This window comes from Lepidothrix coronata, unplaced genomic scaffold, assembly GCF_001604755.1.
Source record: "Lepidothrix coronata isolate B3197 unplaced genomic scaffold, Lepidothrix_coronata-1.0 Scaffold210, whole genome shotgun sequence".
Taxonomy (NCBI): Eukaryota; Metazoa; Chordata; class Aves; order Passeriformes; family Pipridae; genus Lepidothrix; species Lepidothrix coronata.
In genome coordinates, this window is record NW_016690390.1 from 1 (window position 1) to 136,287 (window position 136,287).

Below are 136,287 nucleotides of genomic sequence, written 5' to 3' on the forward strand. Positions count from 1 at the left end.
CAAGGGAATCAAAGCAGGGGGGGAGTCAGGTGATTCTTGTTGATGTAGAGCAGGGAAGGGCTACTCTCCAAAACGTGACCGTCTAACAGGGACTGGAGGCAGGGGAATGTTCCTTACCTGCCTTGTTCACCAGACTGCTCTCTGCTCCTAGATCCAAGCATTAGAGATGACCTGAGGACCCCCGTAGGCCTGGATCACTATGTGGATGATCTCTTCACCCCTGTGCTGCATCAGGGCTCCAGACTATCAGTAAGTCCCCTGATGTCCATTCCCACTTTCCCTCTGCAGCTCTCCTGTCCCTGTGACTCCCTCAAGCATTTCTCTGCCTATTCACTTCCTCTGCTCAGCTCAGACTTGCCTCTGGATGTCTCTCCCTCTCTGAGATCAGATAACTCTGTTATTCCTTGATGCAGGATTTGGAGAACAGGGACAGTCTCACTGGACGCATGAAAGGAGGTGGGAAGATTGGACCCACAAGGAGAGGAGTCTTTCCTTCTACAGGTCTGTAAGGGGATGGGGACAGCTGGGAACACCTGTGGGGCTACAGGAGCCTCAGTGAGGACAAGTCAGAGAGCCCCTTAAATGCTAATTACTGCATGAACCCAGCTGGTTCATAAAGAGCACTGGTCTGTAGTACAGGTCATCAGAAGTTGTACTCCTCACTTGCAGGTGCTGGGAGCCAGATGCTTTGGGGAAGGTGTTAGACAAGGGAACCACCTTTGTTCTGCTTTTAATTTCTCTCTCAAATTGGTCTGGGGGTCAAGGCAGTAGGTAGCTTGTTTCTGACCCAGGCCACCTCTTCCCCAGGCAAACGCTTGTGAGTCGTGTATTCACCTTCTATTCACCTTGTGCTTTCACAAAACAGTTGGTGCCTTTTTAAGGGGAGGGGTTTAATGTTTCTTATTGCTTCCTTACAGAATTTCCCATCGTCTGTAGCTATTCCTTGGGTTAGTAAGTCTGAACCCTGCAGAGGTTCTGATTTGTGTGTTTGGTTTCTTTACTTTTCCTCATTTCTGTGGAGCTAAGACTCAGGCATTTTCAGCAGGGTGGAGTCAAACACCGGTATACTAATGGCACTGAGAAATCTGCATGGGTAGGAACACACCCAGCAGTTTCAGACAGGTGGAGAACAGCCAGTTCAGTCATTACTGAAACTGGGACTGGTTTTGGCTATTGAAGAGGCTCTGGGGCATGACAAGGATATTACAGATCACTGGCCTAAGGTCAGTTTGCCATTTGTGCGGCTACTTAGATGAGTGAGGGATGTGATGATCTTCCCATGGCATCCCAGGGCCGTTCTCACTGGTGAGGACATGATTCAGCAGACCTGTGCTGTGTGCTGACTCCCTCCTGGCTACCCCTTGTTCTGCTGCCTTCTCCCTCAGTGGGATTTGTTTTGTGGCCCCATATGGGACTTGCCTGCTGAGAGAAGAGGAATTCCTTTCTCCCCACAGCTCCTTCACACAAAGTCATTCAGGTCAGGGCTTGTTGTTCACCTGCCCTTGCTACCTGCTGCAAAGAGACCAATATGGATGTGACAGCCCCAGTCCCAGAGATCTTTGCTCATCCCTCAATAAAAACCCTCCTCTGTAATTGTACACAGGCAGGAGTTATTCATATATTTCATCATGAAGGATGGTGGTGTCCTAAGCCAAGCTGCAGAAGCAGGGTCTGGATACTGCTGTTTAAAGTCTGTCAGGCCACACATTGTTCTTAGGTTTTCTTTCCCCACCTAAGTTTTGGTGTGTCCTGCTGTGGTTGGTGCATGTGGAGAGCCCCAGAGGTGACTGTGTTTTGTGGGATTGCTCAGGGCCTGATTCCCCAAAAGCTCTGTGCACATGGTCTTTTGTCTCTAGGCTTCCCTGGAATGGCTCAAGCACCAGTTTACCAGCCCATGCCTTCCATGATGGGGATGCCAGCAGCCATGCCCATGATGCAGGGGGCTGGTGGGATCACACCTATGCCAGGTAATAGCAGTGTAGCTACAGAGGGAAGAGATGGAAAGGGGGTGTCAGTGGGGCCTGTGCATTTCAGCGTCTGGTGGGAGGCTCAGTGAACACTCTCCTCCTGGCTGATGCTCAAACACTGTGGAGAAAAATCCCCTTTGGGCTCTTGCAGATGTGTGTGTGTCTTCCACAGCCATGGTTATGCCCCAGCCCATGGTTCCAGCTGTGGATCCCAACCAGTTGGCAGCACAGCAGCAAGCCTTTATCCAACAGCAAGCCATGCTCATGGTGAGTGGGAGGGAATGGCTGAGAGGGGCCCAGGAACTGGGGCAGAACAACACACTGGTGTATGTGCCATGGAGGGGGAGCCCTGCTCCCCTCCTGCCTCAGGCCTGCCCTGTGACACTCTGTCCCTGTGTGCTGGGGGCGAGCTTTGTAAAGCTGGGATTACCTAAGGCTGCAAAACTGGGAACTCCCTTTTTGCCCCTTTGTTTGGATGGGGCCACTGAGGCACCATCGGTGAGTGAGTCACAGGGACAAGAGCAGGCCCTGAGAAGATTCAGTGGTAATTCCCATGGGATTTACTACAGATGCAGATCTGCAGTGTTCTGCTTTCTGTACAAAGTTCTTAAGTGCCTGATGGTCCCAGGTTATCTGGTAGCTGAATCTTGGGGTGGTGTCAGGAGCTGTGCATCCCTGGCTAGGTGGGAGCAGACTCCCTGTCCACTATATGGGAAGTTTGCAATGGACTGTGTAAATGTTCTGTGGTTACCAAGTGAAAGAATGGGGCAGTCTGACTGATGGCTGGTGGTTTTGTGCAGCCTGGAGCTCATGGACATTGCAATTCCTTCCTCCAGGCCCAGCAGATGACCCTTCAGGCCATGAGTATTTCCCAGCAACAGCAGCAGCAGCTGCAAAAGTCTCTTGAGAATTCAAGGCCGAGAGTTTCAAGTCCACCACAAGCCCAAGCCCCAGCCACTGCCCCAAAACCCAAGAAGCCTCCCACAAGCCAGGATGCTGCAACACCACCAGAGTCTTCAGAACCACCAGCTAAGGCATGAGAAACAAACAGTGGTGGTGAAGTTGGTTCGAATTTCTTGTTTGGTGTTTGCTTTGCTTCCCTTCCACCGTGGCCATGGTTTGGCAGAGAGGAGAGCAGAGAGCTGTGCTTACCAATGATTCTGAGGCCTTTCAAACTCTGCTTGCTGAATCTTTAAGGCACGGGGTCAAACCTTGGTGGCATTTGCTCTGTGGAGGTTGGGCTGCAGTGTTGTACAATTAATTTCCAGCTGGGCAGAGTTTTTCCATAGGAAAATTAATTACTCTGAGGTCTTTATCTTCCAACAAGCTGCTTTGGTCCTCTAACATAATCCCTCTTCTCCAGGTTTGGTTGATGATTGCTTGTGTAAAAAACTAATTTCTTGGGACGCTCCCAGATGGGGAGTTCTAGGTCAGAATTTGGAGAGAGGATCACCTCTGAACTGAAGGGCACTGTGGAGGTTCCTTCCTGCTGGTTAGTGCCAACTAACCATGTTGTGCACTGCCTGCAGGGTTATGACTACACGGGAGATGAGTTCTCCAGCAGTGGAGATGATGACTCTCCTCGGGAAACCTTCCAGCAGAAAAGACAATATTTTCAGAAGATGGGTGAGCATCTACCACTTTGGGAATTTCACTCATGATAACACCTTGCTCTGCAGCCTCCTTGGCATAACAAGGTGTACTTGGCTCCCTGTCTGGAACCAGCCATGCCCAGCAGGAGCTGCTGGCACTGTGTTTAACAGGAGTTTTGGGTGCTTGTTCAGCTGGCTACATTGTGGGGTGTTGTGGGGACAGTTTGCTGGAAATCTTTGGGCTTTTGACTGCCACACTCTCCTTCACCTCTAGAAACAGGTTTGTGCTGACTGAGGCAAGAGTGGGAACTGTGCCATCAGTGCTAGATTTTGAGTGTGGTATTAAGTAGTTCAAGTTCCCTTTTCTATGCAGGAGAGCAACACATCCGAGTGAAGAAAGTCAGGCCTCCTACCAAAACCTGGACTCCACCAGCAAATCCCCAGCCAGAGCAGGAGGAGGAGATAAAACAGGAACAGCAGAGGAAAGAAGTGAAGCCTGTCCCCAAACCAGAGGCAGGTAAGATGCTGTGCAGTGGAGGCTCAGGCAGGCTGACAAGCAGGAACTTTCCAGGAACATCAGGCCAGGATATAGGCAGAGGAAAGGATCTGGCTTTTCTGGGAGTCTGTATCTTGGCATGACAGGAGAGAGAGGAATTTCTGAGCTTTGGGAAGTGGGATCCCAAAGCAAGGCAGTGGAAGGCCATGGCTAGTCAGCCTTGGGGTGAAAGAGAGGGAGAGTCAAAGGGATTTCTCCTGTGCCTTTGCTGGTCTGTTGGTTAAAGCTGTCACCCCAATAGCTCCTGCTTCCCCTGTGCCATCTCCTGAGCCAAAGCCAATAAAGCAGACACCAAAAGTGAAGAAGGAGCCACCTGTAGTGAAGTCTTCAGGCCCGGAGTCACGTCCTGCACCGAGCCGCGAGATTGGCAACATCATCAAAATGTACCAGAGCCGACCAGCCCCTGAGCCCCAGCCCATCGAGCCCGTAAGGTGAGAGGGACCCACCACGTGGGCTGGGAGGGGATGAGTGGGACTGTGTCTCAGCACTGCCATGTGCTCCATCATGGCCACAACCCCTCTGCAGCCTCTGTAACTCTGTTCCCTGTTTCCTTGCAGGAGAGTAAACAAGCCGTTTGTAAGGAGGAACGACCCCAAAAATGAGGCTCTGGCCAAGCTGGGAATGATGAACTCCTCATCTTGCCCACCAGTGAGTTCTTTGCTTTCTGGTCACCTTCAGAGCTCAGCAGAGAGAGCCTCTGTATCCAAGCTCCAACAGGTTGGGAGCTCCCTGGTCGCGCAGTCACAGCCAGGTGATTTCTTGTTGGGTTAACAGATAGCTGGGAGCTCATACCATGGTGCTGCCTATCCTAAACTGGGTTCCTGAAGAACCATCTGAGATCCTGAAGAGAAGGCTTGGGAGCAGCAAGTCCTATTGTGGACTATGTTTAAGGCTGATCTGGAAGCAAGCAATTCATGTTCTCCACATTTGACACCAAGGCCTTGGCCCGTTAACGTCCTTTTCTCCCTTCCTGGGGAAGGGAACTGGAGGCTTCAATCTCAAATACTTGGTTCTCTGGGTTTGGCTGGTCTTCATCTCTTTGTAGACTGTGTGTTGATTTAAAGGTCCTGATGCCCCTGTTCACATAGATCTTGATTCCAGGGATGGTGTGCTGCCCTAGGGATGGTTTATAACAGCAGTGTCAGGACAGAGCAGAAGAATGCAGAAACAGACTGGGTCAAATGGTTTTGCTGTTTTGCAGCCATCTCCTGTGCCACAAGAGAAGAAAGTACCTCCACCTGTCAAGCCCAAGCCAGGCTCAGCTTCCAGCTCTATCAAGGAGAAGCAGTTGCCTCTCCTGTCCGTCTTCAGGCCAGATTCTACCCCACCAGCGTCTGAGGGCCCTCCTGCTCCCCCTCCTCTCCCACCACTGCCTTCACCTCTAAAGCCTGAGGACCAAGGCAGGCAGGAATCCACAGAGAGGGGTGAGTCTTGACTTCACCCACGTGGGATTGGGTAGTGGGGCAGAGAGGGGATGGGGTTGGAATCAGCCCAGTGGCCCTGGAGAGTCTTGGCACATGTTCTGTCATCAGTCAGCTGTGTGAATCCAGGGGGACTGTGCAATCAGATCTGTGTGGAATCAGAGAGATGTCACAGTTCCAGTCTGGCCCAGGAATCAGCTTGGCACAGCTAAAAATAGAAAGATCCTTTGGGCTTTATCACGGTCCAGTCCACAATACTTTTAATTGCCTACCTGAAGCATAACTACTTTATCAAAGTAGCAATTGACAGGTGGACTTCAGACCGGGGAGGAATGGGAAGCCAGGTGTTTCATCTGACAAAGCCTCTGGAGGGACCTTAGAGAGGCTGAGGAATGAGGAATGTTTCTCAGAGGGAGAATGAACCTGAGAGGCCTTGGACTTGGCCACATGAAGAGTATTTGGATGTTGCCCTCTTAAAAAAAAGCACAGCTAATGCTTCCCAGCAGGAGTTTTGAAGTGTTATTCAGTCTTAGTTTTGCCTCTGAATTTCAGTGGGAGCCTGGAGCCACAATTCATTTTATACTTTGGATACCTGTACCAATGTATTTCAAGCTGTTTAAAACTCTCGTCAACATTGCTTTTTATAACATGCAAGGAACAGTCAGCCAAACACATCACTGAAGTACTCCATCCTGCAGCAGTTTCTCTGGTATTAAAGTATTTCCCTTTTTGCTCCCCCTCTCTTTAAAAGAACGTTTCTTCAGCAAGTCCTGTGAAAGTAAATCGAAGTAAGTGGATTATCCTGAAAAATCCCTACATGTTTTTGCATAGGGACATAGAAACAGATGAACTATGGAATTTACTACATTTCTTCTCTAAGAGCTCTGAAGTTTTGAAAGTTTGAAGTGCTTAAATGAAGACATTCCTACCTCACAAAACAACAACTTTGAACTGTTGCCTTCAGACTGAGCCTGTCTTTGATAGATCTGCAGAGAGACAACCCAGTGCTAACACTGGGTGCCCTGTACCAGAACCTCGCAGCCTGCAAGCTCAGGGCAGAACTTTTATGTCCCTTTGAAACCTTCAGCAGCTTTTTTATAGTAACATAAAGTGAAACCTGTGCCTTCAACCTCAAGCACAGGGGTACGGTTTTTTCTGGGAAGCTGAGTGCTCCCTATCCCTGGAGTGCTTATGTTATGAACAGTGAACTTTGTGGCTAATACAGGAAGTGTAAATGTTATCAGAAATGCTAAAAATGACTGGTCTGTGCTCACACCAGCTGGTCACTGACCTTCAGGAGGGTCCCTGACAGTAATATTCAGTCAGGCACCAGGCACTGTCCCCTTTCTCCCAGCAGGTCTTTGGCAGGTGGGAAGGTTACCCTGCAGCCCTCAAGGCCCATTTTCACTGCTCTTTCTCCTCACACAGACTCTGCTGTAACAGTAGCAGATGATGATGGTATCAAGACCCAGCTGTACAAGCTCACCACCAGCGTCAGCTTCTCCTATGCAGACCCTGCCTGGAAAATCTTCCTGCGCAAAGAGGTGCAGTTCAACAGCTCTGCAGTTCAACAGAGGGCTGGCTGTGGGGGGAGGGAACTTGTCACACCTTTGGTTAGAATATGTTTTTGGTAGGTACCCAGTGTAAGATAAAAGCACAGAGACAGTTCTGTGAGGAGGTCAGACACAGGAGGTGGGGGCAGGGGATCATGTCATGGGGGATCTGGGTCCTGCCCTGCCTTACTGACACTTGTGTCTCAGTTTCCCTACCTGTCCTTTCCTCCTCTCTAAAGCGCTGAGAAATCCAAAACTAAACTTTGTTGTTACCTGTTGTTTTCCAGTTAAAATAGTACAAATGCGTATTGAAAAATGCACTGAACTGACCAGGGTTCATCCCTTGGTCTCCCCACTCAGGTTTTAGTCCTCTGCTCCGGGTCCTTCTTTTCACATTCACAGTGTCTCTTCCCTTGCCTGTCCTCGCCTCTGGCAGCAGGGCATATGGATTGCAGAACATCCCTGGGGAGCAATTTCTGCAGCATCTGTAACACCACTCTTGTTTTTATCCTCCTCTTGCAGGTGTTTTACCCCAAAGAAAATTTCAGCCACCCTTATTGCCTGAACTTGCTGTGTGAACAGGTATGCACCTGTGTGAACAGGTTTGGCTCAAGGCCTGCTGTCCCTCTGGGAACAAAACATTCCCTAATTATGTTGCATAAGTTGCCTTCACCTCTCCGTTCCAAGCAGTGTTAGTCTCTTCTCCAGGTCCATCCAGTCAAGCCCCTGTTCACTCCTCTCCAAGTCTCAGTCTGTTTAACAGCCTCAGATGCTCCAGCACAGTCAGATGTTGCCTTTGCAATGGAAGCCTCTCTGTTCCCTTCCTCTGCAGATCATCTGTGACACTTTCTCCAACTCCTGCTTTCGGATCTCCAAGGAGGAGAAGCGCAAGATGAAAGACCTGCTGAGTAATTAACAGCCCCAACATCCCTTCCTCCCTGTGCCCATCCCAGCCTTTGGTTTGAAATGAGAAACTGGCCTCCAAGCCCTTTCAGACAGGACTTCTCAGACAGAGGAGTAATATTTGTCACTGCAGCAGAAAAGCACATTTTTGTGTGCTGTGAAGCGTAGGAATGTTTGTTTATTCCAAATGGCCAGAAAATGGCCCTGACATTTCTCTGAGCCAGAAAAACTTAGTTCTGAAATGTTTTTTTGTGGGGAGAGGAAAGTGAAACCCAAGGATGAGATTTTGAGTTGTCTCAAAATCCGACTCATCTTTGACTGCAGCTTCATGAAGAAGGGGAGGGAAACCAGCAGTAGACTGGTGTGTGCAAGTAATGTGGTGTCCTCACACCTCTGAATGTCGTTTTCTGTGCTGTGAACACTGAGGGGGGCTGGTGGGAATGAGTCCCTGGCAGAGGGAGTCTCAGCCATCTTTGCTGTGCTGATCAAATATCTGCTTTGTAACCCTGCTAGCGGAGTTCCGGGTTGGAAATGATGTCCAGTCCATCAAGGAGGATGGAATAAAGAAGAGGATTGTACTGGCTGCTCGGGATAACTGGGCCAACTATTTCTCCCGCCTCTTCCCAGTTCATGTGAGTCTTCATTTTCTCACCAGACCCTGGGCTTGCTTTAGTTGTGGCTCCAGTTCACCTGGGATCTCTTTCTGTCTCCCTGCCTGGCCACACATCGCTCCTTCTTCTGTGCCTTCCATACCCTGCAGGGTTTGACACCTCTGTCAGCCCAGGGCCTCCTTGTGTGGCACCTCCTTCCCCTGCTGCCACCTGTCCAGGTGGGACACAGCCTTTGATTCTCTCTGCTGCACTTCCCTTACAGGGTGAAGAGGGAAGTGATGTGCAGGTCCTGGGTGTTTCTCACCGGGGCATTCGGCTGCTGAAGGTGCAGAAAGCAGCTGGGTATAATCCTGAGCACCTCAAGATCCTTCGCAGCTACTGGTGAGCTGAAGGGCACTGGTTGCTGCAGGGTGATAGTTTGGCACTTGCAGGGTGTTGGGAGGCAAACTGAATGGCTGAGCTGAAAATTCCAAGTTGTGCTGTGCTCTCTAGGACTGTCCTAGGCCAGCTGACCCTCCTTCTAATGAGTTTGGCTTTTCCTTTTCCTTCCTACCCTGTGCTTTGCTTACAAGCGAGTGCTGGGGGTGAGTCAGCTCCATGTGTGTCATCACAAGGAGCTCCTCAGGGTGCTATGGTGAAAGCCATGAGCAGCCTGTGGTGCTATTAATGTTGGAACACAGTGCTGGTGAAAGGCAACCATTGGGACATGTTGAGGCATGTCTCCATTCTCAGTCCCTGGAATGAGCTCCCATCCCCACTTTCTGCATCCCTGGCCCTGGCAGAAGGAGCCTGAGCACACTGACTTGTGTTCTCAGCTTTGCAGATGTGCTGTCAGTGGAGCTGAAGGGCAGCAGTGCCCTGGAGTTCTCTCTGAAGACAGAGCAGCTCCTCCTGCACTCTCTGAAGGCTCCGTGCATCAAGGCCATGGTGGAACTCTTCATGCAGGAGCTGAGGCAGGTGAGGGAGCAGCTGTAGTGCAGCAGGGAAGGAAGGCGGTTTCCCACACGGACCTGAGAGCATCCAAGGGAGGACATGAGTCCCTCCCATCCTTGGGACAAGACCTGACCTCCCCATCGTTTTCCCCCAGGACACCAACTACGTCGTTGCTCTGCGCAGCTACGTTGTGGACGACAAGAGCCTCCTCAGCTTCAGGAAGGGCGACCTCATTGAGCTGCTGCCCATGCAAGGCATGGAGCCAGGTGAGGGGGCTGAGATTGGCAGGATCAAGGGCCTGCTGGATCCGTAGTGCCCAGAACCAGAGAGTATGGACTCTTAAGGGCAGGCTGGCATAATGAGCCTCTGCCTGCAACCCACCTTGTTCCAGCTGCCTTAGCTATAGGGGTATATGTGTTACCTTAGGATGCAGGAAGCCCTGGCGAGTCTGATGATCTCCTTTGCCAGTAGAAAGCTTCAGTGCCCATTCCTCTTGGCAGCTGCCATGGTTCCTGACTCTCTGGCCCCTGTTTCTGCAGGCTGGCAGTTTGGCTGCACTGGTGGCCGCTGTGGTCTCTTCCCCACTGACCTGGTGCAGTTGGCTGCAGCCCCTGATTACCTCAGCACCAACATGGACAGACATGCAGAGCTATGGAAGAGAAGGAAATCTTCCCCAGAGAGCAGAAACACCAGCAGGGAGGTGAGCTGTCCTTGGGGAACATCTAGGGGTTATGGCTGGGTTCTGTGAGAGCTGCCAGGGTGGGTCCCTACCCCTGGTCTGACCTCCAAGGCCAGAGGGAAGATGATGATAGTTTAATCCTTGGAGACAGAGACACTCAAATACTATCATAGTGGGAAGGGAGGCACCACACATAGATGGAGTCTGGCAGGTGAGAACACACACTGCAATTCCTCAGCTGACTTTTTTGGTGATGTCCCTGCAGAGTTCTGTTCCCAGCCTGACATCAGAACCCGACAGCACCATGTTAGTCCCTGCTGGTGATCGTTATACCATGATTGACTTTGCCACAGCCTATTTCCGGGAGGCTCAGTCCATGTGAGTAGGCTGTGGTCCTTCCCAAACAGGCATACACAGGACCTGCATAGCCTGACCCACACCAGGCTGTTTCTGGGGGTATTTCTTGGACTGCATGTTCCCTCTCCTCTGTCTAGGCAGGGACTGCAGGGGATGTCTGCTGAAAAGAAGAGTATAGCTGGCCTGGTCCGGCACACCAAGGTGAGCCCAGTCTCTCTCCCCATGGATACAGCCAGAATCCCAGCTCCAGCACTGTCTCTAGCTTTGTCCCCACATGGCAAAAGCACAGAGGGCAGATCCTTGGCTTGCAGCCTCTGCAGAAGTGTAGGTGTCCCCTACTTTTCAGTGCTGCCTGCAAGATTCTGGGAGCTTGAGTCTTTGGTGAAACCTGCAGCACAACTCTGTGAGATCCACCTCCCCCGTTTATCCTTGTACTCTGGCCCCGTAGGTCCCAATCCAGGATTCTTTGCTCTGGTACTCTGACAGTGAGCTGAATGAACTGGCTACAAAGAACTTCCAGAGTAAGTACCTCCCTAGGACACAACACTGCAGAGGCTGGGGGGGGGGAGTGAGTGGGATGCTGTGGTGGGCACACACAGGCATTGTGGGGCTGAGTAGGGAATGAAACCTGTGTCAGGGGGCCCCTCCTAAGGCACTTCTGCAGTTAATAACCACCTGTGTCCTTGCTGAAAGCGTCCAGCAAAATGTACTTTGCTTGGAGTGCAAAGTGTCCAAGAACACACCCTTGCTGTGGACAGACTACACCTGTCCAATGCAAACCTTGGAGCAGGAAAGTTTTCAGGACAGTTTTTAGCCCTCTGCCAGCCCCATGGCAGGACCACCCCTGCTTAGACCTAAATGTCAGCCTTTGCCTTGCAGCGCTGATGCGGCTCATGGGAGATCAGCCCAAGCACAAGAACCAGACTAAGGCTGAATGCATCTATGAAATCCTTAAGGTTTGTGACCTTCCCTCGGGCAAAGTGCTGAAGCACTGACAGGAACAGAGGGCCAAGGCCTCACTGGGAAGGGAGAGAGCAGGGAGAGCCATAATGCAACTCCTGCGTGAGAAAGGGAGCCGAAACAGGCTGATTAAAACACATGGAGGGGAGGGGCTGCATGTAAATGGTTTCCCTGGATATCACTGTCTGGATGAGAGCACAACCTCGCTCTCCTCTCTCCTTCTTTGGGTCTAGATAGCATGGGGGACCAGAGGCTGAAAAGCCCAAGCTTTAAGCCAAATGGGCAGAGCTCTGGCACTGGAAGAGGAAGGGCACAGAGGTGACCTGGGGGCCTCTCTGGTGCTCTTGTCCCCTCTCTGATGCTGTTTTCTCCTCTCTGAATGCAGCTATGCAAGGAGAAGGAGCATTTGCACGATGAGGTCTACTGCCAGGTCATCAAACAGGTCACCCACAACCCTAACCAGTGAGTACCAGAACTGGCAGCTCCTCTGCATGCACAGCTGGAGAGGAACCATCTACTTCAGGGACACCAGAGCCAGGGGAGAGGGTGTTCCCTGATGCTGTGCTGTCCCCAGTGCTCCAATGCTGGGGCTTTTGCTGAGCACTCAGGAAATTTAGCCAGTCACTGGGTCTGACATTTTCATTTCAGTGGACATTTGTCCTTGTTTTTCTGGCTGCTGATATATCTGGGCCCGGGTAAACATCCCTGGTAGCTCCTGGTAGTGGTGCTGCTCAGAGCCCTGATTTCCTCCTCACAGCCCTGGGGAATTGATACAACAGTCAGGGACTGGCTTGACCCCACACTGCCCTGTGAAATGGCAGCAGTGGCATCAGAGTGGCCTTGACTGTTCCTTTTGTTTGCTCTTAGAATGACTGAATCAATCCCTTGCTCAGCATAAGAAACCTCTGACCAAGGGCTGCCACCCCATTTTCTGCTGCCTGCCATAGGTGTTCAGAAGGGCAGAGGCTCAGTTTGAGCTGCTAGGAGCAGGAATTGTCTTATCCCAAGGTGCCCACAGTCCCTTCTGTTCCTCAGGGAGAGTGTGCTGCGTGGCTGGCTGGTCCTGAATCTGCTAACTGGATACTTCCTTCCTACTAAAACCCTGATGCCCTATGCCACCAAGTTCCTGCAGCTGGCCAGCAGTGATCCATCCAGCACCCACCACGGTATGACTGTCTGTGTCCTATAAAACAAACATTCTAGTTCTAATCTTCCCATCCTGTCACTCCTCTGTTCTCCTGCTGTCCTGGATGCTGTCTGTGCCTGGCTTCTCGTGATTTAGATGTGTCCTGGCAGAGTGGGAGTTGAGGTCAAGTCTCTTTGCTCTCCTAGCAGTGCCCAAGGGTTAAATTTGACACAGCCAGGGTGACCCAACACCACAGGACACAATGTTCAGTTCTCTCTTTGGCTCAGCACATGGAGCTTTTCCCTCTTCCTTGCAGATATAGCCAAGATCTGCCAGAGCAACCTGCGGAAGAACTTCATGTACGGGGGCCGCCGAAACCTTCCTTTCCCTGTGGAGATGGAGGCACTGCTGGTACTGAGGGGCAGGGAAGGGGGGATGCTGGGAACAGGGGGAGGGCAGAGGGTTGCCAGGAGGTGCCATGTGAGTGTGACAGGGGCACTTAGTGCTCCATGAGAGAAAATGAATCATGTGGATGTAAGGGGGTTTGGGAAGTGCAATGCCACGGAGTGAGCAGGAATATGGGCAGGGAAGGGGCAGGTGCTATGGAGAAGCAGTGGAAGGCACAGATGAGGAAGAAGAGGGAAAAACAATTGTGGGGATGGTGGGATCCTGCATGTCTTGCTGCCTAAAGACTGTCCCTTGCAGAAGGGGCACGGTGCCCGCCGGCTGGTGATACTGATGCCTGGAGGCATGGAATACCTCACCAGGATCAGGACATTCACGGTGAGTTTTCAGCTGTGACTTTCTTCTTTGGTCTGGACTCTGAGCCACACCAGGGAAATCCCTCACCTGCCAAGGGGTAATATGTCTGCCAGCTCTGGGGCTGCTTTGGGCTTGCCTGGTCATGGTATTCATTTTCTTCTTTCCTTGCTTCAGGTGGCCAAGGAGCTCTTGCAGGAGATCTGTGAGCAGATGGGAGTAGGTGAACAGGAAGAGATAGAGGACTTTTTTCTTTTTGCTACCAGGACTGACAACAAAAATCTTGGCAAGTAGAGATCAGCATCAAGTTTCTTCCTAAAGCAGTCCCTGCAACAGGGAGCACCATGGCTCTGGCTTTCAATAGTTCCCTGACCCTTCCTGGCTCACGGGAGGTTCCTCTTAAGCAGTTTCCCTGTGTATTAGGGTTAAGGATTGATCCTTCTCAGGGTCTGTGTTGCTTGTTCCTGAAAGAGGTGTGTGGGTCTGTGTCCCTTTGGAATGGCTGATGCTTGGAGTCGTAAGGGCAGGGTGGAACAGAGGTGTGCAGGAACTGTCCCAGGCCGTGGTGCTCAGCCTGCTGCCTCAGCACCAAGAGGGATGGATGACCCTCTCTCTTGTGTAACATGTAGGTAAAATAGTGAAGCCAATAAAACCAGAGGAGTATCTCCACGATTACCTGCTGGAGGACAAGATGGTCACCGTGACTTTGCGCAGGCTCACCTGGAGGACACCTCTGCACTTCGAGAACCAAATCTATACAGACGTCCACTATGGACAGGTAAGAACAGCAGGGCCCTCCCCAGGGCTCCCTGACAGGGACAGAGGTTGTGTTCAGGCCAGTGGGAATGTCCCAAGGGGGCTGGAAAAGCAGGAGGGCTTTGGCTGATCGGCTTTGTGTGCTGTTTCTGGGAATGACTGAACACTGAACCTATGGATGCACAGAAGGCAGTGTGCCTGTGGGCCTGGCCTGGGAGCTGGGCTGTTCCACACACGGTCTGTGCAGCTCCACAGGCTCTTCCTGAGCCCAGCCAGCCTTTGCTTTTGCGTTATCGGCCCAAGTGGGATGTGTTATCATCAGGAAGGCAGGATGTGGGTCTCTGCAGCCTGGCACTGCCCAGACCTGCCTGTACCTTCTGGCAGGTTTAACAAAGGCCTCTTTGCTGTGCTGTCTCTCAGGTGCTGTGGGATTACCTGAATGGGAGGATCCTGCTGACCCAGAGTAAAGAAACAGAGATGCAAGTGGGCCTTTTGGCAATGCTCCAGCACTGGGCCAAACCAGAGCAGCAGAACTCTGCTCCCTCTGGGTATGTTGGGGTTAGGGTGGGTCTCTGCTTCTCTGATGTTGGCACTACAGGGGTTAGGAGCAGGTGCCTGGAAGTACTTCTGGATAATTAAGGAATGGACAGTTCTGGAGAACATAAGCTATTAATTAATGTCATGTAGCAACTGACTCCTGCCCCCATCAAGAAATTTACCCCATATTCACACCCTTAATGCTGGCAATCTCTGCTCCACATTTCCTTTTGTCACTCCTCCTGAGCTGAGGGTCATGAGGGTGCCATGGGCATTTCATTTGACTGCCATGGGTTTGTAATACCCAAAGGAAGTGCATGAGCTTATAGTTTGGGTGACTGCTCCTTTGGGTGACAAAGGAGGGGGTAGAGAGACTCATTCCCCTCACAAGTGCCAGAGGTTTCAACCCTGGGCACCTGAAATCTCTAATGAGATGCCTCATTGGAATGAAACGGGAATGAAATTGTCCCTGGATACTGGAAAGCTTCTGTCCTGCAGTCCCAAGGTGTATATTCACACTCTTTGCTTCCTGTATTCTTTGCACTTTGTCTCAGAGTTGAGGTCAATGTCTCCATCAGACCCCCTTAAAGCACCAGCAGCAGGGAAAATGGCATAATCCTGCTGGGCATTGAAGAGCTCCTGCTATCTCCAAAAAGGAGGGATTTCTCTGTGCACTGCTCAGTGCACAGATGATTTCTCTACGGAAAATTGGTGGTCTCACTGTCTCTGATGTTTCCTTCCACCTGATCCAGTGCAGATACAACCTGCTGTGCTTTTCCTCTCCCCCTTCACCTTCCCCTCAGACACACAACTGAAAATTGCTGCCTCATCCCCTTTGTTCCCTTAATCCCCCAGCTGATGTTCTATTTTAGCTGGACAGGGGGTGAATTAGAATCTTCTTGTTGGCACAGGGAGGAGCTGAAGAAATACACACCAAAGACCCTGCAGTACTCCATCAGTTCCATGGCTCTGGAGAACCAGGTTGCCACATTGCTGAGGACAGGGCAGCCCCTCCAGCCATTGGATGCAAAAATCCAGTTCATAGGTGAGAAGACATCCAGATCTGCTTCAATTGTCCACCCTGAGCACGATGGAAGCTGTTCTGAACGTGCTTTTGGGACAGTTCATGAGGTTGTCAAGGATTCTTGGAGCCTGGAATGGGCAATGGCAATAGAATTCCCTGACAGCCTCTCACTGTGGATTGGAACTTGTTCCCAAGCACAGGATCAGGGTAGAAGTTCCACCTGTTGTAGAATTCTGCAGCAGATTTTCAAAGCTCTCTGTAAGTTGTGTTTTAATTGACACTCTGGCTGTGCATCTGTTTTCTGGTAGGAAAAGAATGGCACATCCTTTCAGGCTGCTGAGATTTGGGTATCAGCAGCCTGGTGGGGAGGGAGAAGTTGTCACTTCTACTTTTTAATGTAGAAAAGCTTGGGAACACTGGCAGTTTTGACCACCTTAGGCTGGTGTAGTAGATTGCTGGTTGGAAGCTGCTCCCTTCAGGCCACCTTTTGCTTTCCTACAGAACATGTGATGAAACTGCCTTTCTTTGGCTACACCATGTTCATCGTGGAGAGAGTCAGCGATGAGACGATCCCTGCGCCCTGTTTCTTTGGTGTGAACAAAGAGGAGATCATTGTGGTGAATGGCATCACCAAGGTATGCCAGACAATTCCCCCCAGTGTCTGTCAGATATTAACTTTGAGTTTTAGAAAAACCTGTGCAGGAAGAGGCTGTACTTCTCTATATCACAGCCACTCTAACAAGAAAGCAAGAGACAAGAGTGGTAGAACAGTCATTAGTGCCATGTGCTCTTTTGCAAGTCCAATGTTCATGCTAACAAGCACAGTCCACAGTAAACCTGGGTGTCACATTCCTGTTTGTCCCAGTACCGTGGCAGTTCCAGGGCTGTGCTGTCAGCAGGAGCCTGCCCTGTGCTCTGCACACACCACCCTGTGCCCCAGACCTTGCTCAGCTTTCACTGGGCTCTTGAGGTGACTCCTTCTCGTGGAGAATCCGATGGTTTAACTTGTAAGGACTGCACCAGAGAGTGGTCTGTGGCTTTTCTCCTCCCCAGGCCGTGTCCCGGGTCATTCCCCTGAAGGAGGTGCAGAAGATGCGCACCCTGAAGCCCATGTCCAAAGATGGACTTCCCGGCTTGGAGCTGAACTACGGATCACCTGCCATCCCCAAGACCATGTGGATTGAACTGAAACAGGTGAGATCAGCCTGGGCCTGCAGCTTCCTCTTGGCAACTCAGGAATTGCCCTCCACTGCCCAGCTGAGCCTCTGCTGAGACAGTGCTTCTGCTCTCTCCTGCTCCACAGAAGGAAGGGGGGGTCACTGCATTTCCCAGGCTCCAAAGTGCAGCTTTGTTCCAGCACATACCTGATATTTAATTATGGAAAGTGGTTTATGGGAATATTTAATTATAAGCAGCAGCTGTTTCTGGGGCAAAGAATGACTGATGTTGATTTGTGTTTTGACAGGCTAAAGAACTGTACCACACGCTTGTTGTCATCCTGGACAAAACAGAGCTCCACTCCTAGAGCCTGAAAGGAGGAGAATGACTAAGGAAAACAGCTGTGTTTCTCTTCCTTTGTACTTGATCAGTGCTCCCTGACCTGCCTTCTGCAGAGAACACTTCCAAAAGACAGCCATGACCTGAGACAGCTGCTTTCTAGGGCTGCCACCACAGTGTTTGTTGATGGACTGTACCACAATCTCACCCCTGGTGACCTGCCATTCAGTACCCAAGTACTTCCCTGAAGCAATCCATGCTGTGGATAAACAAACCACAAGGCCCTCTCCACACCACAGTTCCAACAAAGAGCAGCTGAACCAATGCAAGCACTTGCCTCCAAGCAATGCAGCGTGGAAGTCCTCTTTTTTTTTTTGAATTAATTAACATTAGCAAAGCCTGGTGCTTGCTAGAGGTTTGTGTATCCCAATGCCCAGCTGAGGCTATGCAATGCCTGCACTGGCTGCTGGTGTTTTCCAGAGGCCAGTTTTGTCTCTGCATTGATAGGCATAAGGCCCTGGAACAGGATTGGTGAAGCAGGAGTTTACAGAAAGCACCTTAATTGAAAAGCAGATCAGTGTTAATAATACAATTAGCACATATGCTGGGGCACAGATTGAGCTGCAATGGCACGAAAGTTTATTGTTAATTAATTTCTCACTGACATAATTATATGCATCTGCTTCCCTCTACTATAAAGAAGTCAGTCATGTCCATGCAGCTGTCAGGCTTCAATGATGGCTCCATGCCCACAGAGGAAGCATATTCAAACAGCACTTATATTATAGGAGAGTGTTTTGGGTTGTACAAAAATGCCTAATTTATTTTTATTGCCCTTTAGGAAATTGCAATAAAGTAATCACAGATATGTTTTGAAGGTGTGGCGTGACAGATCTTGCATCTTAATCCAGGAAAACTGACCTGCAAGTAACAGGCAAAGCTTGAGGAAAAAAGGCTGTCACTGTTGGCAGGGAAGGGGATAGATCTGAGGGTGCTCAGTGCAAGCCATGAGGCACAGCTGGATTCTTGCTGGTGAGGTGATTCCAGCAGGAACTGCAGCATCTTTCCCGTCAGGTACTTCCCTTCGAGTGCTGCTTAATGGATCTTACACCAGTCTGTATGAGTGAGTGGTAAGAAAAAGCTTCCAGGAACAGGCCACAGCAGCTATAACATTATTTTATTGTCAGTTCTGCATATACTTCAGTACATCTAAAAAAATACATCTGTGGAGTACAGTGCTCCAAAAGCCTGACCGATGGCCTCTCAGCTGCAGATCCCTCAGCAGCAGTAGTGCCTGAGGCCACCAGCCTCTGTGGGCATGGAACAAAGGCAGAACCCAATAAAAATCCAACAGGAGGGACTTGTGCCAGGGAATCGGGTTAGGTCCCATATAAACATAGCAGCAGAGACACCACAGTGCCAATTTGAGGGCCACAGCAGTACCTGAACCAGTTCTAACAGCAGCATTGCCCTCTGTATTGCAGACTTTTGGTGAGGCACAGGGGGCAAATATGGCTTTAGGGGTTACAAGAAAATGCTGTAAAGTGCTGTTGAGGTTAACACTGAAATAGCATCACCACTTAAGTTAAAGGGCAGACAAAACTAGACAAAGTTCAAAAAAAGTTCACATTAAAAGAAAAAGAATTCCAGTTTCTTCACCCTCAGAAAGTAGGCATTGCCTGCACGGTAAGAACAAAACACTTCCCTCCTGCCCTTCAAAGGAAAACATTCCATCCAGGAACTCAACCGTGGAGTTTGTCATTGGCAGCCCTGAGCAAAGCATAAGAACATGTAGCATAAGGCTTCTAGTGGTAACATTAAAATAAGAACTAAGACAGGGAGTGAGGGGAGGAGCCATCTAGGAACGAGATGCCATCCCAAAGCAGAGTCCCAGTTGGAAAGTCTGAGCCCTTCCCAGACTGCTGCAGGGAGCAGAGGTTGGAGACAGTGCAGAACATCTCAGGCAGCAGCCCCTAACAAACACAGCAGATGCAACTTCACACCTCTTGGTCCTCAAGGGCTTCAGCACCCCAGTTATTGGAGAAACTCTCTGTAAGTTCACAGAAACTGGTTTCCTGGAACTGTTTGTCACTAAGGACAGAAGTGAGCAAAAATGCAGTGGGAGAAAAAAAAAAAAATCTCACTTCTGCAGTCTCACAAAACCCTCCATGGCAGAGTTCTTCAAGATCCCCTAGTCATGCTGCTGGAGGAAGGAAGACAACCAACAGGATGCACAGATCAGCTCTCCCAGCTCTGCAGCTCCTGCCAGTCTGCCTCACTCTCACACCTGACCCTTGTTTTGAAAAACTCCTTGATGAGTCTCTGTGCTTCCTCCTTCACTGCAAGAGAGGAAACAACACCTCTGAGTCGAAATTTAAGACATCTGCCACCCCTAAAGACATCCATCCACTTGGCATTGAAAGAACCCCAGGCCCTCAGTGCTCTCACCTGTCTTGCGGGCAGGGTTCTGCTCCTGGGTCAGTAAGTGAGACAGGTGCCGGGCAAAGCCCTTAAACAGCTCCTGCAGAATCAGGGAAGGCAAAGAGCAGAAAGCAGACATCAGTGACCAGACTGTTCCCATGTTTGTCTTGCCCTCAGCCCCTGGCTGCAGCACACACCATTCCTAGACTGAGACTACAGGGGTGTTGCACACCTGCAAACACACCCGACCCTGCAGTGCTGGCACACACAACCTGCCTTGCAGGACACATCAAGGAAACTACACCAGAATTGAACCTGAGCTGTTGCTGCTCCACAGGTGGGAGTTAAAAGTGTGTCAAAGCTTAATGTGAAAACATGAACAACAATAAATAAGTGTGGAACTAACATGATACCACTCCAAACACACACAAACCTTTTTGTGGGAGAGGTGAGTTCCTGCACCTGGAGTCACTGAAACAGCACATACCAAGATGCAAGTTGGAAATGAAATGTGGTATCCAGATCATCTCCCCCCTTCTTAGAGCCCCAGATCACTATGAGCTGTAGTCTTCTGCTAAAGAGGGTCATGAGCTGTGCCCTACCTTGGAAGCAAATTTGCCACCCTTGTAGAACGGGGTCAAATATTTGACAACGATGTCTGCAGTGTCTTTGAGGGACATCCCTTTGGTCACTGGCTGTACGGTCTTGCTGGTTTCTTCTTTATCACACCGTTCTAAGTTTGAATCAAAAGTCACCTTCTTCTTTGTTGGACCAGCACTTTTGCATTCTGGCTGGGACAGAATAGAAGGTTTTGCCGCTGTCCGCAGCCGCTTTGTTGCGGGACTTTCCATATCCTGGAGAGGAGACAGAAAAGAATCAAACCCACCACTTCCTGGAGCAGCATTCCACTTCCAAGCACCCACTACCTTCCAGGACAACAAATCTTTGCAGCATCCTGCAGACTCTCCCTACAGTGAATACCATGTAGGAATCTCTGTAACCCATTTTGCTGTGAAGACATAATACACTGTTTGCCTCACAAAGGGACTTTGAGACTTTTCTTTAAGAACATCACATTTAGAATTACCCCGTGCTCTTATTAGGGCAGCTAATTGCTAGACCCTCTTGTATAAAGGAAAAACTGACTGGGAATGATTTTTCAGGATTTCTGCTGAGAATACACCCCTCAAGAAGAATCAGCCATATCAGGAGTGCCGCATGCCTGTTCAGTTTGAAAGAAAAGAAGACTGCACTGTTGCAGAGACAGCTGCCAGGTAGTCTCAGATGCCAAATGCAGAAGCAGAGACTGAATGGCAAGGCAGGCTGCGAGTACAGGTCGCTTCCAAATGGTCCCGTGTGTCACTGGCCTGTGGTTGTTCCCTGAACTTGAGAAAGCAGCTGCTAATTATAGTTCATTACAGATCTAGAGGGGGTCGGGAGACTCATTCCAGGCAAGTCACCAGCAAGGGCACAGTCACATGTGTTGCACACAGGAGGAAACAATGCAGTGGAGGGGAAGCTCTCCACTGCAGCCCAAGGTGCTGGCACGGCCCAGTGGGCAGCAGGGAAACACCAGGACTGCAACACAACTGGGGTTCTCCTCTCTGTGGCAACTGCAGCTGGGCCCTCCCCAGATAAATAACACTCTCAGGTGAGGTTCAGAGCAGGAGCATCACTCTCAGAGAGAAATTTGGCATGAGATAAGCAGAAATAGAGGAAATTAGCATTCATTGAAGCCTTACCTCAACTGATCCTGCCCGCTTCCCACTCTCACCTTCCCCAACAACAGGTAACTCAGTTTCTGAGACATTTTCAGCAACACTAGTGGGAAGAGTGGAGAGAAGGCCAACTGTAATTATTCCACAGAGCAAATATCCCTGCATTCATTTTTAGTGGCTATGAGACCCTCCATGGTAAAGCAAGAGTCTCCCTCACCCACCCAGAGACCTCATACAGATTCCCAGTTTCCAGGACAAGGCTGGTGGGACTCTGCAGCTTAACAGGGCAACACAGGGAGCAGAGAGATAGGGATTTTACCTGGACTTTACATCAATTTCTTCCTGAAGGAGTTCAGATTCAGCAGCTTGCTGGGTCTTAAAATCCTCCCCCTTCTCAGTCTGTGTTACTTCTGTTTCTCTCAGTTCTTTATTCTCTGCCTGGGACTGTCCAGTCAGAACTCCAGAGACATCTCTGCCTTCCTGAGATGTTGGTTTCTCTTGACACGTGCTTTGAGAAGAAACCTGAGGTAGTGTGCTTGCAGAACAGCCCTCCTCCTTTGCTGAGCTGCAACTTTTGGCTTTAGAGCCACCTTTGGAGAGGGAGAAGAATTTGGAAATATCTTGTGATTCTTTTTTAGCTGCTTCTGCGAGCATTTGCTGCTTCTTGCTACGTTTGGACTTCTTAGTGGGGCTCTCCCAAAGTGCAGCCTTTGTGTCTGGACTGGGTTGCTGTCCCTTCTTTTCAGGGTGTATTTCTACCCCAGCACTCTCACACATTGCTTGGGTTGCTGTTTCTTCCCTCTGGACAACAGTGTTTCTGGTGTCCAGTTCCAGACTGCAGCTGCTGTTGTCTTGCCCATTTGGACAATCTACTTCTTTTTTGACAGGCTTTGCATCACTCTCCTCCTGGATCTTCAGCAGTTCTGAGGCTGTCTGGAACAAGTTGGATTTCTTTGGAAATCCTGCTCCCACACGCTTGGGTTTGAACTAGGGAGAAAGGAGGAAGAAGAAAGTTTGGATGTGATATCCTTATGTGCAGAACCCTGAAAGGAGCTAGGTTCCTGCACACAATACACCACTGTGGACAGCTGAAAGGTGAGGGATGCTCTAAATCTGACTTATCATCACAATACCATCAATTGAGACATGAGGGAAATGCATTAGGTTAAATTCTCAGGCTGGTAGTAAGGAAACAGCCATCCTTGGCTAGAGCAAGATAAGAAAGAACTTATTTAATCTTTGGCCTGCACATAGATTATGTTCACTAATAGCAACCAGTATGACAGATAGACAGGGAAAAGCAATTACAACAGAAATATACAGCTATGGCCACAGAAAGGATGTAAGATAAATTAACAAAAAAGCAGAAAGACAAAACACACCATTCCCTCCTGTCTATCCCATCAGTACTCACTGAGTAAACCTGGGATGCAGGGAGGAAGTCCTGTTCTGTTGGAGACTCAGATTTTGTTTCCAAACTGCTGTTGCCACCAGTTCCAGACCCAAAAACTGAGAACAACTCTCCTTGTTTGGAGGCTTTGTTGATTTCTGCTACCTGAAAAGAGAATGGAAATATCCTCCAATGGCCAGAAATCTTTATGCATTCCTGCCTTTTTAAATACTAAGAGCCACAGTGGCAAAACAAACATCTCCCCTGGAGAGGTGCCTGCCTCAAGAACAGAAATATCTTCAGAGAGACTGATGGCAACCAGGTAACCTAAACCAAGGCTTCTCTAGTGTCAGCAGCAGCCTGGGGAATTCCCCATTCCCTTTACTGCTAGAACAAATCTAGATAAGCTTTCACTGGAATGTAGGTTTCCAGAGCCTGTAAAGCCAACAAAGATGTGAAACCCAGGTGATTCTGGGCCCTCTTGGAAACAAAGTCAAGAAGAAAGATTTGGAAGACACCCAAGGCAAACCAGAGCTTCTCTTTTGTCTTTCCCACACAAACTCTGCCCTATTTCCCCTCGAGCTGAGGCCACACCATGTTCATACAGCAGGTGTAAGTCCCTACCTTCTTTAGCACAGTTGCCTTGTATGAATTTGCCATTTTGCTGGTCTGGAAAGCTTCATACTCCATTTCCACTGCACAGGCATGAGGGTCTGACCTGTAACACAGGCTGGGGTGATTTCTGGCAAGACACACCTCTGTATCTGCAAAGGGTGCACTAAGGCTTAAGTATCTCCCAGAAAGTACAAAATTCACTCCCTCCGGTGCAAGAATAAGTGATAGCTTCCAGTTATACCCTAAGGGATGCAGTGGTGAATTGCTGAGAATGGAAAGGGTGATGAAAACACTTTTCAATCCAAGTCCTTTTGCCCAGAGGCTCAGTTTGAAAAGTACACTATCCCCACCTTGTGGGACAGAGAAGAATTGCGGCTCCTGGAATCAAGCTGATTTAGCAATCGGCCACAGGAATCCTCATATCCGATCCTGAACATCACTAACAGAAAGATGCTGTTAAGTGAAACTACATCCTTGGACAAAAAAATCTTAAAAAAGCATTCTTTGAGAATGTTAATTCTGCTCAGGGAGAGTAGGCCCTATGTTAAGAGACTCAGTATGTACCCCTTTTCTTCATCTCATACCCTTTTCCTCCTGCTGCTGGATTCTTCTGGTTGTTGCTCAAAGCTTCTTCCAGCATCTTCAAGCAGTGTTCCCGTCCCTAGGAAACATGGGATACTCAGACATACTCCACAGAAGTCACAGTGCCCCTTGGACTTCCATCCCAGAAGGAGTAAGAACGGGGCAGGCGGAATCTTTGTTGCTCTTTGGTGGTCAGTCATGATTTACCTTCACTGTGAGCTTTGGGATCCTCCTGCTGCCAGCATCCTTGAGGGGACAGTCTGCACCTGCCACAGGAGAGGCATTTGGAAAATAGTTACAGTTGGGCTGATGAGAACATCTCAGCTGTCATGGAGAGGTGCCAGTCCAGTACTTCCTGGCATTCTCCTCCCTGCACTGTCACCCCAAGGGCCATGACAGTCACCCTTTTTACCTGGAAAAGCTACACACTCCAAAAGAGGAGGTAGAAGCCAAAGTAAGATTGTTCTCTCTGACTGAGAACATCTACTTTGGAGTTTATGACTAACAGCTTTCCAAAATTTCCCAATCTTAGGAAACCCTTTTTCAAGGAATTGCAGCTCTTAGGAAACCCAAATCTATCCTGCTCTCCACAATACCAACCCCAAAAGTTCCCAAAAAGGCTGAACAGAGAGTAACCTGACCTACCAGGTATTCTTTTGCCACAGTGTAAGAACTACACTGCTAGACAGGGCCCCAAGCAGCACAACTACAAATAGCAAAGTTTTTTAGCAGTTTCCCTATAGCCCACTTATTATTATTATTATTATTATTATTATTATTACTGCTGCATAACTACTGCAGAAACAGCCTACAAAGTCAGGTTAGACAGTTTTTCTTCTCTCTTGCTTATTTGAACAAGTTGTTCAGAAAGATGCATTCCATATCTTCACCCCAACCAAAGCTAAGCTGTGATCCATCTCCTCCAGCCAAGCTTTCACAGCCAAAAGCTTAACCTCTGTGCCTGGGGACTGATACCTCCAGTGGTGATGCCATATAAATTACACACAGCTGCAAAATACAAGACTTTCTTCTCCCAAAGAAAATCCACTATAAATCAAAGAAGGTATTTACTTGGAGGAACAAAATCTTCCTTTTCTGGTTCTTTGCCCTGGAAGAAAACAAAGATTAGTCAAACATTTCCATTTCTGCAATGCACACGCAGGTCTAGAAGCACAAGAGACATATTTTATACCCCTTCTCCAGGGAAAATTGAAGCTGAAGTTACAAAAGCACTGAGCAGGCACCAAAATAGGGGAAAGAAGACAAAGAATGAGAATCGGAGCCAAAATTTCACCTTTGCTATAGGAATATATAAGAGAAGCTGACAGGGGAAATTTGTTTTTACTACTACCAGGGGTATTAAAGACAACAGAATCCTCTTGATAGCACTGCAGAGAAACCAGTACATGAATCAGCTGCATTTCTTCCTATTATGGGACTGGCCCAGAATATGGAGAACACGGAAAAAGAAGAGGCACAAAAAGCAAAAGACAACAAGCAACAGCAAGATGCAGTAATTTACTTCCACTAGTGCCAGGAAGCCTTTGTGGCTGTAAGACAAGCTCACAGCAAACAATCCGGGCATCTCTTACGAACCGACACCGACTCACCTTGCGCAGACTCATCTGCTTTTTGTAGAAGTTGTCCCACTCCCGCTTCCGACGCTCTTCATTGTCTTCATCCCAATTCCCACTGCTTTCCTCATCGTACCTGGATAAGTCAGGAAAACAAGAGGACCAAGCATTTCTGTAGCTGCAGCATTACCTGAAGGACAGGTTTGGAAAGCCTAGGTCACCCCAGTGATGTTTCCCACATCCTTTCTGAACAAGTCTTAGCTTTTAGTTTCAGTGCCATCCCTCAATCTGGACGGCTGAGAGTGTCCTCCAAAAGTTCATGGGATTTGTTAATTCCATGAACTTTAGTTAGCGGTGGCATGAACTGGTAGCACTTAACTAATGCTTTGAGAATGGAGGGCTTCATTTAAGCTCTTCCAGATTGTCCCATGGGGTTGAGGAGTCACTGACTCCTGCCATATACCTCATCAGTCACTACTGCCCTGGGAGCAGAGATGGCAGAAAGGCCACAGCATTCATTCCTCAGCTGTTCACAGCCTGTTGTAGTAAATGAAATCCCCATCACTAATGCACTGAAATGCAGCAGCTGATCCTCACCACATGTAGCCCAGGAGTTTGCTGCCTCCCACAGCTGCCACTGCCAAAACTTACAGGTATCACAAATCAGAGCTTTAGGGCTGTTGACTATTACAACTTCCAATCAAACAATCATAGGAAACTACAATCAAGTCATGGAGAAGTTCAATAAATCAAGTGGCAAACATGGTGCTGTACAACAGCATTGGCCGTGAGACCAAACACAGTCTTAGGTCACAAGTACCAGCTTCCTCTGACTCAGCCTGAAGAAAAAAGCCACCAGTCTCAAGCTGTTTAAGGTAAAGCAGGGCCAAGCCAGTCCAACAGCACTGTTTATCCTGGCAGAGCTTCACGGGCAGTGCCAGCAGCGAAACTTCATCCTGACAAAGCTGCACAATCACGGCACCTCAGCCAGAGAACAAGGAGAAGGAGAAGTTGTCACCTCCACACTGCCAAGCATTTTACAGAATTAATCATGTTTTCCACTGCAGATCTTCCTTTTGCTGTCAGCCTGACAGGAAAACACTAAAATTTCACAATCTGCAGAAGAATTTGACACTGGCACTCCATTGCACCCTCTGTGGTGACTAAAGCTCTGCCAGTGGCCCCCAGCCTGCTGGCCCACAGGCAGCTGTACTGAGTTGGGAATGAAATCTGGACCACGTCATCTTGGTTTCAATTTAAATGTTTTTGATCCTTGTGACTGTGAGCAGCCTGAGCCCACTTGCTGCTTTCAAAAAATTTCAGGCTAGTTTTTTGAGCCAATTACATTCTGCAGGGCAATTCTTAGGTCTGTCAAAACAGCTTTTGGCTCTCTGGGACACGAATGTGAACAAGGCTGCCAAAGTGTGTGGAAAATGGAATTCCAGCTCCTGCTGCCAGGAAGTTACAGGAAAATACCATCCACACAGAAACATGTGCTGAAAATAGGAGTGGCTGGGCCTGCAGCTGGGAGATGCTCTTTTCTCTGATAGTTCCTATGAGCTGAGTTTTATCTCTCCAGTACAGACCTGCTAAAGCCTCTGCAGCCTCTCCTCCCGCCTTCGTACAGCTCGGGGTCGTAGGCATCCCAGGAGGAACCAGTGGGCCCGATGCAGGTTTTGCTCCAGTTGTTGGTGCAGCGTTCCAGTGACTCCAGTTGCCTTTTCACTGCCCCTGGGTTCTTGCAGAAATCACAGCACTTGTTACAAGGTGGGGTGACATCGCCGAAGTACTTGGCTATGGCAGCGTGGCGACATCTAAACACAAGGGAAATGAGCTGGTCGTTATTTTTATTCATGGGAACTCCACTCTCCAAATGCAGGGTGTTTTTTGATACAGATTTGAGTCTTTTTTTTCCCCCCAGAGAATGCCTGTTCCAGCAGGAATCACAGGGCTAAGTGGAGTTCTGTTCCTGGCACATTGCTTAAGGTCTCTCTGCCTCCACTTCCCCACATGTGAAAAAACATTGACGTTAATCTCTTCTGCTAAACCCTTTTAGATCTTTGAGACCTGCAAAAGGAAGTTTATGAAATATGCAGTTATTAATTCTGTATCATTGGCCAAATATATTCCATGTCCTATCAGCATGGCTGTAAGATAAATACGTGAAGAGGCCCTGTTGATCCCTACACCTCAGAGTGTATCTGTATATTCCACATTGAAGAGCTTCTCATTTTACTGTTTGTGGTTTGAAGGTGAAGAAATCTATATCTGAAGACACAGGAATGTGAATTAAATCCCAGAATTAGAGTCCAGACTGAGGTCACAAGGGAACACCATTCAGGTAACACATGCCTGGGTCTTGATCTGCTCCCACATGCTCCAGATCAGCAGCCAAAATTAGGGTCCTACATCCATGAAAACCAGTCCATTTACTCATACAGTATTGCACAACCAGTTTACCAGACTTAGCAAACCAGCCATGTGAAAATGATTAGATTCTTCTAGAAATCTTCAAAAGATTTTTGGCATTGGTTTTGGGTATGTAAAAAAGAGTTTGGTGACAGAAATATGCTCATTAGCAATACAGGCAGGAAGTAATTTCTCTTCTAGAACACTCCTTAATTTAAACCAGTGAATACACTGATTTCACTAACCAGGAAGCTACTTTTTTTATTTTTTTAAGAAAGAAGAGTTTAGAGGAGCTTTTTAAAACTTGAGTTGCACAGCAGAGGTGGCCAGTTGTCTCTCAGTCAAAATGCTGATACTAAATACACAGAAACATCTACTTCATCAGGCATTTAGAGATCAAATCCTGCAGCCAAGAGGGAACAAGAGTTATTTTAGAAGAGAATTATTTTACTACAAAGAAGAACAAAGTGGAGATTTTTCATCTCTGCCAAGGAGTGCCCTAGTTGGCTTACGAACTTCATCTGCAAAAAGTGGGTCACAGAGGGGAAAAGTAAGAGAGTGAGCACTTCATTTATTCTTATTATAAACCCTTTAAGGCACGTCTGAACTTGCCAGAGATCTAACAAATGCAGTTTTCTTCTTAACTCGTGTGTGTGTTTGAAGGGGGGACACAACTGCACATTGGGACACAACAAAGCACCACAAACAAACCCTGTGAGGGTCTGTAGAGGCTGCTCTTTCCCACAGCCCGGCAGGTTGATGTGCCAAGGGGCACAGGTCACAGATTCCTGACTCCACAGCAGTGCTGAAGCACAAAGGACCTGGCACCGCTCAGGTGAGCAGGCTGCAGCAGTGTGACCTTGCTCTGCACGGTGTAGGGAGCTGAAGGCTGGAGAGGGCTACGACAAAGCTGGCTTTATATCCCCCTGCAGAGCCACACTGACTCACTCTCCTCTTGCACTCAAAGAGCTCCTTTCACATGGTGGGGAAGGGTGGGGGGACTGGGATGGGGGCAACACATTCGATCCCCTTGTCCTGCCTTTCCAAAAGAGCTACTGGTGCTGCCTGCCCTGCCAATGCAACGTGACTATAGAAATGTCAGCGAGCTGCAAGTCAGCTTTTTGTTTCCCCAAAAGAAAACAGGCAGGCATTCTCATTAGCCCATGGTTCTTTCTCTCACACGCACTGATCTGTATGAGAGTTAAGCGAGGCATACAGTAATGGTCAAGCCCTCTCCTCACTCCTACAGCTTAATCACCGGGCTTATGCTGGGGAGGGACATCCACACACACCTCTGTCCCTAAAAGCGAACAAGTGGGATGCCCCAGGGGAGGGCTTTGGTGGAAGCAGAGATCAGCTCTGAACTCACTGGAACTTAAAGAGTTCTAGTTTCTAACCCATCAGCCCTGCAAAGCCAAGCTCTTTCCACCCAGGTTCTTGTAACTGCCTGTATCTTCTGAAGAATTACCCCATTTCACACAGCCACTTCCACAGCCCCACTATAGCCAACAGTGCTCAGGACTTGGGTCATAACAGAAATTCATTTGCAGAACTAAGATTGCAATCCTATAATTAAAGTCAAAAGGCAAACCCCAGAGTTACTAACAGGGATACTGGGGGTAATCACTGGATTACAGTTTAACAGAGCATGAGAGGTCCTGAAACACAGTCACTTGTGCATTCTCATCAGAGGGGAAAGCTCTCCAAGTCATATGGGCACCTGACTAATGCCCATGAGATGGAGATGATTTACATAAACTAATGGTAGTCTGTACACATGTCCTAAAATTATTTCATCTTTTAAATATGCAACTGTATTATTTGTCTCCCCTCACCCTTCAACAGCTGATCACTGATCTTCATGTCTAAACAAAATTATTTCATTTGAGGTATCCTGCCCTGATTTGACATTATGGATGAAGAGCAAATAACAACCAAGTTTATTAACCCGTTTTTGTCTGTGGCAATACATTTCAGGAAAGTGCTAAACTGACCACACCTGCACCTGTGTGGGTTTGGTAGTCCTTGGTTTTGCACACCAGGTAAAACAGGAGCACCACTCCTGCAATTAGTAGAAGCAGACAGATAGTCAGAGAGAAGCAAAGTTACATATCCTGAGAGAAGCTTTGCCTCTCCCAAAATTTACCAGAAAAAAAGCATTCCCTCATATGAGGCCAAGGGTACACCAGAAATGCTTCCCGAAAAAACACCTCAACGAGACATCAAGTCTTGGAATACAGCCAAGAAGTGAAAGCATTAAAAAAGATAAAAATCATGTGAGGACAAAACAGTTACGCAGATGCCATTTGTTGAGGGAAAGCCACTTAATAAGCTTTATCAGATAGAAGAACAAATCAGGAGGTTGATGCGAAATTCTAATGTTGCACCTCTCCAAAGGACTGTGTCCTTTTAACATCACCTGAATTTCACCTCTGAGACAAGACAGTGGGTGTCAGCTGTCCCCAGAATACAAGGAAAAACCACAGCATCAAGAGAGTAAATGACTTGGCCAAGGGCATGGAGCAAATTCACTGCCCCAGCATCACCCCTGCTCCCCTGTCCCTGGCAAGTCTCTCTTACAGTGCTGCACTGTCCTCACCACTTCTTGCTCTGCCCCTTCAATGAACACATGAGAAAAACTTCCCCCGGGAGTCGGAAGGAAACTGGGCAGCATAAAGAAAAGTTACTTGCTTTAACACCCCCCCGAACTATCGCAAGGAAAGAATCAAGTCTCGCTCCGGAAAAAGCCGAAATTAAAAGGTAAAAAAGAAAAGACCTCTCTGTGGGGAGATGCACAGAGGAAAACAGCAACAAGTGCGGGCCCCTGGGCGCCCCGGGGAGCGGAGCTGGCACAGCGCTGGCTCAGCCCCAGCCCGCGGTGGCTCCCCGCCGCACGCCCTCCCTCCCTCCCTCCCTGGCACACATGTAACACGAAACTTCGGATCTCCAGGACAACCAGCAACAAAAAAAAAAAAAAAAAAAAAAAAAAAAAAAAAAAAAAAAAAAAGGCAGAGACAACAGCTGGCTGTCAGCGGCAGAGCACAGAGGAGCCGAGCGAGGAGCGAGACACACGCCAGGATGAGGGGAGAGATGACGTGAAAGTTTAAGACGACGGAAAGAAAAACAAGAGGAGAAGAAGAGCTGGCGGCGCGCTGGGGTAAGGGCTGAGCTATCGCTGGTGTTCGGGCACCCCAACCTTCCGCTGGTTAGCGAGGAGCTGGTGGAGCTCCCACTGCGGAATGAGCCATGGAGCAGAGCTTGCGAGCCTCAATTTGTGTGCGAGGGGCACTGAGGAGCAAAGGCGGCAGGAGAAAAGCTTTTAAGCGGATTGCAGAGAGCCGCGCTGAGGCCGCCCTGTAACAAAAGGAGCTGCCCGCACTGCTTCGGGTCCGAGCGGGACCGAGCAACTTTTGTTGGTTAGAAAGCCTGGCTGCTCATTTTTCCGTGCTGCTACAGAACGTGACCTTCGCTAATAAGCAGGTCTAGCACGGGGCACTGTCCACAGCGGTGACCTGATCTAGCAATAGTGTGGACAAGAGAGCTGGGCTGCCCCTGTGAGCGAGGGCTGTTCGTGCCTGTAGCGAGGAGCTGCCAGCGCAGGCAGGCGTGTGTGAAACCAAGCGGGTGCCAGCCACAGCATTTCTCCAGAGCTCCTCCCAGCTGCAGCTAAGTTTTATTCCCCCCAAATCCTGGAGCAAACAGAGAGCTTAGAAAACAAGCCCTGGTCGGGGAACTAACATATTGTGCAAGTTAAGCATCTGTGTCCAATAGAAATAAATGGAAAGATTTTACACGGCTTCTAACAAGGACATTTCAAAACAAAAAGAATTCAGCTGTGGTGTATGCTGGTTTACTATTCAAAGCAGCATGGGAACCCACTGCTCTGAGAGACACATAGATGCACACACACGGTCTATGGTTTACAGTAACAAGACCGTCAAGTTTGCATGCCGTGAAAAGGGAAGGGAGAGGCGAAGGATCCCCTAAATACATAAAATTATAGAATCATAGAATCATTTAGTTTGGAAAAGACCTTTAAGATCATTAAGTCCAAGCCTTGGTTTTACAGAGGTGTCCCACAACCTCGCTGTCCCATCTCCATTTTGCTGCTGGGTACGGGAAGAGGCGCTGGCAAAGGAGACCCATCATATAAACCCCCTTTTTCTGCCATATGATAGCTGATTTCTCTGTGTTGAAGCTCTTGCACCTCCTAGCACTGAGCTGGGACCCCCTCAGCCTCTTCCAGGAGGAGCATGGGCGGTCAGCTGTTTACAAACACAGAGCCAGAAAGCCAGTTCTCATAGAAAGATGTCTTCCCGATCCTACACATGCCTGCAGGGAGGAATGTTAAGGATCAGGTATTTCCACTTCTCTCCATATCCATTAACATGGAAGGGAGGGCAGGTCTTTCTGACCTAAGTGTTGTACAAACACCGAATTGGAACTGCCTGAGTGAGGGGATGTAGTAGTTAAGACCCACACGCCTCCAGCCTAGCCCTGGGCTCAAGGGGATGGAGGGAAGTTTCCACCCTGCTAATGAAGGGTCTGTGTAGGTTGGTTGCTGCAGTTAAGATGGATTCTCAAATAAAGCATGTGAAAAAACAAAGTTTAGGGAAACAAAAAAAAAAAGGAAGGAGGGAGGAGTGAGGGGAGAAGGGCAGGGGAGGGAAGGAGGTAGAGAAACATGCCAAGTTTTCCTCGCCAAAAGAAAATGTTAAGGGCTTTGGCTGGGGGGTTGTCCAGCCGCAGCCGCGCTGTACATGTGTGTGGGGGAGAGGAACAGCAATATGAAACACATGTCTGGATAAAAGCAGCAGGACATGGCTTGTGTTACAGCTGTCACAGTGCTCAGGCCTCAGCCTCATTACAACGTAAGGGCGGTTATGGGAGCGGAGGAACAAAATAAACCCAGTTTTGATAGAGCAGATCCTTTCTGTGAGACAGCCCTCTGATCACACAGCCTGCAGTGGGCCAGAGCAGAGTCACACATGGACAGCAGGGACTGTAAGGGACTGTGAGAGAGCTGGGTGAGGAGAGCAGCACCCAGCCCTCACCTCCACTGGGGCTCTCACTGCTTTCCCACACAGCCACAGCTGATGTGGTTCAAAACGGCTTCCTCTGGGGAAGCAGCTGTTGTAGCCTTTAGTTTTGAGTTCCTACACCCAGGTGTCATCTTTACTAGGATCAGTCCACCTTATTTCAAAAAACTCAAAAGTGCATGTAACTTGTGAGACCTGGAGGTCTGAGATCAGTCAAGGACAGGGCACAGAGGGGGCTGTTGAAAGGTGGAGGAGTTTCCAGCACTCCCAGTGAGCTCCAGCTGCCAGACCTCAACCACCAAACTACTGACAGATCCCACTATGTTTCTCAAACACCAAACTACTGATAGATCCCACTATGTTTGTGAAGTAACTACAAGGTTTTCACAGGCACACAGCTACCCCTCTGTCAGCTTCCTGGGGAATGGTTATTTTGCTAATATTAGAATAGACTTTCAGGCTAGATTCAAGCATCACCAACCCTAAAAAAAGTTCTCTTGTAGAAGAGCTACAGGTTTATTTTTAAAATTGACCTTTTCCTTTCATTGGATGGCTCAGTGCTTTGGTCTCCCCACTTAAAAAATTCCTAGTAGTGAGGAATTATCTCGTGGGGTTTTGTGGATGTGTTTGTGGGATGGACTGGAGAAAACCAGGGTGCTCAGCAGAGGTGTAAAGACTCTCAGCTCAGTGCCCCAGTGGGTACCTCAGCTACTGAAAATGCTATTGCAGGGAATTCAGTGCCTTTTTATATTAATCTAATATTTGGTTGTAGGGGAGAGAAGGGACATTTACAGTGCTGCCTCAAAACCCACCTCCAAATGGTGGGTAGTGGTGATGACAGGGTATTCCAGCCAAAGGGCTGCCCAGTCAGGGCAGCTTTATAATCTGAAGGAATGTGTGGCCTTCTTTTCCAGACCAACTGACAAAGTCAAAGCTTTTCTCCCATGACATTGAGCTGCAATTTACCAGTTTGGGTGTGTGCTGTTAAAGGGCTGAATTCTCTTGATACTGGAAACTATTTTCATCTGCTTGGGAATGAATTATAGGTCTGTCTGGCACCGTTCACTCCTGTTTTAGGAAAAAAAGGGCTTGTCTGAACTATAGTTAAGATTCACGTGGCTGGTCAACTACAACCGTGGCAGCAAACATTGCATTAACAATGATGAGGGAAAACCATGCACTGATAATACAACTACATTTCTATGGCCCTTTTCATCTCAGCAGTACACTAAAAGCTTGGAACAATAAACAATCGTGCAGGAATTATGACACGTTATGCCAAACTGCATCCAGACTGTAGTCACACCTAGCAACCCACATTGTTCTGGAACAGGAAGCACTGCAGACCTTATCCAGATGAAATCAGAAGCACATTTCAAGAACAAAGCTGGTAGGTTTTGAAACTGGTCAAAGCTTCATGTTCTTTAGAAAGAGGCCAAACACAGTCAGAGTTTATTTTGGAGTTTTAGATCAGAATAAAAAGCATGCCCTCCCCTTTGGCTGCTCAACACCCTCCTTCCATGAGGCTGGGCTTGCCTTCTAAGACTTCCCACAAAATAAGCTACCACAATCCATACAGGCTTCCCATCCCTGTACAGATCCAATTTCAACCAATTTGACTTGCCTGAGAAAGAACAACACAAAGCGTTTGCTTCTCCACAGTCAGTCTTGGGAAAAAGACAAGGTTGCAATGGGAATGTTGCCCTGGCATTCTGCTTGATGGGCACATCAGCGAGGTTCTCCTTTGTAAGGTCTCTGGAGCTTTGGTGCTGTGGACAGTGGGCACAGTGGAGGAGATCTGACTCCACTGGGACCTGCTGCATTAGGACTAGAGGCACTGACAGCTTTTTGTTCCCAACAAATTCCCCCCTCCATTGGTCTCCATTTTTAGATTACCTGAGCAACAAATCCACACAAAGCACAGTAAAAGCAATGGATGAGGATCATGGCAAGAGCAGTAGACCCCCTATGGAGCATGGTTGGCTTAGGAACAAACAAGATGCTTTCATCTACTTCCAACCTAAATGGGCTCAGTGACCAAAGTGTAACAGGCAGTGAGCAAGTAAAGGGCAGTTCAGTTTGTAACTGCAACAAACCCAGGGACTTATTGTCTCCTATCTAAAGATTTCCGAGCATGTTGGAGACTTGGACACACAACAATTAACAAACAAACCTCTGATGATGCTTACATGTTCCAACTCTTTGCAGAGATGAAGTCACCCAACAGAGGGATGGGATGACTTATCCAAAGTCACGCCACCAGTAAAACATCACTGGCAGGCCGGGAAAACTGCTTCTGTTTACTAACCTCCAGTCCTGGGGCTAAACCACAAACTCAAATTCATGTCCTTTGCACTTAAATAGGCTGCTCAAATACCACCAGGGTTATGAGTAAACAAGTGTCTCATTCCTCAGCAGTAAATTTCAGCTCACCCACTCCCTACAGCTCAACTCTGGATGCACCTGTGTGCACACACAGATTGGATGCACACCAAAAGACACACCAAAAAACCCCTATCAATTTGCATCAATTCCAAAAGATTTACAGCAACCTGACTAGCTTTAAGCAGTGGCATGTGGGACCCCATCACACATGGTCATCCCAAAGCTCCTTTTGTTGCTTGAAGCCTGGAAGCCCTCTCACACAGCCAGTTCACAGCACAAAGGAACCCTGACTGAGGCTTTTCTCTCAAATGTCTAGATTGAGGCTTTTTAATGGCTTTATTCTCAAAAGGACTGAGCAGCCAACTTCTTTGAGTGCTTCAGTATGGCATGAGTCCATTAAAACAACTCAGAAAGATAATTTCAGTGCTATTATGGCAATTTTCACAGCTTTATTCAGTGGGCACAGCAAGATGAATCTGCATTAGCGCTTTCTGGGAATCTGAATCTATATAAGCCCTGAACACAGGCCATGCTCTTTGGTTTTACAGGGTCATGTAATCCTTGCAGCTGAGCAGCACACCTGCAGCTGTTACCATTCCCCTGCATCATTACTGTGCTCTCTCTTTTCGACCAAGCCTAACAACTCATGACGCATGGCAGATTGGGCCTTTTTTTTTTCCTCAAAAAGAAATAAACCCAAATTAAATGATTTATCATATTCCCTCCTCTGCTGTGCCTTGTAACATAGGGAAGGGCAGAAAGATTTGATGATCTAGTTCAACTGGCAACACTGGATAGATGAATTATTTCTTAAAGAACAGCCAGAACAGGATACAGGATTTCAGGCTGCCACCCCATCCCAGCAGGAAATTCTAACCCGCCTGTCACAAGACACCAGCATTGACCTTACTTTCTTTTCCACCTGAGTTTCTCATCTTGCCTCTCTTCCCCTTATTCTCACTTCATGTGAGCTCTGGCTACAGCTGTGGAGCAGAAGTTCCTGACATTAGTCTAACAATGTGTTATGAAGACCACACTGCACTGTGGTCATTCAGTGTTTCTTCTGTAACAAGTTCCATCAGCTTTGCTGCCCTACAGCCACGTCTCCTCTGCTCTGGAGGGGTCCCACCCTCAGTGGGTGAGGCTTTGAGGAAGGAAAATGATGAGCAAGGAGAAAAACACCAGCAGACAATTATGTTTGCTCCAAGCTCCACAGAATCTGTGAGGTAGTAACTTGGGTGGCTCTTCTAGGCTCTAAGCCAGCACTCTAACACTAGAAAGTAAACTGTCAGTTAACCTACAACCTACAGACCTACAACCTTAAGTTTTAAATCTCCCAAGAGTTGCCTGTTTTAGTAATAATCATTACAATTACTGCTTCAGTAATGAATATGCTGCACCACCTTTCTGTTACTACTGTTGGTGACAGCAGTAACAGAATTGGGAGCTTCCTTGAACAGAGTATAACAGAAAAAAAAGGAATTAATTCTTACAACTTGACTCTGAAATTTGTAAGTAATGTCATCACTGTTGTGTTGTACAAGAGGAAGATGGATAAGTGACACAGCACTATTCTTACCCTTATGCTAATCTCAAGGGTGAGCTCTTGGTTTCGCTGAAATCAAGTGGGAAAAGGTCAGAATCAAAACCAGTCCTGAACAAAGACTTTAAATCACAACTAGAATGGAACATACAAGTAGAATGGAATATACAGAAGTCTGTGAATATAACTGGCTTTCTTGGGAGAGTTTCACTTTTTTTTTCTTTAAGAATTATTTTATTATTCACCCTTTTGCTACGCTGCACAAGCAGAAATCCCAAAGCAGCGAGAGCCCTTGGAACCAGAGGGCAAGTCAGAAGTGCAGTTGAGCAGAAAAACATTTGCTTCCTCACGGGTAGACTGGAGACTGCACCACCAGCATCAAACTTTGCCCCTGATGTAGTTCAGACCAAGGTAAACAAGCAACATTCCTTGCAAGTTTTAGAATAAAAACTCCTTCACTTAGCTCCAGACCAGGTACCATGGGCAGGGGAATGGCCGTTACTGAGACACCCTTTTTCATTTTAGACTAAGCACTTTGCTAATCCAGAGTTCTACAATCCTAATCAGTAATTTTACACTGTATATCCATACTTCACAAGCCTGGCTCTTATATTTGTTCCTTCTGGTGCAGTCCAAAGCATGGCATGGAAGGTTATCACAGCAGATTCTTTACTAGGAATGCTTCTGGACAGGCAGAAACACCTCCAAAGGGAACAAACATTTTCAAGATGTTAGAGCCAGAATTTTTTTTCCTTTTTATTTTTTTTTTTTTTACATTTTTCTTCTAGAGCCAAGAACAGAAAACACAAATCACCTCTGCTTCCTCCACCATCTCTTGGAATGGAAACAAAACTGAAAACCTGCTGACACAGAATCCCACAGCACCGTGCAAAGGATAAGGCAGCCGTTTCTGGAGCAGCTCACTTGGGGTATGCAGTCATCTGGAAAGAACTATTTAGCCCTAGTCTCAAAAGTGACCTTTTCAGGTCAAAAGGCCACAGCTCTGCCTCCCTGCTAAGTTGCACAGAGATCTTTCTGTAGATGTAGATTTTCCATCCACCCCCATCCCAGCTGGTTCCGATTTTTATTCCTTAGCTTGGGTTTAAAAGAACAAAGAAAAGCCTTTTTGAATTGCATAAACATACAAAACTTAATTTAACTTGGCACTGTAATATTTAAGCCCAGCATGCAAAGAAACAGCCAAGGTCTCTCTGTCCTCAGTGTGTTTAGAAGAAACTGAACTCCAAGCCTCCATTTGTTTGAGTAACCGATCCAGATGTGCAGGAAGGATTAGCTGGCTTGTTCTGGATGTGCCGTCTGGGTCACTTGGCTTTGTGTTATCACCAAGACCAGGACATTAAACTGCAATGTTCAAGTCCCATAACCCAGTGATGACTATTACAAAATACACAAACTAGGATATTTTGATATAACAATGACATAAAAGTTATAATCCATTCAAGTGTTGACCTGTCCAAACATTTGTTTTAGGTGAAACTATGGATGTTTCTCAACAATATCCAATTCCAGTTCCTGACTGAAGAAAAAATTGAGCATCCATAGGTCTCCTGCCCACTAGTTTGTTGCAATGCCTTCCAAAATCCTGCTCATGGGGCAAAAGACCAGCAAATATTGGTGGCAAAACTGAGACACATAACTTTGATTACACTAATATTTTCAGTAACAGTAGCTCCTGATGATCACTCTGAGAATAAAGAAGGTCTAAGATTACTGAGCAGGATTAACCTCCCTTGTGGAGCATCTCCCCAACAGATCCAGGGGCTTTTATTTGCTCATCACCAGCACTGATGGGTGGACATCCATTGTTCAATTCATATATTGCTCAGTTAGAAAGTGGCTTAAAATAAAACCCTTACTGTGCATTCATCTGTAAGAACTTGAAAAGCATCCAGCTGTCCCCAGTGAATGCAGACTTTAAATCTTAATATCACCATACAGTAAAACTGGTTGATAAAACATAATTAATGGTATTGTACTGAGGTGTTGAAATAAGTGCCTTGGTTTTTGAAGAGGCTTTCTGTAGCTCAAAGTGCAAGAAGCCTTCAAGGGAGTCTACTTTGTGTTACTCAGTAAAAACCAACTGAAAACTGTGTACCACTGGAGTTTAGCATTTGGAATTCAAGTTGAGTTAGAACTGCATTTCTTTCTGGAGGGACAAGTTAGCACAACTAGAAAAAAAAATTATTTTCATTGGCTGAAAGCCAAGGGCAGGCACTGTCCAGTTCTAACTCTGTGTCTGCTGAAATAAGTGTCCTTGTAGAAGAAACACCGTTTTGCCTTTGCTTAACAGTGCAGTTGACAAAACACCCTCCAAGCTGGATTTTGAAATTAAAACAGTGCTAGAACACGTAGACAGTTAATAGTCCTCCACCTTAGCTACTGGGAGCAAGGACTGAGACCAGATAAACTTGTTTTCCTTGTGATCACCAGCTGTATAAGAAGGCTGGCAGCTCCCTAGCATTAGTCAGTGAAGAGGTTTATTCTCTGTTTGGTTCTTCTACAGCATAAAGCCTGGAGAGCTTGTGACAGAATGTCTACTGAAACCTTTCTGAAGGAAATTCAAGGCATTGGTGAGAAGTTTCTCCTTAAGCTTCAGAAACTGCCCAAGGCTGAGCCAGTGGAAATTGTCTGCTTTTGTGTGGTTCTTCTGTTCATCGGTGAGTTTATTGGTGGAGGCCAAGGGGTGTCAGAATTTCTCTTCTATGGGGGCAGCTTGTGCCACACTCTTGGTTGGTGGGTTGGTGGTGTTGGCAGTTCTTTTCCAGGCTGTGCTCTGAGGCCCAGGTTAATTTCTAGGTAATTTTTTTAATACTCAGCACATATCTCTACGTGGATGCAGAGCATGACAGGCCAACAGTACAGCTTTACCCAAAGCTCTCATATTCAAACAGTAGTTTAAACAGCAGTATTTTAACCAAACCAGAGCTGCTGTAATGTTTTGATGCATAGGAGATAGTTTGTGACAAATGGTATTAGGACATCTCCCAGCCACAAAAGACACTTAAGTGAGATTCTGAGTGTCATCCCTGTTCCTGGCTCAGTGGAAGCCAGTATGCTTCAGATGAGCCTATTTATTACCCTCTGGTAATGGCAAGATCCCTCCTGCTGCTCTGTGTGGGGATGGCATAGAAGGAATAACAAAGAACTTCTTGATCAAGGGGGATGAAGTTTGTTTATACGATGGGAAAAACAAGCAGGAAGGAAGACAGGCCCTCCTCCTCAAAAACACAGTTTGCTCCCAGACAAAAGGAAGGGTGTGTATCCAGCTGGACACTCCTCCCTGGGCTGGAATTCAGAAAGTCACACCTGCTGCTTTATTTTGTTCATACCTACAGCTGGTTCCCCACAGGTTCAGATACCTGGCAGCCCAGCTCCAGGCTTTGAAGGAACACATGCACACACACACATGCACGTTCACACACTGTTATGTGTTTTGCAGGATGAAACATGTCATCCTTTTCTACTCCAGATAAACTAATATATCCCTCCCAAAACCAACCATCATGGCTAGAGGAGAATATCAGGAAGTTAGCCCACTGCTTTGTGAAACAAAACTCTGCATTTGAAGTATCTATTTTTTCAAGCTAAATACAGAAGAAAGAGTAAAGCCAACCCAGTCACAAATATCTATCCTTAAAGGCTACACTGCATGCTCTCTTCAGAAATACAACTGACAGTTTGAGCAACCAAACCCTCTTGAGTTGCTTCTGACACAACTATGGGCAGAGTTGGATTTTCATCCTTTCCAAGCACATAGCTCTGCTCAGTAACTGCATGTCAGCTCCTAAGCAACAGCCCATGAGGCAGGTGAGGATAAACCCCCATATGGTGTGGTATGTAGCTCTTAAGATCTCAAAATACCAGGTAATGACTGTTCAGATTAAATGGATAACCAATACAAGTGAGCAGGAACTTAGGAGGGGGGAGTTGGGGATATAAGGAAAAAAAAATTCACAAGAAACCAGGCTTTGTTCATTTTGCTGCTCAACAAACAACTTGCAGGAGACATAGGGATTGCTCCAACACCATGAAACAATATCCTTTGCTTCTCTTTCCAGTCACTGTTCTGGTGCTCATGATCATTGCCTGCAGTTGCTGCTGCTACAGCTGCTGTGGCTGTGATGACACCAGAGGTAGGAAGAGCCAAGTCCGCCCGACTGCCCGCTCGTGAAGTTCAACGAGGTGACACAACCTACTATCAAGGACACGCATGGACATCATGATTCAGTCCTATGGGAATGACTTTCCACACTAGCTCACTGAAAATGGCAATAACAATATTAATTAACATGACTCAAAGGACCAGAAACCACAGCGTAGAATTCCTTCTCTCTGTGACAGCCACCACTGTGACCAGAAAGGTAAAGCTCCTTTACCATCACTGTCTCCCTCTTCTGGGGTGGGATGGGGTGGGAGGGCATGGACACAAGTTGCTGAGAAAAGAGACAGCTTTCCCAAAGACAGCCCTGCAGCTGGGCCAGCCAAGGATCCCCTCAGTGAGCATGGAGCCACAGACCAAAACAGAGAACATGTCCAGGACCACATGCCAGGCAGTGCCTGCTCTCCTCACAGGTGGCTAATCCAGAAGGATGGTGCTGGGCATTAGCAAAAGTCACTGACATCACCACGTGCTCAGGTGATCATGGATCAAGCCCAAACCTGCTCTTTCAAAAACCAGCTGCAGGAGACATGTTTAGCCGAGTTATCTGCTGAAAACAAATCATGGACCTGATCCAGACATGCCAGCTGAGAACAGCCGGTAAATGCTCCTGGTGTCATTTCATTGGTGTTACAATGAGGTGAAATTGCCAAAGAAAAAATTCAGATCATGTGGAATATTCTTTGTAAACAGAAAGACGAAGGCAAAAGGGAAAAACTCACCAACACCACAGCCTATTTTGATCATACTGCTGCTAAACGTGCTCCCTCCCCACCCCCCTGTGTGGTTCTACTGCTTGTTGCAGATGAATGGTTCTTGCAGAGCATGGGAGCTACAGGAGATGAACAAATCCCTGCCCTTACTTGAGGGATCTGTGGCCTGACTCCCTGCACTGCGTGCAGTTTATTTTGGTGGACATAAACATTATGCCAGGGGTATGTTTATGAGCAGGCACAAAGGCATTTTGGAGGAGTGACACGCACCGTGGTAACCGTCACTTCAGGGTATGTGAGCAGCAGCTGACAGCGGGCACGGTGACAGAGCAGAGCCAAGAATGGGCTGTGCTGCTGGAGTTAACAAGTGCAAATAAATCCCTTTTCCATGCTGCAGCCACCGTGTATGTTTGGTTTGCGCTCCGGTGAACTTCCGAAAGGGATTTATGTCCGTACAAGGCTGTGGCACAGGCCACGACTTTCACAGCTGGGACAGCCCAATGGAAGGCTGAAATACTGCACAACTCAAAGCCACTGGTCTTTCAGCACCAAATGTGGGACCAAACACCTTTTTGAGAAGGTATAAAAAGTTACATGCACATAGAGAAGTCACCTTCAGCCCCTGTATCCCAAGTGCTAAGTGCAGAGGAGGCAAAGGGATTACACATGTATGTACCAGAGGCAGCATGGAGCCAGGGGGAATAGAATCATCAAGTTTTTAACAGTGGGCTTTTAAACATCCTTTACACTTCAAAAGGGAGAAAAAATAAAGAAAACTTTGTAAAGAAATGTCTTTTCTCTGATGCCTGCGCCCAGATTGGTAAAAAGCACATTACGTCAGTAGTTTCTTATGTTTAAGAACTTTATTTTTTGTCAACAAACCAGATGTGGGTATTTGGCATTTTTGTGCTGCTGCACATTGGAATATATCTGCAGCCAGTGACACGGAAAATAGTCTAAGAATCAAAAGAAAAATAAAATTCCTCAAACTACCGATGTTACTTTTAAATTAATGAAAAGGAAAAACCTTCCAGCAGAAGATGAGGATGTTCCTCAGAAAGTAAATAGCTGAGCCCCAACTTGGCAACTGCCAACAGCAGACTACACTAGGATGAGCCACTGCATGCAGTTACACTCAGACTAACAAAGCACTGGGCTTTATTAGGCTGTCCCAAAGCTTTCACTGCCAACCAGCATGTTAGGGTAAAATAAGCTCAAGCACAGCATCAGTTCAGTCTAATCAACATTCAGAGGTGCATCACACCAACCTCTCAGATATGTCATTGCTCATTTCACTCACAAACAAGTGGCAATCAAGGTGGCATCGGCAGCCTCAGAACCTCTTTTGCAGGAGACAGACTCAACAGATGTTTCTGTATCTAAATTAAGTCACAAGACCCGGGAATGAACAGAGCTCACTTTCTTTCCTAGCTGGTGCTAGACAGTGCCAGCTACAGACATGAACAGAATCCCATTGAGAACTGTTGGAGCAGCATGGAGCCAGTCTGTGCTAAGTCAGGAGGAAGCTCAGCAGGCTGGACACATACCAACAACTGACAGGTTGCTGTCACTGGGAACAAGCTGCCAGGCCTTATCTCAACAGGAAAAGCTACAAATGCATGTTTCCCAGTGGTGGTACAAGTTAAACCACTGACAGATACCAGGCAGGGGGACAAGAGAAATGGCTCCTCTCTTATCGCTGCCACCTTAAGTTCCTGAATTAGAAACTGAATAAACACAAGACTGTTAAACAAAGAGAAGGACAAAAAAAAAGGCAATTACTTAAAGGATTCAGGTGGCTTTCTGGAGCAGAGGAGTAGGCACCATTTAGAGGGGTCCCTGGACCAATTTCTACACACTTGTCTGGACCTCACAGGCCTAATGTTCTGCTTTGTACCATTTTGTACCACTGCACTCAGCTGGGCTATTCCTATAGCTGAGATTTAGACATGCCAATTGCTTGCCTGGATGGGTGGGGTCTGCTGCTTTCTTGCATGCAACTTATCAGGGTGGCCTGAAAGATGCCCAGCAAGTCCCCAGTTTACTGCAGCCCTTCAGCTTCTGCTATCTACAAACGTGCCAGTCCCTGAGTCCCTGCTCACCACCCACAAGAGCTTTTGTGTTTTTGGCTTCAGTCCATACTCATATATTGGGACCTGTAGGGAGCACTAGTGAGGATGGATCCTCTGTTTCAAAATGCAGAGGGAGATTCAGAAAAGCACAGACTAAGGAGAGATGGCTTCAAACACACCAACTCCTGCACATGTTGTGAAAACTGAGTGAGCTAGAAGGAACTGCAAGGGAATACTGTTACTTCAGTCCTGATGATAAAAGTGTTGAAGTCGATTCTTTCCATGAGGAACCTCAAAAAGTCAGCAAGGCCAGCCCCTCCAGAAGAAGGTCTACTGATGACTCGATGGAATAGCTTCTGTTCTGTAACATTATCCCTCTGGTTTCAAAGCAATTTGCTTGGCTTGTGAAAAATAAGTTTCCTTTTACACACATGCAGTCTCGCACACCACACTCCGCCTTCTCCCCTCCCACCTCTCTGCAGAACCATCCCTCGGGTCTTCTCCAGTCAGGAAAGCAATAGGGAGGCAGTTTTATTGCAGTTAACAGCAGTGCAATGCTCTGTAACGGGTTTATCTCCGTGAACTGTCATAACGGATTTCGTACTGCAGGGCAATCTTGTTCATGGTCTCACTTTAGGTATGAGAGTCTCCTAAAGGAGCTTCCAATACAGATCCAGTCAGGGTCCAGGAAACACAGCCTTCCTCTCCACCACATTCTGTCCAGACAGGACATAGTGGGCCTTTACAATCACCACAGCAGGTGTAGGAGGGGATAAAGCCACGGAGAGGAAGAAATGTCTGAGCAACAGCTGAATTAGGACTTTTTATTTAGGCTCAAGGTCTTTGATTTGATTATATCAGCCACACCTTTGCAGGAAAATCAGCTGTTAATCATTTACTGCAGCACCAAGGTAATTTCCAGGCTACCTCTGAAAGTCTCGAGGCACAGTAAGGGGTCCCTCATCACTGGCCAGGATCTCTTGGAGAGGTGCAGAGGAGGCAATGGAAGAAATACCTTCTACAAACACAACAGCTTCAGGTATTTATAAAATCTTCATAAAGCTCTCCTATTTCAGGAGGTTAACTGTGCTTAGCAAAAGAGAGAGGAACTTCCTGGGGTGTGCAGTCCCACAGGGTTCCTGCCTTTGGGTCTACAGAACCAATATCTAGGCTGTCTCCTTTCTGAAGGCAAGGCAAGCCATCCAGAACAGCTTTCCTGTCCCGTGTGCCTGTTGGTTAGAGACTGAGCATGGTGATCTGCCATCAGTCCAGAAAACAAACCATGAACTGAATATATTTGGCTGCTAAGAAAGAAACAAAACCTTCAGCAAGTGCAAGCTTGTGCTTCTAGTCAAATCTGAGCTGCTGAGGATGAAACACGCTTTACAGGACTAATCCTTTTCCTTACAGTACTCAGGATACCTAAGGGGCAGCAAGTCAAGCAAATTTTCAAAAATAACAAAGATCTCTTCCTGTATTACATCTGCATAGTTGTATTTGCAAGAAAGTGTGAGAAATATTCCACCCTTTCCCTTGAGAAACAAGGAACCTTCAGTAAAACCACAAGATGCTCACAAAGAGATGCTGGATGTTCTTTAGAGGGCTGACAGCTGAGTCATTATGCAAAGTATCAGTGAAAGAGCAAGTGTGTAGAACCCACTGAGATCCCAATTTAAATTATTACTGGACCTAAGCACTTCATGGAAGGAAAACTTGTGCTTCTATTGCAGAGTAACAGAAAGCATTACTAAAGCAAACTCCATTAGCAGGACTCCCTTTTTAACATAATTACACTACTCTAAGCCTTATAAAAGCAACAAGTTGTACATGATCTTTGCTTATTGCTGGTGGGTGGATTTTTTTTTTGCTTGTTTGTTTTTAAATAAGTCTTCATTTAATTTCCAGTGTGTTCTCAGAGTCTCAGTCCCCAACTCTATTTTAGAGATCTTTCTAATGGTATCAAGGAAGTTCTCCCACTGAATACTTGGTTTTCATGTATAGGCTGTGCAGCTAACAGAGGTGAAGGGTTCATACTGAACATGCTGGAGAGACACTATATTATTTAAAATATTGATTAACTATGATTAAAATAAATCTCAACTGCCAAAATCTTATAGAGCCAGAAGCTTTTCCTCTTTACATCTTGGTGGATCTGATTGTGAAACAGGCCTCAGCTGTATTTCTTCTGGTTTATGCTCCCATTTCTGTTTCTCCTTTTGGAAGGGGGATGCCTGTAGGCACAGACAGCATTCATACCTGTAACTGGTTTTGGGACTGTGCTCAGAGCATAGAGAGGATACACCAACACCTGACACTGTTCTTGTCTACCCCCAGCAGGGTGGAAAACCAGCATGTCATCAGCGCAAGAGGCATCCTCAGTTCTGGAAGACCTAAAGACACTGATTACAGCAAGTGACTGGGCTCTTGGAGGGCTGGTGGTGATTGGCATCTTCTGTCTTGTTTTTATTGCTCTCGTTTTATTTGCTGCTATCTTTGGGTGCTGCACATCTTCAAGGCACAAAGAGAGCGGCACATAGACAGTGACGTAACGACGCGGTACTTGGAGCAAGAATCAGCTCAGCTACAACCTGACTGTGTTGTTCACAGAAAGCTTCCTCATCCTCTCTCCCTGGGTGATTATTTCTTCCCATGCAACTTTGCTGCATCAAAAGCAATGTCCCAATGCCTGCAAGTTGTTCTGCAGGCCCACAGCAAACTCATTACATCGGGCTGTCTGTGCTCAGGAACTGCCTGATTCACCAAATACCAAAGTCAACTCACCTCTGTCTGATTTTCATCTTTCAAGCAAACCCACCAGTTAGAGGTGGCTACCCCCTAAAACTGATTAAGATGTCTTCTGCTGCTGCAGCTACCTGGTTTGTTTTTTCTTTTTTTCACCTTGCAAAAGAGCAATAGGAAACTCTGAGCACTGAAAGCTTTGTCTAAACCCACTCTGGAAAAGCAGCTTATACCATTGTTCTCCTGTCATACCCGGACAGTAGCCTAAATATACTATGCAAAAACTTGCTTGCCAGTACACAATCTGTCTTTATTTGTTCTTATTTATAACCTTGCAAGGTCAGAGTTTAAGATTTGCTTTCACTGTTTGGATGGTAAATAGAACTGTATTAATTCAATATGTAAAAAAGAAATGCAACGTGGCGTTTCTTTCCATATCACCTCAGTGTCCTGCACAGTTATAAGCAGGGAGGTCAGTCAGTGGTGCTGCAAGATGTGTCACTGGGATGCACATGGCATGTTATACAGCAGGAAGAATGGACCAAGCTGGGGGTGGGAAGAAAAAGTATGGGAGATGTAATTTCTAATTAGGTCAGTGATATTCAGATTATTATTCTGAGGCCCTGGCACAGAAGCTGTGGCTGCCCCATCCCTGGAAGTGTTCAAGGCCAGGTTGGATAAGGCTTGGAGCAACCTGGTCTAGTGGAAGGTGTCCCTGCCTACGGCAGGTGGGTGGAACTGGGTGGTCTTTAAGGTCCCTTCCAACCCAAACCATTCTATGATTACACAAACCCCAGACACAAACAGCCCTCTGCCACTCTGTGAGCTGGTAACACACAGCAGAAGGAGCAGACCTACTCAGCCAAGTGGATCAAATTCTTAGAGCAAGAAGCCTCCTAGAAGCTACTTCACAGCATCACCTCAACTTTAGGCAAAGAAGTGCTCCTTCAAGTGCCCAAGGACTCAGTGTCGTGTCACATTTCAGTACAAAAAGGACTATCCCAAAAAAAACAGGATTTGTTTACCAAGCATGACAACAAGGACAAACATGACAACACGCTCGCCAAGGCATCAGAAAGAAAGCACATTACATTCATGCTGAAAAAGTTGTTCTAGACTCAGGTGTGAAAAGTGAAATGAAATGCAGAACTTGTAAGCAAGACACATGAAGACCATTTCCAGTTAGTGAACACGCACTGCTCTCTTCCTGACAAAATTACAGCTTTGATGTCTTATCCAGCATAAAACAGCAATTAGTACAATTACAGCTTACAAGGCATGCACTAAACCTGAACAATGCACGTTGTGGTTGCTAGTCTGCATTTAGGTTGGGCACATCCATAATTTAAGCCTGTTTCTAAAACATTCTAAGCACCTTGTAAGGTCAATGAGAATCACAGATACCCAGTACTTTGCAGTGTAGAGCCCCTGAGATTTACAGAAACATTAAATCTAAATGCTTCCATCCCATGCTGATTAGGCTGTCTGTTTGTCCCCTTAGGAGAGAGGTGATGTAGTGAAGGAGGAGAGAGTCAAAAGCAATTGCAACTAAGTCAACCCATCATCAAAGATAGAACATTGTAAAATACATCACCAGAGGAGTTATAGTTTAACATCCCCATGTCACTTGGTGAGGCTCCAAGACCAACATCTCACTTAACTCAGAGGTGGGAGTGATGAGAGAACTCCCAGGGATACCTTCCTCAGCCCAGACAGCAAAATATCAAGCCATTCATTCAGTATTTTTTTTTCCTGGATGTGCAGGATCAATCTCAACCATAACAGTTCCCTGGAAGGACAGGGCATGGTTTCCCCAAAATTAACATCAGTGTTTGAAAGAAGTGCACTCACCCCAGCTCCTCGCAGAAGTTCACAATGGCATCAAAAGCTTTCATCACAGCTTTGTCAGATTCTTTTAAGGTGCCTTTTTTTTCCTGAAAGTAGATGGGGACAGGAACTATAGTCTTCAATTTAAATATAAACAAGTAAAGTAACTCTAGCAATGACCAAATCCAGCCCTTCTGATCAATATGGCAAACAGGTACAGACACCTCCATGTCTCTGCTCCAGATTTCTGCTCACATCTCTCATACAGAGCTGGGTCTGGCAGCTCTTTCCCTTCCTGCTTCACTCCCTTCTGCTGTCCCCTGAAACAGGGCTCCAGAAGTTCCAGACCCAGAAAACCTCATTTCATCTTTGATTACTCAGAGGTTACTGCAGGGAAACCAGACTAGAGCAAAGGCTGCATATCTGGGCAGGTGGATACTCTTCTGCAGCTCTCACCTGGATGTTGGAGAGCTCCTTCTTAATCAGGAAGCTGACTTGATCCCGGTCCTTCCTTGAGTAATAGAGGCGGCAGCAGGATGGCTTCCCATCCCTCCCAGCTCTGCCAGACTCTTGGTAATATCCAGCCATTGACTTGGCAATATTCCAGTGGGCAACAAACCTGCACGGGATAAAACAGGAGACACGAGGCTGCAGGTTTCTCAAGAGCATTTCTCACGTTTGTAGCGTTTGTGGGCACCAACAGCAGTAAAAAGTAGGGCAGCAAAAGCATAAAAGACAGAGAGAACTGAGCACAGCAAGGGATTTTGCACACAGAAGTTTAAGTCCTCTTAACACACAGGGGGAAAAAATGCATCTGGACAACAGGTGAGCAGGATGACATGCCAAATGGATGGAAAAGAATGAGCACATGAATATCCCAAACATGCAAACAACTGTACAGCTATGAAGACTGAGAATAAAGACATTGGATTAAGGAGTTTGGGAGATTTTACCATAAAACACAGCATTAATTAAAAAGGGTTTTTTTTTGTGGAACACAATTTCACCATTACAAAACACATTTTTAAATACTTGATTTTCAAAAGACATTTCTTTGCCAAAGTTTGCATGGGAAACTCTGTCTCACTGTGCTCACTTGCAGATGAAGGCACCCTTCTTAGCCAGCAAATATGACTACAGAATCATTACTACATTTTATGTAATCTCTGAAGGAAGGTTTTCAACACACCACTGCAAGACTGCTTTAAACCTGCCAGTACCTGACTATTCAGCAATTCAGCTTATACCTGCTTTGAGAGGATTTTACAGAACAGTAACACTGCCAATTTTTTAAATACCAGTCTGCCTCAAAGCCAGCATGTCCCAAGGGCAGGTATGATGCATATGGGTGTAGCTGAAGATTAAATGACAAAAGCAAGCAAACATGTTTCTTCAAACACAAACACTCCAGGAACAGGCCAAGCAGGAACCATCAGAGCCCCACATATTTAATGCCCATCAGGAAGTTTACTGAAGAAATTGATAACTAATCTTAAGCAAAACTGAATTAAGAGCGAAGAGAAGCAGATCCAATCCGAAAGAGACACCACCTCTGTTTTCCCTTTTGCCCAAAAGAGTCACCTCCAGAAGTTGTCAGACCTGATCTTACTTGATAACATATGCACAAATACTCATAAATCTGCCAGCACAGAGCAGAGGCTAGGCAGCAGTGCCTTGTTAACTTTGGTATAACGTCCTTTAAACTATTTTAAAAACATAAATTACTATAGGCATTTTAACTCCATTCCTTGGAAACCAACCAGATTACAAGTGTGTTTCAGCTGTATTTCACTCTCAATCAGCCATTGATCAATCTCTAACATTTCAGTTACTCTTTGCTTTTTTTAATGACAACTGAACAGGGCAGAGTGGCTTCAGCAGGTCCTTAACTCATGCTGCTGTCCTAGGAGACTTCTCATTTCTCTGTTGGGTGATATGCATCAAGGAGTAAAGTGGTCTGTCACTGTTTCCTGGCAGCAGTGACACAGTCAGAGGGATGGCACAGTTGTGAACTGATGGGATTGTCTCAGTGATGTCCTGCCCCTCTCCCACAGTGTTCAGAGAAACTGCTTTATGTGGATTTTAGAGTAAAGATCAGGTGTGTTGTGGGTGTTGTCTGAGCTGCACCTGAATGATCCCTCCATGAAGTGATCCCAATACTCACTCAGCACAGCTATATTGCAGGGCAGGAATTCTAACACAGAGCCCTTATGGTGACAGAAATCCCAGAGGAGCAGGAATTGAAACCATGTGCAAAGTTCTGGCCTTGGACTAGAGCTGTTATTGCCATTTGTGAACTGCTATTTTTTTCCCCTTGCATTGCAAGAGGAGAGAGATCTCCAAAAAAAGGCTGGCTCTGACTACTTTAGCAGAGGGTGCATGAATTATTTTAGGTGCAGATTTTCTTCCCACTGCTTTTTAACGGCAACTGTTTCACTAAGGGAAGTGAAAGAGGCAGCTGTGAGTGCCTTGAGATGGCTCTCTCTGAAACCCTGGGGGGTGTGGCAGAAAACAAGCATTCCTCCAATTTTCTTATTTTTGGGTATGACTGGCAAAGAGGAGCTCTGCTGCCTTGTGTTTGGTTTCTTTACAAAGCCCTTCCAGGTTTGTTTTTGCTGCTTCTAAGCTAAAACCTCCCAGCTCTGGTTTTGTGGGTTTTAGCAAGTGTTCCTCAGGCATTTGAGTCAGGTGTATCAGGTAACAGAGACAATGAGACTTTTCCTTCCCACTGCTCAGGTTTCAGTCTCTGGTGGTGCCCAACACTCAGCCTCACACACCTGACGTTTGCTTTGTCTACTCCCATTCCAAAGCTGATGGTTGCAACAATAACAGGGATCTTCTCCTCCATCCATTCATTCTGGATGGAAGTCCTGTCAGCTGGCTTGAGTCCTGGGAAGGGAAAGAGAGGGAAGGAATCAACAACAAAATAAAACAAAAAACCCAAACAAACAAACAAAACCCCCAAAACAAAAAACAAACAGAAAGAAACGAGGATTTTCTCCTCCTCCATTCCCTCACTGCAAGCCTCGCTAAAACTGACTGATGTACCCACTCCTTTCTGCACATGTTTAAACTGGCCTGGCCTGTGACCAAGCAGAAGTCAGCAGCAGCTGTTTCTATTCCAAAGAGGAAAACTTAGCTCTCCTCCCCCGGGATAAAAGCTGTTGTTATATTTAGGCCATGCAAGATCCAAAAGTTCTGGAGAGAGGAGAATGCCATTCTGGTGAAGGCCCTGCACTTATCTCACAGACCTGACATGTGAGCATCAGACACAGTGCAGACCATGCCTAGAAAGCTCTTTTCTAGGCAGCCCCAACCCAGGCCTGAGAGGTGGCACAGTTCAGCTGAAGCAGCTCCTGAGAGATGCAGCAGTACCTGCGTGATAGGCCTTGGCTTTCACCCCTCGGCAGCTCAGTTCAATGGCCAGCTGGTCACACACATCCCTCATCCTGCAGTACACGATCCCACAGCCTGAGAACACCTGGAAACAAAGTCCACGACACTGTCTGAAGCCAATCAACAAAACTGCAAATACAGTCCCAGGCAAGAAGCGTCTCACTCTGCTGTACAAATGCACTCAGGTGCAGAGGTTACAGCTGAGCTGCTGAGTTATTCTGGGAATTAATGTTAGAGCAGGAAATTAAACACATTTCAAATGCTTCTGTTCACCCTCACCGTACTGGAAGAGCAGAGCACAAGCAAACATACAATGATCACCCAGGGTGTGACAAACCAAGGAGGAAATGCTCGTCCCATGTTCCTAATTTATGTTCACTTAGAGCAACCCCTTTCTGAGGACACAGAATCACAGAATCATTTAGGTTGGAGAAGACCAAGATCCTCAAGTCCAACCTTTGACTGATCACCACCTTGTCAACTAGACTAGAGCACTGAGTGCCATGTCCAGTCCTTTCCTGGGTACCTCCAGGGATGGTGACTCCACCACATCCCCAGACAGTCCGTTCCAATGCCTGACAACCTTTTCTGTGAAGAAATTCTTCCTGATTAATTTTTAAAATTAATTAATTTATTTAATTTTATCACATTAATGCTGTCTGCAAATGTGACACCACATCCCTCTTAGTGCTGATCTTCTCTTTGGCTGCCCTGCCTCTGCTGTCCTCTCCAGGCCACCTGGAGGGAGCTCAGTGGCCATAGTTTTCTGGATGTTACTTTGTAGAACATGGTTTCTCACCTCAGAAAGGAACACAACCTTCACATTCTACCTGTTTTAGAGGAACTAAAAAACATACATGAGCACTTTTAGAGGACTTAGAAAATATACATTATCACTTTCCTTCCTGGGACCTCCTCCTTCCCTGCCACAGACTTGGCAGGGCCATACCAACCACTGGAATATCAGTGACCATTAAGACAGATTTTGTCCAGTTCAGCCTCCTTCCCTAAAGGTAAAACCTACCCCAGTGGTGTCCTTCACTTCGAGCGCCTTCAGACAGAAATCCTTCAAGTTGGCGTAAGGATCAGCCAAGAGCTCTTTGAACTGCACATCGTAGAACAAGTTGGATCTGAAGCAAGGAGTCTTAAACGTGGAAAGTGGCTGCTTTAGCTTGAGAGCTGCCACGATGTCCTCCTGGACCTGCCTGGTGGCAGTGGCAGTCAGGGCAACACACGGCGTGCCGGGGATGCGGGTGCGCAGAGCGCCCAGGCGCAGGTAGTCGGGTCGGAAATCGTGTCCCCACTGGGACACACAGTGAGCCTCATCTATGATCAGGTAGGACAGGAGGTTCCTGGACACCAGAGAGTTCAGCGTTGGCTGGAAGGAAGAGGCAGCTGCCATCTCTGGGGTGATGTACAGGAGCTTTACTTGGGGCTTCTCACTTGCTAAGTCAGCCAGGATGGTCTTCTTCTCCTGGGCAGACAGCTTGGAGTTCAGAGAGCAGGCTTTGATCTTCAGAGCCAGCAGGTGATCCACTTGATCCTAGAGCAAATACAAAACAAACTAAATGAAAAGCAAGTGGAAATAAAGAAAGACACCAGCACCAAGAAAGATCCATCTTTTGGTCCGTTTGTGTTACTCTGCTATGCTGCTTCTCTCTAACACCCAGAAGGTGACAGACAAGTGGAGAAAAGGAGGGAAGGCTCAGTTATAAAAGCCACAATGTTATTTTTAAAGAAAAAACCCATCCTTTTAGAGAACTGTAAAGCATCATACCAGAGATACTCTGCTCTCCTCACCTATCACCAGAGTAAGGAAAACACACTGAGACATCAAGAGCATCCAGAGGCAGGTGAATTGCAGACTGATGAGCAGAAAGACAAGAGGCAGCCGTGCTTCCAGTCTCCCAACCCCCTTCCCTGGCTGCTTTTCCACAGCTAACAGGAGACAGTTACCTGAATCAGTGCAATCAGAGGTGAAATGACAATGGTGATGCCCACTGCCAGAACTGCAGGAAGCTGGTAGCACAGGGATTTCCCTGCCCCTGTGGGCATGCACACAAAGACATCCTTCTCACCTGCAAAAACAAGAGGAGAAAGCTCAAGGCCACTGAGTGGTGGGGAGTTCCCAGGGCTCAGAGTGGAGGGGTTGGACAGAAAGGCTTGTAGTGTGTGAGAACAGTATGTGTGTGCATGTACTGTGTGGCATAATCAACAAAAGACACTCCATTTTAGGTTCTAAAAGCACAGCAATACTTTGCATGCCTGCAGTGCTTTCCTTCAAAGAATAATCTCTGATTGCTTTGCAAACATTTAGAAACAGCTGTACAAAAGTGCCAGAAGTTACACAGAAACCAAGATAAAGAGAAGTTAAATGAGTTATTTGTGCTAAATCTCTTCCAGAGGAGCTGCTTCCATTTCATTTTTACAGACCTTCAGTTACCAGATTACCAGCCCCACGACAAACCTTTACAAATCCTCTTAAAGCTTATCCCAGAAAGGTCCCTCATACAAAATATAGTTTGGAAATCTCAACCACAAAGATAATCTCACACAGTGAGTGACTGTCACTGCACTGACCACCACCCACCTGAAGGCAGGAAGGTGCCAGGGACACCATGTTAACAGGCAGGGACACCCTGCACACAGAACTCTGCTGTTGGCTGCTCTGTTGTCAACAGCGAATGGTGATCAGTGAAAACTCTGATTATACCCTGAGTTGGGCACTGTTCTGACTCACACTGTGAGAGCTGCTGGGGGAGCTGGCAGCTTGTCTGTGTGAGCTGCCTGTCCCACCCCCAGCAGGGTGTTGGGGGGTGCATTAACACCAGCAAAAACACATTTCTGACAATGGCCTCGTGGTTCAGAGAACAGAGATCAACTGTGCCAGGACATCGAGTCTTCCACTGGTATTGTCTCTAACACGAGGGCACTTTTGCTCTGAAAAGGTATAAATGTGAAGAGTTTTGACCTCATCTGACCATGAACGTGCTGGCAGGTGCACCTTAAGTTTCCTATTTCCTGGTTGATGCAACAGTGGTGTTAAGAAATGAATGAAAGGAGAAGAGGCAGAGCTTGTGCACAGCACGTGCTCGTGTTCCTGTGCCACCAAAACCACACCAGAGCAGAGGAGAGCTTGGAGGGCCAGGTGATCCTGTTTAGATTAGTCTCCTCACAACAGGCACAATCCCAGATCCTGCAGGGATCCTCCCACGGGAAGAAGGACAAGCAGCCGTGTTCCACACCTCTCCGATGCCGGGCCTCACCTCTCGCCACAGTCATGGTCGCGCTTTCCTGCAGGGGAGTCTTGAAGGACTCGAACCCGAAGACCTTCCGCAGTGTTTTCCTCACCCTGCCCTCCAGGCCCGGGGGAGCCTCCCTGCTCATCCTGGGGACGCTGCGAGAGGAACCACAGCTCGTCCGAGCGCTGCCACCCTTCCCTGCCCCGTCCCACCGCCACCTGCACCGCCTCCCTCGGGGCTGCCCCGCCACGCTCCCCCATCCTCTGGGGCCTCCCGGGGTGCTCACCCAGGCCCCTCACTGAAGGGTACCCCAATATGGTTTGCTCTGGGTTCCCACGGGGCACAGGTCGGGCACAGCAGAGCGGGGGGGACTCGCTGCCCCCCAAACCCGCCCGCACCCGACACGGGGGGGAAGGCGGGTCTTTCCCACCCACACAGGGACTTTGCCCTTCCCCCTGTGTCCCACCCCCGCCCCGTCCCAGCCCCGCTCCGCTCCGCACGCTCACACTCGCTCACGACCCGGCAGGTGCTGTCGCGGCGCCACGAGATGACGTCAGGAGCTTCTCTTAAAAGGCCCGCACCTACAAAACCAGCCCGCGCCCCTTTTATCCCTCCCCCCCCCGCCCCCCTAAAGCCCCCGCTCCGCCTCGATGAGCGGTGTCTGCCCCTGCCCGTGAGCGCAAAGCCTGCCCGGTGCCCCCGGAGCCCGGTGCGGGCGGAAGAAGGGCGGTGTTGCCATGGCGACCGCCTCGCGTCATCGCGGCGCGCCGGAAGCGCCCCCGCGGGCGGGGCGGAAGATGGCGGCGGCGAAGCGCAGCGTCCTGTCCTCGCTGGCGGTTTACGCCGAGGACTCGGACCCAGAGTCGGACAGCGAGGCCGGCACGGCGGGGAGCGACGGGGGAGCGCCTGCGGGTGAGGGCGGGCAGGGGTCCCAGGGCAGCTGGCGGGCCGGGGCGCCAGGGTTCCCCCCGCGCGCGGCCCGCTCCGGCCCGGCGCCTTCCCCATTGTGGGGGGAAGGCCCCACTCGCCGCCGCTCGCCGTCACCTGCCCTTTCACCTCGTGGTTTACCTTTTCTCTTCTTCTTCAGGTGAGAAAGGAGGCCTGGTCTCGGTTGGGTACGGAGAAGATGACTTCACCCGCGTGGATGGGGACGAGGAAGGGTACGAAGAGGAGGACGATGAGAACAGCAGGCAGTCAGTAAGTACCTCCCGTGACCCCTCGCACACGTTGCAGAGGCTTTACTCTCTCTCCAAAAAAAAAAAAAAAAGCTCCCGAGCTGTGACCTGTGATGGAACCCAGAATATGTGACTCCTGGTGGGGGTTTCAGCGCTTTCCAAATGCTGCTGTTCACGTTGTTTTCAAGTGCTGAGCATTTGCCTTGGAGCCCCTCTGCAGCTTGGCACAGCTCGTGTTGCTCGTGACTGTAGTGGTGTTGTTTGACTCTTTTGTGGGAAAAAGGCTGTTACAGCCACACCAAATAGAAATTATTCCTTAAGCATAGTTGGCATGTACGAAAACCTTTCAAGAGGACCACACTGTCAGCTGGTGGATTAAAAAGAATAAAGTTCTGCGGTGTCTTAAGTTATTATTTTGTGCATAACTCAGTCCACTCACTGCATCAGGCTACCTTGGTGTGAGTGTCCTGTGTCCATGTGAGTGGCTTTTGTCTGTCTCAGGTGCATGGCACGTGTCTGGCATCACCTGAACACTGAGATAACTGATGTGTGGTGAGACAGGGCATGGACTCACAGCCTGGGGGTGCAGCTGTAACACACAAAAGGATCTGTAGTTCTGTCCTCTGTCTGTGTGAGAGAAACAAGAAGTTTGGGGGGAAAAGGGGGAATTTGTCTGCTTTTTTTTCTCACCAGACTTTTTCTTACCACTACAAGTGTTATCTTGTTCCTGTTCTAGTTCTTTCTTCTACCCATAGCAAAAAAACTCAGGGCTGTTTCTACAACCTTTCCTCACTGAGCTCTACTCTGTGTGTGTTAGATCAGACTCTGAGGAGACACTCACTGTTCCTGCCATCTGTTTGCCCAAGGAGCAGCCAAGAAATTTGTCAGTGTCTTGTTCTTGCTTTTAGTTTTGTTCTGCTGCCCCTGGCATCTGGCTTAGCAAAGCAGTGAAGCTTCTTTACTGCTTTAGGGATTCTTCTTTTTATATCCAGCACTCGTAGAGCCTCCTTCACTGAGGTCTCTAGTTCAAAGAAAGCCCTGGGTGTGATGAGCTGTGTTCAGTGAGCACTGTAAATGGCTTGTACGTGGAGTAGCTTTGTTGCACACACAGTTTTTAGTGCAGGTTGCAGCTGTGCCATCATCTGGGAGGTGTAGGTTGCTGTTCAAGGGATGACAATCCATTAGTCACTCTAGTGTCAGCCATGGAATTGTGGTTACACTGCAGGTTACACAGGGTACTTTCTGTCCAGCTTTGTTGCAGAAGAGCAATGCCTGGGTTTTTTTGCATTAAATATTCTCTGAGCAGAATTGAAAACTTCCTTGCCGTTGCTGTGCCAGTGGCTCATGTTGGTTATGAGTTGTCTTTAGAAAGCAGGATGAGTTGAACTCAGGTTGGGCTTTGATCTAAACTCAGTGCTTATTTTATCAACCTTAATAGTGACTGAAAAGCCTGGTTTTTAGCAAAGGCAATTCTCAGTGATTCTGCTTTGTTTGTTAATGTTGTTTTAGTGATACCCCCTGCTAGGTTAGGAGAGCTGTTTCAGTTACCTGTCCACAACATGAATCATTCAACCCATTATTGCTTTAATGAAAATTACTTTTACCAGTATAATATAGGTGGGACTGTGGAGGGAAGTGAAACCTCACTTATGATAAACACCAAGTTACTTAGTACTACAGTTCTTTTCTAGTTACAGACTCACTGTAATTAAACTTTGACAGTTAAGACTGAATTATTGTCAAATGTGCATCTTTCAGAAAGAAGCTGAAGAGTAACTGAAGTGAAGGAGTTTGATGTCTTACTTTTGTGGCAGAGGCATCTTAGGCAATTAAAACTTACTGACATTATTGTGTGGTCAGTCTCTAGCCTGCCTTGGGAGAACTTTCTTGTGTACTAACACTCCGAGGTGGTTCCTTGTAAACTCTTCCTTTCACTTGCATTTATCATTTGTTTCTTTGTTTTCCTTTTGAAGCTGAAACACCAAGTTCTTGGTTTAGGGCCAACGTTGAAATTTGTGGCAAAGTTTCAAGGAAAAAAACATTCTGCTGAGTTGTTTGAACATGAAAAACAATTTCTGCTCCTCAAACTTCTTTTGAACCCAGAGTATGTATTTGTGTAGAAAGGCAGGTGCCTGTAGGATCCCCAGTGAGGGAGCTCCCAGAACAGTGGGACAGCAGGGGACCAAACCTGGAACTTACTTCTCACATGGTGTAGATTTTCACACGAGGCTGTGTTCAGTGTTTTAAGCTCTCACAGGGCAGAAATTTGCCCAGTTCTTTGTTTAATTTCTGGCTAGAAAAAGAAAATGGAGTCTGTTCCCTAAAACACTGCAGTTTGTCAGTGGTTCCCTTCTGTGGAGGTTCATGTCATCAGCAAGCGAGGCCACGGGAGCTCCACACTCACAAGGAAGGTGTGCTGTCTGCTGGATCACCAGATCCTTGGAACTTGGTGCTCTCCAAGCCTGCATGTGTGGTTTGGTGGCAGGCCAGCCATGTGTCCTGTGTGTGTTGCTGATGCTTGAGAGTATCACAGGTCTTGCAAATGCTGCTTTTTCTGTGGGTACTGCTGAACTGGAACACCACCAAAAGCCCGTCTGCCACTGGAAGAGACCAGAGTTACCAAATGACAAATGCTTTTTTTCCCCAGTTCTGTTGCTTCCTATTGTCTAGTTCTGAGCATTCTGGAGCTGCATGAGTTTTGCAGGGGACATCTGCTACTCAGTGATGTTTTTGCCTACAAACTCCCCTCAAACCAAACAAACACTTCTTCCTTTGACTGTAGGACTTGTTCGCTGCTCATGAGTGGGTGGGGTAAAACTACCTTCCCTGGAAAGGGGCTTGGACTTCTGCTGGGCTGCTGAACACGAGCCCTTTGCTGTAAGTGCAGTTACTTGCCAGGCCTGCTCTTTAAGCTTAATCCTGTAAATTCTTGTCTTGTAGGAAGATGACGATTCAGAGACTGAAAAACCTGAGGCTGGTGACCTAAAGGTATTTGAAAGTGTGGTGGTGTGGTGGGGGGGGAAGTTCAGTACAAGAGGAATAAGTCTTAACAGCATGGCTTGGTGTTTTTTTGTGACCTGTAGATAGTTCCACACTTTGCTTTTGTAGCTTTAACATGTTTTTTTGACTTTAGTTCTGGCTTCTGCCAAAGGTAGTTAACAGACTGATCATAAGCGAGTTCTGCATTCATGAATTTAGTCCTCTTGTGCACTAGATCAGAGGTAGGTTGTCTGACAGCAGCTCAGCTGTTTTGCAGTGATCTGAGAGATGTAGCCTTCAGTACAGAGTTTACAGAATTCTGTTATGAGCAGTTTTAGTTGGAATATTTCATTTAGAACAACTTAATGAATAATTGATCTTATGCTCTTAGAAGTCACAAAATGTGTCAAAATCAATTCAGTTGTCTCTGTCCTTAACTCTGTTCTTCTAAATGAAGCAGTTTTGTAAAGGTTGCATTTCAAATTTTAAGAAATGAAATAAGATCCCCAGGTGATAGCTATGCAAAATAGTTGAAATCATCTTTGCCTTGGGTTTACACCTTGTTTCTGCTGAGCAGCAGGTGTTTAACAGCACACAGGAACATAGGTCAGGCTAAAAGCTGGAAAACAAAAGACCAAATCCATATGAAACTTTATAGAGTGCTTAAATTTTTATGTGAGCTCAATACAAGCAGTCTTGTGGGATACCGAGTGATTAACAGTTGCAAGTGCATTTATTTTATCCAGCAGCTTCCTCAAGGATGCAGACAGTCTCTAAACTGCTACAAAAGCCAGAGGACTGTGCTGCAAAGTGAAATTCTGTAGAGCATTTAATTTACCACAGAGCTTTGACAGGTTAAAATCAAGGCAAGTGAATATGTTTAGCTGTTCTACTTGAGTTAGTTTTATAGCAGCACCTTCTTCCAGGATCTGCAATATTTTTAGGGGTTTATAGTGATACACAGTTGAAAATCTTGGCAGCTGCACTGCAGCTGGTGAAGTCTCAGTGTGTGAAATATCACCAGTGCCTTTGGCATCCAGTGGAAATGGAATGCACTGTTTCCCTTTCTGTGGCAAGAAAAATATATTTTTTTTTTTTGAAAACAGGAAAAGGTAATCTCCCACTTTTTATCTTTTTTCTACTTCAACATTTTTGGCCCTTGTAATAAACATGCAAGATGTTTCTGTAAAAACAGCTGGATTCAAATGTGTGCTGTGAAAGAAAAATACAGGTTTTCCTTAAAAGATAAATTTGGTGTACATCACCACAACCTCCTGTTGTAGAGCCCTGTAGCAAGAATCTCATTTCACTTTTAGAGAAGTGCTGTAGGACTTGAGGGCAATGGAGAATAGATCTGGCAGAGAGAGAAAGAATGAAATTGGGACTATAGTAACTCTTGTCTGAGTGATGATGCATTACAGAAATCTTACCACTGAATTGGGTGGCTGCTGCTTTAATATCTTGCTGTCATTTCATGTTAGCTTTTTTAAAAAGCCTCTTGGTTTCAGTGAGTTGTATGTGCTGCTGTCCAGGTGCATTTTGTGCTTCTGGAGAAGAGCTCCACGTGGCCACAGAGCAGCATTTCAGCTTCAGTGGGCAAGCAAAGAAACATTGGGGGGAAAAAAAGGCATTTGATGTGTTGGGTAGACTCTGCAAGAACTGAAAATGTAAATTAAATTTAATAAATAAGTAAAAATAAATAAAAAGAAAGGTAAAATGTCATTTCTGCCATCCCAGCATGGTGTGAAAGGTGAGGTTTGAGAAGAGTAGCAGGGAGGCAAATCTGAACTGAGTCTGAAACTCAGCAGTTTCAGACTTCCATGTCATCCTTAATAGATGTCTTCATACATAAGTAAAAAAGGGAATTGTCTCCTCTGGCCTTTTGGGGTATTTTTTTTTTGAATTTTAGCTAACCAGGCAGCTGGCACTTGGGGAGAGGTGGCTGTAGCAGAGCAGGTGTGGGTGTGTGAGGCATTGCAGGGACACTGGTGGAGTTGCACCAGCCGTGCTGTTAAGAAATTCACTTGGGATGGGGGGGGGATGGAACGTCTTTGTAAAATCAGTTTTACTTGGAGCAGTTGCAAATGTTTCCTATCCCCTTTTTCCACCAAGTGGCAGTGTTCTCCTCAGTCTTCCTCCTTGCTTTGAGCTTGCAATATCTATGACAACTTGCAAGTGTTGTAGTTACTGTAAATCCAAAGTGCAGCACAAAGTGAGGCCCTTGGTTATAACTTGCTGATGCTTTTGGGTAACTTTATTTTGTTTTGTCCCAGCAGAGTGCTGTAGTTGTGGTTGCTCTTATCAGTTTTGTGAAACATGTTTAAATAGATGTCCCAGGCCCTTTATATATGGCTAGGGCTTTTCCAGGGTCTGAATCCTTTAAAATGCATGAATGAGAAAAAAACTTTGCAATTCATCAGTTAATTGTAGTCATTTCAAGCCCTGAATACACATTCAGCTTTTTTTTTTTGCTGGTGTTTTGCTTCTTTGTACATACTGTACATATTGTGAATGAGCAACTTTGAGATTATATCTGGAATAACTTACCAGGACACCTGATCCAGGCTGTGTGGAGGAGTTCCCTTGTTGCTGGTGCATCCTCTGATTTGGCCTCCTCCTGCACTTGGATGGTACCAGACACAAAACCTCCAGAAGGTCCAGTTGGTGTCAGCTGTGGGTATAGACTGAGGAGACAGAAAGTGGGGGATGATGTAAAAAACTTGTTTGGTAAAATGATGATGGGGAGAGTGGAGTTTGTAGCCTGTCTCAAAAAAACCCACTGGGAAGATACTTTTACCCCTCCTGTGGAGTTTGTTTATCTTGGTTTTTTATCTTGATTCCAGGGCATTTGCCCTTATTGGCCTCGGTGAAGGTCTGTCTGTACAGCCCTTGTTCCTCACCAGAGGGAAAGCCAATAAAAAGGGCTACTTGGGGCTGCAGCTTTCCTGTGGGTTAGTTTTTTACCAAGGAGCAAGTCACTATAAGCCTTTTAAGTTCCAGCATTGTGATGTCAGACTGCTGTTTTCTGTCTGCTCTCGGTGAGATGGTGGAGAATTTTCTGTGCACCTGTTTGGGGGAAGGTGTGTGCCAGGAATAGGAGAATATTTGAGCTTCATCAGTCATCTGAAAGCATTCTTCCAGAGCAGACTTCTGGAATTCACAATTCACTGTTTCTGAGCACCTGTGAATGTATTCCCAAATGTTGTGTGCTTGCAGCAAAAAGCAGAATTCTCCTCTTCAAGCAGCAAATTCAGATATATTGCATCCTGTACCTGCATTTCAAAGTGCTGCAGGCACTCATGGAAGACTGGAGATTCAAATCTAGGTAGAACTTAATTGCTCTTCCAAAATTCACTCTGAATGGATGTGCTCAGGCTCTGGGACAGGACGTGTTTGTTAATGATCAGGATCCCTTCAGGGTTCCCTGCTTTTACCTGAGCAGTCACCAATTGTAAATAAGCATCTGCCTTAAAAGCACTTTAGAAACAAAGCCTTCTGCTTAGAAGCAAAAAAACCCCATCAACAGAAGCTGTTGGCAAAGGCATGGTGTTCAAAAGATGGAATCCCACAGCCTGGATGAGTTTTGTGTCCTTTCCCCAGATGATGGAGCTGTGGGTACGGAATGAAGGGTGTTGTGGAAGTGGATCTGAAGTTTGGTGTTCCGCTGGCAGTGCTGGTTTGGAATGAGGAGGGTTAACAGACTGTGCAGCCAGTGCAGGTTGTTTGGGCTCTGGCCAGCAGCTGGCTCTGGTTACAGCCCTGATGCAGTAACAAGATACAAGCCTTCAGAGCTCACTAAGTGGACCAGCCCTGCAGGAAGAAGGAAAGTCAACCTTAAACAAAATACTGACCTTGTGCTCCAAGCCTCACCTGAGGGGTTCTGTGCTTCACATTGTAGGGCTGGATGAATAGCAGGTTGCAAGTGTTGATCAAGGCCAGAGCCCAGCCCTGCAGCTTTGGCTCCTGGAGCTTTCACAGAGGGAAATCATTAACTCTTGAGCCTTGATTGTGGTATCAGGACCAGCCAGTGCAGGAAAGCTAAGAAATTTGCCACTCCCTTGGCAAGTGAATGCCTGACACATGGCAGCAGTTTTTCAAAGCAGGTGGCTACTTTGATGTTTTCCATTTTTGGTTTTGTTTTAAGGGTCCCCTCTGCATCCTTGAGGCAACCAAACTGGGATCTAGCAGAAGGCTGTCAAATTTTCTAAGCATGTCTGAGTACCACCTCTTGATAAGCATCAACTCTTTATTATGCTTGGCTTTTATTGATCCAGCATACCTGTAAAGTAATTTTACTGTGTTATGATGTGTAGGTGTGTACTAATACTTAGAGGCTTTTGACTGCAGTGGTTTTATTTTATCTTGCCTGCCCATTAGCCTGTTTGTTTAAATACCAAAATTATCTTGATTTAAAATAAAAGTGGTAAGTGCTAAGAACCAGTAAATGGGTGTGTGTGCAGTAATGTAATCCATGAAATTAACTCCTATTTTGATAAGGCATATTAATTTTTTCTGAATTCAACATACATTTGTCAAGCCAGGTTCTCAAAAAAAGCTTGAGCCTACTCATTAACTTTCATCTCAGGTGTAATTATTTTGCTCCAAAGAAGGGGAAAAGTATGCTTGGAAAAGGTTGTATCATTAAAATGGCCTTTATTATGCATAGCTGTGAGCATACCTTTTTGTAAACACTTTGAAAGCATGAACTGTGCAGGTTCCAGGGCTGGGGTCAAGGTTAGATCTCCAGTGGTTTTGTTTCCTCACTCATTCCTTTGCCTGGGAGCACAGCCTGAAGGTGCCAGTGATAAGCACTGCAGTCTCAGATTCATCTTTTGCTGTGTTTTAAATTCCTTTTAATATAATTGTGTAAAATGCCAACTGTGCTTCCAACTCCTTGTATTTTCCCCTCGTTTTAGGTTTCACACATGGATTTTCAGAGCTCTGTGGAGAGAACCAGGGAGTTTGGCAGTGTAGGAGAGAGTCCTTAGGGGTAGTAGAGGTAACTCAGCTGTAAATGCTGTTCTCTGCAGTGCTACAGTGAGTGCCCAGACATGAAACCAGCTGATACCTGGTTCCCATTTTTAACTAGGTAAACTTTAGATATTGCCAGAGAATATCAGGGGCAGTTAAGGTTGTTTTGCATGCATGAAAAAAAAATAGCATTTGGCATCTTGAATTATTTTGCCCCCTTGCCACATGTATTGCTGTCTCCAGCTCTGTCTGCGAGGGAGACAGATCCCAGCATTGTTGGTCTCTGAAGCTGGAATACCTCATGTAGAGCTCCTGGCTTCCATCCAGCTCTGGAGCTGTTTGGAAGATGAGACATGTCCGTGGACATGCTTGTTCCTTCCTCCCCGCCGGGCATACATGTTGTGGCAGAGTCTTCACTCCCTGCAGTGCTAAATACCAGGGATTACTGACACAGGTGTGGCTTGCCTCTCTCCAAAGGAAGAGCCAGGCTTTTTCTGTTTGTCTTTAAACTTGAAGAAAAGTCCTTTCTGGAGCTGCTGCCCCTCACACATTTCACCTGATAAAGGTCTGAGTTCTCCAAGTGCAGTTCTGTGGTTGCAATGAGTTCTGTCTGCTGTGCTGAAAGGGGCTGTTCTGAGTGTGCCTGTCGGTGCATGTCACAGTGAGAGTCTGAGCAGTCAGCACAGATGGAGGATTGCCTCAAATACCAATGCATATCTGAAAATAGCTTCTTCCAGCTGCCCCGTTCTGGGTCCAGAAGGAGCAAAATCTGTAAAAACTCTGTGGGATCCATTCACAGAGGAGAGCATGTCCCAGTGAGGATACTTGCTCTTACTCCTTGCCTCCAAAGCATGAAGAATTTTTAGTGCTATGTACTAGGGAAGAAAGCTTGTGCAAGAAGTTAATTTTGTCAGCTCTCCTGAGCCTTTCCTTTGCTGTTGTGAGGCTTCATATTTTTCCCATCCCAGCTTTACCTTCTGCTCTATTCTGCACTGCAGCAAGCTGTAAAAAAATAAAATCATCCAAGGAGCTTGACACCTCTGCCCTGTCACATGGTGGTGGTGCTGATACTTCACCCCTGAATTCCTGCTTCCCTGTAGGAAGCAAAAGTGACTTGGAAGCAGAATTTGTGGGCTCTGCAGGGCAAGGCACCTCTACCACGGTGGCTTCAGGGGAGCCTGCTGGGACCTGTGCTCTGGGCTGCTGCTCTTGTGCTCCCGTGGGCTGTGCAGGTGGATTTGGGAGCAGGGTCCATCATGAGGCAGATGTTATTGACTCCACCTCCACATGGAAAGCAAAAGCTCTGGCACACAGTTCCTTGACTGGAAATCACTCCTAACAAATAATCTTTGTCAAATATTGAGATAGCATATGTCAGGTGAATGGAGTCAAGTTTCAAAGAAGCTATTTAAAGGCTTTATTCTATGAATGCTTCCCTTCTAAAGCATTTTCTCACTGAAATGCTTTGCCAGATTGGGATTTTTCAGTGTTTTTTTTCATTTCATTAATGAATGTGGATTTTTTGACTTCATTTAGCTGGAAAAGTAAAAGGCAGTGCCAGCTACACAAGTTCTTTATTTTGATAAGATGCTTAAGGAATGTCTCAGGAGTTGACTCTTTCATGACTTGTTCTTCCTTCCCTATTTGTCTGTGACAATAGTATCTCAAAGTAGGTAGGTTCGTAAAGCCTGTACATAAGTGTCATTAGGGGTCAGATGTATAATTTTTTTCTGATGGTGGCTTATTTCTGAGCTTCTGTGCTTCTATTGGTATCCAGATCATGGTCTCTACAGGTTTTTTCTAAGTTAAATTTCTTACCCTGTACTGGGCACTTTGCCTGGAGCTATGTATCAGAGCTGGCAAACAGGATATGGCTGTAGGAAATGTGCTTGTTTCAAGCTTTCTCTTGGGATTCTTCTCTCACAATACAAGAAAAAAAATGAAGGGAGAAGAAGTAAAAGCACTGTACTCCTGTTCCCTTGCCTTCTCTTCCCCAGACTCTAAATGCACTTGACATGCACCCTGTTTGCCTTCAGCCTGGTTGCACACCAACATCAGGCAGATCTGGTGAGCAAGAAATGAAACTGTGGTTGTCATGCTCTTTTAATATTAAATGAGAAGTTCTTGGTGTTCTCTTCCCATTAGCACTTCTGATCTTTGTAGAAAAAGCGAGAACATAATTGATATCATGTTCCTTTAAAAAGGAAAAGAAAGAAAAAGAAAGGATAATAAAAAAGCACATGATCCAGGGTTTGGATTTGTCTTTCTCTCGCTGCCTGCGTGTAGATGTTCCACCTGCTTGCTCTGGCAAGACCATCTTCTCTGTCAGCTCCTAGCACTTTATGCTAAATTATAGTTTTTTCCATCATGCTCAGCCAAATGAGGCTGTTGATATGTTGGGACTACAAGAGATATTTGAACTGTAGAGAGAGGGGGAAATTACAAAAGCTTATTGCTGGTGCTTGCTCAGATGAGAGAAATCCACTGTAACAGCTGTTGCAGCAGCAGGTCCACTGGCTACTGGTGGAAGGACTGTACTGGAAAATTCCCTTCAATAATATCTTCAAACTAATCCACTGCTTGACAACAGTGTGACTGATCTATAAATTTTGTGGGTGGCAGTTTAAATTGGTGTTAAATTACTTTATGTGCAAGCAATCAGGTGAAGTAGTTGGGAGAGAGAAGAAATTCTGCAACACAAGAGAGTTCTCTGAAAAAAAGAGAAAATGTTGAGGGGTTGGTACTGAGGGGTTGGTACTGTGGAAGCTTCTGAGCTTTTTTTTTTTTTTTTTTTAATATTAACTGGAAGTCAGTGAAAAATGAAGCCATAGGTATCAGTTGGCTGCAAGTCTGGGAAGGCAATTAAGCAATGGCAAGTCTGGCATCAACTTCCCCACTTCCTACAATTTGCATCTTAGTTAAAGCATCAGGGGCTGGTTTCATATCTTTTCTGCCTTCCTGTTGCAGTTTGAAGTGCACCTGCACTGACATATGCAACTGCTTCTACCAGAAATTGATGGTTGAATTTGTGCCTTGTGGTGACAGTTAATGCCAACAGTTACATTGGATGTGAGTGTTGTGCTGGATTTATGGATCTCGTTTCAGGAAGGACTTAGCGAGCATTGTTATAAGTCAGCCCATTCTTTCCATTAAATAAAGCTGTTCTGGCAAGCCTTTCCAAACTGGAATTCATCAGTCTCAGATTCATATTGTTTTTGCTTCCTTCCTTTAATCTCTGTTCCATGCTGTGAGGACTGTGTTTGGTTGTTTTTATTTTCCATGGAACCTGAGCAGGCACTGGTTTTTATGAACTGTATGGAAACACTCTAGGACTGGAAAGATGGTCTGTATTTCACCTCAGTGAGGTGAAAGCTTAAGCCAGAATGCAGCATCTTCTGTATTCATGTACACACACACACTCCCCTTTAACTGATTATGATATATGAAAACCAGCAATCTGGGTGCTTATCAGTCAGGCTCTTGCAGGCAGCGTCACCTTGTCCAGGGCTTGAAAAATGCATTTGTCCTGGGAAAGTGGAAACAATGAAAAACCTTTTCCTGAACTCACACAGGAATAGTAATATCATAACTGTTATTGGCTATCAGTGATGTGCACAATTGTTCTTAGAGGCACAGAAATTGTGATTTATGTTAGTGGTCAGTTAGAAGCTTAAAAAGGTGATGGTGGAGTTCTTGTTGGTTTTTGATTTTTTTTTTTTTTTAATTAATTTGGCTTTGCCCATAGCACACTCTTCAGAGTCTGCTCTTTATTAGTCTCCAGATCAGGGGAAAGAAGTCTGCCTCCTGCTTGTCTTTGTCTTTCAGTCTTCTTCCAGCTTGGCTCTGAACCACCATGGCATCCCTTGACTCCTCTCAGTGGGTCTGCTGGAGCAAGGCCCTCTGGCTTTAGGCCCTTAAACAGTTGATCTTGTGAGATCAAGGCTGCAAAAGAGATGGCAGCCAGAAAATCAACTTGCTGAGTGCATGATAAAGTACAGTACTGCCTTTTTTTTTTTTAAACTCAGTCAAGCTATTCTTAGAGATCATCATGTAATGCTAGATGGGGTAAAATGACTGGAGAAAAAAAAAATAACACAGAACATTGTGGGATTTGCCCTGAGTGTTGTATTTCCATGATGGTAGAGAGAATTTCCAGCATAAATAATGTGTCCAAGCTGACTTTGTGCGAGTAGCAAGGGGCTGGCTGCAGAAGTAAATTCAGAGATGTTTCCACACAGATTTTCAGAGGTTGTGCTTGTGAAAATTTTACAGTAAAGGTGCTGCTAGTGAAGTCTTAATTTATTGAAAAAATAACAAGGTTTTCAGAATTCATATGGAAATGAACCCATTAAATTTTGCCTTTAGCTCTGGGATACTTGAAATCTCTACTAATTTCATATATTTACTCTGATAAAGAGATTTCCCCCTGCTTGGAACCATTTACCTGCTTGATTTTGTGCTCTTCGTGTGAGATGCTGATACATAATGTGGTGGGTATTGATGATGTAATCTATAAAAGATCAAAAATCTAAAAAGATCACCTTTGCCTAAATATGGATTTAGGCAACTTCCCTATTTAAAATTCAGTTACCTTCCAAATTTTCCGTTGTTTAAATGCTTTGGAATTCCTTTACAAATCTATCATCCACGCATAAATATTTCTTCGCTTTCATAACCAAAAGGTAGCAACTGTGCAGTATTTATTGTACCTTATTTTTCCACTTCATGATTCTCCATTTCATTCAACATAGTGGATAAGATTAGATCTCCAGGTTTTTGTTTTTTTTTTTAGATGCTGTCTTTTCTAATTGGTTCATTGTATTCAATGTGTGTCTGAGACTTAATTTAGCCTAAGGGAGTGCAGAGCAGTTCTTTTTGGGTGATTGGGTTTTTTAGGCTGTCCTACATTCTGGATCTTCAGTAGATACTCAGAGGTTTGAACAGGACTTCTTAAATCTCACATCTGCCAAACTTTGGTCAAGTTGTTGCTGCTTGCCTCAGTTTTCAACAGCAAACTGAGCAAATATGAACAAGCACTGTAGGAGGAGTCGGTCATCCCTTTGTTTTCTGAAGGCTTGAAAGGAGTTTGAGTTAATGAAAAGCTGTGTTGATGTCTTCAGCTTGTTAATGATGGAGCAGGGGGTGTAGGTGCAGAGTAACTCATCAGTAAGCAGAATTCATATCCCCTGGGCAGTGAGGTGTGGCTCTGATGTGTTGGTGAACGTGTTTGCTTTTGCTTGGCGTAGCTCTGGGCTTTCTGATGTCTTGGCTGTGGCCTGGGGATGTGGGGACCAGACTTGCTGGAGCGGCTGTGGTGGAACGAGTGTGGGCGATGGGAGCCAGGGGAAAACACAGTGGGGCCTGATAGGACTGGCTTGATTTAGCCTCTTACAAGCGGGGCAGGCTTAAAGGATGCAAATTAAAGACCAAACTTGCTTCTGGTGAAAGCAAACTCACTGATAATTCTGGAAATTCTTAAAATGTACTATTTAACACATCTGATGTTTTGGGGCATTTTTGTCTGATGTACATAACAGGAGAGGTTTGGGCCATCAAAGAATCTCTCAGCATATTCATTCATGTTTCCTGAGGATTGTGTGCTTATGCTTGGTACTAAGTCCAGACATCTACAGGAGACTGGAAAATGGGCTTCTGAAAATGTCAGAAAGGCAGCACAGACCCCTGCAAACCTGTCAGTGTCCCAGATAAGAGCACAGCGTTCTTGGGGGTGCTTAGCACATGTCTAATGCAACTGAATTTGCCTTGCCACTGGGTTGCTTCAGTTTCTGCTTGGCAGAAATATTGGTGATTTGGGGGATTTTTTTTCTCTTGCCTTTGTGTTCTTGGATGGTAAGAGAACAAGTGGGTAGAAGGAGATGGGAAGGATAATGGAATAATAAATACAGTGCTGGGTATGAGGAAGGATCAAGAGGTGCTCAGGGATATAGCCTGTCTCTTCCTCTTCCCTCTCAGTCCACTTAAAACTTTCAAGAGATAAGAGCACAGGATGTAATTTAGTCAAGGCTGGAACACAAGCAGTTCCCTCCTTTCCCTCAATAAACATTTGCTTGTTGTCTCAAACCAAGGCAAGAAATACTTGTAATTACCCACCTAGCAAATTCTTCCCCTAAAGGCAATAAAGCAGCTTTCTGACCACGTGTGTTTACTGCTCCTGAGTCATTGTATGTGCCTGGACATATGTTACCTTGCATCTGTGGCTCTGTGAACTTCTCCAGCCTGCATGTTCATCTGAGTTTGTCCTCACAGCCCATTAGTTACCACAGAATTGTCCCCACTTGTCCAGTGGTGACCTGAAGCTCACTGTGCTGATGCCACCTCGATGTGGGTGAGGCTGCCCACGATATATCCTACAACATGTCCGTGTAGGTTTGTGGAGACCACAGCCTACATTCCCTGGATTCCTGTCCAGTGCTCTCCCCAAAGAGAGCTACTTCTTTTGACATAAATTTTCTGCTTTGAAATGTCATGCTTCTGTTTAGATTTTTCTCTGCCTGTGCTGTGGAAGAGATGTTGATGCACACACCAAGTGCTTTATCAAGGGGTTGGAGCTGTAACACTACAGTCCATCTCAGAGGGGCCTGGGGCCTCTCCAGCTGGCCAGGGAGAAGATGCATGTTCCTTTGTGTACTTCTTTCTTTTTCTAAAATAGCTTTAGCCTTGTATTTCTGTGATCCAAGTGTACTAATGGAGAAATAGTGCCTTTTTTTTTTTTTTTTTTCTTCCATGAATGGCTATAAAAAGTGCCTTGTAGCAGTTAGTGCCACACAAAGAATTTGTTTTTCTGCTTCCAGAGGGCTTTGGCTTCTCTTGAAAATAGGTGGATTTTCACAGTGAATTTGGCACAGGCTGTTCCCACATCTGGCTTGGTGACCTCGCTGCTCTCCCCTCACCTGATGCATCTCTCACCTGACTGGAAATGGAGTAAAGGAGGGGGTGAGAGAGCGGTTACTAAGCAGCAAGGAGGCAGCATTATGTGTGTGTCAGGTTGAATGAATAGCTTCAGTGTTTGGAGGCACTGAGGAATTTTGGACACACAGTCCAGTGAGTCACAAAAGGTCTTTGGGAGGGAGGCAGGGGGGAGAGGGCAATGTTGGGATACAGCTGGTACTGTTTCAGAAACTTTGTTTGTGCTGAACTTTGATATTGCTTGTGACTCTCCTGGGGTCTCCCAGAAACAACAAAATATTTGGACATTGGTCTCAGTATGGGGAAAACATATTGAAGAGTGTCTTATTCTTCATAAAGCCTCCTGCTCAGCACAGTCTGGTGCAAACATCTGCAACTGAAGTGGGGATTAGCTGTGTTGGGAAGATCTCCAAGCAGAGCACTACAAGTCAGTGGAGGTTGCCCTTGAGTTTCTGGTAGAGCAGGTTGGTTATATCCCTCCTGGAAGGTAGCAGCCAAGGGAACTGACAGTGGGAAATGGGAATACAGGATCTGCATCACCACCACGCTCCCGGGCATTTTGGTTTGTGGGGGGTTTGTCAGCCAAAGCCCTGAGTGGCACAAGTGCAGAAACGAATTCTGACACCACACACACACATCTGGCAAACCTCTGCATCCCAGGACCCTGGAGAGGCTGATCTGGTGCTGCTCTGAAGTCGTGGTGCTCTGGCTCTGGGAGAATCTCAGCTATTTCCATGTTCCTCTAGGGAATACATCGGGCTGACCCTGCCCCGGCCTGTGGTCGGCATTCCCAGGACTAGAGTAGCTTTCTGTGGGCTGGATCCAGCTTGCTTAACTGTATTTACTTAACTGTGCTCCAAAACATTGCCTCTTGGCTGGTGCCAAGGACCAGTCACCCAAAATGAAGAATCTGTGGTTTGATCTGTTTAGAGGAAAGGCTTCAGGTACAACAGTTTCTGCAAAATTCAAAAGGAGCTGAGTGTCCAGGGCTCAGTGAAATAATGCCTTAATTCCTTCATTAAATTTAGACTCTAGCTTGGAAAGAACATGGAGCATCCTATTAGGCTTTGACTCTCCATCGTACAGACATTGCCTTCTTATCTAATAAATTGTGTTTCATTCTTAATTGTTATTCTTTTGTCTCAGATTTAATGTGTAAATTTCTAAAGAAATGAACAACATAGCTTTTTAGGTTGGATGCATACCTTGACTAAAATATGTTTCTTCCTCCTTTCTCCCAGGAATTCTCAGAAGTGGAGAAAAGAGATCCTCAGGAGCTAGTTGGTAAGTTCACTCAGAAGTGAATATTCACATATTCTTTTCAAACTAGACTTTCTAAACCCTGGCTTGTAAAAAGCACCTTCCCTTTGTCCTGGCAATGCTGTAGTTTCAAATTATTGCCTGCAATGTTTTATCTCACTGGAATGCTTTCAGTGAAGTCTTGTTTTGGGAGAAAGGCACCATGCCTTAAAATATGAAAATAGTTTCATGTATTATATGTTTAAAACATCTATGTAAAGGGCAGTGTTGGTGTTTTTTTGAAATGAGCTTAAACATGATAGAATAGCTTTGTCTGGACACCTCTGTGAGAGCCAGTGGAACCAGGGATGATGACATTTGTTCTGTGGCTTCAAAAACTTATCCATATTTAGATATGATCCACTTAAAGATTTATAGCTGCTGTGCTGAGAGTGTACTGCATGTGTTCTAATGGTTACTAAAACTTACTTGATTTTTGTGGCATTTCACTTATTTATTGCACCATTATTAGATTTGGAAAGTCCAGGATTGTCAGCTTGAAATTCAAAATCCTCTCTTGGTCTCTGTGGAGCTGTACAGAAACTGTATTTTATGTTTCATCTGTGACTATCTTGAACTAACCCTCTGTTCCTGAGGTTACTATTACAGTTGTGTGGTATCATGTAATAATATCATTAAAAATTAATAAGTTTGGAAGTTGCTTCATCTCTCAAATCAGCTTGTCAAGGCTCAAGCATAGTATTTCACCTATAAAGTGTGATAAATGTAAATTAAAACAGCAAATACTCACATGCTAAACTGTGGCTCCTACAGCAGCCATCACTGAAGCTTTGGAGTTAAGTTCTTTTCAGTTGGCCTGCCCAGACTTTGCACCAGCCCAAATGTTATATTGGATTTTCAGCCTTTACAGGGCAAAACTGCTTTAACCAGTCTCATCATAAAATGCAACAGAAATGTTTCCCTGATCTACTGATCTGCCTCAAAATGCACACTAGAAACATGGGTGAGGCAACAGAATTTGGGGTAAAAAGTAAATAGGAATGTCTGAAAGCCCACTGCCCTTTTAGTCTCCGCTTCACATATGGGTGAAGGTCTGCAGTTGTAAAGCAATGCAGTGGGAAGTCCTTTCTTAGTGAAGGTGTTAGGCTCAGGTTATAATTTTCTTAGTCTCTTCCCCCAGTGAGTGTCCCATCCACAGGAGATCAGAAGTCTGAATCTCAGTTTGTCTCATGATGGCCCAGATTTGCACACAGGTTTAAAATCTGCACAGAGGGCACTGATTAGTGTCACAACTCATGAGTGGACAGTGTTGGTGAGTCTGAGACCTGGATTGAGGTCTCTTTGCACTCTTTAATATCCTTTCCCAACAGCAGCACACACAGAGCAGTGGGTAGGCTGGCTTTGTGCAGAACCAGGTTATGAGAGGTCAGATACTTGCCATGCTGGATTCTGGAGGTCTGTTGCATTAGACCATATCTTATCTGGCTGAAAAGGAACTGTTGCAAGAGCCTCATGGTTGGTGTAACCTGACAACCACTCCCTTTCTGAAAACTTGGCCTTTCAGAATTAGACTTCTTTAATGAAAAAGTGCAGAATTTTCTGACACAAAGCAAGTAACTTCCCCCATCTGGAGGACATCTAAAGTTTTGTCTATCAGTATATGGAAGTCAAAATCATCTTCAGACAGTTTTCCATGATTGATTTTTTTTTTGCATTAAAAACTTGTGGGCCCACCCTCCTCAGAAGGTAACCTTGCATTTTTCAGTGTCACCTTTATTAAAGTCTATGGTTGTGCAGTTGCTTAAGTACAGAAGAAATGTAGGCTCCTGCCAAAAATCCTGTTTCTGTTTTACCTCCCCCAGATGCATTTTAAAGTCTGTGTGCTCTGAGCTGCTCTGGGAGTGGGAGCCAGCTGAGATCCATCTTCACTGCTCTTTTTTTTTTATTGTTTCTTTCTTTTTTCTTCTTTTTTTTTTCCCCCTGTGAGGCTTCCAGCTGGATCCTCTCCATGATCTGCTTAGTGCATGCTAGGTGAGCACTGGAGCTGGCACAAAGAAAACAATAGGGATGAGCAGCTGGGAAGGGCATGGTTGTCCTGCCTTATGCTGAAGTAATGATCACATAATCAATGCCTGAAAAGAATGGAAGGGAAAGTTTTAGCCTTAACTGCCCCATGTTTGAGAAGGAAGTACATGTGAAGCTTATTTTGATAGATTTCTACCTCAGCATTGTCCTTTTGGGGTTTTTGTACCGCTCTGAACAGTTCATGGTGCTGGCAGGACATTGCAATTGCTGTTTCCTGCAGCCTTGCAAAATAATACTTTTAGGATGCAGGTATTTTTGCCCTGAAGTTCTTTGCAGCATGGTTGTTTACCTTTTGGACTGTAAGAAGAGTTCTCTGCAGCCCTCAGGATGTCTGAGCACAAACTCAGTGTTCAAAAGAGTAGAAAGTATGGCTGAGTTGCAGGTCTCTTTCTGCATTTCTCAGCCCACAGAGCAGAAAGGGAACTAGTGTCCTTCCATGGATGGGTGACTCACTGGCATGTTGTTGCCTCCAGTTTTTCCCTCTGATTTGGCTGTTCTGGTGCCAGGAAATCAGAAACCCACACACCCTGGTTTATGCCAAGCAGACAGAGTGCCAGAGAATGCAGTTTTAGAGACCAGGCACCACCGGTTTGCATGTCTCCAGGGGAAACCCACGTCCCTCTGATCACCCTTTCCAGGTCTTTCCTTGGGTTTTTTTTGCCTAGTGTGGCCTTTAGAAACAAACTGGCACCTGAACTGCCTCTAATCCCTTGTGACTGCGTAAAACACAGCGTGTAAGTGAACCTTGGGAGTTCTTTATCCTACCTGGGGAGCAGTGTTACCAGACCTCAGATGATCCACACCTTGGTCTGCCCTGTACACCCATTATACTCTCTATCATTTTGGTTTTCTCTGCACCAGGAAAACATTCCTACCCATCTGTGGGAAACAAAGCTCCTGTGTGCCCTCCATCCATGTCTCCAGCACAGCCTTTGGACTGGGAGCAGTCGTTTCCTTCTGGAAGGAAGGGCATGGTTTGTGCTGTGACACTTTCTCTCCTGCTGTGCAAATTGTCTCTGTACTGTTGGACATAGGTCAGATAACCCATCTATCTCAAACTGAAGCAGATTTAATGTAGCATTTCCATTTAATTATCTTCCTCACCAAAATCTGTCACGCAATTATCCTTCGTTGACTGAGAGGCTGAATCTGTGCTAGGTACACCCTAAGTGGTGGTGTCCAGCAGCAGGATGCTTTGAGAGGCATTGGTTCCTACTTTCTTGAACCCTCATCTGAATTTTGGGATCTGCTTCATGACCTTAGTTCTTCTTCTGGGCTATAAATCTGATTCAGGGAAGATATTTACTTACTGTGAGCCAGAATCTGGGTGTGCCCGGACTGATTAATTGTGCCAACAGCCAACTTCCTGACGTCTCCACTTGGAGATCCTCTAGGCTGGGAGCCTGCAAATCACAGACCAATTAGAGGCTGCAACCAGTGTCACCTGTGACTCATGTAAATTTAAAACTTTGATCTTGGCAGGAATAACAGGATGCACAAAGCAGTTGGATGTATCCGGTGAGGACACACCTTGTTGCTGGCTGTTCATCTGCAGTTACTGCTGTATAGATGTGTTTTCAAAGTCCCAAGGGCAACTTTAGACCAACATGTTTTATACAGGAGCCTGTGGCCATATATGCAAGTTCCAGGATTATTTTGAATGATCATCCCAGTTGCCCTTTCCTCTATGGAAAGAACTGGTGGAAAGATGCTGCGTAATCAGCCATTCTGCTGTCTGTTAGGGGAGGGAGTTTGAGGGCTGCTGGAGGGCATGGATAATTTGTACTTCCTTACTGTAAATGAGCCCAAAGGCATTAAACTCATCCTTAAACTCATCCTTTTCTTCTTAGTGATGTGGCATCTCAGTCTGACTGCAGTGTGATGAAAGAATTGAGTAATGCTGAATATTTGTGCTCGGTTTGTGAGGTGCACGTATCCTCTGTGCTGACTCAGTGTTCAGCTACGTACAGCTATGGTGGGATTGCAGGAGACAAAGATGCATTAGTTCTAGTTCCTTGTAAGCTGTTAAGAGATGCTTTCCCCCATCAGTATGATGTTGATAAATGGTGGCTCAAACAAAGGAGGAAATGAGCACCAAAACCTGAAAGTCATGCATCAAAATATATTGTCTCATTGGGAGCTCTTGTTCTGCCTCCAGTATTATTTCTGTTTCAAGAGAGCTTTGAATGGGTTACTGAACATTCACTTATGACTTTAACTTTTTTTGCTGGTTAGACAGAGGTCTTGCCCAGAGTTCCTGAGTTTATGACCCCACAGTTCCCACAAATGTTTTGTTTCTCTGTGGCTCTTCTGGTCATCTGCAAAGACAAGGGAGCCTATGGGATGTCTAGTCTGGAGCTAGGTTTGATTTTTTTGAACTTTTTTTTTTTTAGGTCCTTTCTTTGCCTTAAGAAGTCTGTATTTAGTGGTTGTTTTTATTTTTTAATGTTTCTGCTGATGCTGTGAATCTCTTAAGCCATTAATCAGCTTTCACCTTTCCCAGCAAGCCTAGTGTGCCGGGTATTATGTTCCTGTCTTTGAGTTCCTGAAGCTCTAATTAAACCAGAGGCTTCCCCATCCCACCAGCATCTGTAACCTATAACAAATGTCTGCCTTGTTGTCAGGGAGCTCCCTTTGCCTGCCTTTCTGTTGGGGCTCTGGCAAGCTTTCCTTCTTCCTTAGAGGCACCCTCTTAGTAAATGCCAAAGGACACTTTTTGTTCCTTACTGGCAGCTGCTGAAGAATTTAACCCTCGGCAACATCTTGATCAAACAGAATGAGTGGTCGCCTGCCAGCTTTGCATCTCCAAAGGATGTTGTCCTTAGTGCTTCACATTTTTGACAAAAGACAGGGAAACTGTAGTAGCACTGATCATGTGTAGTGTTGCTTATCTGTAGCCCCAGCTCTCCTGGGTTCCAACACCGGTGTCTGTCCTTTGGGCCCTTCTGGCCTTTATTCAGAGTTGCTGAGCTCAGTGAGCTGGAGCTGCAGTTCAGGCAGCTTCTACTGAGCAGTGTGTAGCTGAGGAGCTGACTTGGTTGATATGACCTCTGTGCTGCTGTCAGGTCTCTTATCCACTGCAGACCAACTCTGGAATGTGTTCCCTGTACAAACTATGCTTGAAAACAGTCCCAACTGCTTAAAGGTGGCACAAATCTCTGCTCCGAGACTTGGCTAGATAACTGCCTGGGTTTCCCATAATAGTGGGAAAGTAACAAGCAATAGTGGGAAGCACAGCAGTTTCTTTTGCTGATAACTCTGTAAACTAATCTTTAGAGGGCAATCAGGTACTTTAATAGTATATCCCAACACAAACAGCTATAGAAATCTGGCAGACTGTGCTGGTCTGTTCCCAGTCCTGCAGAACAAGTTGTTCCTTCTCCCAGTAGTCTGTCTCTGTAAGCAGAGATCAAAGTGCCTGTTAAGGAAATGTTAACTTAGGGATGAAATGTAATTTCTTGTGGTTAATTCCTGACAGCCCTGGGGATGGTTGTTCCCTTCTTGAACCATTTAGGTTCATCTAGGTATGTCTTGATCTAAATAGGACCCAAAGTGATTACCTCCCCCAAAATGGCAAAGAGCCAGGCTGCATAGAGTTGATCCTGTGATCCTCCACATGCATGGTCTGATCCTCTCTCCAAGAGTGTCCTGGCACAGGCTTTGGCAGAGACTCCAGGTTACCTGCACTGTTCAGAGCAGGACCTGAAGGTGTGTATGGGAGACCTGGAGTAGTGCAGGGTTGGGTATGTGGTGCACAGTGCAGGGATTTAGGGATCCATGCCATGACCCAACCTTTATTCCTCTGAAGATTCTTTGCTTTTGAGGATCTTATCAACAGTTGCAGCTGGAGTGGAAGTAGCTTAGCTTTTACATTTCCATTTGGGGATGAAGAGACTCCTGAAAATGAAGCTTTAAGCATGGGTATGACACAGAACCACAGTTAGAGGTAGTTATCAATAAAACAAGCATCTCGTCCCTCTTATAATGATGTAACCTTTAGATTAGTTGCTTCTTGCTCAGCATCTTGAAAACACCACGATTACCAGTTGGCAGCATTCCCATTACCTTTGCCTGTTGATTCCCAATGACAGAGTGGTGCCAGCAGGGACATAAAACAATTTAATGACTTGCATGGCTGAAACTCCCTTCAGTACTGCCAGAACTCATGCCCACATTGCTCTCTCCAGCTTCTTTTTCAGAGAGAGTGCGGAACATGTCTCCAGATGAGATCAAAATCCCTCCTGAGCCTCCTGGCAGATGTTCTAACCAGTTGCAGGTTGGTATAAGTCCACTTCATTCTTTTTAAAGGCTTGTAGTTCAGTAGGGAGAGGGGATGTTTGGGACCTCTGCTCAGTATTTTTGCACAAGGCAAAACTCCAGTATTAAAGCTGGGTTTTACCACACTGAGTTTATGAATGCACTGTGTTAATGCTTTAGGCTTTACAGCAGTTCTAGTTTAGGAATACCAGAGTAGCTTAGAGCTGTTTTCCAGTCTCTGTGGGTTATTTATGCTTTAAAACAGCTCTTGGTCCCACAGAAGCAATGTTTACTGTGAAGGCTGCTTTTCTCTTACCTCAGCAAATCCAGCTCTGTAGAAAAGAACAAATCATTGTTTTCCATACAAGCCCAAGAATCCCCTAAACTGGAATAGATGAGGCAGCAATGACTGGATTCCTTTTCCACCTACATCTCTCTAGATGATAAACATTTAGAGGGAAGGCTGGTAACTTAGAGGCAACAAAACAAGACAGATGCATGTCTTCTCCAGTGCACACCCAGATAATGGCAGTGGCCAACTTTGCAGTAACCTGCTGTGTTCTCCTCCTCATGGAGTGCAAATGAAAAGAGCAGGGACTGCTCTTTCCTACCACCCATTTGAGTTTCATGTCCAGTTTTCCACCCAGTAGAAATACAAGTAAAGAATCACTTCTGGAATGCTCTATAAAATAGCTCCTAATGTGCAGTGGTGATTCAGAGTGACTCACCATCCAGATGATGCTTTCTTCTTCTCCACACAGTGTACCTGGGCACACCCATCCCTCCTCTGGTGCTGTAGGAGGATTTTACTGTTTCTGACATCAATGAACTGGGGTGCGTTAGATCTGAAGAATGCACAGAGCTTGAGAGAGTAGACAGAATAAAGCAGAATTTTCCCCCTTGCACAGCAGTTTACTGTTTAAATCAAAGGAGAACTTGTCCTCTGTTAGCAGGTCAAACCACATCTTAGAGCACTTTGAGGAAGGAGATGGGATTGTTCCTCAGAAATGCAAAATGTTCTGGGCTTTTCACTGGTGACTTGCTCTTTTGTCAAATTCTTCCTCTAATAAACTGTATCTTGAACTCTGCCAAAGGGAGTATTTCTTATTAGAAAGTTGACTGAGTAGTTCCCCATCTGTGGACTTTGTGAACCATATTGCTGCTCCATGGGGAGGGGCCAAAAGGGAACACCTATTCAATCACTTCTACTCCCCAGATTCACCTTTTTGCAGTTGTTCCTTCAAGCCTCACAATGTGTGTGCTGGATGTGGAGATTGTAAGATAAATTTTCATCAGGTTGTCACAAAATCAGCAAGAGGAAATCACACAAAGTTTTTTTTTAAGGTTGTTGAAATAGGAGTTTCATATCAGCTCTTAACAATCCTCCTTTATTCAGGCTTCAGCAAGCCCTCAGACAATAGTCAGTTCTGTGTTTGAGTTGACTGTCCAGGGAGGGAGACATGAACTGACTTATCCAGAAGCAACAAAGGCAAATTGACTCAGCTCTCCCATCCTGAAAGACTGAAGGCCCAGCCTCTGGTCTTGTTTAATATGAGAAATTTCTGTTCTAAAGAAAAGATGACAGAAATTACTGAGGATATTCTCCTGCTAGTACCACTTAACTCCATGTTCCATCTGAAAGTTCCTGCCTTTGCTGTCAGCATCACTAGAGTAGGAATACTTTTAAGTACTTTTATCCACCTTGCTGAGGAAGAAAAAAATCATGTTTGATTTGAAAGCTTTTAGTCTCTTTGGAGAGTGGACTGCTTGACATTTCCAATCTGATTTAAAGTTGCCTTTTGCAGCGGCTTGGGACTTCAGTAAGTTATCCACAGGCTTTGTAACTATGTGAGTGATCTGCAGAGAGGAGCTGATTCCATCTGGCTGGTCACTTGTACCAAAGCAGGGATTTACAAGTGCATTGTTCCCAAGAGTGTTTGGCTGCCAGTGGGCACCACCAGCAATCCCTGATGATCACACTGGGTTTAGTTCTCCAGCAGAACTTGGCTCTGCTCATCTGTTACCCAGGCAGAGCCATGAGCTTTGCCTTCTGGGCAGTGTAGCCCAGCACACCTGAGTCTGAAGGTGGGTGTGGTGGTTCCTGCAATCTGTGGGAGAACCTCAGTGGATTTCAGAACTGGCTTCTGCTCTACAGTCATGTCTATAAAGGGAAATAACACTGGGAAGGAGGAGCCTGTGCTACTGCCTTATAGGCAAATCTTTAATCACTGAAGCCTTCAGTAAGTACAAATATCAATTCCTTTACCAATCCAGACAGTTCATGTAGCTACTTCAGACCTTAAAGGAGAAAGTGTCTATTAAGCAGCCTTTGGAAGGGGTGGAACCCTTGCTCCACTCAAGGGAGGTCACTGGTTCAGTTGGCTTGTTTCCACATGTACACTTTTGTTAGTCAGCTGTTGTGCTGCTCCTTTTCTTACTGGCTCACCCTGTAATCTTTCTCCTGTAGGATAAAATTCAAAAGCTGTATGAGAGGAAAATGAAAGAGGGCATGGATATGAACTACATCATCCAGAGGAAAAAGGAGTTTCGCAACCCCAGGTGAGGCACCATCTTCTCCTGTGTGACCAAAGCACCACAGAGCAAATGCCAAGAGTATCCTCTTTGTTGGAGTTGTAGCAGAAAAAGGATCCTGAGCAAGAAGGACTACTGCTTACAAACAAATAGTGTCTCTCTCATTTTTGTGACTGAAACAGTAAAACTCTTCTTTGTGTTCTGGGAGACAACAGCAAGTGTTGGTGTGATTAGATTTTAAATGTGAACACTTTGAATGAGTGAAGTATTTTAGAAGATGTGTCTGGAGCTGGGAGATGTTTGGGGGAAGTGGTAAATACTGTGGTTAATGGGCTGCCACATCCATCATAGCAGGCATACCTTCCCTGGTTCTGATTTCACTCTTGCAGTGTGAAGAGGTGACAAATTCTCTTTCTACTGAGGCATCTGAAACGCTTCTGTTTATTTCTGCCTCTGGTTCTGTTCTGAACTCCTGTTTTTCCTTTGCAGCATCTATGAAAAGCTGATCCAGTTTTGTTCCATTGATGAACTTGGTACAAATTATCCAAAGGTGAGGTGCAGTGCTTTTGGCTGGAAAGGGAGTGGGTAAGAGATAATAGAGAGGTGTAAAGTCTTACCTGAGGCTTTAGTGAGCCTGCTTGCTTAGAGGTCCTTTAAGGGAACTTCAGTTTGAGACCCTGCATTGAAGTGAACATTTTTGTGTGGCACTGAACCTCAGTGCCTCCAACTTTGCTGTAATGGTTCTGAACAAAAACTGCTGAAGTGTGTAGGTATAAAGGAAACTCCTCAAGGGGGACTGAAGCTGAGCAGCAGAAAAATGCATGACTTATCCCAGCATACTTGTGGCTTCAAAGCTGTTCCTTCATTCACAACAGAACGTGGTCCCATAAAAGAAGGTCTGATGTGATCTTTGGGATACAAGAAGAAATCAGTCATGATTATCATCAGAGAACAGAAATGCCTTAAACATTTTTGAACTGGGTTTTGTGTCTCTGTGGAAATAGCCCTAATCTGACTTATTTTTTTCCTTTAGGACATGTTTGACCCTCATGGCTGGTCAGAGGATTCGTATTACGAGGCACTAGGTAATTCCAGGAAGTCTGTCCTTTTTTGTCCTAGCTTAGGTCTTTGTGTTTTGTACTTAATTAACTGCACTGGAGTCCCCACTTCCTTTATAAATGAGAAGTCATCACATGCTGCTCTTTAACGACTTCATTCTGGTTGGATGTGCCTGAATGTTATTGATGCTTCATCAGTTTGGAAAGAAAGCCTTTTCATTTAAATTGGTTCTTCAGTGTTTTCACCTCTTAAATCATTAATTTAGTGCTGCAATGTTTTGATTAAAGAGCAGTAGTTACTTTCATGGCAGTTTAATTTTCTATACAGAGTTTGAAGGTTTGGATTGTTTCTGATGGGAAGTGAGTGAGAGAGAGCTGTGGGTTTTTACTGTTCTTAGTGCTTCACATCTTCTGATCTTTCTCAGCCAAAGCCCAGAAGATTGAAATGGACAAACTGGAGAAGGCCAAGAAGGAACGCACAAAGGTAGCTCCTCAAAACCAAAAGAGATGGAAGTGCAGGGCTTTTGTTTCTTTGCCTGCTGAACTTAATTTTGTTGCTCTGCCCTTTCCGTGCTAATACTGCTTGTTTTTCCCTGGTTCTCTCCTTTCTCCTTGCATGTCCTTTCCCGAGCTGCACAGATTGCTTGCCCTTCCTTATAGGTCCATTCCTCTGGGTTGTTTATTCCACTGGACTTCCTGCTGTTTTGTCAGTATTTTTAAACCAGAGCTCTAAAAATGGTGTTCAGTAAACCAGATAAAGGCAAGATAATGCATAAAGAACAACTTTTTTCTTAATCTCTGACATTTTGCCTGGTGGCATAGCCTAGTTACAGCTTAATTTCCTCACCATATCTCAGTGTGAGACAATATCTGCTTTCTGTTCTTGATATTGCCTTCTTGTATCTGATTTCCAGAAATATTGGACCTATTTTAACTTTGTGCATTTTGTGACAAGCCCAACTAATCTTATAGACGCCCCAAAAAGAACACAGACAGGCTTTGAAAGATTTTATTCCTGTCCTGTATTGCCTTTAAGCCAGTGGCTGGCATGAGAAAACTGTCTGATGTTAGAGATTGCCATCTAACCTTGCAGAAGGCTCCCTCCATATTCGGTGGAGGGGTTTTTTTGTGCAGTGCATGCTCTGTCTTGCTGCTTGTTTTGGTTTTTTGCACAGTAACCCAGGCATCTCATTACATCCTTGCCCATGTCTGCAGTTTTGAGGCTGCAGTGCTGTTGTGGCTCTTGTTGCCAGGTTTCCTGCCATGATGCAGTCGCAGTAAATTGTGCAAGTAGGGGCTTGTCTTGCATGTTTCTTAAAGGAAGAAGGATAAGAACTTCTGACTGTATAAATACAGTGTTTAATGGCCAGGATGTATCCTGTCTGAGCTGTATCAAATCCCAGTTGACACACACATTTTTATTGCATCAGATTTAGGAGCTGGGTTGTAGAAATCCTTAATTCTCATGGCTTCAGTACACTTTGGCCTGAGGTCTGTATCTGTCTTTCTGCATGATGGGCAGCTCAGAGGCCAATGTCTTACATCACATTAAAGCTGTTTTTAAAAAACATAGGTGCTGTGGGTTAAAGAAAGGCTGTGTATCTCAACACTTCTTTTTTTTTTTTTTTTTAACTTCTCCTCTTTTTCCTATGTGTCTCTCCCTGCCCAGATTGAATTTGTGACTGGCACTAAAAAGGGTACAACAACAAGCGCCACTTCTACAACCACCACAACAGCCAGTACCACTGTGGGAGGTAAAGAACAGTTGGGATTGTACCAATTAAGCTGCAGTAATGCTGGGATTAGTGCTTCCTGGAAACCTGAAGGCTCCTTATTGATTGTGTATATAATGCAAGAGTGTGTTTTTTTTTAGGGGTTGTTGGACTAGCTTTCCTCTAGTCCCTGTATTCCAGGTCTTCCCTTCTGGAATGAAAGACCAAGGCCAGGTGGGATAGTGAAGAGATTTATTAGTGTGTCAAGAAACCTGCTACTGTCTGTGGTTGTAGAGTATTCCTGGGACTGATATATCTCAAGAGGTTTGGAAAGACTGAAAATCACTCTCCTGCCTACAGCCTGCATTTTAAACTGAGGGGAAGGGAGAAAAAACACTGGAGGCTGATGAGTGTGTCCTGTGCCTGTAGCTGAGCAACTGGGATACGTGTGCTCTGTTAAAATTAACTATGCTCTGGGGCAGGGATGATCCTGGCTCCCATTTGGCTGAAGCTCAGGTGTGCAGTTCCATTTGACTCTTGAGGTACAAAGTTGTCTTTCCTCCTCACCACTTACTGCCAATGTATCCTGAAGTTAGTGTGAGGGGAAACTGTCTAGGATATTAAGGGTTGGCCAGTCGGGGTGTTAAGAAGGGACTGGTGACCTTTAACATAATGCTAATCCTCATTTGCTTGATTTAATCAAATTCACAGATGCCCAGAAGAGGAAGAGCAAGTGGGACTCTGCCATCCCCGTAACAACGATAGCTCAGCCCACCATCCTCACCACCACTGCCACACTGCCAGGGGTTGTCACAGTGACAACCAGCGCGAGTGGATCCAAAACCACGGTGATATCAGCTGTGGGCACCATTGTGAAGAAGGCCAAGCAGTGACTGGTGTGCTGGGCCTGGATTTTTGGACTTGTTTATCATTGAAGCCATTGTTCTCAGAAGGGAGGGGTAGCTTTCGCCTTTGGTAAAGGATGGCAAGATTCTTTGGAACAGACCACAGTTCCCCTTTGGAAGACTGGGGGCAGGAGCAGGAGCAGGCATGCCAGCTGTGTGCCCACAGGAATGGACCTCTGCCCGCAATGCCTCTGCCTTTGCTTGCTGTGGGAAGAACCAGCCTGTGTGTTGTGCTGGAGGAAGGTGGTATCTGGAGTCAGCTTGTAAAAGTTTGCTTATTAATTACTGCATTAGGGTCTTACCTACTTGCAAGTTTGGTTTAGGGGGCAAAAAAAAAAGAAAATAAAATAAAAGGGCAAGTAGTACAGGACTATCTGTGTTATCCTTGTGTGTTCCAGGTCGTGCTCCAGGCTTGCAGCCTGTGATAGGTGCTGCCCTCTGTACTCCAGCTCAATTCTGAGGGAGTTAAAGCAGAGACAACTGCTCAGTGTCCACGTTCAGATGTGTAGCAGAGACCTGAAGCAATCTACATCTGTGATTGCTCACCCTTTGTCCCAGCACTGCCACCTGTACCCGTGTGCTCTCTGTGTAGATCTTGGTGACCACGTGTGAAGTTGTTGAACTGTTGAGGGAACTGTGCTGGAACAGTCCTGTTATCGTCTCCCAAGGATGAAGATTTCTATGCAGAACCCTTAAGCTGTAGAGGTTTGATCTGTGAACTCATTTGCAAAGACCTTTGCAAAAAATACTTCCATTGCCACGGAATGAGATTGGACAGCAGATAAGCAGAGGAGAGTGTCTGATCCTAATTGTGATGTTGTCAGTCTTTGTACTAGCTCGTGATGTTCTGTGAATGCACACATGGCAGTTACTGCTTGCTCCACTGTTGTGATAAAGTATTTTCAGTTGAAAATTTTATTGTATAAAAATTTAAAAGTCTATAAAAAAAACCTGGTGTCATTCATGTGTCTGCATTTCTGTTAAGGTAAATTCCTGCCCAGAGCCTGTTTTTTCTAGTGCTCAAGCAGTGATAGGAGAGATGTTTGCCAGATCAGTAGAAGTGTAAATTTCTGACAATTCAGTGGGGTTTTTTTTCAGTTTTTTATGTAACTTAATGTCACTCTTGATCGAGACTTTGCATTTATGGAGACTTAAGGTAGAAATAAGGGGTCAATATTCTGCTTTTAGATAATTTTAAAACATGTTAAACACTTTGTCCTAGCAGTCATTTTACCTTTAAAAAAAGCATCTGCATATCCAGAAATGCTCACGGGAGATAAACCGGGGGACTGATGGAACTATAGCGTGGGGAGTTGGGGAGATGGTGGAGTCACTCTTTTAAAGCAATAAAATATTCAAAGGCATGAAAATAGTAAGATTGAAACATCTCTGTTTAATTATTTTTTTTTACATTGGGCTGCTGACTTGACTCGTGGAAGCTTGGATGAAGAGAAAACTTCCTGAGCTCTTGCTGAGGTGTGCTGAGTGTTGCCATGAGGCACCTGGAGCAGCAGTTTCCAAACTGGCTTATGCAAGTGTCCTGCAGGACTGAGCTGGGTCTGGCAGCTCCTGAGCTCCCAGGACTCGGTGTTTGCTGTCTGCAACTTGAAATATGGGCACAGTTTGTTTTTTGTTTTTTTCTCTCTCTCTTCAAAAGGTTGGAGTGGAGATGCCAACCCTTGTGTAACAAACTTGCAGCCAGTAGCTCGCTGCTCTTGTTTGCCTTGAGTGTTGCTATCAGAAGTAGTAGGTGGATACAAAGGTTGGAAACTGCAGTTCTAAGGAAAAAGCCTCTTTTCCTGAGAAACATGATCTTACAGGTTGGTGGCCTGTGCTGGGCTGTGGTCGGTCAGTGCCCCAGAGAAGGTGGAGGGAGCTTCAGGTGCACAGGAGTGATGTCCTGAGGGAAAAGGATCCCTTCTTGGCCTGTGAACCAGGGCCTGAAGCCCTCAGGAGGCAGGTTTGACCAGTTTGCTTTAGAACTCTATGGTTGTGCTCGTTGCAGGGCTCTGTGGAGCTGCTGAGGGCTGGGGGGGACCCACTGAGGGTGTCAGTGCCTGTGTGTTAAATAGCCCCTAAGAATAGTTTAAAGGTTCTCAGTGCTGCTGCAGTAGTGATTGCTCTTCAGGCTGCTCTTCTGACTCCTAAAAGCTGTGGATACTCATTCTTGCCTCCCCTCTCAAGGGAAGACTAACCATACTTGAGAGTAAAACCAGTCCCATTTTCATCATTCCTTAGTCTGAGAACTACAAGCTCATGGTCCTTGAAAACCACAGGGCTTCTCTCTGCTTATCACCTTCCTAAGCACGGCTGTCTCCCAGCTTGAGTAGGTTTGTCTTAGCTGAGACTCCACACTCAAGTGTCTCTGCCTTGGAGGAGAAAGGAGAGCTGCTGTAATGAAGTCATCCTTGGCAGAGCTGGTTCTGCTCTCACTCGCCCTTCTGAAGTCTTCTCTCCCACCTCCATGCCCCGAGGTGTTGATTTTCTTTCCTATTTGCTTGTTGTGATTTAGAGGTCTGCCCTCCTTTGATGCTGCTGTGGGAAGGGATTTTGGGCGCTCAGGAATCGCTTTTATTTTGTGTCTGGCTGGGTGCTGCCGAACCCAGAGAGCAGGTGGGGAGGGCAGCCCTTGCCAGCCCCACCTCAAACCGTGAAATTGGAGCACCTGAAGCTATGTTTTAGTTGGATTGCTGCTGTACTGTCTGGTTTATGGGAGTTATGTACTGAGACTAACAAAAAAAAAAAAAAAAGAAGTCTTCCTTCCCAAGGCTTTGGGCTGTGCCAGGGATTTGCTGATGACACGGTCGGCTCCAACAGCACGGAGGTGATTGTTTCAGCCAGCACCTGCACGAGCTCCTTTCCAGCTCTGCAGCAGTACAGGGGAGAAGTTGTAGCTCCTGTGGAGCCCCTCAACCAGATGGGCTTTGCAATGTGCTCAGAAAGTTATCAGGGGGTAGGGGCTGCTCACTCCTGTTGAGAGGTGTGAGCCTGGGGAAGCCCAGAGTTGTTACAGACTGGTTATGGTTGGAAGGGTTCACTGGTGGAGTCTTCCTAGAGCACAGTGCACAGGATTGTGTCCTGATAATACTTGAATATCTCCAGACAGGGAGTGAGATGCCTCTCAGCAGGGTTCTCCAGGACTGCCTAATGTTAAATGTTTAAATAACTAAATTGTTGTTGAAGTTCAAGACCCCCTGGAAGGGCAGTGGGATTCCACCAAAGTCTCCTCTTCCTTTTGGAGAACGTTTACACCAGCACATTTCTGCAGAGCAGTTTTCCATCTCCGAGCCTCGCCGTGTGCTGCTGTTCCTCTGACTGTTTATATTCCACTTCCTTCCTTTTGTTCTGAGCGAGAACCATGGACACCAATGACTTCCAGTATTTAGTCCTTGTTTATTTGGAACTTGTCTTTGGCTGGGGCCAGGCTCGTGCTTTCTGTTGCCAGTAAACAGCAAAGCACTGGGATTTCACAGGGAAAGGTTTTGCCTTTTCACGTAGAAGGCGTCTGTCTGTCTGTCTGTCTGTCCCCTGCCACGTCTGTAGGAACCAGCATTAGAAGAGAACAAGGCTGACTTTTGCTGCAGCCATAGAAGGTGAAGCTACTGGTGTTTTTAACCTCTCTCCTCTTTGAGTAGCCTCTTGAAGTGCTTGGAGAGCATGACAGAAGGTTCAGCCTTTGGCAGCTGAGATATCCCTGGAAGGTCCTGCTTTCCCTGGATGGATGGATGTTAGGATTGTCACAGGCTGAAGTTTTATCCTGGATCCTTTGCTAACATTTTCCTCTTGTGTTGTTTCAATGTCCCACTTACCTCTTGCTGCAGGTCTTTCCCTGCATCAGGGATGTTCAGCAAGGAGATTTTCCTTTGGGTACATGTCCATGACAAGGAATATCCATTGGAAGACAGTGGGTGTGTTTAGTTAACACTGTCTCAGGGGAAAGGCTGAGGAAGAGAATGTGACAGGATTTCATCTTGCACTTTTAATTACATGGGGAATTATATTAAGAAGCATTTAGTGCAATAAATTACGTGCACATTAATAAAACATTATTGCACATTCCTTTAATTTATGCCATATAGCAGGATATTGCAACTATGGTGTGCAGCAATGGGATCAAGTATTTATTTTTCTTTTAGCAGTGTGTGTTGTTACAGAATTAAAAAAGGGGATGAATGTGCTCCAGCAGTAGGATTTTGACTGTAACTAATCAACAAAGACCTAGAAAAAGCCCCAAAGCTGTCCCCAAGCACACTGTGGTGGCAGGACAGAAAGAAGAAAGGTTCTATGAGAATTGGCAAGGCATTAAAAAAAAAACAAGAAGAAAATAATTAACCTTGATATCACTGGTAATTATCAGTAATTGGCACTCGGACTGCTAGTCTCAGCAGAGGGAGCAATAATTTAGTGTGAGCTATAAAATTACTTGTTTTCCCTCCTTGGGCAAAAATTTATAGGCCACGTTGCCACAGCAGAAAATCACCGATTTATAAATGTGAGGTTCACCACGTACACGGCTGTGAGCTGTGGTAGAGCCATCTGCAGCAAAATCTGCTCCTCCAGCCTCTGCAGCCCCTGTTCTTAAAAACAGCAAGTTTGTGTGGCAAAAGCCTGATCCAGTAGGCAGGGAGTGCAAGGTATGGAACCAAGGCAAGAACTGGAGCTCACCAGGTGTTCTTTCCTGGTGGAAGTACCTTGGAGAAGTTGCCTGAAAGGCAACCCATAAAACAGCCTTCTTTTATTATTTTTTGGTGGTGGAATTACCTTGATATTGGAAAACCCTGCAAATATCTATTTAAATGCAGCCCAGTTATAGCTCTCTGGGAAAACTCATGTTATGTGGGCTCAGAGATCCCTTAGGGGCTGGGGGAACAAGTCTCAAAGAAAGGTGCAAAATTAGTATCTCGGGCTCTTCTGGCAGCACCCAGGGTGTTTAACTGGGCTCCTCCTCACAGCTGGAGATGTTCAAAAGGGGCTGGTCTTGCCTTGCTGCTCCAGGATGAAGGGGAGGGAGATGGTGTCAGGAAGCCCTGGGGCTGTCAGTGTTTGCAGGTGAGACCAGAGGTCCTTTACAGGAGCCAAGATAAACATCCTCCATCTCAGGTTGAGAAAGGGGGACATCCAGAAACCAAGGACACGAAACACTGGGAGGAGCCAGCTTCCACAAGATTTTCTGGTTGGTTTCAGGATTCTTGTTAGGGAACCATCACTAAAATAACTGGGTTTTTTTAGTAAAACGCTTCTTGCCTGTAGCCTGAACTGTCTTTTTCAGCTCCAGTGCTGGCAGCATCACTTACCTCAGTGGGATAAGAGGAAAATTGCAGCAGTGGGAGGTGGGCGTTGCTGCTGGACAGGACCAGAGGCAGGACCAGGGGAGGCGGGCAGACATCTCTGCAAGCACCAGCACAAGCTCCCCTCCTGTCTTGGGAACTGAAGCCCAGTTTTTCTTTGTCTTCAGTGCTCAACAACGTCTGCTGCAGCTGTGACCCTCTGAGGCAGAGCAGAACCCTGTGCCTTCAGCCCCTCCACGGTAACAACCTGCCCTTCACCAGCAGCCACCACTGCACCTCGAGCGTCAGCACCTCGTGTCCCTGCTCTCAGGTTGTAGCCAATGTCTGTTGTGGTTTTAAAAACCCAGTAACAAACCTCCTTCGTTTTCAGAACTTTTGTTCAAATCTAGGAAATAGCATCTCCAAAGGGGCTGGGCTAATGCTGGGGTTGCCAAGTCCAATGTTGGGAAACTAGGAAATACCAGACCTGAACTGCCCGGGCCATCTTCCGCTGCGCCCCTGCCTGTTTCCCATGTGCTGCAGCTTTTAATGGCACAAGCACATCCTCCTTTTTCCTGGGGCTAAGGCAGTTTACACATATTTACTTGAGCTCCCTGTTCCTTGTAGTGAAAGAAATCCTGCTCCTCACATGTGTTTCGATCAGTGCTGTGTATCAGCAGCCTCCGTGATGCTACATTGACAACGAAGAGCACAAAAGTGCCCTGCCTGTATTTTTAATCTCCAAGGCGGGCAGGAAATATGCTATTTTTTCGTCTGGCTGTTGCTGTTGTTTGTGTTGAGGCTGAGGGGATGCAGTTTTCCTTGTGAGGATTTATCAGGGAGCTGAAATGCAGCCTCTGCCCTCGCATCTGCTCCGTGGGAGGGTGAGCAGGTCTGACCTGTGACAAACCCCCGACTCTGAAGCAAAAGGGTGCTGTGGGGCAGAAAAATAACCTCTCCTGAACTCCAAACCCTCCTCTGCTGTTCCTTGGGGAAGGGGGTTTGGATTCAGCCCAGCAGAAGGACTGGATGCAGTGGTGGGATTGCTGCTTGTTGCAGCCGTGGGTGGTGGTGGATGCATTAGGAGCAGGTATGGATGGGTCTCATGTACGGTGCTACAAGGGGCTGCACTGACCCTCGAGCCAGATTTATTGCAGGTGGGGAGTGGGCTGCCGTGCTCATGCCCTGGATAAAGCGGGATGCAGTTCTGTCCTCTTTGCAAGCAAGGCACCAAGGCTGAGTCGGCAATTGTGTGGTTGTCACAGCAGGAATTTACCTGGTGTTTCAGCAAGGAGTTACCTGGGCACTGGGTGTGACACTGCCACTCGTGCCAGTGGGAAATTTGGAGGAGAAACCCCTGGCAAAGAGGGGCTGGGGAGCTCCCTCAGCTCTGCCCTGAGCAAGCAGGTGAAGCCAAGCAGCCCCTTCCACGCACCCTTCCCATGGCAGCACCTTCCCACTGCCCGCTCAGCCCTTTTCCTGTGGGATGGTGCTTGTGCGGAGGGAGGGTCCGGGGCGGCTGCGAGGGCTGTGCCGGCCCGTCCAGGTGTGCGAGGGAGGAATGAATGCCAACCCTGCGTCACGGGCACCCCCTCCTCCCTCCCAGCTGGGATAAAGCTCGTCCTCACCTGGGATCCAATCTCATTTATCGCAGCTCCCACCTTTCCTCCCTGCCAGCCCCTCGGGAGGAAGAGGCGGCAGCCCCGGGACAGCGAGGGGAGCGAGAACAAAGTCGATATTTGACTGGAGGGTACAGAAATCGGCGGGGAGTTATGTGGGATCGCGGGCTCGCTGCCCTCCCCGCCGGACCGGGAGTTGACGTTTAACCGGAAAGAGAAAAGGGACAGAAAATAGAGAGGAGGGAGGAAAAAAAAGAAAAGAAAAAAAGAAAAGGCCAAAGCTGGAAATCAAGTTGCAGCAGTGAACCAGCACGTTCCCCCTCTGCCTTTGGAAGAATTTCTTGGCTTGGTGTGTGGGTGCCTGTTATTCGGGCTGCGGCAGAGGATTTGGACACTGAGTCAGACCCAGCGCTAATGAGGTTTGTGGAATTAATTCATCTGTGCTCTGTGCTGTCCAGTTCGCTTGAACTTTGCTGCGCTGATTAACTGGGGGGTGGAATAAGGCGCGGGGCTCCTTGCACGGGCAGGTAGGCAGGACAGGGAGCGCGGGGGTCAGTCAGCCCCTGCCTGCTCGTTCCCTGTGTTTTCCTCTGGTTTTGGCTATCGGACGCCGTCTCGTGCCTCTTGTCTGGCTGCGAAGGGCAACGCTCGTGTCCCAGCAGGGCTTTGAGGGCTGCACGGGGCAGTTTTAGTCTCTGAAGGTATTTGGGAGCGGGGCTGGGGGCGGCAGTGGGGGTACCAGGTGGGAAGGCAGAGCAGAGCCCTTTGGGGACAGGTTGTTGCGGGTTCCAAAGGTTGCCCACTTCGTCCTGCCTCTGTCAGCCCACTGCCAGGGGGAAAGGCGGTTGTGCCTCGGAGCTGGCACCCAGGGGAGCCTCTCACGGCTGACAGTGTGCAAGGTCAGCCGGGCTGCGGGTGCCTCCGACCCGCGGAGCCCCGGAGGTTGTTTTCCAGGATGAGTGGCTGCCCGAAACCCCCTGCGAGGCGGAAGAAAGGAGAGGAAAGTCCCTGGAGGGAAAAGCCAGGAGAGAGTGGGGGTTCAGGGTCGGCTTTGCTGAACCGCAGGTGTCCAGGTGTTTGCGAGCTGGTGGATCTGAAATGGCCAGGAAATAGGGAAATGGGCAGAAGGGTTGGTGTGAGGGAGCTGACAGGCATGGGTTAGGTGGGGGGAAAGGGGGATGAGGAGCCCCCGTAGAGGGGAGGGAAAGTGTCTTGTGGAGCCAAAGGAGCTGAGAATGTGCCAGGAGCAGCACGTGGAGGGAAGGGGAGGGTCCCGGGGCTGTGCTGGCATTTGGGCAGCCCCCCAAGGAAGGTCCTGACCTTCCTGTCTGACCCTCGGGGTTTTCCCCTGCCCAACCCCGGGGGGCAGAAGGAGGAGAGGGTACTGCAGCCACCAGCCCTTTGCCAGCACAGGGTGGTGTTGGCCACAAACCAGCTTCCAGCAGCTCCAGGAGGGTCCCAGGCTGCATCCTGCTGTGTTTTGTCCCTCGCTGGAGGATGCCGGGTACCAGGTCTGGGGTCTGGAGCTCAATCTGAGAGCTGAGATCTCCCTTCTTTCTGGAAACAGAAAATGGAGACACCCACATGGAGCCTTCCAGCTGCAGGAGCTCTCATGGGGAAGGAGGGGAAATGGATGGGGAAGGCAAACAAACCCAAAGATCAATATGATCTTGGGTTTAAGAGATTATTTGATTTGCAGGTCAAGTTTTTGACAGTTTTCTGAGGGTCTGGCTTGATAATTTCCAAGTTCTGGAGCACGGCCCTGGCAGCTCTGTGCCACCACGTGTGCCAGGGAGGGAGAGAGCATGAGTTGTAGCCCTGAGCCCACAGCCCTGCCCTGGGGTAAGAACTGAGCCTGCATGAGCCGCTGTGGCTGTCACTGTGCTGCCCATCCTCAGCACACACAGATGTTCCTCCAGGTGCCTCCTCCCATCTACAGGGTCAGGCCCCTGCACAGCCCCCACACACCCCTCAGCAGGACAGGGGCGTTGTAGCCATGGAAAGGGCAATTCCCACCAGAGGGAGGAAAGGCTGAACCAGGAACTCTGGCATCTCCCTCTCTTTCCTGCTTCTGTGTCCCCGACCTGTCTGGTGTCCCCTGTATGGAAGCTGGGACCAGACTCCTGACATGGACTCCTGAGTCATCATAACCTGCTCCTTGGTCCCTCTCCCCCATCTGACACTCCAACCCTGTTCTCTGTGCCTTTGCCCCAGTGGTTTTGCACTGCCTGTTTTTTTGGGATGAGGTACCCAGCCCCAGCATTTCCAAGCTCCTGGCATATTTCTGTTGGCTGCGCCGAGGTGCAGGCAAAGGCTGGGGGTGAGGGAGGAGACCAGAAGAAACGCTGGAGCAGTGGTCTGGGATGGAGGAGGATGTTTGTGTGCATCCAGGAGCTGCCCCGCCTCGTTCCTTGGTTTTGCACGAATGAACAGATTTTTTTTTTTCCCCCCATTGCTGTCATCATGCAAACCCAGCCAAATCCTGCAGCTTTCCCAAAGTGAAAGCGATGTTTTCCCTTCCAGAGGGCACTTCTGATATCGAGGAATGGCTGCTCCCACGTTTTTGCACAAACATTGCAGGCTGCATTCCTGCAGGGCCGAGTGGCAGCAGATGCTCTGTGCCACCAGTGCCCTGCCCGCTGGCACCTGCCCAGCAAAATCCTTGGAGGCTGGTGGCTCACAGGGCAACAGGACTGTTAATACTAAGCAGAGTTTTATGGCCTTTTATCTCGGCACTTGAAAAGTGGTGACGGCAGTTTGTGTGTCCAAGGCCCAGGGTGTGTCCGTCCATTCCTTGGTGACAGTTTTCTTAACTAGTGATTAGAGGAAGATGGATGAGGTCCTTGTGAGCTGAGCAATCCAGTCCCACACTCAATCCTTTCCTCGTGGCCCTTGTCATGCTGGGAGATGGGATTTGGTGGGTGCTCAGGGGATGTTTTCACTGTGTTTTCCCTTCAAGGGCTCAAAGGACTTCCCTACCCTTTCATCTCACCTCTAATTGGCACCTCCCCGTGTCTCCGTAGCTCCAGGGCTGGCATGGCTCGAAAGGGAAAAAGGGATTTTCCTGGCTTTAAAACCCATCTGTCTTGGTAGCAGGGGACAGCATGTTTGCCAGCAAGTGCTGGTGTGAGGACTGTCCCTGAAGGGAGTCACAGGCATGTCCAGGGATGAGCACAAATGTTGGCTTCAGAGCCAGTGCTGGGGCTTGGCTAGGGGGGACAGGGACCACCTAAAGCCAACCCTGCAAAGGGCCTGAGCTGAGGGTGGTCAGTGTGGCAGGGAGGGAAGCAGAGGGACTGCCTTGGTCAAATGATGCCTTTTACCCATGAGAAAAAAAGCACATTGGCTACAGAGCACATTGGAAAAACAGCACCTTGACCACAGGTCCTGACTAACAGCAAAGCTTCCCTGGGTTTCCCCCCAGAGATGCTGCCCTGAGGCTTCTGCATTTCTCATGTTTCAGCCATGGGGCATTAATTGCTGTGATAAATCCCTCTGGGCACAGCTGAGAGGGTGAATGAGATACCAATGTCCTGTCATTTGTTATTTATGTATCCAGTGACTGTCACAGAGAACCAAGTGAGAACACCAGGGGAGGTGTCCCCAGGTGTCGATGCTGTGTTGGTTGGAGCCCTGTGTCACAACAATTTCTGCATTCAATTCATTTCCATTGGCTTCAGTGGCCAATGCAGGATGCAGAAGCCAAGTGTGACCTGGTGCTGTTGAGACCAGAGTGGGTCTTTCCAGGGGTTCCCCTGCACCCCAGGCTGTTAGTAACTGAGTCATCAAGTGACTGCTCTGTGTGCTGGTTCTTCCTCAGTGCACTTGGACATCTTTGCTGCACGCATTTTCTTCCCCTGTTTTAAGTGGTTTTTACATCCTTTTCATTTATTTCAGAGTCAGGGCTGACACAGCAAGAAGCTATAAGACAATTAATTTGCATTATATTTCACACTTGCACCTTCCAGAAGGGAGATGCTTTAAATAGATCTTTACACTGATTTGTTTTGTTTTTTTTCTTCTTGGCTGCTCTTACTTACCCTGCCAGGTGCCAAAGCCACCCTCTGGCAGAGCAACAGCAGAGCTTGAGTTCTAGCTTTGTCCCTTTTGTTTGCCATGTCCAAACACTGACTTCTGGATGGCACTGAAGTCACATGTGGGTGCAGGGAGAATGGTTCTCTCTGTTCAGGATTTGACCTCTGGATCCACATCCAGGGGTCCTGCTGCCCTGGACAGCACAAAGGGGAGCTGCAAGGCTCTCAAGACCATGGATTCTTTCAGCAACTTCAAAACTCCAAGTCTGGCATTTCCCAAGGCCTCACCCTCTATTTGTTGTTGGTTTGACCATCCTGGAAACTCTTAGCGTGATAGGAAATAGCTGAAGGGAGGGGTCAGTTTTGTTTCTGGGGAGAGTTGTGGACAGTCACTTTGTTTTCCATCTCTTGGCTCTCTGCAACGTAGCAATCCATGTGTTTCAGGAGGAAGAGGATGGATGTGCTGGCACAGGCGTGTGCCAGGCTGCTCCTCCTGTCCCTGCTCTGTGCCACCGGCCTCTGCCAATGGAACAAAAGTGAGTGGAGCCCTGTCTGCCATCTCCCCTTGGAGCTGCCCCACAAGCACTGTGTGCACCCTTCCTGGCCTCCAGGAATGCCAGTCCTCATGCAGAGAAGACCCGTTGTGTGCTTTTCCTCACATTTTCCAGCTTCCCAGCATTTGGGGCCCCTCTTTTCCTACCCCACTGCTGTTTTGTAGCCAGTTTCCACCAACCAATCAGGAAAAACTTCCATCCCTCTGTGGGATCTGCCTTTCTCATGCCCCCCCACAGCTCACTTTGTTTTCCCCATTCCTGATGCCCTGGTTTTTCCTGGTAGATAACCGCTGTGTGCTATCCCGGGCAAAGAGCTGCACCGAGTGCATCCGAGTGGATAAGGACTGCTCCTTCTGCACCGACGAGGTGAGACATGGCAGGGCAGCCTGGGGCTCCACTTCCCACCCTGCTGATGGAGAGATCCCACCACCTTCAATGGGAGAGGGGCATGAGCAGAGTCAGCTCCCCCTCCTCTTCTGTGGGAAGCATTGAAATGTGTGTTTCCTTTGGTAAGGACAAATGGGGAGGGAGGGGAGTCCAGGGGAAACTTGCAGGGATACAGGGGTTTATCAGAAAATGTCAGTGTGCCATAAACAGTGTGTGCAAGGGATGGAGGAAGACTTTTATCCCAGACAACCCAATAACTCACTTGTGGTCACATACTGATGCTGCTGGGGAACGTCCCCAACTCTCTGCCCTGCTCCTGCTCCCAAAACCTCCCAGTGGTCTCAGCAGAGGACCCTGCTTCCTGACCTGTGTATTTCCCCCTTAACCTGGTGGATCTGGTGCTTTCTGGGGCTCTGACGTTGGTTTTGCTCCCTTGGCAGAGCTTTGAGGAGCCGCGCTGTGACTTGCGGGAGAACCTGCAGCGTTACGGCTGCGGGGAGGGCAGCATCGTGAGCACCCGCGGCGAGATGCAGACACAGAAGGTGGGTGCTGGGGACACAGCCCCTGCTCGGCTTCTCCTGAGAGGTCCTTCACATCCTTCATCCCCCTCTAGGGCCTTCATCAGGAAAAAAATCTAGATCTCTGTTTACTCAAAACCAGTGCTCTGCTTTTCGCTGGCTGACTGACCTGTTGGGCACCGGCCCCGATTTCTCCGGGCTGGGGTGGCTTTTCAGGCAAAACAGATGTAAGCAAAATGCCAAGATGTGGAGGAGGTGCCCGGCTGGACACGTGTGGACATGGGAGGCTGTTGTACAGTACACGAGGGAGGGGAGCAGGATCACCCCTGCCTTTGCACTTCCCACGCACCTCCCTGTTTCTTGCCTCCTCCTCATTGCATCTGCTCAGGAGATGGAGTCCACCCCCTTCACATCGCTCTTCTTCACAGAACTCCAGTATCAACACATCCCTGAAGAGGACCCAGGTGTCCCCCCAGGGCATGTACCTGCGGCTGCGAGCTGGGGAGGAGATGAGCTTCAACATGGATGTCTTCCAGCCCTTGGAGAGCCCTGTGGATCTCTACATCCTCATGGACTTCTCCTACTCTATGTCTGATGATCTGGACAACCTCAAAAGCATGGGCCAAAACCTAGGTGAGACCAGAGCTGGGAGAGGAGGGGAGCCAGCTTGATGAAGGCAGGCAGCTCTCTCCTGCCTGCGGCTGTGAGTCCTCTGCCAGCACCAGAGAGAGGGATGCAGCTGGCAGTGGGCTGAGAGGTGTCTGTTTTAATTACAGTTTCTTATTACCACTGCTCTGTGCAGCCCTCCCTGTGGGGGAATGCTGCTCCTGGCCCTGCAGGGATCATCATGTGTGCTCCCTCCTCCCAGCCCAGAGCAGGGGCTGGTGCCCCACAGAGCTGGTCTGTGCAGGGGCTTTGGCATCTTGAACCCCTTGGTGTTGGGGGTGCTGCTGTAGAAGCTCCAGTTTTGCAAAGGGGGCTGCCAAACGGGGTATAGGTTTCTACCCCATAAAAGACAAGCCCTAAGCCTAAAGATCTTAAAAGCTGACAGTTTGCGAATCTTACCTAAGGCCTGACCAGCAGAGAAGATGCCCAGGACAGGACTTCATTCCCCGGAGCAGTGAGCTCATAGGCATCTCTTTATTTATGTGTCTCCTCCTCCCTCCCTTCCCCTCCTCCCAGCGGAGTTCCTGCAAGAACTGACCTCCAATTACACCATCGGATTCGGCAAGTTTGTGGACAAAGTCTCTTCCCCTCAGACAGACATGAGACCTGAGAAGTGAGTGAGCCCAATGGGTCCATGGGGTGGGAGCAGAAGGGAGGACAGGTGCCTTCTCTTTCTCTGTGGCTTTCCTAATCTTCATTGTCTGCAGTGCAAGGTCCTTGTCCACCTGTCTCCCTTCATTGCCAGTGTCTACCCTGGCCTCCCCATCCCTCAGGGATTGCTGTAGCACCGTGCCAATGCCTGTGCAGTGTCCTCTTCCACTTTCAGACCTTCCCTGCATGCCTTGTCTTCTCCTCCATCTCTTCCCTCATCCCTTCTACCTCTCAGTGCTGGTGGCTTGCCGGCTCAACTCCATGACTTCACTTAAGGGACTCCCTGGCCCCCAGGTGCTTTCTCCACCCTTCTTCTCCTTGCACCCAGGCATCCCTTTGCTCCTGGCCTTGCAAAAACCCCGGTCCCCCTCCTCTCCTAGGCTGCGCGAGCCCTGGAACAACGCCGACTCCCCCTTCTCCTTCAAGAACGTCATCCGCCTGACCAGCAACATCAACCACTTCAGCCAGGAGCTCCGCAAGGAGCGCATCTCCGGCAACCTGGACGCTCCTGAGGGCGGCTTTGATGCCATCCTGCAGACAGCTGTTTGCAAGGTGAGGGTGGCCAGGCTTGCAGGAGCCGTGTGGGCTCTGTTTCTAACGAGTGGAGCTTGCTGATACCGGGTGATGAGCAGAAGGGCCACGTGCTGGACCCCGGGTTATATGTTCATCTACAGTCAGCTCTTGCCCTCCCAGCCACATGCTCCAAATGCCAAGCCGTTTTGCATTCTCAATTTTTCCTAAGCCTTAGAACATGTGTGTTCTGGTGTTTGATCCCCAGCACAGGAGCTGCTTGCTGGGCACTCTGCGTGTGCTCTTTGCTCCATCCCGCTCTGTGCCTGCGGTGGTGAAACTCCGCTCCCTGGAGAACAGCCCACTTAGGCTTGGCTTCTTGGCTGAGTGATGAGCACAGCTCCAAACATGTCCAGAAAAGTGTGGGCTTGCCCCCTGTACATACATGTGCCTGGCATTGAGCTGCTGGGTGGGAGACACCCTGTGCATTGGGGGTGCTTGGATTCCTGGGACCATGTAGCTGGCTGTGTTTGCTGCCAGGTGGAGGTGGTGCCTTACCCCATGGGTATTCCAGCTCCTACCAGTGCTGACTGTAAGTGCTGTGCAGGAGCTTGGGGGGCACAGAGATAAAGGTTGTTTCTCCCCCTCCCTGGCTGTAGGATAAGATTGGCTGGAGAAAGGACAGCACTCACCTGCTCGTGTTCTCCACCGAATCTGCCTTTCACTACGAAGCTGATGGTACCAACGTCCTGGCAGGGATCCTGGCAAGAAACGATGAGCAGTGCCACCTAGACAGCCGTGGCACCTACGTGTATGACACCAAGCAGGACTATCCTTCAGTGCCCACCCTGGTGCGCCTGTTGGGCCAACACAACATCATCCCCATCTTTGCTGTCACCAACCACTCCTACAGCTACTACGAGGTGAGGAGGCCACAGCAGTGATGCCACGTGGGCTTACCTTTCCTCCAGGGCCATTGCTCCTCTGCCTCAGCTTGGCTGGGAGGAGAAAGTGTTCTCCCATCTCTCAGCACTTAGTTCCCAAGTGCTAAACCAACACCTCGATGTTTTGGAGAGTGCCACACTGTATTATGGGGCTGCTCTGGGTTGTGGGATGTCTCAGGGTGTATTATTGGGTGCAGGAATTGGGGCTTCTAGAGATCTCCCTGTGTTGGTTTCTGTTTCTTGTAAAGAGCGCAGAGCTGGAGAGTAATTTAGATTGGAAGGAACTTTTGGAGGTCTCTGGCCCAAGTCCTGTTCAAAGTAGAGCCCACTCCAGTGCTAGAGAAGGGTTCTCAAGGCCTTGGCTCAGGCGGCTCCTGTCTCTCTGCAGAAGCTGCACAAGTATTTTCCCATCTCTGAGATTGGGGTGCTCCAGGAGGACTCTTCCAACATTGTGGAGCTGATCCGTACAGCCTTTGAGGTAACGGTGCTCTCTGGGGCTTTGCTCCAGGGAGGGCAGAGGTTGGTACTTCCTACCCAGGAGAGCAGCAGGAGGCAGGATGTGGCCCCTCTGGAGCAGGCCATGAGGTGGTCACAGGGTACTGCTGAAAATCAACACTGTTTTTCTTCTGCCACCCAGCGCATCCGCTCCAAGATGGACATCAGGGCTGACTTCACTCCCAGGGCCATGAAGACAGAGTTCACCTCCACGATGTATGAAAAGACAGAATCTGGCTCCTTCCACATCACCCGTGGGCAAGTGGTAAGTCCTCGGATGGCTGTGGAGGTGGAAGGTGTGAGGGGCTGAGCCCTCCACGTCTGGCAGGGCTGTGGTCCAGCAGAGCTGGCTCATCCCTGCCACGTGTCCCTTCCTTCAGGGCAAGTTCAAGATGCACGTGAAGGCGCTCGAGTACGTTGGTGGGCAGCACGTGTGCAGCCTCCCCGAGAGGGACCGGCAGGGAGTTATCCAAGTGAAACCCACATCCCTGAGTGACAGCCTCACAGTCTCAGCCTCGGTCATCTGCGACGTGTGTCCTTGTGAACAGGTACGGGGGGAGTGTTGCAGAGAGAAGTCCTCCTCCTGGCCACCCTGGGGTGGGAGTGCATTGGCTGGTCCCTCTCAAACCCTCAGTGGTGCCCGGCAGAGGCTCAGCCTGGCCAAGGATCTCCATCACTGCCTATACCAAGCTGGGTGTGCTGTCTCACAGCAGAGCTTGGTCTTCAGGGAAAGACTTTGCCCCCAGATCTGCCCTTCTGATTCCTGAAATGGTCCTGGGGGCAGCTGGGCCCATTCAGCAATGCCTCTTTTCTCTTCCAGCAACAAGAGCTGAACTCGCCCAAGTGCAGCTTCCATGGGAACTTTGTTTGCGGGCAGTGCATCTGCCACCCGGGCTGGTAAGGACCATGTCCAGCTCTGTGCCCTTCCCAGGGGTCCTGCTGGGTCTGGGGACCCACAGTGACACAAGCTCATGCCCAGGGCATTCTGCCCAGGACCCTGCTGTCCTCTGCTCTGCTCCCCCCTCTCTCAGCATCATCTCCTCCCTGCCAGGCGAGGGGACACGTGCGACTGCTCCCCGGCGTCGTCCCCCAACAACGAGGCCTGCATCCGCCCGGGGGACGTGGAGCCGTGCTCGGGAAGGGGCGAGTGCCTGTGTGGGAAGTGCCAGTGCTACTCTGAGGACCTGGTGCAGCGCTTCGACGGGGCCTTCTGCGAGTACGACGTCCTGCAGTGCCCGCGCACCTCCGGCTTCCTCTGCAACGGTGAGAGCAGCTCCCCCGGCCTCAGCGTCCCCCAGCTGGGGCACATGCTGGGTCTGGTGCCACAGCAGGGTGTCCCCGCACTGGTGGCACTGGAACAGGGGGTTTGAGTGACCAGTGATGGGCTGCGGGGACTCTGTGCTTGCAAACACGAGGGAGGATGCCGTGGAGCCTGCTTGCACCCCAAGGGAAGTGGGGGAGCTGTAGGCAGGGTCGTGGGAGCAGCACAGTGCTGGGTGCTGGATGACTCATCCTCTTGCCCCCCAGATCGTGGTCGCTGCTCCAGGGGCGCGTGTGCGTGTGAGAGCGGCTGGGAGGGCCCGGGCTGTGAGTGTCCCACCAGCAATGACACCTGCATCGACAGCAGAGGGGTAGGTCCTGCCCTGCCAGGCCCACCACAGGTCCAGGCAGGGCTGTGTTGAGTTGCCCTGATGCTGGAAGCTCTGGGCCACTGGGGCTGGCACCTTGCTGACTCCCAGTGCCCTGGGATTGCTCTCGGATGCAAACCGACACCTCTTCCCTCCCAGGGCATTTGCAACAACCATGGGAGGTGTGAATGTGGCAGATGCATCTGTGACATGGCCTCGCTGTACACCAGCTCCACCTGTGAAATCAGCTACTCCCTGGTGAGTCCCTGAGGGTTTGTCAGCTCTCCTTCCCACACGGAGCCTCAGGGAAGGAAGGCAAGGCGGAGATGAAGGCACATCTCAGTCAGGAGCAAAATCCTGCTTTGTAGCCAAGGGCTTTCTTCACCCTCCAGTTCACCAGCAGCAACTGCTGAATGTCTGTGTGTGTTTATCTGCACCCTGGTGAAGGGCAGAGGTTTGAGCTTGGTTCCTGGCTTGTTCTGATTTGCCTCAAGCATGGGAAAACCTCATTTCCTAGAATCATAGGAAGGATTGGGCTGGAAGGGACATTGAAGTTCCCATGGGCAAGAACACCTTCCACTAGACCAGGTTGCTCAGGCCCACATCCAGCTTGGCCTTGAACACATGACAGTCTCGTGTCTCAGTTTCCCCATTGACAAACATGGGTTAATCCCACAGTGGGGGTGGAGAAAGCTGGCTTTGTCATATTTTGGAAAAGCCTCCGAAACCATGGGAGAAGATCTAATTGCTGCCCAAATGCAGGCTGTTGGTAAAAGGGCTGGGCTCCTGGGCTTATAAATACTTTTTTTAAGCTGCTTGTTCTAAGTGATTCCTCTCTTTGACCTTGCCCTGGCACTGGGGTGAGGACACAGCGCTGCCTCTCCAGCTCTGCATTTCGCAGGCAATGCCCCCCCTTTGCCATGGGCTGTCTCCTGACTGTCCCACCCCCATGTGCCCAGGGCTTCCAGGCTGTGTGCGAGAGCATCCGGGACTGCGTCCGCTGCCAGACCTGGGGGACGGGCAGTTTGAAAGGGAACTGCAGCACGTGCCACCTCCAGATCCAGATGGTGGAAGAGCTGAAGAAAGGTACTGTGAGAAGCAGATCTGGGTGCAGATGTGTGGAGTCTCCTGTGCCCCCTGCCCCGTGCGTGTGTGTGCACATGTAGGGCTGCTCCCCAAGTCTTTCCTGACCCTGGTGACTTTGCAACCCTGTCTCCTCTCTCCTCAGAGGAGGCTGGTGAGTACTGCTCCTTCCAGGATGAGGATGATGACTGCACCTACCACTACTCCCTGGAGGGAGACCCCAGTGTCCTCCCCAACACCACTGTCCGTGTGCAGAAGAATAAAGGTGAGCAGGAGGACGAAGGGCAGGATGTCCAGCCTGGGGTCTGGAGCAGAGTGATCAGCTCCACAGCACCTCCAGTCCCTGCTTGGTCCCTTTGCTGTGCCCCTGGGCAGGGGCAGCTACAGGCAGCACTGCCCTGCCCACCTTCCTGTGTGACAGGGGTGGGTGACACTGGCTGTCACCAGTGTGAACTGCAAGGAGTGGAGTGTGGCACCTTCAGAGCTCAGAGCCTTTCCACTGCCAGCGTGGGCAGGGATTGATGTGTGGTGCTGCACAGGCCCTTGGGATGGCTGGATGGGAGCAGGGCTGTGATAGTTCTCCCCGAACAGCACTTCTTATTGTAAGCGCCAAGAGAGGGGTTCCCAAGCTTGACTGGACTGTTCCATTCCTCAAAGAGCTGTGGTCCAGCCTTTCCCCTTTGTCCCTGCCTCCCCACTCCCTCCCTGCACACCCCACAGAGGGGCTGATGCCCGGGAGTGACATCGCTGTCGCTTGCAGAGTGCCCACCAAGGAGCTTCTTCTGGCTCATCCCACTGCTCATCTTCCTCATCCTGCTCCTGGGGCTGCTGCTGCTGCTCTGCTGGAAGTTCTGTGCCTGCTGCAAGGTGAGTGCCTCGGCTGGCTGCCCCAGCATGGGGAGAGGACCAGATAAAAGCTAAAAACATGACAAATTCCTAGCATCTGTCCAGCCTCCAGCATGGCCAGACTGGCAGGAGCTGGGTCCCAGTAGTGTCCAGCACCTCTGGTGTTGCCGACACATGAGTTGCTCTGGGATTTTTGGCTAAAATCCACTTCCATAGCCCCATCCACCCACTACCTACCCACCCCTGCTGATGTGAATCCTCTCAACTGGAAATGGGGGAAGGGGGTTGCCCTTGGCCACAAAGTGATTGTGTATTTGGCCATTTGTTTTCTAGGCTTGCCTGGCCCTGCTTCCCTGCTGTGCACGAGGTACCTGCCCTGTGACCCGGGGGGAGAGAGGGATCTGTGGGGTTCACTGCCTTCCTGGGTTGAGAGGGAGTGGGATAAGCATCCCTCCTCCTCCTCTCTGAGCTGGGGAGGTGGATCAGGGAGAAAGCTCCTAGCAGGGAGCCTGAGCCAAGAAGCCCTGGAGCTTCTGCTCTACTTTCTCTCCCTTCCCCACACCCTGGGGTGCCCTGCTGGGAATCCCACTTCTGGCTGTCCCTGACCAGTGTCCCTTGTAATGCCCAGCTGGTGAAGTGTGTCCTCCTCATTCATGGACACCCCTTGCCCTCTCCACCCCACTCCCCTCCTGACATCCCAACACTCTTGGCACGGTGGAAACCCTGAAGATTCCCCAGAACAAAGTCTCTGGTGTTGGGATGTTGATGGCTGGCCTTGTCCCAGTGTGCCCAGGCTCTGACCCCGCCCCTGGCTCTGCAGGTCGCACCGTTGGCTTCAAGGAGGACCACTACATGCTTCGGCACAGCCTCATGTCCTCCGACCACCTGGACACACCCATGGTGCGCAGTGGATCCCTCAAGGGTCGGGATACAGTCCGCTGGAAGATCCACAACAATGTCCACAAGCAGGGCTTTGCCTCCCCCGCTGCCACCAACCCCAAAGACCTCAGTGAGTGCCACGTCTGAGGGACAGGGCGTAGAGGAGATGCCACGGGTGCCTTAAAGGACCTGAATGCTTGGTGGTGGCCCCCAGCTCCAGCAGCCAGAGTGTTACCTCCAAGCCCAGTTTCAAGGGGGGTTGTTTCTTTACCTGCTTCCATCCTGGGGGAAGCTGAGCAGCACAGCCCAGTGTCCAGCCCTGTAGAAGGACCTCTGGAGACCTTCTGACAGTCTGGTTGCGTGGTAGATGAACACTGCACGTGTCTTGGTCTCATGAGCTCAGTGACCCAGCCTTGATTTCACTGCCTCATCAGTCCAAAGCCACCACTGGGTACTGTTTCCTTTGCTGGATCTGGCAGAGAGCTTCCCAGTTATCCCTCCAGTTCTCAGAGGGTTTTCTCTGCTGGGGCAACAGGGTTTGGATGCTGGTGACACATCTGGACACCGAGCATCCTGTGTGTCCCTGTGCTTCCAGCTTTTGGGTGGGTTATTTCTCTGAGCAAGAAGGAAGGAGTGGGAATTTCTGATTTGGGAATTTGTCTTCCCAGTTCCCTATGGGCTGTCTCTGAGGCTGGCAAGGCTCTTCACGCAGAACCTGACGAAGCCGGACACCCGGGAGTGCGAGCAGCTGCGCAAGGAAGTGGAGGAGAACGTACGAGCCTGGGCACGAGGGGGGCTTGGGGTGGCACAGGGGGACAGCCACACTGAGGGGATGTCTGTGACGCTGGGAAGGGGGAGACAGCTCTTGAAGGGAAGGAGAAATTTTTCCTCTTTCAGATAGAAAGCACAAATTTCAAATCTCATCGCAATGACAAGATTTGAGGTTTGCTTTGGGCTGTGTGGTCTGAAGCTCCTGTTTGGATTCAGTTTGCTGCCTCTTGCCATGTCCTGGGGAGAAACCATGTGATAGTCTCTGCCTGGTGTGGGAGGGTGAGGGGGGAGGTCCTGGGTGGCCAAAGGGCTCTCGTGCCTGCTGGCAGCAGTGTCTGCTCACTGAGCACATCCCTGTTCAGCAAGGGATATGTTGTGAAAGTCCCTGTTGCTCCTTGCAGCTGAATGATGTTTTCAAGCACATCCCTGGCTGCCACAAGCTCCAGCAGACCAAGTTCAGGTGAGTCAGTGGGGGAGAGACCTCCTTCAGGGCAGAGTTCCCCTAGGGCCCTGCTGATGATGGGGTGTGAAATCTGGGATGCTGGGAAGGAGCTTGGTCTGTGAGACATCACTGGCACGAGCCTGGAGTGCTGCTTCACCCACCCAGGGCTGCAGAACAGAACCCACCCAGCTGCGCAGGAGATCTCAGCTACCTCTGGCTTTGGACCAGCAGGAACAAATCCTGATTGCATGGTGCTTAATGGGAAAATTCCCATTGGCTTTGAAAGTTTCAGCCTGGTGCAAAGCTAGGAGTGCAGGCCGGGAGAAGTCTGGGGATGCCACTGCTGAGCAGGGAGTGGTATCCTCTCCCCACGGCCTGATAAAGATGTGATCTCCCCTGCAGGCATGTTTCTCATTGCATTGGGAAACCCAGGGTGGGAGAGAGCAGCCAGGCAGGAGAGAACGTGCTGGGGCCACGGGCTCTGTGGGATGGGTTGGCACCCGCAGGGCAGTGCTGCAGCTCAGACCTGCACAGGGCAGTGATTCACCCAGCACTTTGTGTCTCCAGATGTGTTAGTCACTCTGATCTGGTTTTTTTATTCCCCCAGGTTACAGCCCAATTCTGGGAAAAGGTAAGAGCAACTCGCAGCCCTCTCTTGTGCAGCTTCTCCCTCTTTGCACACACACGTGTGGGGTGACTGAATGCCCCACACCCTCAGTGGCCCCAGAGCTGTGGTGTGACATGAGCAACTCTGGTCTCAGCTTTTTCTTGCCTTTCTCGCCTTTCTCTTCCCCCCTCCCAGGCAGGATCACACCATTGTGGACACAGTGCTCACTGCTCCTCGCTCAGCCAAGCCAGACATCATCAAAGCTGTGGAAAAACACGTTTCCCACGAGGCTTTCAACGACCTGAAGGTTGCGCCGGGTTATTACACTGTGACCTCAGACCAAGGTGGGGAGCAGAGCCCAGTGCTGCCTGCTGGCCGGGCGCGGGGGGGCATTTCCCACCTCTAATCCTTGCCCTTCCCCCAGATGCTCAGGGGATGGTGGAGTTCCAGGAGGCCGTGGAGCTGGTGGATGTCCGTGTCCCGCTCTTTATCAGGGAGGAGGATGATGATGAGAAGCAGCTGCAGGTGGAGGCCATCGAGGTCCCCAACGGCATCGCAAAGATTGGGCGCAGGGTTGTCAACATCACCATCATCAAAGAACAAGGTGAAGGGCTGCGACTGTGGCATGGGGAGGGTGTTTGTGTTTGGGTGTCCTGTGTCCATGTGGTTTGTAAGGAAGGCACAGTCTGCGTATTGGAGCATGCCCAGGTCACAGAGCAGAGACTTGCTTGGTGACTCCTCTCTGAAGTCACCTGGGTCTAAATGGAGCATCTTTTAAAACATCCAAAGGAGAGTCGTCATTCCTGCTGACAGAGACCCAACTATTTGACCATTACAGGTCTAGGTGCTACAGGTTCCATGACAGATCCAGGGTTGACCATGTGCCTCTGCTGCTCCAGTTCATAGATTGCTGGAGTGAAGTAGAACCTCTTTGCTCTGCTTGGGGCAGGTAAATGTCCCCAGCACTTTGTCTGTGCTTTCTGCCTGGCTGTTTTGAGCAGAGAGAACAAACTGGGAGTGGTGAAATCTCCAGCCCATGCAGTAATACTTCAGTATAGTTCAGCACAGTTCACACCCGTGGGTGATGGGAACTCTGTTCATGGAGGACACCTGAGTGTTTGTAATGTGATTCTTTATTTATTTGCTCTACACATTCCTTCCCTCCTTCCTATTCCAGCCAGCAGCCTCATCACCTTCTTGCAGCCAGCCTATTCCCACAGCCGCTTTGACAAGCTGGCCAAGATCCCCGTCCTCCGGGAGATCATAGACAATGGGAAATCCCAAGTCACCTACAGGACCCGGGACCTCACCGCCAAGAATGGCAGGGTAAGGGCAGTGCTCCTGGGCCTGGCAGGCAGGAAGGAATGGGAATGAAGGGCTGGGAAAGAGCCAATGCGGAGGGTTGCAGAAGAGCTATTGATCAGCCTCGAAGGGAATGTGGCTGGGAGAGGGGGGACCCAAGGCTTGAGGTTAGCACAGGGTAGACATTTCTCTCCATCCCTTGCTCCCTGTGCCTCAGGGATGTGAAAGGATGCCTGTGTCTGAGGCAGAAGGTACCAGGTGCCCCTGGAGCTGTGGGCAATGTGGGGCAAATGGGGATTGACTGGGAGATGAGGGGAAGCTCTCTGGGAGCCTCTTCATGGATGCTGTGGGTTGTAATCATAGAATTATAGAATGGTTTGGGTTGGAAGGGACCTTAAAGATCATTGTTCCAACCCCCTTGCCATGGCAGGGACACCTTCCACTAGACCAGGCTGCTCAGAGCCCCATCCAGCCTCGCCTTGAACACACCTCTTCCTTCTCCTCCACACACTCCTCATCCCGCACCTCTTCCTTCTCCTCCAGGACTATCTCTTCACAGAGGGTGAACTGGTCTTCCAGCCTGGGGAGACCCGAAAGGAGGTGCAGGTGCCCTTGCTGGAGCTGACTGAAATAGATACCCTCCTAAACAACTGCCAGCTCAAGCAATTTGCCGTCGACCTCCTCCACCCCAAGTACGGCGCCAAGATCGGCCGATACCCCCAGACCACGGTGACCATCGCCGACCCAGGTAGGGGCCGGCAGCCGGGGGGTGGGAATGACAGCCGGGGGTGCGGGGACCCCCACGCCAGCCCAGCCCACCCCGAGGCTGGTGTACGGAGCTCCAGCGCTGCTCCTCGCCCGAAAAGCGGCAGCGAGGACGTTCCTCCCGCTCCGACCGGTAGAATTGGGCCTCCCTCTAGAGGCACGACCGGGAATAGACAGCGGGTGGGAGGAAGAGGGATAATATACCTCGCAGAAGGAGATAGAGCGGATTCGTTATTCCTTTTCCTTGGGAATTCGAATGAAAAGCTATAAAAATATGGGAGAGGTGGGACTTGCCACGAGCAGTGCTTGGTGGTTCCTGTGGCTGGACAAGGAAAACTGTAAGGGATGTTATCAAGTGGATCAAAAAATAAATAACATATTTTTCAGAGCACGGCAAGGCAGTGCTGGGGAGATGCACGCTTCCTTGTTGTTCTCCCAAGGTGGGGACTGGCACTGATGTGATCTTTCTTCCTCGTGTCTGCAGAGCTGGTGGATGGTGTCCCCTCGATGACTGGCCTGGCCCAAGTCCCCCAGTCCCCCAAAGGCCGCCTGAGCGCACCACTAAATCCCAATGCCTGCGCCCTCAGTTCCAGGGAAATCAGCTTCAACTGGTTTCCTCCACCGGGAAAATCTCTGGGGTACAAGGTAAGGGGTGAGTGGATCCTGGGGAAGAGTGTGGATCCCATCCTGCAGGTCACAAATCATTTGTACTGAAGGGATCCATGAAGACACCCAAAAGAGGGAGCAAGTTCACTCCTTCTGGTCCCCTCCATCCTTAAGGGACCATTGCTGGGTGGATGTGGGATTTGCAGGAAAGATCCTGGTGGTTTCATCTTCCTTTCCATCACTTCCCATGAAATGCCCAGATTGTTGTGGCCTCCCATTTCAGAGGAATGGCACAACACCCTTCCCAGAGCAGATTTAGTAAGAAACAGAGAACTCATTCATTATGTGAGAATCTGAAGGAATCACAGCTTGCTCTTGCTTTGCCAGGTGAAATACTGGATCCAAGGGGACCCCGAGTCAGAAGCCCATCTCATTGATGTCAAAACACCATCAGCAGAGCTGAGTAACCTCTACCCCTTCTGTGACTATGAGATGCAAGTCTGTGCCTACAACACCCTGGGTGAGGGGGCTTACTCTGACATCATCCACTGCCGCACACTGGAGGAGGGTGAGCCACTCTACATCCTTCTTCCCACCATGTAGGGAGCAAGTTTGTGCCTTTGCACCCCACATGGGGTCAGGACTCCAGCCCTGAGCTTCTGATGGTCTGGGGTCAAACACTGAGCATCTCCCACTGCAACCCAGCTGGGATCTGGGGAACTCTGGGCATCTGCTGGCGCTTGACTTGCAGTAACCTGGACCCTCTGCTCTTGCCTTTCCAGTGCCCAGCGAGCCTGGTCGCTTGGCTTTCAATGTTGTGTCTTCCACTGTGACACAGCTGAGCTGGGCTGAGCCTGCGGAAACCAACGGGGAGATCACAGCTTATGAAGTCAGTTATGGACTTGTCAACGAGGACAACAGTAAGAGCTCATTTTTGGATGGGTCAGTCCAGCCAGGCTGAGGGGCGGGAGTACATTTTGGCAGGCTGGGCTGGTCCCCAGCAGCAGCAGAACCAGAACAGCTCCAAGCATGTTTCTTGTGAGAACTGGGATTTGGAGGGGTCACTTCTTGAGGGAAGGAGTGCAGAAAAATCACCAGTCAGGATTTAATCCTGCAGATCCCAGAACACTCTCTGTTCCCATTCACTTCCATAGTGTTTTATGTCGTTTTTCATCTCAAAAACTTAGTTCGTAGATCTAGACCTAGGAATAGGGTGCCAGGAAGGTGCTATTTGTGACACACCAGCAACAAGAGACCTGTGGTGTAGGTTGGCTCCAGCATTCAGTTTGGGAATTTCCCCGGGACGATGTCATGCCTGTTGTGAGCAGCCCAAAGAGCTGCTGGGCTGTGTCCTGACACCAAACCTCAGCGAGCCCAGGGTGGGGTGCTGTGGGGTCCTCTGTGTCTTGTGGGTGACAGGCGTGCCTGTGTTTGCAGTACCCATCGGCCCGGTGAAGAAGGTGCTGGTTGAGGACCCGAAGAAGCGCATGGTGCTGATTGAAAACCTGCGGGAGTCGCAGCCCTATCGCTACACAGTGAGGGCCAGGAATGGTGCTGGCTGGGGGCCTGAGAGAGAAGCCACCATCAACCTCGCCACGCAGCCCAAGCGCCCCATGTCCAGTGAGTCCCTGCCTGGGTGGGGAGCAGGGGGGCAGGAGCAGTGCTGGGGAGCTCTCCCCATCACCACCAGCTGCCTCCCCGTCCCAAACATCCCCTGATGTTTGCTCTGCTGCACCAGCCACCCCTGGGAATGCTGAGGGCCAGCCTGAGCGTGGGAGAAGTGGCTCTTTGCTGCTTGTCTAACGGCACTTTCCACCTGTGCTGCAGTTCCCATCATCCCTGATGTCCCCATCGTTGATGCAGAGGGAGGTGAGGACTACGACAGCTACCTGATGTACAGCACGGATGTGCTCCGCTCTCCGGCCGGCAGCAAGCGCCCCAGTGTCTCTGATGATTCAGGTACGCTGCTCTGAGTTTTGCAAAGGCCATTTTTAACATTCATTTTTCTCAACAGCAGCTTTGCTGCGCTGCTCCTTTCCTCCTCTCGGAGATGGGGAGATCCAAGTCATGGAGATGGTGGAGATCAGCCTTTCCAAAGCTCAGTAGCTGCATCCATGGGAACACCTGACTGGTCACTGTAAATAAGACCAGTGTCTCCTTGTCTTAGCCATGAGGCAAAGAAAAATCTCAGTGTGGGGTGGAAGAGGAGCTTTCCATGGCCCTCCCTGCTCGTCTTCCCTTCCTGTTGCCATTTGGTTGGATCACAAGTTGGTGTCAGCAAACGAGCACTGGCAAGGCACAGACCTCTGAGTTCCTTGGATACTCAGGGTCTTAGCCAAGCCAACAGGGGGGAACTCAGCAGCGCTGGGAAGGCACCAGCCTCGCTTCCTCCATCACTTTGCTCTCTGAATGAATCTGACTCCCTGGTTTTGTGCTGGGACAAGGAGAGGAAGATGGGCCATAAGGGAGAAGATGAGGCTTGTCAGTAGGATTTTCTCTGGGGGTCTTCTCTGGGAGGGTTCTCAGGGCCTGGGACCCAAGAGCGAGTCCCTGGTCTTTTCAGAGAGCCAGGTGATGGAAACATCAAGAGTTGGACCATCCCAAGCACACATCGAGGAGTGATGAAACCTCTCCTGAGCAGAGGACGATTGTTGCAGACTCTTTGTGACAGGGACAGTCGTGTGGTGGGGCTTGGACTCTCACCTTTTGTCACAGTGGACACAGGGCTGGAAAGCAGTCTGGGGGTTGAGGAGCCCCATGCATGTCACGCTCCCACCATTCTCCATCCACCAGTCCCACGATGGTTGCACCGCCTGAACTCATCAGCCAACACTTGGCGGGATGGGCTGTGAATGAACATTGTTCCCACCGGTTCCTGCCCCTTCCCCTCCCCAGCAAGCAGCACGGAGGTGGTGGGTAGCCCACCCTGCCCCCTGCAAGTCATGCCAACACCAGTGCTTGCGTTGTCCCAAAAGGCTCCAGGTGGAAATATGTGCCGTTGTTGGGAGAAGACCTGGACCTTCGCCGCATCACCTGGAGGCTCCCACCTGAAACCATTCCCCGCCTCTCTGGCAGCAGCCACCTCTCCTCGGATGCCGAGGGTCTCCTCCACGAGGAGGACAGCGACGTGGTTACTGGCAGTGTGAGGAGGAGCGGGACACCCCGGCCCCAAGCAGGTGAAGGACGGCTTCGTTATGGCACCGAGTGTCCTGTCTCGTCCTGCTCTCAGCCAAGGGGCCAGTGGATGGGACCTGCCCCAGTCCGTGTCCTCGCCCTCCCCATCTGTGCCCATCCTCGTGCTGGTGTGATGCACTGTTGTGGTCTGCTTCAAAACCTTGTCCTGGTGTGTCTGCTCACAAGAGTGTCAAGGTAACCCCCATCTCGGCATGGACTTGGGAGCCTGCTAGCAAGTTGCTTCTACAAAAGGCTGGACCCTCGAGGCAGGAGCAAACTCAGATGATGGCAGTGCCACTTCCAAAGGCAGCTCTCCACCCTAATTAAGTGCCCTGAGCTTCTGGGGCAGATCTTCTGGACTGTTAAACAGAAATAACTCTCTCGTGGGTAGCTGATCTCTCCTGCCCCCCTGGGAGGGGACGGGGGTTTGTCGAGGACCAAAACAATGGAGTGGAGTTTGCTTTTCAAATCCAGCTGAGATGAGATCCAGAATGAGATTTGGAGAAACCACCTCCATAAAGGGCCGTTTTCCTTCTTCAGCCTCCTTTTTAAATCTGAAATTACAAACCTGTGCTTGCATCTAAGGAGAGATGTGAGAGAACGTGGCAACAACCACAAGGCAGTGCCCCAGCAAGGCCGAGGTCTGGAGTTACCTTGGGCACCAGGGGTGTGTCTGGTGCTGGGTGTTTTTGTTTACCTCTTTGTTTCTGCGTCGTCACATCGGGTGCCTGTGGCTTGTCCCAGATGTAGTGCCCCAGAACAAGCTGCTGGAGTGGCTGAAGCTGGAACACAGCCAAGGCAGGGGGCACCGTGATGCCTCTTGCTTCCTCCCCGTGGAAACTGGAGCAGCAGCCCTGCCCACAGCCACATCCCTCATGGTGTGCCTTCTTCCACAGAGCACTTGCTGAACGGCCGCGTGGACTTCTCCTTCCCCGGCAGTGCCAGTGGCTCCCTGACCAGGACAACCAACACCAGCTACCACCAGCTGAGCTCCCACGTCCATCAGGAGCACAGGGTGATGGGGAGCTCCTCGCTGACAAGAGAGTACTCCACGATGCAGATGGGGCATGGTGAGTACTGCGGCCATGGGACCCATCCTTCCCTTCCACACCCCTGTGACTGTCTTTGGATCCATGCCCTAAAGTCCTTTGGGGTGAAGACTGTGTTCACAGCTAAGGGGGCCTATGAACCAGAGGTCAGGAAGGTCATGTCCTCACCACTGATGTCTTGGTGCTTTGCTAAGGTCCCTCTTCTCCTAGACCAGTTTGGAAAGGGTTCCCATCCCTAACATGCTGAGTGCTCAGGAAAGGGAGCTCCATCCTTATCCTCACACCACAAAGCAGTCCAGGAAGAGCTCGTGTCTCTTCTTCTCACTCTGTCTAGCAGCGTGGTTGCCTTTCAGCTCTACGCCTCTATGTCAGCTGTGCTGAGAGAAGGTTGTTAAAAGATTCCTCAAACCTGAGCTTTAAAAAGTCATCTGTGCAGGAACCAGCACCTGGGCTGAACCCACTCTGAAGTGTTTCCAATGGTGTTTTTCTCTTTCTTCTTGCACTGCTTCTGTAGATTACCCAGGGACACTCCTCCCTCCCATCCGCGAAGATGCTGGGAGGACAATCCCACGGCCCTGGGATGTGGGTTTCAGGAGCAGGGCAAAGGTGAAGGGTTACTACCCCAGCATTGGCTTTCGGGACTCTATAAACATGACTGATGGGTCCACAGGGATTTGCAAGTACATAGGTACAGCTTGTCCAGTGTCTGCTCCCAGTCACACATCCCATAACAGCCAAGCCACTGTCCATCCATGAGCTGTTGCCATCCACTGCTCACCCCAAACCTCCCCTCCATGGCTTGCTGTGTGCTGTGATCTTCCCCCTGACCCAGCCTGTGCCTCCATCACACCACCTTTCCATTTGCAGGTGACTTCCACTGTGTTTCAACCCACCTGGACTCATTAACACTCACCACCACTGCTGCCACCACTGTGCTCTGATCAGCTCATTGTCCCCATCCTCTTCATTCCTAACGAGTTTGTTGTTCTCAGTCTTACTCCACAGGCCTTTGGAGAACTCTTGGGGAGAACGTGTGCTCCATATGAGATGTGCCTCTGCAAGCTTCTTAGCCAAAGTCTCTGTCAGTGAGGGTTTTCAGTCCCTGGGTGTCACCTGGGAGGCTGCTGGGCTTGCCATGAGCCTTGTGTCCCAGTGGGCTGAGCTGAGGAGAAGCCAGAGCACCCAGTCCTGGTCCCAGCTGCCCCTTGAACAGACCCTGGAGGTGTTGGGCTGCTTTATCTATAGAATAGGGCCAGTCTTAGCAGACCTACACCTGCAGAAGTCTGTGGAAGCTGCTGGCAGGCTGGACAGGGTGCTTTGGGGTGGGTGAGGAGGGTCACACACAGCACCCAAGCCCCTACTCTGGTCTCTACCACAGGGGCATGAAGCTTACCTTGACTTGTCCCACCCAAGGTTTGCACCCCAAGGCCACGGACATCCCTGTAGGTGTGCAGAGCCAGCCAGTCCCCCCTCATGACGGGTCAGCTTGCAGAGATGACATCTCACCACGTTCTCCCTGAACCATCAGGACCACCCCATGCTTGCGTGTGACACTCCCCCCTTTCCCCCAGCTCTTAGCCCCCGTTCCCCAGACCTCCACCCTGATGTTCCCTTTCTGTCTCAGACTCCAGGAAGCCTCTGGGCATCCCTGACACCCCCACACGCCTGGTGTTCTCTGCCCTGGGACCCACCTCCCTGAAGGTGAGCTGGCAGGAGCCGCGCTGCGAGAAGGAGGTGCAGGGCTACAGTGTGCAGTACCAGCTCCTCAGCGGAGGTCAGTGAGCAGGACCCTGCTGGTGGGGGGAGTTTCGGGTGGTGGAGAGTCTGGTCTGGGTCTTCTCCTGGACAACTGGCTCTGGGTGACCCTGCTCTGAGCAGGGTGGGGTTGGACCAAGTGACCTCTCCAGAGGTGCCTTCCAACCTCCACCAGTCTGGGATTCAGGGATTGGTCCCAAGTCTCCTTTTTGTGTAGCCTTTTTTTGTGCAGGAAATGTTTCAGCTACCCCACTGCTCTCATTCCCCATTTCTCCTGTGGGGGGGAAAATTTCTGGGGTTGCTCCAACCCTCCTCCAAAAAAAACCTTTGACTCATTCTCCACCAGCCCAAACATCTTATTGATGGTTTCTTCAACATGTGGAACTTTAAGAAAGGACTGAAATGAAAATATTTTTACATCAGTCTTGGGGCAGTATCAGTGAAAATGTGATTCTTTTTGTCTGAAAATCCTTGAGTTTTCAAGAAGCTGTTGTTTATCCTAAGCCTTTTTTGGAAAAACCTCTCATCCTGCACTACCCATTGCTGGTGGCAAGGTGTGATGGAGGTGGTCAGGGAGGGACCCTGGATGGCTTTTCCAGGCAGTTTGTTTGAGATGGAGTTTGGGCAAAATCCATGGCTCTGTGTTTGTGCCTGCAACGTGGTGTTGACACCCCCCTCCCTTTGCATCCCAGGAGAGGTGAACAGAATCACCATCCCCAACCCCAGCCAGAACTCAGTGGTGGTAGAGGACCTGCTGCCCAACCACTCCTACATCTTCAAGGTGAAGGCACAGAGTGAGGAAGGCTGGGGCCCCGAGAGGGAAGGAGTCATCACCATAGAGTCCCAGGTGGACCCGCAGAGCCCGCTCAGTCCTGTACCAGGTGAGGCAGATGTGGACAGAAGGGTGGCACTGATGTCTCTGCTGCTGTCTACAGTGTTGGCCTGTTTTCTCTCCCCTTACCCACCCTGAGCATTCCTTTCCTTTCTCTCAGTTAGGGACAGGGCCTCCTTTCCCACACACTTGCTCCCCACTAGCTGTCTAGATAGAACCACACAATTGCAGAAATCATTAAGGTTGGGAAAGACTTCTAAGGTCACAAAGTCCAACCTGTGACCACCTTGTCAACCAGACCAGAGCACTGAGTGCCACATCCAGTCGTTTCTTAAACACTTCCAGGGATGGTGACTCCACCACCTCCCTGGGCAGTCCATTCCAATGTCTAACAACCCTTTCTGTGAAGAAATTCCTCCTGAACCTTCCCTTGTGCAGTTTAAGGCTATGTTCTCTTGTCCTGTTGCTAGTTGCCTGGGAGATAGCTGAGACCTTCCAGCCCGTTCCATAAATGCTGTGTGCAGATCCCTCCCAGGCTCCCCCTTACCCTCTCCATGATGTGACCTGTCCCTCATGCCCTTGCAGGCACACCCTTCACACTGAGCACCCCCTGTGCTCCTGGACCACTGGTTTTCACAGCCCTCAGCCCAGACTCCCTTCACCTCAGCTGGGAGAGACCCCGCGAGCCCAACGGGCCCATCTTGGGCTACAGGATCACCTGTGAGATGCTGCATGGAGGAGGTAAGGGGCCAGGCTGAGGATGTCCAGTTCCATGGGTAGAGCTCAAGATACCTCCAGCAAAAGCTACAACTTGCTGCATTTTTTCTAGGACCAGTGACAAAGTTGTCTGCCTACGTCAGTGCAGACAAAGTGGGGACATGAGGCTGATCCCAGGCCTGGGAGCTGCTGACTCCTGATGCTTTGCATCATTGCATGGTCTGGTGTAACAAACGTGGTGGGAAGTGGAAGGACCTGTTGCTTATTGCAACCAAAACCCAGTGGAGGTTGGTTGCTGAGGTTCCCCACTGTAGTAAAACAGGGTTGTCTTAACCCTTAGTAGAACTGGGTGTGATCCTACAGTCTGTGGGTGGCATGAAGCTCAGGGAAAGCCAAGGCAGCACTCAGAGTTGGGGGGAGTGTGTTTGGAGGGACCTTCACTCTTGTCTGTCTTCACCTCTGCCTGTGTGGATTAGGGGAGCCCAGGACAATCTATGTCGAAGGAGACAATCTGGAAACCACCCTGACTGTGCCCCACCTGAGTGAGAATGTCCCATACAAGTTCAAAGTGCAAGCCAACACCACCCAAGGCTTTGGGCCAGAGAGAGAAGGCCTCATCACCATTGAATCTCAGAACAGAGGTACAGTACCATGTCTCTGTGGAGGTGCAAAGTTAAGAAACCTCTCAGAGAAGGCAACAGAATTCCTGGAGTCCCTTTCCAGCTCCTCCTGAGCTGACTCCTGGTGCGTGTGAACTGTGAAGGGGTGAGGGGTTGGAAGCTCTTTGTTGTTTCCTGGCTGGCTCAAACCTTTTCCTTCTCCCAGGTGCTTTCTCCCAGTTTGGAGGACAGCAGTACATGAGGGAAGAAGTGTACAAATTCCCCACTGAATACACCACCAAAACCAGCATCAGCCATTCCTCTTTGGATCCCCACTTCACAGGTAGGGGCTCACTGTTGCTTTGAAACCCCCCCAGAAAACAAAGGATAATTCTGCTTGTCCAAAGTTCTGAGGGGGTGCTTTTACCTGAAGTGCCAAAGGCAGGGAAGGAGGGTCCATCAGGTGGGATTCCTGAAGATCTTACACCTCTTACTTTCTTACATCGTGTTCCTGCTCTGCCCCAGAGACAGTTGCAGTCGTTTCCACATGTGCTGCCCAGTCACAGGGGGAAAGCTGAGTTCCAAAGTCCTTCAGCACTATCACTAGAGACTAAATCATAGCTCTTCCTGCAAGGTTTGATCTCTTTAGAGCAGTAAAAAACAGAGCAGTGTGACAAACATCTTTAATCACATCAGTGTAGTTTCCCATGTTGTCTCACTTAAACTCCTGGGTTTGCACTGCAACACCGAGTTTGGGAGGTGTTGGGAGATCCATCTGACTGACTGACATAGCAGAGTACTGAATCACTTGATCTGGAGGGGTCTTCCATCAGTGAAAGTGGTATTTAAGGGCAAACTCCTGCCCGGGATCACCAGACAGAGCAGATCCCTTTCCCTGTGACCCCGCACTGAGTGCGCTGTCTTTGCAGACGGAATGCTCGTGACGAGCCAGCGAGTGGAGAACACCAGCAGCACCCTCACCCAGGAGTTTGTGAGCCGGACCGTGATGTCCAGCGGGACCCTCACCAAGCAGGTGGAGAGGCAGTTCTACGAGGCCTGAGCCAGGGGCAGGCTGAGCACCAGCGGGACATTTGGGATCACGTGGCAGAACTTTGTGGAACAACCCAAGGGCGCTTCCTCCAGACGCTGCTGCGGTGCCTGGGCAGCTCCTGCTGTGGGTACAGACCCTCCCTGGCACTCCAAGCTCTGGACTTCTCCTTTGGAGCCCAGTGCAATCAGAGCTCTGGCACAGCTCAGTCATCAGGTGTGTGATGATCAAGCTCATCCTTCAGGGTGGAAATTTGGGTGTCTCCATGGCTCCAGCCTCCCCAGGTAAATGGAGCAGAATGCTTTATTCTCAGGTCCTCAGTTTTGAGAGGAACTCAACTGGGAAAATCCTGATTTATAGAGGGTTACACTTTCCACCTTTGCTCCAGGCTCTCTGGCAACTCACCTGCCCACTGGAGAGGGTCGTTTGTTCTGTTTGGGGTTTTTTTTATGAGAGCTGCACGGTAGGGTTTGGGGGTAACCTGTGCTTTCTTACTGCACCTAGTTGTGTCTGTCCTTCACTGCTGACATTTGGTACCACTATAGCAAAGAATAACCTTTTGTTTGTGTAGTGTTATTCATTGATGGCCTCTGATGCTTTTTTTTTTTTTTGGGCATCCAATATTGTACAGTTTTCATAGTATATATATATAAATATATATAAATGTATTTTATTATTTTATACAAAAAATGGAGGTGGATGAGCTCTATGCTGAATGTAGAGGCTACACTGGGACTGTGGTTGCTGAGAAACATGAAGAACTGGAAGAAATTTGTTAAGGGCTCGATTCAAAAGCCACTTGAACCCTGCGATGAGCCTGTTGATGAGCTGGTGGGCTCTGCCTTGGACTTTATATCCTCAAGCACCAGAGACTCCTGCAGAAGGGTGCAAGTGGCCAAACCTGCTCGCTGCAGGGCATCCCCCAGCCGAGTGCTTTCCAACCATGGCACGTGGGCACAGAAGGAGCTGGAGGCTGCCCAAAGGTGAGGGATGGGGGTGGCCCCAGTGGTGGAGATGGGAACAGTGCTGGGCTTTCTTACATGGCTGATGTGGACAGTGTGAGATTACAGGGCAGATGTGCTGGGTATCTTTTAAAAGACTTCTTGTCCAGCAGCAACATCCATAAAGGGACCTGTGATTCACCAGTAAGCACAAGGGAAGAGCAAACCTGGGAACAGGAGGTGCTCCCATCATCCTGAGACTCCTTCAGTCTCAGCTTCAGCTCTCCTTGCACAGTGCTGGGCTGAGCTGAGACCTTGCTGGGCTTCATTTCCTGGCTCTGGGCACGATGCCCAGCACCTCCCTGCCCTCTGCCAGTGAGAACAATTGAGCAGCACGTTTCCCTGGCGTGTTCCAGCCGCACGGGAGCAGGCGAGGAGCCTGCGGAGAGCCAGGAGCCTGCCCGGAGCAGCAGCTGCCACTGCTCCAGGCTAGAGCTTCCAACCAAAACAGCAGCTGCCTGGTCACCCTGGCAGCATCACTGCCCTGGCTTCATCTGACAATGGACCTTGGCTTTTCTTTTTTTTATTCTTCCTTTTTTTTTTCTTCTTTTGGTTGTTGTTTTTTGGGGGGTTTTGGCTTCTTTTTTTTCTTTTGGAATCTGAAGAACTCAGCACTGAGCGTTCCCTCTCCTCTCCAGGCTTTTCATTTCACTAGGAAGGGTTGTACACCTTTAAGCCAAAGATGCACGTGGGTGAGTAAAGTCCACAGGAGTCTGCAAGATTGCAGCTGGAGCTGGGTCAGTTTTGAACTTGGCTCAGGAGATACTTTACCAACCCTGTGCCTTCAAGAAGCACTTATTTCTTCTGATCAAGAGCCAGTGGCATTAACCTGCCTGTCTCCCTGTTCCCATCTCCCCTCTGTGGTTGGGGTTTCCTCTCCAGCTGACACGTGGACTGGCACAAGGACTCTGTGCCCCTTTTTCCCTGTGCTTTTTGGTCCATGGTAAAACACTGGAAACTGCCTAAAAAGGGAGCCCCACCTCCAAGCATTTTAACCAAAGATTATCCCCTTATCCAAGAGCAGAGCCTGGCCATCAACTGCTCTCCAGGGAATCATGCCCTCCCCACATACACCATGGCTTGTGCACTAACCCATGGCTGTCGTTTTAAATTCCATCTGGTCATTAGGGCTGGTGCTGTTTCAGCCTTTCCGAGGCAGATCCAGAGCAGGTCTTTGATCAGATGGCTTCCAGTTGCACTTAATAAATGTTTTCTCTACAGTCTGCCTCTTCCTTTTTCTTTAAAAAAAAATCTAAAATTAAAAAAATCCCCCCCCCAAACAGCCTCCATCTGCAGCAGACGAAGGACATGTGCCAGAGGCAGATTCCCAAACAGGAACTTCTGCCAAGTGCAGTGCCTGCTGCTCCTCCACTGCCATCCCCTCCTGCAACTGCAGCTCCAGAGGCACTACTGGACCCCACAGCCCTGGTAATGGCTCATCACTCCAGTTCAAACTGGAGTGAAACCAGTCTCCTCTGAGGAATGGTCCCAAATGACTTTGGATCAAGTGGGTGCAGAACTGTGCAAATGCCTTTATTGAGCAAACGATGTAGACGGACAAACTGACCCCCTTGGGAAGCAGAGAAAGCAGCTGCCTCTGAGAGAGAGGCAGTTCCAGACCAGGGATCTCAGGTGAGATGGCTGCTTCTCTACAGGGGCAGTCCCTTTGCCCCTCCAGAGGGCTTGGTGAGGTAGAAGGTGGCTGTGCCGCTGTATTTCTCCTAGGAGACAAGAGGAGCAGTCAGTGCTGGTGCTCTGGGGCTGGGCTGGAGGATTCCAGAGACAGGGAGAAAGGCCCTGCTGGTCAGCCCAGCACCCATCTGACCCTGTCACCACCACTCCAACAGCAGCCATGTCAGATGCTCTTTGGGGACAGCATCTTGTTCCAGCCACTGCCTTGGGTCCCATGGTCCATCCAAAGCCTGGGGCAGGGAGGATACCAACACACTCCTCAGCTGATCCTTCAGCAGCACCTTATGGACTGTTGTCCATGATTTTTTCCAACCTTTTTGACCCTGATGATGCTTCATGGTCTCTACAAACTCCCCCACCCCAGCCCTGTGCAGTGCTTCCTCAGCTCTGATCTGCTCCTAACTCATCCAGTGGTGCCTGGTTCTTATTTTGGAGGATTTGAGGGTCAGTTCCACACTCACTCCATCTACCCCCTTCACTGGTTTGTAACTCCTGGTCACGTTCCCTCGCTCCCAGCTTTGGCAGAGGCACAGACCTTTTGGTCTCTCCTCATTGCAGACCTTCCTCAGCCCCTTCTTTATCCCCCCAATTATTTACAGGGCACACCATGATCTCACGGAGCAGCAAAATGAAGCTCTGCCTCCTTCACAGTCCCCACATACTGACACCCCCATTTTGCTGGTGTTTTCAGCTACCAGTACACTCTGAAGTGCTGATTTAGAGAACCTTGGTGATGGCACTGAGATCGTTCTTGGGCTGTAGCTGCCTGTGTTAAGCTCAGCATTGCCCAAGCTTAGCTCAGATCACTTTTCCCTAGATAAATTTGGCCTTCCTGAAGCTCATCCAGCACCTTTTCTCTCACTTCCTCAATGCAGTGACACCCTTGGGCAGGGTTCTGTGATCAGTACGGTGCTGAGCTGCCTGCAAGAGCTTAGTGGCACCAACACACTTGGGCCTTTCATGGCCCTGGATGGGCTTCACCAATCCTAAGTGCCTCAGGAGCACCATCTCAACCACCAGGTCTTTCCAAGCTGTGCCCCTGAGTGTTCCCTTGGGATCTTTAAGTCAATCTCCTGGCACTTTTCTGCTGCATACCTGGATGTGTTGCTGGGCTCTCTCTGCAGCCCCAGCTTCCAGCAGTGTCACGGTGCAGCCTCCAAAGCCTCCCCCGGTCATCCTGCTGCCATAAACCCCATCGACTTCCAGAGCTGCTGCTACCAGCTCGTCCAGCTCGGGGCAGCTCACTTCATAATCATCCCTGGAGAGGGGAGACCCATGGTCAGCCCTGTCCTGCACCCTGCCCATAACCACTGCACCATGAACAGCTGAAACCTGTGTCCTGGTGCAGCCACTGCCGTAGCAAACTGCAGCGACGTCGGATGCTGCAGACACCAGTGCAGCTCTGCCTGTAAGTGCATGTATATGTGAGGAAGGCTGTGAGCATCCTTGGTGCATCCTCACCTGAGGGAGTTGTGACTCTCCACCATCAGCCTCCCGAACATCCTGTAGTCCCTGTCCTGCAGTGCCTGTGCTGCCTGGGCTGTCCGTGCTATCTCGCCGATGACGTGCCTGGCGCGCCGATACACCTCCTCGCCCAGCCGGCTCCTGGCCGCTGTGGAGACACGGGTGTCCCTGCAGCAAAGCCACCCAGGGATGCTGCTGGAAGCAAGCATGGCTACATCCTGCAGCCATCCTGTGCCAGAGCTCCTCTAGGTGTGGCACACTCCCATCCTGGTGCGTGCACCCAGCCACCTGTCCCTGGTGCTACCCCACGGTCTCAGCTGGTGCCACAGGGCATCGAGCTCCTGATGCCCCAAGAGGCTGCCAGAGCCAAGGGAAGGACTTTCCCCACCTTCCAGCTCGGCCATGGTGGCATCCCTCAGGCTGGCCTTGCCGAGTGCCGCTGCTGCCTCCTCGCAGTGCCGCCGGCGCGTGGTGTACTCGCTGCCCGTCAGCGTGTGCCGCACGTTGGAGTTGGTGATGAGCACGGCCAGCCTGGCATCGGTCAGTGGGACAGGGACAGTCTCCAGGGACCTGCAGTGAGAGCTCAGCGTGGGCCATGTGCCCGTCCCCCTGCCTGCTCCAGCCCTCGGACACCTGTGTGAGGCCACGTGGCAGGCAGCTCCTGAACCACAGAGGCAAAGTCCAGGTGGTTTAGGATTTCGCTCGAGTATTTCTCTCCCTTCCCAATTATTAGTTTCATAACAGTCCCTAATGAAAGTGGCGAAGGGACAGGCAAGTAGGGGAAAGGCTGCAGGAGGAGGAATCAAGCCAAGGAGGAATTAAAAGGCAGGCAGACCCATCCCCACGATGAGATTTTGGGCTAGGTTTGGGGGTTAACCCTTCCCTGCACTCCTGCACTTATGTCATGGCCACAGGACCAGGTCATCCCCAGCTGCCCGAGGAGGTGGGCACAGCACCGTGAGCTCAGCACTCAGCCCTGACCTGCAGTCGATGAGCAGAGCGTGGCCTTCCTTGCCCATCACGGATATGAACTGGTCCATGATCCCACAGGGCATCTCAGCAAACGTGTGCTCTGCCTTCTGGCACGCCAGTGCCTTGGATACCAAATCACCATCATCTGTGCCAGAGTGGAGACACACAGGTTAGCAGCTCCAGGACCCTGGCCCCTCGTCTTGGAGTGGGGGGGGCAATACGGAGGTAAAGGGTTGTTTTCCCATAGAATGGGGTTTTGCAGCTGCAGGTGCTTGCTCCTGCACCACTGTATGCCATCCATGCCAGTGTGGGTCTCCAGATCCAGCTGGATGTGATAATTTAACACTGGTATCTCAGATCTCTCAATTTTTGGGGACATCAGGGTGGGGAGATGCTCCAAGGGGAACATCCTCTCATCCCCCTGGCCTGTCCAAGGGGTGGTCCATGGATTTTAGAGGTCTGGGCAGCTCAGGCTGGATGAGCCAGAGGAAACACATAGTCACAGCAGTGCCTACTCTGGCTGCAGTGGGGAGTTGTGACCCACTCCAGAGCAGCGTTTCCCCAAGGGCTGTGGGATCTTGCTAAGGGCAACCCCTCATCCCAGCTCCCACCTGGAAACAGAGACACCGGGGGTCAGGACTGGCTGCTGCCTTACCAGGGCAGAGCTGCTGGAGGAAGGTGTAAGTAGCCACCTCCAGAGCAGCTGAGCTGGAGAGGCCCCCGCCCAGGGGGATGTCACTGGCGACCACGGCACTGAACCCCGGCACGGCACCACCTGTGGGAAGAGAAGGGAGGAGGGGGGCTGTGAGCCCCTGCAGGGCTGAGGGTGCCCCACAGCTCCCGGGGAACAAGAGCAAGGAGCCCCTGTCCAACATCCCACTTTAAAACACTGGGTGACCCACGGCAGAGCGTGACCCAGGCACCTGCTCCCAAACACAGGAGGCTTTGGAGCTGAGAGCAGCTCTGCTGGAGCCTGGTCCCGGCAGAGCTGCAGGTTTGCAACAGTGCTGGAAGAGCCCCTGGAGCGCACCCAAAACCGGGTGCTGAACACCAGCCCCTGCGAGGGGGTCTCTGCCCCACCCCTCAGCCTGGGTCTTACCCCGGTAGTGCTGGATGACACCCTTGATGTAGTTGGCCCAGCGAGGCCGCCCCGGGCTCAGGGAGCTGCCGTGGTGGGGAGCTGGGAACTGCACCCTGTGGGGCTCGTCCGCCTCCGCCGAGGTGGTGAGGATGGAGATGGTCCCGTCCTGCGTGGGGGATCCCACCAGCACCGTCCCCAGCTGCAGAGCCTGGGGGTGGGGAAGGTGGGCTCAGACCCCTTGACATCCCTTGGAGTATCCCCATGGGTGGAAGAGGACAGTGGTGGCTGCTTCGACTCACAGCTGGAGCACCCAACACATGTTCCCCTTAACTCTGTCTCCACAGAGCCCCCAGTGTATGGTCTGGCTCGACACAGAATTAAACTTACTGGCTATTTATTGCCACACAGGAACAGTCTTCCTGCTGAATGTTGTGACAGACCCCCCCCAGCTCAGTGCCAGGGTGCTGGCTGTCGGGCTCCGGGGGAGTGGTAACCACTACAAGCATGGGAGAGGCTTCAGGAAGTTTTCTTGCCTGCCAGGGAATTCAGCTGACCTGCTCCCACGCTCTTCGGCCTCACAATAATTAGCTGTGTGTTTGATTTAGGACTGAGCCAAAGGGAGCTCGAAGGAGCTCAGAAAGAGCAGGAAGCTCCTGCTGCTCCGAACCACCTCCACCACCAAAACATCGCTCTCCGCGAACAGGAAATCGTTTGACGGGCTTGCAGAAAAGAGGTGGTTGGGAAGGGGGAAATCACATTCCCCCTGTAGTGAGTGAGGAGCTGCTCTGCGGAGCCCCTGGTGCTCCGGATCCTGCTGCGAGCTCCGGACTCGGCGGGGGGATCCCGCAGGGTCCTCGACTGAGGGACACATCCCCGAGGTAGGGGACACCCTGGGGCGAGGTACCCCCCGTGGGCTTTCAGAGGGGACCCGGAAGGGTGACACGGCGGGATGCCGGGGCCGGGGATCCCGGGCTCTTACCATGGGCAGCACGAAGCCGCCGTTATAGTCGGTGTGCTCGCCGATGAGGTTGACCCGGCCGGGGGCCCACGCCGCCAGAACCGCCGGCCCCCCGAAAGCCGCTTCGTGCGCCCGGCGGGCAGCCGCCAGCAGCGGGGACGGACCGGGACCCACCGGCTCTGCCATGGCCGCACCGCACCGCCCACGACCGTCCCGCACCTCCCCCGGGTTCGCACCGCCCCCGGGTTCCGCACCGCCTCCGGGATCCACACCGCCCCCGGATCCCGCACCGCCTCCGGGATCCCGCACCGACCCGGAATCCGCACCGGCCCCGGGTCCCACACCGCGTCCGGGATCCGCTCCCCCCCCCGAGCCTTGCACCTTCCCCGGGTCCCGCACCGCCCCTGAGCGCCCCGCACCCTTCCCAGGGTTCTGGGAAAGGCTGGTCGTGCGTGGGCAGCCCTATGGGCAAGGCGAGAGCTGGCCCGCACACACCCCGTGTGTACCTACGGCGGGGCCAGCGCCGGGGCTTTTTAACGCATGTATCCAAATCCGTATCGCAGAGCCTGCCCTAATATATGTACAGATAAATATGTGTCTGTTTGCACGGGTGCCTCTCTTACATATGCGGCTTCTGCCGATACAACGTATGTAACATATATATGTATCGATAGATGTCTGTGTTATCCCTGTATACGTCAACGTCCGTGCTTTTGCTATATGCTCAGGTACACACACCTGTGTGTGAGGTTCCCCCCCCCCCGGGACACTCCCGGGGCGGGGCCCGTTACCGGTTCCCGTCCAGCCGCCGCCGCGGGACCGCTCGGCCCGGGGGGACGAGCCCATGGCCGGGAAGGAGCCGCTGCTGAGCGCCCTTAAAGGTGAGCGTGGGCCCCTGGCGGCTTTTCCTGCCTCTTCCAGCAGCGCTGTCCAGGGACCGGCCCTTGGCCGCGCACCGGTACCGGTCTGACCGGACAGACGGCGGGGCCGGGCTGGAGCTCCCCAGGCCGGGGCTCCCTGGACCAGGGACTTTGAGGAAGTTTACCCGAGTTCCTGCCCGTTGTGGCAGCCGGAGCCGGGGAGGGTCGAGCCCTGCCGGGGTGTTGGGCACCCCGCTACCACCATTCCCCCCCCGGGACTGTGCAGAGCTGCTCCCGTGGGTGCCCCCCTGCCCTTCCCCCGGCTGGGGCACCCACGGGTGTTGCCTTTTCCCTCACTGAAGGTGCGGTGCTGCAGCTGCGGGAGGTCGGGGGGCCCTGCACGGACACCTCGCCGCACCTCGTGTCCCTCTGCCAGCGGCTGGAGAGCATCCTGCGCAAGGGGCTCCGACGTGAGTGACCCTTCGTGCCCGGGAGGGGGGTGGCAGCTCCCCGGGGCCCGCGGCGAGGGGCCTCGCGTTCCCTTTCTCCCGCAGAACCGGCTTGGGGCTTCCGGAGACGGGATTACTGGCACTGGCTGGAGCAGCTTCCCGCGGGGACCAGCGGCAGGTGAGCGTCCCCGGGCAGGGCTGGGATGGAAACCTGAGCTGTGGGGGTGACATACTCATTGTGACATACTCATCCCAAAGAGCCCCGGTGCAGGGAGGATGCTCCCAGGCGCTGCCAAAGGTGCTTCCCCTCTCCCCGAACAGGCCGACCCCTCTCTCCATGAGCATCCAGAAAGCCGGGGGCTGTGAGCGGACACGGACGGCCCAGGGCCGTGGGCGGTACTTCCTGCGCTTGGCCCTGCAAGGGAAGGTGCTGGCGGTGGCCGTGAGGGAGCTGGCACAGACCCCCGGACTCCTGGAGGTGCAGCACGTGGTGCAGTGAAACGGGCCCACACGGGCAGTGAAATGGCAGAGTAACGGTGGCGTTTCACTGTGTTTCAGTTTTATGATCCGGAGAGCTCCATCCTCGGCAGTGAAGGTCTCCGGGGTAAGATGGTGGTGCATCCGAGGTGGGATGTAACCTGTGTTATGGCAGTGCGCTGCTGCAGGGGAGGGGGAATAGTCCACTGTGATTTTTCTAGTCCAAATTTAATGCTGGAATCTAAATATGCTGCTGCAGCGATGGAAAAAGAGGTGTAAATATTTAAACAGGGTTTGAATCTGTCTCGAGTTGGCTTTAGTGTCATGGGATAGGGAAACGGCTCCTGAAGGGTCTTCCAGTGTTATTCCTTCATATGTTTAAGCAGACCTAGTGGTCTGGCTCGAGGGGAGCCCATTACGGCTGGGCTTGGGCTGAGGGGTCGCACAGGGGTTTTAAATGGCTGTATTGCCTTGACAGGCTGCGGCACTCCATCCATCTGCAGCCATGCTACTTGAGGGGGCCAGGCCAGGGTGGAAGCCTTTAATCTTTTGATTATGATAAATAACCCCATGTTAAACCTGTACATCAATGGTTTATAAATCGCCCGCGCTGCTGGTGCATGAGCAGATTGTAGACCCAGCAGAGTGATTGCAAGGCTTGTGCAGGAGAGCCTGGGCAGCTTTGCTTTGCTTCTAGGGTGAGAAATGGAGAGCGAGTCACTCGTCAGCAGTGTTTGCTGCAAGCCTTGGTCTGAATTAGGGCAAAGCAGGTGCCAAGCCACACCTGTGCCGGCAGTGGGAGCCTGGGATGAGCCTCCAGCAGCAGCCTGGGTGCTGTGGTGCTGGAATACTCTCAAGGCCTCAATCCCAGGGCTCATTAGTTACATGGAAAACGGCTTTATTCTGTCCTCTGCCATGTCTCTGTGAGGCTCTAGCTGCCAGAAACCCTGCAGTGACACTGCTTCTCTGTCCCCATCCCTCCGCAGAGCCTTTCCTCTCGCTGCTGCTGGTGCTGACAGAGATGGATTTCTCCCTGGATCTGCAGGTGTGGTGATGAATCAGGGGGGTGGTGGCTCCCAATGCAGGGCCCCAGCCCCTTCCCGGCCGGGACTGATGGCACTGGCACTCCTTTGTTTACAGAATTGCAGCTTCTTGGACGAGAGCTGGCTGCTGCCGGTAAGGACTCATCGCTCCCCGGAGCCGTCCTCCCGCCACCTGGCCCTCGCTGAGACATCAAATGAGGGAGATAAGGAGTGATTTGGTGGGGAGGGACTGCCACGCACCTGGGGTGCATTGGCTCAGGTTCACCAGCACGAGCAGAGCCACCTCTGCCACCGAGGTGGGATCCTGCCAGGTGCCTGGGCTGTCACCAGGAGCACATCCCAGCATTCCTGGGAGTAAAACCAAGCAAGAGTAGTACCCAGGCATAAATTGCTGCCGTAAGTGAAGTTTTCCCATGCTCCTTTCCCTGATTTCTTGCCCAAAAAAATCCCCATTTCCCTGGGCTGACACAGATTACACATCAGTTGGTTTCGCTCTTGGTTTGCTCAGTGAAACATCAGTGTGTTACCGAGAACAGCGGGGATGCCTTTATGTCTTTTAAAGATGAAGAGCATCCCTCCACTGCCCTTTTAACCCAAAAGAATCCCCAGAAAGCTCAGGGCAGCTTTGGGGGTGCTCACAGTGTGCTTTGAGCTGTGGTGCTGCTGCAGAGCTGGGGATCCTGCTGGGTTTTGGATGTTTCTGACAGCAAGTGCCCCTGGCCAAGCTGGCCGTGTCTCGGGTCCCTGGCTAATGCGATGTGACAGTAAGTGCTGCTGCAAACAGCAGCGGCTTTGGGGAGGGGTGGCCACGCTCCCCTGGCTGCGTGGGGACATGTGGGGTGAGGGAGGAGGGCTCTTGGCTAAGGATTCACCTGCCACTTTGCCCTCCCATCCGTGGAGCAGCTTTGTCCCTTCAGGGTCTGGGCACAGCCGAGTGCTGAGAGAGGGCAGGGACAAGCAGCCACTGATGGTGCCAGCTCAGCCTGGGGCACCGTGGGCCAGCCTCTTCCCGGGCTCCCAAAACCCTGGTTTGGCATCAGTGCCAGAAATGATCCAGGGCATGGGGTCCCAATTCTCCCTCTTGTCCTGGTCATGCTCCTTGGATGTCCCATGGCCATTGCCAAAGCCACTGTCACTGGCCCCTCTCTTCCAGGTGTGCAGCACTTACGAGACAGTCCCATGCCGAGCGCTGGGGATGGTGCTCAGGTGAGCCTTTGATCCTACTCTCCAGAGGGATCTGGTCACCACAGCACTCAACCCCCTCCCCCAAAAAAGGGAGATAAACATCCTGTGAGGGTCTCACCGGTACCTGCTGTCCATGAGGTGGCTTTTACCTGCTTCTTTGCGTGGGTGAAATGTCATGGATGGTACAAAAGGGCTGGGGGAGCCAGGCAGGGTCCCTGGGGCTGAGCCGGGGCTCGGCCACACCCCCAGGTATGTGGAGGGCCGAGTCTTTGTCACCAAGGTGCTCCCTGAGAGCCAGGCAGAGGTGGATGAGGTGGTGCTGGCCGGCGACATCCTGGATGAGATCAACGGCTGCTCGCTGAGATACGCCCACAGCAGGCAGGTGGGTGGGCAGGGAGGGCCAGGGTGGCTCCCCCTCCCCTGCCCCCCATCCTACCCTTTGCTTCCCCTCTCTCCCTCCAGGCTGGGGACATCCTGCAGAAGCTGAAGGGACAGCCACTCATCTTCCGCCTGCTCCGGTGGCGGTGGCACGACGGGCAGGTCTATGAGCCACTGCTGCCCTACCTGAAGGTCCTGAAGGAGAAGGAGCCCCACTTCCAGCTCCAGCACAGCCCCCGGCACAGGGGCGAGGGGGAGCCACGGCAGCTGCGAGGGGGCAGGTGGGTCTGGTGCCATGGGGAGCCCCCAGGCTGGGCTGGGGGTCCTGCCAGCGGGGTATCCCTGTGCCCACACTATCCCTGATCTCCGCTCAAGGCTCTGGGGCCAAAGCTGCCCCTGTGGCCTTGGGGTGGTGGGGGGCTGGGAGCATCTTCCCCTGCAAAGAACAGCAGGAGGGATGTGTGGTGTTCCTCACCTGAGCCCTTTTCTCCCCAGGCTGCTCTACAACCTGCAGTATCTGGGCCAGACCAGCATTGGGACGGTGAGGCTGTGGGGCACAGAAGGATGCCATGGGGTGAATTGTCTCTTCTGGGTTTTTTTTTCATGAGCCCATGGGTTATTCCCTCCTTCCCCTTCTATTCCAGTATGGTGGCAAAGAGGTGCTGGAGCAGGCCATCCCTGCAGTGCTGGAGGGGCACTTGGCAGTGCAGGTGAGTGATGGGGCTGGGGACATCCTGGGAAGGGCTCTGTGAGAGAATGCAGGGAAATAGGGTCTCTGCCATGGATATTTTTTTTTCCTGCCAGCTCCAGGTTTGCTTGGCCTGGCTGAATATTTGCTACCCTGCCACCATTATGGGTTTTTTGCAGGTCAGAAGCATCTCTGCAGCCAGGATAGGAAAGGGCATTAAGGAAAAAACATACAAGCACCTGTGGGAAAGCACCTGGAAAACTGTGGGGAGGCTAAGCCTGGTTCCAGGGGTGCTTTAGGGCTCGGGTCACTTTGTTGGAGCCTTTGGTGGGTTATCTGTGAAAAGATGGAAGTAGGAGAGCACTGGGTGGTAAAAAAAGGCAGCACAGGGAAAACATCTTGAAACAGCTGAGCTTGACTGTGCTTCATCACCTCTGTGTTTGGATAATCTCTGTGGGTAAGTGTCTTATCAAAAACAGAGCTCAGGGCTGTGCCCTCACCCCCTCTTCCCCCTCACCCCCCCCTTCAGGAGGTTTTATTTGATGTGAAGGAGGCAGAAGTCCTGGTGCAGGAGAAAGCGTCTTCCAAGGTAAGCAGGCAACACCCAAGCTCTGTGTGAGTCCCAAGGATGCCAGTGGGGCTGTGTGGGATCCTGGGGCCAGTTTAAACCAGGAATGGGGCTGGCAGGGACTGCCTCCAGCCCCGTCCCCCTGCTGTGCCCTGCACAGCTCCTGTGCCGCCATCCCTACCCCACCATCTCCTGCGTGGGACGCTGCACGTGGAGCAGCAGGATATTCGCCTTCTGTGTGGCGTGAGTGCTGCCTGTGGGCCCTGGGAGGGGGGGTACGGAGGGATGTGGGTCCTGGAAACCAAACAAGCGGGGTGTGGAGCAGCCGCGGGGTCCCCGATGCGGTTGCAGGGCAGGGCTGGGCTCGGGGCCGCGCGCTCTGCCGGCTGATGGACGTGTTTCCATTTTTAGCTCTTCCCCGGAGAGCCCTGACGGGAGCACGTTCGACTGCCTGGTGTTTGCATCGAGTTCTGAGCAAGAATGCGAGGAAATCGTCGGGAGAATCGGTAAGGGAAGGTTTGTGCCTTCTGATACTGTCACAGCAAGACCGTGGAATACCAGGAATTGCTGGTTTCAGTCCACCACGTGCAGGATCTGACTTAATTCTTTTTGTTGAGGTTACTGAGATGAAGAGATACTTTGATAGTCTTTTTTTATTTATTTTTTTTTTTAAAGGACCGCTAGACAATGATTTTATTTTAAGAAACAGCTTCTAGGCATACCCAGATGGTTCATTGTTTCCACCAAGAACTTGGATGAAATATTGTTTTCGAGGGATGTTATTTTAAACATACTTTTCCTGCAGGAGCCCAGCCTGCTACTGCAGTTCAGCACCAAACCAAGCATTCATAAATCCCGTCGCTTGGAATTTTTTTTCATTTGGCCTAAATGGAAGCTGCGTGGTGCTTCCTGAATTCCATGGGCTACTGAGGATCCTCAGATTTCCCGTGGGGAAATTGTCCATGGGGACATCCCTGCCAGCTGTCCCCTCACCAGACTGTGCCCCCAAAGACCTGCCAGGTGATTGACCTGAGATCACCAAGCCTCATCTAAAGTTTGAGCTGGTGCTTAACTTTGATTCAAAGCAGTTAAGTTTACAATTTAGATGCAAAGGAATCTTTTTCCCTACAGGTCTGGCAATTAGGAAAATACTTGTTTAAAACCTTGCCTTGGATCATTTTAGAACTGGTTTTTAGTAGGTTAATGCTGTTAACAAGGGCCTGGGTTTGCTTGGAGTGGTGTAGGACAGGGAGGTGAGGAGGAAGTTGTGTAGGAGTGCAGGGTAAGGAGTGTCTGTTCCTCCAGCTGCAGGATTTAAGCACACGGAGTGGTTTGTCTGAGGAGGGAGAACCTCATGACCAGGCACTGGTGTCCCAGCCTCCCCCAGCAGCACATGAGGGATGCAGGCCCCGGCTCTCAGAGCAGGATTTGGGATGGTTTTCACACCAGTGTCACACCATCCTGGTGGGACAATCATAGATGGCCATCGCTGACTTACAGCAGACACTGGTAGGATCTGCTGCTGCTCTTCCCTCTGAAGTGCCACTTGAATTTCATTGGAATAAATCAAGCCAAGCTGGCTCAACTGCTTCCCTGTGCTGCTGTTCCATGACAGCTCCAGCCCTACTAGTGCAGCCTGTTCTCTGAGGGCCTCACCATTCAATTTAAGTGTTAATTACCTGCTGTTCAGGTGCAGTCTGAGCACTTTCCTCCACCACAGCCCAACCAGGTCTGGCTGCTGAGGAACCTGCCTGAGCCGAGCCCCAAGTGAAGGTTTGAGTATAATCCCACTCTCATCCAAAAATCTGGAAATGAGACTCTCTCAGAGCACCCACCCCTTTGCTCAGCAGCCCATCTGCTGCCAGGGTGTATAATTAGCTGTTCCCCTCACACACCATCCCACTGTGATTATCCGGGACTGTCACGCAGCCCAATCCCACAGGAACTCTCACACCCCCCACCCTCAGCACCGACAGTGCTCGGGAACAAGCAGGTGGCCTTGCTTTAACTCCAAAATAAACTTCCCTGCATCCACCAGAAAGGAGGAGAAAAAAAACCTTTTAGTGCTGGAGTTGTGTTCTGATAAGCTTTAAAAGAGACTCCCAAAAAAAGCTGCTGCCAGCCTAGGCCAGTCCTCCTGGACCCCACAGCCACTCGCACTGGCCCATTCAATGACTCCAGCTACAGAAAAATCTCCAAAATCCTCCAAAAACGGCCAAAAATTCTCCATTCTGTTGACAGACGAGGCTAACTTTCCACAGCAGCAGTCCAGGATTACAGGGATCTACTGCTGACCTCAGGAGCCAAGAGGAAGCTTCTTCCAGCCCATTCAAAGCAAATGACAAAAAGACTCCTCACATGTGAATGTAAAACATTTAATTTAAAAATGTTGACACTACAATATATAAAATAGCTATTATAAATGCACATAGTGTATTCTATAGCTGCCAGGTTTACGTTTTTAGGAAACTGTAAGTTACACTGTGGTTAAGACTTGTAGTTTCACCCTCTGAAGGAAGTCCACATTTGATCACAGTGATGCATGGTCAGACTAACAGCCCCAATTGTTAAACACTTGGATCAAGTCATAACCAGTTTTATTGCAAAAGGACCCTGTACACATTTATATCAATTCTAGTACCTTACAAGTTTAGCTACCCAACAAGTCATTAACATACAGAAACATGCATGAGAAGCAAGAAAGAACACCCATCCCTTCTGCATATTAGCAACTTGTCACTCCCGAGCCCGAGGCTCAACATCACTGAGGTTTATGTGAACAGTCACTTTTAGCATTCATCCTGAGTGAAAGATGGAATGACTTAAGTACAAATGCAACATATTATAAACAATTTCTTACAAAAAAAGTCACAAATTAAAACCAAAGTATTTTACAGAATTAACTACAAAACACCATAAAAACAGCCTTCACTTAAGCCCTCTCTCCCCGTATCCTGCGAGCCAACTGGATATCTTTGGGCATGATGGTGACTCTCTTGGCATGGATGGCACACAGGTTTGTGTCTTCAAACAGACCCACCAGATATGCCTCGCTGGCCTCCTGTTTCAAGAGCACAAGAAGAAATGTCGTTAGAACCCCTCAGCGCAGCTCCCCCAGCGCCGCGGCCCGGCCGGCCCTCAGCAGTACCTGCAGCGCACCGATGGCTGCACTCTGGAACCTCAAGTCCGTTTTAAAATCCTGGGCGATTTCCCTGACCAGCCGCTGGAAGGGCAGCTTGCGGATCAGCAGCTCCGTGGATTTCTGGTAGCGACGAATCTCACGGAGCGCGACGGTCCCCGGCCTGGGTGGAGAAGGAGGGGGGGTGGGTGAGGCGGGGCCGGGGCTGCGGCAGCTGAGGCCGAGCCGCGGGCCTTACCTGTAGCGGTGAGGCTTCTTGACGCCGCCAGTAGAGGGGGCGCTTTTCCGGGCCGCCTTCGTGGCCAGCTGCTTGCGCGGCGCCTTCCCCCCGGTGGACTTGCGGGCGGTCTGCTTTGTACGGGCCATTTTTCCTCACTTACCTACGGCAGACACGTAACGCGTGACACGGGGCCCGGCTGCCCCCATCCACCCCCCCGCCTCAAGGCCCGGCGACACAGCGGCCAATCCCCTCAAGCTCCAGATGCCGGCGAGCTGCCCCCCTTCCCTCGCGGCGGGCAGGCGGCCAGCGGCCTCCCCCGGGGACGGGGAGGAGGAGTCACGGTTACCCCACCGCCCCCGCCTCGCGGCCCGGCCGCTCCCCTCCCCGGGGGGAAGCGCGACTGAGTCACAGCCGCCTCCTCCTTCCTCTCGGGGCCGCCCCGGGAGAGGAAAGGGGGGTAGAGGGGAGCGGGTGGGGGGATGGGAACCGGCCGTGACTCAGGGCACGTAGGCAAGGCCCGCTCCGCCGGCCCCGCTCCGAAAGGAACGAAGGCCGCGGAAGCCTCGCAGCACTACCGCCTGCCTCGGGGACGCGCCCGCCGCCCGGCACTCACCGCTCGGAGGAGAAGGAAGGGCCGCTGTCCGGTAGCGCTGCGCGCCGAAGCCGCTGATGCCGGTGGGCTCGACCCGCTCCGCAGCCGCCGCGACGCTCACTGCGCCCTCCCCGCCGCGGGGACGCAGATTTTATATGGGGGGCGCGCGCGTGGCGTGGTGGCGTCACAATGCCCGGGAGCAACGCGCCGCGCCATTGGCCGGGACCCCCGCCGGCGCCGCTGCGTCACCTCACACAAAGGCCGTGCTCCGGTTCCCCCGCTCTGATTGGGCGCGCCGCTGGGCGCTGATTGGTTGTTAAAGTAGGCGCCCGATTGGGTGTTGCGAGGGGGGAAGGAGCCAATCGGCGGCGGGCGGTCGCTCTGCGCGCTGATTGGCCGAAACGGGGCAGGGTTTGGATCCTACCCTTTGTTGCGAAGCTCCACAATGGGAAGTCAATTGGAGCGGGGCGAGCGACGGCCGCGCCGCGGGATCCTCCGGGCAACCCCCGGCCGGGCCCGGCCGACCCCGCCGCCAACCGCCCTCCCCGCGGCCGGAACTGCGGAGCCGCCCGGCGGGGGCTGCGAGTGGCCGCGGGGTCCTCCCCGCCTCCGCCCGCGCTCCCCCGGGAGCCGCCGGTGGTGCGGCCGCTCGACCCCCGCGCTCGGGGGTGTCGGTGGGAAGCCCCTGGCAGGGGACGGGGGTCTGGCGGCGCCTCCGGTGTTTCTAGCCTGGGTTTGTCATTCCAGCAGCCAGGGAAGGGTTGTCACGGGACTTGGGTTCAGCATTGCTGGGCTGTGACCCCCCCCTCCAGAGTCAGAGCCTGACCTCTGGCCC

At 49.6% G+C, this 136,287-nt stretch overlaps 8 protein-coding genes across 13 annotated transcripts; 5 read left to right on the plus strand and 3 right to left on the minus strand.

Annotated features, from left to right (window-relative positions):
* Positions 1 to 151: 151 nt before the first annotated feature.
* Positions 152 to 17,823, plus strand: LOC108506209 (unconventional myosin-XVB-like; the record flags this gene model as incomplete). Its single annotated transcript, XM_017832976.1, has 33 exons — positions 152 to 249; positions 414 to 501; positions 1,857 to 1,967; positions 2,140 to 2,234; positions 2,804 to 3,001; positions 3,497 to 3,593; positions 3,933 to 4,076; positions 4,357 to 4,546; positions 4,673 to 4,763; positions 5,317 to 5,539; positions 6,965 to 7,080; positions 7,612 to 7,671; positions 7,922 to 7,997; positions 8,506 to 8,624; positions 8,866 to 8,984; positions 9,419 to 9,560; positions 9,691 to 9,802; positions 10,076 to 10,236; positions 10,481 to 10,593; positions 10,710 to 10,773; positions 11,021 to 11,093; positions 11,452 to 11,528; positions 11,918 to 11,994; positions 12,568 to 12,698; positions 12,975 to 13,069; positions 13,364 to 13,441; positions 13,595 to 13,703; positions 14,047 to 14,195; positions 14,594 to 14,721; positions 15,622 to 15,755; positions 16,236 to 16,369; positions 16,788 to 16,928; positions 17,200 to 17,823. Coding segments are annotated over 33 exons (3,803 nt in total), but the record flags the coding sequence as incomplete, so codon positions are not given.
* Positions 17,824 to 18,390: 567 nt separating this feature from the next.
* RECQL5 (RecQ like helicase 5) lies at positions 18,391 to 55,702 on the minus strand. 2 transcript variants are annotated; one of them, XM_017833002.1, is made up of 20 exons: positions 55,583 to 55,702; positions 55,101 to 55,231; positions 53,791 to 53,912; positions 52,859 to 53,377; positions 51,814 to 51,919; positions 51,216 to 51,327; positions 48,895 to 49,057; positions 48,463 to 48,545; positions 27,118 to 27,345; positions 25,568 to 25,667; positions 25,029 to 25,065; positions 24,165 to 24,223; positions 23,960 to 24,036; positions 23,385 to 23,478; positions 22,785 to 22,925; positions 21,690 to 22,357; positions 21,395 to 21,473; positions 20,255 to 20,506; positions 19,680 to 19,752; positions 18,391 to 19,570 (listed from the first exon to the last, which is right to left on the minus strand). In XM_017833002.1, exons 2-20 carry the CDS (start codon positions 55,219 to 55,221, stop codon positions 19,470 to 19,472), a joined length of 3,135 nt encoding a protein of 1,044 aa, XP_017688491.1. In that variant the 5' UTR covers positions 55,222 to 55,231; positions 55,583 to 55,702; the 3' UTR covers positions 18,391 to 19,469. The 2 variants fall into 2 exon arrangements, with proteins under 2 accessions (XP_017688491.1, XP_017688492.1); XM_017833003.1 differs by lacking the exon at positions 55,583 to 55,702 and adding an exon at positions 55,363 to 55,506.
* SMIM5 (small integral membrane protein 5) lies at positions 30,954 to 47,051 on the plus strand. Of its 3 annotated transcripts, XM_017833006.1 has the most exons (6): positions 34,297 to 34,369; positions 37,177 to 37,318; positions 37,696 to 37,836; positions 39,432 to 39,585; positions 40,987 to 41,289; positions 46,207 to 47,051. In XM_017833006.1, exons 4-5 carry the CDS (start codon positions 39,459 to 39,461, stop codon positions 41,097 to 41,099), a joined length of 240 nt encoding a protein of 79 aa, XP_017688495.1. In that variant the 5' UTR covers positions 34,297 to 34,369; positions 37,177 to 37,318; positions 37,696 to 37,836; positions 39,432 to 39,458; the 3' UTR covers positions 41,100 to 41,289; positions 46,207 to 47,051. The 3 variants fall into 3 exon arrangements, with proteins under 3 accessions (XP_017688497.1, XP_017688496.1, XP_017688495.1); XM_017833008.1 differs by lacking the exons at positions 34,297 to 34,369; positions 37,177 to 37,318 and adding an exon at positions 30,954 to 31,097; XM_017833007.1 differs by lacking the exon at positions 37,177 to 37,318 and having other exon boundaries at positions 34,293 to 34,369.
* A 145-nt stretch (positions 55,703 to 55,847) lies between the features above and the next one.
* Positions 55,848 to 86,309, plus strand: SAP30BP (SAP30 binding protein). 2 transcript variants are annotated; one of them, XM_017833004.1, is made up of 11 exons: positions 55,848 to 55,988; positions 56,164 to 56,273; positions 59,192 to 59,239; positions 72,370 to 72,412; positions 78,661 to 78,749; positions 81,198 to 81,289; positions 81,752 to 81,812; positions 82,296 to 82,347; positions 82,746 to 82,804; positions 83,990 to 84,074; positions 84,744 to 86,309. In XM_017833004.1, exons 1-11 carry the CDS (start codon positions 55,874 to 55,876, stop codon positions 84,923 to 84,925), a joined length of 936 nt encoding a protein of 311 aa, XP_017688493.1. In that variant the 5' UTR covers positions 55,848 to 55,873; the 3' UTR covers positions 84,926 to 86,309. The 2 variants fall into 2 exon arrangements, with proteins under 2 accessions (XP_017688493.1, XP_017688494.1); XM_017833005.1 differs by lacking the exon at positions 59,192 to 59,239.
* A 5,738-nt stretch (positions 86,310 to 92,047) lies between these two features.
* On the plus strand, positions 92,048 to 120,898 carry ITGB4 (integrin subunit beta 4). Of its 2 annotated transcripts, XM_017833092.1 has the most exons (41): positions 92,048 to 92,242; positions 96,302 to 96,393; positions 96,695 to 96,777; positions 97,239 to 97,340; positions 97,745 to 97,949; positions 98,499 to 98,595; positions 99,014 to 99,185; positions 99,803 to 100,066; positions 100,476 to 100,565; positions 100,725 to 100,847; positions 100,963 to 101,130; positions 101,403 to 101,479; positions 101,634 to 101,845; positions 102,110 to 102,213; positions 102,370 to 102,468; positions 103,170 to 103,296; positions 103,439 to 103,558; positions 104,054 to 104,160; positions 104,473 to 104,506; positions 104,960 to 105,148; positions 105,687 to 105,790; positions 106,191 to 106,249; positions 106,839 to 106,862; positions 107,034 to 107,182; positions 107,263 to 107,442; positions 108,016 to 108,164; positions 108,684 to 108,888; positions 109,390 to 109,550; positions 109,899 to 110,079; positions 110,294 to 110,431; positions 110,949 to 111,131; positions 111,339 to 111,470; positions 112,487 to 112,687; positions 113,582 to 113,755; positions 114,249 to 114,422; positions 115,359 to 115,508; positions 116,182 to 116,370; positions 116,907 to 117,062; positions 117,515 to 117,679; positions 117,864 to 117,980; positions 118,567 to 120,898. In XM_017833092.1, exons 1-41 carry the CDS (start codon positions 92,238 to 92,240, stop codon positions 118,695 to 118,697), a joined length of 5,592 nt encoding a protein of 1,863 aa, XP_017688581.1. In that variant the 5' UTR covers positions 92,048 to 92,237; the 3' UTR covers positions 118,698 to 120,898. The 2 variants fall into 2 exon arrangements, with proteins under 2 accessions (XP_017688581.1, XP_017688580.1); XM_017833091.1 differs by lacking the exon at positions 114,249 to 114,422 and having other exon boundaries at positions 92,136 to 92,242.
* A 300-nt stretch (positions 120,899 to 121,198) lies between these two features.
* Positions 121,199 to 126,039, minus strand: GALK1 (galactokinase 1). The gene is made up of 8 exons (XM_017832975.1): positions 125,875 to 126,039; positions 124,914 to 125,103; positions 124,470 to 124,589; positions 123,824 to 123,959; positions 123,231 to 123,412; positions 122,840 to 122,990; positions 122,474 to 122,636; positions 121,199 to 121,407 (listed from the first exon to the last, which is right to left on the minus strand). The coding sequence occupies exons 1-8, from the start codon at positions 126,037 to 126,039 to the stop codon at positions 121,336 to 121,338; spliced, it is 1,179 nt and encodes a 392-aa protein (XP_017688464.1). The 3' UTR covers positions 121,199 to 121,335.
* On the plus strand, positions 125,666 to 133,086 carry LOC108506206. The gene is made up of 17 exons (XM_017832974.1): positions 125,666 to 125,773; positions 126,582 to 126,734; positions 127,076 to 127,183; positions 127,268 to 127,340; positions 127,484 to 127,640; positions 127,721 to 127,766; positions 128,626 to 128,684; positions 128,780 to 128,815; positions 129,836 to 129,888; positions 130,117 to 130,249; positions 130,330 to 130,526; positions 130,741 to 130,786; positions 130,890 to 130,955; positions 131,463 to 131,522; positions 131,662 to 131,744; positions 131,913 to 132,007; positions 132,807 to 133,086. Exons 2-17 carry the CDS (start codon positions 126,698 to 126,700, stop codon positions 132,839 to 132,841), a joined length of 1,284 nt encoding a protein of 427 aa, XP_017688463.1. The 5' UTR covers positions 125,666 to 125,773; positions 126,582 to 126,697; the 3' UTR covers positions 132,842 to 133,086.
* A 774-nt stretch (positions 133,087 to 133,860) lies between these two features.
* On the minus strand, positions 133,861 to 135,611 carry H3F3B (H3 histone, family 3B). Its single transcript, XM_017833000.1, has 4 exons — positions 135,474 to 135,611; positions 134,879 to 135,020; positions 134,650 to 134,803; positions 133,861 to 134,562 (listed from the first exon to the last, which is right to left on the minus strand). Exons 2-4 carry the CDS (start codon positions 135,004 to 135,006, stop codon positions 134,434 to 134,436), a joined length of 411 nt encoding a protein of 136 aa, XP_017688489.1. The 5' UTR covers positions 135,007 to 135,020; positions 135,474 to 135,611; the 3' UTR covers positions 133,861 to 134,433.
* Positions 135,612 to 136,287: the final 676 nt, after the last annotated feature.

Bases quoted from the DNA above. Each gene is read 5' to 3' on its own strand.
- ITGB4 (XM_017833092.1), top strand. The intron at 101,480-101,633 runs GTAAGGACCATG...CCTCCCTGCCAG, and splicing joins TGCATCTGCCACCCGGGCTG to GCGAGGGGACACGTGCGACT. The intron at 111,132-111,338 runs GTGAGTCCCTGC...CCTGTGCTGCAG, and splicing joins GCCCAAGCGCCCCATGTCCA to TTCCCATCATCCCTGATGTC.
- GALK1 (XM_017832975.1), bottom strand. From the start codon at position 126,039: ATGGCAGAGCCGGTGGGTCCCGGTCCGTCCCCGCTGCTGGCGGCTGCC. The intron at 122,637-122,839 runs GTGAGGATGCAC...TCCCCTCTCCAG, and splicing joins GAGAGTCACAACTCCCTCAG to GGATGATTATGAAGTGAGCT. The intron at 121,408-122,473 runs GTATGCAGCAGA...CTTGTCTCCTAG, and splicing joins GAGCCCAGCAACACATCCAG to GAGAAATACAGCGGCACAGC.
- RECQL5 (XM_017833002.1), bottom strand. From the start codon at position 55,221: ATGAGCAGGGAGGCTCCCCCGGGCCTGGAGGGCAGGGTGAGGAAAACA. The intron at 24,224-25,028 runs GTAAATACCTTC...CTCCTGTGGCAG, and splicing joins GGAAGATTTTGTTCCTCCAA to GTGCAGACTGTCCCCTCAAG. The intron at 19,571-19,679 runs GTGAGAGCACTG...CCTCTCTTGCAG, and splicing joins GAACCCTGCCCGCAAGACAG to TGAAGGAGGAAGCACAGAGA.
- LOC108506206 (XM_017832974.1), top strand. From the start codon at position 126,698: ATGGCCGGGAAGGAGCCGCTGCTGAGCGCCCTTAAAG. The intron at 127,184-127,267 runs GTGAGTGACCCT...TTTCTCCCGCAG, and splicing joins CCTGCGCAAGGGGCTCCGAC to AACCGGCTTGGGGCTTCCGG. The intron at 130,527-130,740 runs GTGGGTCTGGTG...TTTTCTCCCCAG, and splicing joins CGGCAGCTGCGAGGGGGCAG to GCTGCTCTACAACCTGCAGT.
- H3F3B (XM_017833000.1), bottom strand. From the start codon at position 135,006: ATGGCCCGTACAAAGCAGACCGCCCGCAAGTCCACCGGGGGGAAGGCG. The intron at 134,804-134,878 runs GTAAGGCCCGCG...TTCTCCACCCAG, and splicing joins AAGAAGCCTCACCGCTACAG to GCCGGGGACCGTCGCGCTCC. The intron at 134,563-134,649 runs GTACTGCTGAGG...CTCTTGAAACAG, and splicing joins CAGCCATCGGTGCGCTGCAG to GAGGCCAGCGAGGCATATCT.
- SAP30BP (XM_017833004.1), top strand. From the start codon at position 55,874: ATGGCGGCGGCGAAGCGCAGCGTCCTGTCCTCGCTGGCGGTTTACGCC. The intron at 56,274-59,191 runs GTAAGTACCTCC...CTTGTCTTGTAG, and splicing joins ATGAGAACAGCAGGCAGTCA to GAAGATGACGATTCAGAGAC. The intron at 81,290-81,751 runs GTGAGGCACCAT...TTTCCTTTGCAG, and splicing joins AAGGAGTTTCGCAACCCCAG to CATCTATGAAAAGCTGATCC.
- SMIM5 (XM_017833008.1), top strand. From the start codon at position 39,459: ATGTCTACTGAAACCTTTCTGAAGGAAATTCAAGGCATTGGTGAGAAG. The intron at 39,586-40,986 runs GTGAGTTTATTG...TTCTCTTTCCAG, and splicing joins TGTGGTTCTTCTGTTCATCG to TCACTGTTCTGGTGCTCATG.